Source organism: Cricetulus griseus (genome assembly GCF_003668045.3).
Source record: "Cricetulus griseus strain 17A/GY chromosome 1 unlocalized genomic scaffold, alternate assembly CriGri-PICRH-1.0 chr1_0, whole genome shotgun sequence".
In the NCBI taxonomy this organism is placed as follows: domain Eukaryota; kingdom Metazoa; phylum Chordata; class Mammalia; order Rodentia; family Cricetidae; genus Cricetulus; species Cricetulus griseus.
The window spans coordinates 133925812-134057899 of NW_023276806.1; the positions used below are offsets into that span (position 1 = coordinate 133925812).

Here is a 132088-nt window from a genome sequence, read left to right on the forward strand (position 1 = left end):
GACTATTGTTCCAACGGTTCATTAGACAGCTTATGTTGTCTCCTAACTTAAAACTTCTAACTTCTTATGTTTGAACCATTTCTGAACATTCTAGCTCATGTCTTCCACATGTTGCTTTAGTCCTGTCACCACAGGATCCCCTTTATAGGTTTTTGTCTTGGTTAAGAAAAAAAATTACAAAGTAATTCAAAATGGAACTCAGGGATAATTTATGGGAATCAGACAATTCGTCTGACTAACTGCCCTGAACAGGGGTCACTCATTGACTCGGAAGTATTTCACTGAGCTGGTCAGCAGCTTCTGTGGCTCCTAGCTGGGTGGCTTGGTGCAGATTCTTAAGCAGTTGCCTTTCCAGACTCCCAGCATCCACTATCGTTGTTCATACTGATTGGTCAGTTCTTATTCACCCCAGGTCAGTCTCACCCCAGGGTGCATTCCAAGTGGTCAGGTCAGGTCCAGTAAGTTGGGCTCATGCAGAGCTATCAAGACTTGGAGAGGCCCCACTGGTTCTAGGGGGGTACTTCCTGGATGTCCCCATCATCCACTCTGTTGTTTGTGGCTTCTGGGGAATCTGGCTTCTGGTTGTCCTTTGCAACGGACAGTGGCCACCCTCTTGGGTAACCAGATAGCTTCCAAAGGGGTTAAGATTTCTTCTCTATGTTTGATCTCTTTTCCTGCTGGGATTAGCAATCCTCTTTCCTGTATAGAGCCCCCTAGACATGGGCCTTGGCAAAAACCTATTGGCTATCAGTGCATGTGGTGATAGCCGTGTCGTCCCGTCCCCCCAGAGGAGTGCTTGAGCCAAAGCTAAAAGCTGAGCCAGGGTTCCTTTGCTTAAAGATTATGCCTAGATAGTCTTACCTTGAGTCACCACTGTCTCCCCTGCATACCTAATCCCATCTTGGATGAAACTGCTTCTTTCTGTGAACAGCATCCCATCTGATGTCACCAATGGATGTCAGTCAGATCAGGCCTGATAGACTGGACCGGGTCAGTCACCTCAATGTGGTCATGCAGGGAACCCTGCTTAGAATCCATCAGTGGATCCTACTGATATCAGCTTAAAACCCAGGCTACTTGACCCAACACTAGGCCTTCATGACCCATTTTTTCCCTTTCTTTACCCCCACCTAAGTTTTTTATGACCTCAGACTTTGCATTTTGTTCTCTGCCACTGCAGATTTTTCTGGTAGTTTCCCCTTCATACCACAACATTTCTTAACTCCTGAATTTATTCTTTCTACCTTTCCTCTTTTGTGGTCAATCTTATTTATCTTCCAGACACAAATCACATGTCATATCATCCAAAGAAGCCTGTTCTAAATGAGATAAGGGTCCCATCATACTGTGTGCAGTTGTGCCATCTATGTACTAGCTGTTAGGACAAGTTGGGACAGCCTACTATGTGGCAAAATGATCATAACTTTAGAATTTTAACAAAGGTCCCTGGGTGTAATAGAATTATCATTGCTTAGTACAGTCTTGTAATAACCAATATGTCAATGTTTAATTCATAGTAATATTTTAATAAGAGCCCCTAGTCTTTATCTTGTGCTGATCCAACATGTTCACTGTTTAAATGCCCCATTGTCTGTGTCCTCATGGGATCCTGTAAATTTTCAAAGCTTTATATTTACCATATTAATCGGGTTCTATACCGACACTCAATTTGTGAACACTTTCCATGTGCCCAAGCACTGAATTAAGCATGTTACTTATATTTTTTCACTTGCTTATCCCAATAGCTTTCTGGTATATAAACTAATTTGCCCATGATCAGGTTTTTTGATTTCACAATCCAAACCCTAAACCTTTAACATTTTTAATTGAAACTTGCAATGTTTAGATCTGACCATCTGCTAAATTCAGAGCAATAATTTAATTTTATTATTCATTATAGCCCTGACAACTGATGTCTGAAATATCCCCTGTACTTCTTAAGTGCTTGTTGAACTAACCCTAATGTATGCTGAGTTGTATTTGAGTTGTCAGCAGAACTGTGGGATGCAGCATTAAGATGGAATGTTTGGTATTTAATATGTATTCTGAATTTGACCAGATAACACTGAGGCAGCTGCTCTTTCAGCTGCTTTTAAGACAATTAGAATGCGTCTTTGTAACCTCTGAAAAAAAATCCAATTCCAGAGACATTAATAAATACACAGAACAGAAAAAGTAAAGTCATCTTAGAAGACATTGGGTATTTTCTTTTTTCTATTTTCTTTTGTGATTAACATTAGTATAACTTATTTATTGTGTGTATGTGTGTGTTTTAATCAGTGTGCAGGTGTGCACATATGTTCATGTGGAGGGGCTATGTGACACTATTCCTGGGAATATGGGAACAAGTCTCTACTCACCGCATTTAGACCAAAGTACAGATACCAACAAAGTTCAACTTAGTTTTACTGGAGTCACTTACAGGAATATAGGTGAGAGGTTACTTATAGGAGCAGAAATGACTCAAAGACAGCTGCATCACCAGAAGTCCACCCAAGAATGGGCGACAGGTCACAAAAGCTAGTTGCCTGTAGCACACTTCATAGCCTGCAGGCAGCTCAACAAGCCTGGACAGTGTCAGGGCAGCTCAGCTAATCTAGGCAGTTGGGCTGGTCTCTGCTTCTTCCAGCTGCTGGGTTGGTCTGTGCTGCTTCTTGGCCGTTGTCTCTGACCTCTTCTAAGAGCTCAGGGCATCTTCTTTGCAGCTTGTCTGAGAATGACTTGTAGCAGTCTTTGCTACTTGTATACTCTTGGGGATGGAGGGACACAGTGAATCTGCCCAGTTTCTGAGACTTCCCAAAGCTCTTTTTGACATCCACGACTCCTTAATCTGTTTGCTGCCTGTCTTAAGAAGGTTGCTTACATGGTGGAGTGTTTCCCTTTGAGTATCCTTCTCTTTTACTGCCTCAGAAACATCCTAAAATATCCTGTCCTCTCAATTTTCTTTTACATCCTATGTGTTCAGGAGTTTCTCTCCAAGATAGAAGGTTTAACCTCAGAGGGAACTATTACAGCAGGAGTTCAGAGGGCAATTTTCAGGAATTGTTTCTCTCCTTCTATTGTGGGATGTGGAGATCAAACTTGGGCATGCCCGGTGAGCAGTTTTCCCCAGCTAGCCATCCATCTTGCCAGCCCAAGTTTTTGCTCTCGGTAGCAGCCATTCTGACTCTTCTTCCCTCTGTTCTAGTTTCAGTTATCTCTACCCCAAGAATCTCCCATGATTACTTCATTTGTAGTGAAAAAAATAAGTTAGTTATTAAGGTTGATGCCATTTTCATCCTCATTGTAGCTGACTATATTTCCCAAAGGTGACCACAATAAATTCCCAATGCACAAGGCTATCCCTTAAGTAAGCACTGCTGTGTTTTAGGGTCTCATTCTTGGCTTGTATGTTTTTATAATGCAGTATTCCTAAGCAATCCTCTTTCTCTTGACTTCAACTCTTAGTATGCTAATGGCCCCCAAAATGTCAAACCTGATCTTTACCCTGAGACTTTTACACAAATCCATATAATAAAAATCTTACTGTAGATTAACACTAATAGTGCTCTTAAGTAATAGTCCTTCTCATTCACCTGGATGAACAATTATTACTGCACCAAATACAGTGTAGTGACTAGCCTAGAAACTATCACACACTTCTACTCTCTTCCTTTGGGTTGCTCTCACTTTCACCACAGCTAGCTTTCCATGAGGGAGCCAAATAGCCACATGGAGTGGCCATGTGTAAGTGATCCATCTGACCAAGAGCCCCAGTGTAGGTTCCAGTAAATAGCTGGTAATAACTATCAGGTATGTAAGGATGTCATCATGTAATTCTCATTCCCTGTGATGAGTCATCCAAAGTATTCCTTCTGATGCCACATGTATAGTTGAATGCTTTCATCTGTTTTGTCTGGTCCCTCTGGACCAGTTTCTCTCCCTCTCCGGGTCCCTGAAGCTGTTATGAAACAATACTCTGAGGCTTAATACTAAATATAATTGTTTGGCCAATGGCTAAGGCTTTTTACTAGCTAGCTCTCTCTTATAAATTCACCCATTTCTATTAACCTGTGCATTACCATGAGGATGTAGCTTACTGGCAATTCTCCAGCACGTTACTTCCTTGGCGACTACATGACGTCTCTCTGACTCTGCCTTCTTTCTCTCTGTAACTGTTTGGATTTCCCGCCTAGCTATATTTTGCCTTGCCATTGGTCAAAACAGCTTTATTCACCAACCAATAAAAGCAACACATATTCACAGCCTATAGAAGGACATCCCATATCCCACATGGGGCAGAAATAAACAAACCTCACTGAGCACTACTCAAAGTATAGATTTGTGGATAAAATATATCATTGCTATTGCTTGAAGTCATTGAATTTTAAACACGTTGTTACAAAGACGACTGAAACAGTTATACAATGTATCATGGCTATCATGTTTGCCAATTTAGCTACATCTGGAATTAACTAAAACCAAAGTGGCTGGGTACCCCTGTGAGGGCTTTTTCTTAACTAACTCATTTGAAATGGGAAGAACCACCTTGAATTTGGATCTTTTGAGGTGGGACGATGCAACTCTATCTGGGCCACACCTATATAAGGACATGGAAAAAGGAAGCTTTTGCTTTTTGCCTGTTTGCCCTCAATCTTGCTGGCAAGTCGTTTCCTTCACTGGCATTAGAGCCCACTTCTTCAGGATGCAGAAGACCAGCTGAAACATCCAGCCTTATGGCTTCTTAGGCTTTCTATTGTTAGACAGTCATAGACCACAGCCCATAAGCCACTCAAATAAATCCCCTTTCAATCATATGTGTTAAAAGATGAATATATTAAATAAATATATTTTACATGTTATATAATGACAGCTTTTTAAAACAATAGTAATGATACACTTACTCTTGTTTAATATAATTTATTTCATAGTTTATAATAGTAAGGCTCACATAAGCTTCTAAGTTATCAAAGTAAGACACAGAACTTAGCATGCTTAGCATCTGTGAGTAAATAAAGATATATACATATATATATATATATATATATATATATATCTGTATATATATATATGGTATTGCTGGCATTATTAATGTTAATATTAAGTCCTAAGATAAAATAGAGTACTTAACAATCATGATGAATAGATAAATCAATTAAGCCCTTCTGACTGATGCAGATTTTAGCCTCTAAAATGGTGAACCACAAAAGCAGTTAAGTATCCATTACTGAACATGTCCCTTAAAGGCCTGTTTCTGTCTACCTACATAGCTATGTTATACAAATTCCCTGCATAAGTATGTCTGATTTGGAGGTATAGGTTTTTTTTTTTCAATGCCAAGCCCAGAATTAACACCTTTCTGGGTTCAGACACTGTATCAGACTTGGGGACTCCAAACCACGACTGGATAAATAGTGAGAAGGTATACCAGTAGTTGTTACTTGGGCTAAAACTACTCCTATTGGTTTTACTCTGTGAAACTGACTTTTCTTGGCTGTTAATCTAAGAGAAACATGATTGTTGTAGCAGCAAAGTATTTCTTCAGCAAAGGTCAAACATAATTTTCATATTCAGGAAGGTTTTATCTTGACTGCAACCAGGGTTGAATTACTAAGAGAAAGGTGCTGAAATGAGTATGAGTTTATAAATATGTTTGCTTTTATTCATTACTCTATAATTTCTGATTTCCCTTGCTATGCATTTTTTAGTCAGCAAATAGATTTCCTAATTACCAGGCATGAGGGTCTATAAAAATAAAGGCAGCTTTCATTTTACAGTTGTTTTCTAACATGGGAAATTATAGCTTGTAAGCTTGGGTGAACCCTTAAAGATCTAGATGTTATTAATCTTTGGAAACATTATAGTTTTTGAGAGTTTTAATCCTTAAACTGTGAAATCATATGTGGAAAAATCAATAATGCTGAGTTGCCACAATGACTTCGCCTTAATTATAACATACCATCTATGAGGCTTGAGTAAATGTTTATGGGACACCTACCCCTATCCATCTCTGTGCTTCCGTCTGTGATAGACACACAAAAAATGGGTATATTAGCAGTTTGAGGGTCACTGGCATAGGTGAACACAGCCAGTTCTTTTATTATTTCTTACTCAGTGTTGTTTGTAATTCTATTCAATGGCCAGTGAGTGTTGAAGAGGAGTGCATGCCAAACAAGTCTAGGGTCTGGGCTTCATAGGACTGAGTTATTTGAGGACGCACAATGCACAGGCTGACACCAAACTCATCATGGGAAGGAGAGGAGATTTCCAGGGATCCAGATGTCAGCTCCCTTCTTCCATACTCTGGACATGTTCAGATCTGTTGTGGCACAGGTTCTAGGGTCGGTATGTGTCTCTTTATCCTATTAATAAGATTATAATAAGCCTAAGACTGTCTAGAATGTGGACATAGTGTCCAGACCAGATCAAGCCAACCTGATGCCCCACCTCCTTTCCCTCCTGCAAATGAAGTTGTAGTAACATGATAACTGGAGGGTACGAGCTATGAGCATGTGCTTATCAGTACCCAACCTTTTGCAAGTAATCAGCAGACCTGCCAGGACAAGAAGCTATCAGGAAGTTAGGGGTTCAGGTTGGTGACAGTAATACTATTCAGTTTGTCTGGGTATGTTTATGTATACAAAGAAATTGGAATGAAAGCTGGGAGGACATATATTAAATTTATGAAGGGAAGGGAAGTTATCCTTATTATTTTATCTTCCATATTACAAAAAGATAAATATAACCAAACTGGAACCATCAAGGATTCTGATGTCTATTTTATGGGTGTGTTTTATAACTCCATGTGATTTCTTGTCCTTAAAATATATTTTCAGAAGTTTTTAATTGCATTTAATTTTGCACATCAAATATGGCTATTTAACTATAGCCATAATGTATATAGGGAAGTGAAGCTTCCTAGACTGAGAATATTCTCAATTTGGTAATAAAATTAATATAGATTGAATTGTACATACTGATGCAAATATAGTCTATATGTAACAGGAACTAGTTAATTCATAAGACTGTCATCAAAAACTTCAAGGATCATGGACTCAGCAGTTAAGCCCCTGTTGCACAAACAAAAGTATTAGAGTTTGCATCCCATGACCTACGTAAATACCTGGTGTACACAGTGGCCCACCTGTAATTCCAGCCTCGGAAAGAGGGGGGAAGAGGATCCTTAGAATAAGATGGCTACTGAGATTTGGTTTGACTGAGAGACTTTGCCTCTCAAAAGAGAAATTGAGGACAATTCCAGTATCATCTGTGGCCAGGAACACATGCACCTCCACACTTGTGAACACACGTGCACACCACATACACACACAGGAAAAGAAGAAAAGGAAACCTAACAAAATATCGCCTTTGTTCTCAAAGTCCTGTAAATGATCCATTGGCCTGAGAAGTAAATAGCAGTGCATGATTTAGTCATGTTGAAACTGCAGCATTAGTTGTCCTTTTAAGTATTAGCAAAAGTGTGGTAGTAATGAAAATTCCTTTAATTCTGGAGAAGATTTTCATAGTAATAAAAAGTATCAGGATGTCAGTTTACTACTATATGTTTTCATGTAGAGTCCATGTTTGAATGTCAAGATGAACTATTTAGTGGCCTTATTGTTAGAGAAATATGGCAGAGAAAATGCTTCTTTCTGTCTGATGCTGGATCCAAAATGTAGCATTTTATGGCTTTAAAAGCTTCCTAAGTACATATTTATAAATACATACTGTGTATCTCCTAGGCTGGAATGAAGCTCTATAGCCATTTCAGTTTATTAGATAAATGAAGTAATTTAAAAAAAAACATTATGTAGTTAATTAAACCAAGCAGCAATATACATACTCGTGGTTATTAAAGGGTACCTACTTACAGGCTAATTTTTGTTTTATTGTGTGCTTAAATGCTAGGGACTTGAACCAGCAAAAGCTAACCACATGGTGTAAATATAGAATGCTAAGCTGACAGAAGAAGAAACCTCTGATTACTACAGCTATTATTTAGCAATCACTATACACGGGCAGCATTCTAATCCTTTTGTGGTTATCATCAAAAGTGAGATATTAACACGACTGAGCCATTGGAGTATCTGCTTTTCAACACCCTCTCAAACTGCCCAAAATTCTTTTGTTGTCATTTGCCTCCTAGTGGGAATGTTCTTTAGGAAAACAAACAAAAGCTAAGGAAACTCTAGAAAACAGAATTTAAAAAATCATCAATAGTACATCACTCAAACACAACTGCTCGAAGATTCCCTAGACCCAATGGGTAAGATGTATTTGGGGCCTGGCGTTGGTGGCACATGCCCTTAATCCCAGCACTCGGGAGGTAGAAGCAGGCAGATCTCTGTGAGTTCGAGACCACCCTGGTCTACAAGAGCTAGTTCCAGGACAGCCTCCAAAGCCACAGAGAAACCCTGTCTCGAAAAACCAAAAAAAAAAAAATATATGTATTTGGGGGGATGGAGATAAAGGCAGAGATAGATGTGTAATCATGCTGTATGTATGTGTGTGTACATATATGTATGAGTATATATATGTACATATGTGTATATATGTATGTACATATACATATATGTGTGTATATAGTGTGTGTACATATGTATATATATACATACAGTGTGTGTGTGTATATATATATATTCTGAGTATTTTCTATTCAAATTGTTTGTTCCTGTTACAAAGCCAAAGGCTTACCCACAAATAGGTCAGGCCAAATGTCCCAAATATCTGTGTTAGTGAAGGCAGGAAAGGAATTTAAAGGACATTACATTACATAGGCAGATTACTTATGGTAATGAGTCATTTTTGCCATATTGATTCTGTCATTCTACAAACATGAAGTCTTCCCATCTTCTAGTGTCCCCATCAATGTTAATATATAATTTTAAATCAAGGTTTCATATATGAGCAAAAACAGCATTTATCTCTCAGAGTCTGGCTTTTTGCTTGTTTGTTTGTTTTAATGTAATGGCTTCCCAATTCTATCTATTTACCTGCAAATGTCATCATTTCATTTTTCTTTATGTCTGCACAAACTCCCACTGTGTGTATGTAACACATTTTCTTTACTCACTCATATACTGATGGGTTGCTTCTGTTTTCTGACTATTGTGAACAGTGCAACACTAAACATGGACATAAAGTATCTCTGGGTTTTCTTTACTCAGAGTCCTGTAGGTATATGCCCAAGAGGGATATAGCTATGCCTATTTCCAGGTTTGAGGACTTCCATCCTGATTTCCATCATGGCTGCACAAGTTTACCTTCTGACCAATAGTGAATAAGTGTTCCTCTTTCCCCACATCCTTACCAGAATTTGTTGAAAGTTGCCTTTGTGTTTCTTTGTTTTATTTTAATGACAACCATGCTGACTGGGGTGGGATGAAACCTCAAAGTAGTTGTTATTTGCATTCCCTCCATGGCTAAAACTGTAGAATACTTTTAAAAGCATTTACTAGTCATTTGTATTTCCTCTTTTGAGAACTGTTATTCAGTTCATTGACCCATTTATTGATTGGACACTGTGGAGGAGTGGGTGCTTAATATGTCTGAAGTGTTTATTTCCTGTTGGTTGAATAGTTGGCAAAGACATTTTTCCAATGATGTAAGCTGTCTCTCCACTCGAGTGGTGGTTTCTTTTGCTTTGCCAAAGCTGAACTTCTCACCATCTTCTTAGTCAGCTCTTGAAATTATTTGTTGTACTATTGGAATGTATTGGATACACATTTACCTGTGTGTATATCTTGAAGGCTTTTATATTTCCTTTCACAGTCGCAAAGTTTTGTGTGGGGGGGGTTGTTTGTTTGTTTGTTTGTTTGTTTCAAGACAAAGTTTCTCTATGTAACTGTCCTAGCTGTCCTGGAAATCGATCTGTAGACTAGGTTCACCTGGAACTCGCAGAGATCTGCCTGCCTCTGCCTCCTGAGTGCTGGGATTAAAGGTGTGTGCCACCATCACCTGGCAAATTTTGGGTTTTTACATTAAGATATTTTGATAAATTTTGAATTATTTCTTAAGCAGGGTCAGATATATGGATCTAGTTTCATCTCTCTAAATGTGGAAATCCAGTTTTTCCAGTAGCATTTGTTAAATAGATTATTGTTTCTCAAATTTATATGATTCTCATAACTCTGTCAAAAGTTGTAGTAACTGTGTGGGTTTATTTCTGGGTCTCTGTTATACTCCATTGGTCTATATTCCTGTTGCTTTGCTAGTAACATGCTTTTTGTTGTGGCTAAAGAGCCACATTCTATGGCCAAAATAAAAAACACCAATGATAGTTCATGTTGGAGAGGATGTGGAGAAAGGGGAACACTTCTCCACTGCTAGTGGGGAGTGCCAACTTGTACAGCCACTTTGGAAATCAGTATGGTGACTCCTCAAAAAAATGGGAATCAGTCTACCACAAGATCCAGCAATTCCACTCTTAGGTATATACCCAAAAGAAGCACATTCATACAACAAGGACATATGTTCAACGATGTTCATAGCAGCACTATTTGTAATAGCCAGAAACTGGAAGCAGCCTAGATGCCCCTCAACTGAAGAATGGATAGAGAAAATGTGGTACATTTACACAATGAAGTACTACTCAGCAGAAGAAAACAATTGAATCTTGAAATTTGCAGGAAAATGGATGGATCTAGAAGAAACCATTCTGAGCAAGGTAACCCAATTGCAAAAAGACAAACATGGTATGTACTCACATTCGGATTTTAGACATAGAGAAAGGATTACCAGCCTACAAACCACACTGCCAAAGAAGCTAATAAACATGGAGGTCCCTAAGAAAGACATACATGGTCTCCTGGAGAAGGGGAGAGGTTCAAGATCTGCTGAGCAAATTGGGAGCACGGGAAGCGGGGGGAAGGAGCTAGGAGAATGAGAAGGAGAGAGGAAGAGGGATGCCGAGGACATGAGGGAGCAGAAAATATGAGTCAGGGGAAAAATACACGGTAACAAGAATGGACATACCATAATAGAGGAAGACATTTTTGGTTTACAGAGAAATCAGGCACTAGGGAAATGTCTGGAGATCTACAAAGATGACACCAGCTAACAATCTCAGCAACGGAGGAGAGGCTACCTTAAATGCCCTCCCCTGATTATGAGATTGAGGACTGACTTATATGCCATCCTATAGCCTTCATCCAGCAGCTGGTGGAAGTAGAAGCAGACACCCATAACTAATCACCAATCTGAACTGGAACCCAGATGCAGAGAAGGACCAGTGAAGAGCACAGAGGTCCAGACCACGCTGGTGAAACACACAGAAACAGCTGTCCTGAACATCCGGGAACTCTTGCTCCCCAGTCTGATAGCTGGAATACCAGCATGGGACTGATCCAGACCCAAGGAATATGGGTTTCTGTGAGGAAACCTCAGAAATCTATGGGACCTCCTGTAGAAGCCCAGTATTTATCCCTAGCATAGGTGTGGTCTTTGGGAGCCCAGTCCATATAGATGAATACTCCCTGAGCCAAGACACATGGGGGTGGGCCTAGGCCCTACCCCAAAGGAAATGAAAGACTCTGATGACACCCTATGGAAGGCCTCACCATCCAGGAGGAGCAGAAAAGATATGTGACAGATAAGGTTTTAGTGGGGGGGGTAGGGGAGGATGGGTGGGAGAAGGGAACCGGGATTGTCATGTAAAACAATCCTGTTTCTAATTCAAATAAAAAAAAAGTTGGAAAAAAAAAAGAACCACATTCTAAGAACAGGTATTCTGATACCTTTGGGATTTTTCTCTGTGATTGATTGCCTTGGCTTTTGGTGCCTTTTCTGCTTTCATGTGAAATGTAGGATCATTTTCTTTCTATTTCTGAAAAGACTGTCATTAGATTTTGGTGGGGATTGCATTGCATAGGGAGGTTGCTTTTGGAAATAGAGTCATTTTTATCACATTGATCCTGCTGGTCTATGAGAATGGAGTCTTTCTATTGTCTAGTGTCCTTTGATGTCTTTCTTTAATGTCTTAAATATTTGAATGTATAGGCCTTCCAACTCCTTGGTTAGGCTTATTTCTAGGTATTTCCTTCCTTTATTTTCTTTCTTTCATTCCTTCTTTCTTCACTTCTTTCTTTCTTCCTATCTTAAGGCTATTGTCAATGGGATTTCTTCTCACCTGATTTCTTTCTCAGCAAGTCACTCACATATCAGAAAGCTACTGATTTCTGTATGCTGGTTTGTTTTCTGCTACTTTACTGAGTACATTTATCTGTTCTTAGAATTTGGGGCAGGGTCTGTACTGCCTTTTATGTATAGAATCAAAGTGTCTGCAAATAGGGAAAATTTGACTTGTCTTCCTATTCATAACCGCTTTACTTCTTGATCTTGTCTTATTTCTCTTGCTAAGACTTTTAAAACTATACTGAATAAATTAGAGAGACTAGACACCCTGTTTTGTTACAGATTTCAGGAAATGCTCTCAGTTAGGTTTGTTGAATATACGCTTATTTTATGGAAGGACGTTCCCTTTATTCCTAATCTCTCCAGGACTTTTCTCACAAATGGATGCTAAACTTTATTGAAGGCTTGTCTTCATTGATTGAGATGATCGTATGATTTCTGTCCTTAAGTCTATTTACATGCTGAATTACACTTATTTGTGTATGTTGAACAAACTTGCATGCTTGAAATGAAGCCCACTTGAACATTGTGCATTATCTTAATATGTTCTTCAATTCAATTTGACAGAATTTTTAAAAGAATTTTTGCATCTATGTTCACCAAAGAAACAAGTCTATAATTTTTGTTGTTTTTGTTGCATCCTTATCCACTTTTGGTATTGTGGTAGTGCTGACTTCATAGATGCATGTGGTAGTATTCCTTCCTTTCTGTTTGTGTAAGCACATGAGTTTGTGTGTTTGTATGTGCATGTGGAGTATATACACATAAGTGCATATGCTAAGGGAGGCAATGGGTTGACATTGGGTTTCTTGATCCCCTACTGTCTTATTTTTTGAGAGAGAAAGACAGAGAGAGAGAGAGAGAGAGAGAGAGAGAGAGAGAGAGAGAGAACATTTCACTAAACCTAGACTTAATCTGCCAGGTAGACTAGCTGTACATGGAGCCTTAAGAATTATCCTGTCTCCATGTCTCCTGTGTAGGAGGCATGTAGGTGCTTGTTCTCACAGATAAGCACTAGGGAAACCAAGAATATTAAAAACACAAGGCTGTCTCTTCAAAGAGAGAGAGAGATGCATAACCTGTTATCTGTCCAGAAGACTGGGAGGGAATGTGGTTGATAGCCTGGTGGACTTTGGGTTGTCTGTGTGTCCAGACTATACTGGTGCCTCCCCCAGACTCTTATCATGAGCTTGCTTATCTTAAGCCTGTTTTCTTAGTTAATCTATGGGACCCATCTTTATGGAAGACGTCACTTGTATTTTACAAAGAGTTTCAATATAGTCATTTCATAAGCTTTGTTGTACATAGAGAATTGAGTTCATTATCACCAGGAAACTTTTTTTCCTAAATTGTCCTGTGCTTAAATGTACCTAAAATATACTAGTCATGGTCAGATTCTCAAGGTTTGAACCAATGCCAGCTACTAAGTCATTTGAACTGAATTGCCTTCTTATCTCTTGTGGAGCTACCTTCTTATCTCTTGACTCTTCTGGCAGTGGTGGTCTCAGAAATACCTGCTCTCCAGTGCTGGAAGTATAGCATACACATCTGGAGGGAGAAAATGATGATGGACATTTTCTGCACAAACTGTCAGTATTCATACTCAGACCAGAGGAAGGCTTTGCCATCCACATGAGACGTACCTGAGGAAGGTTCTGCCACTTTCAAGGAGCTGCAGTATTGGAGTCCTTGACATTGCTGTGCCCATACAAGGCACATTCACTCAGGATGTCACTTGCACACTATACTGTGTGCTGTGTAAAAATTTATTGTACATTTTTGTGATATTTATATTTAATCTGTTATTAGTAGCAAGCTTTAAATTAGATCTCTTCATATAAGAAATATACCCCTTTCAACAAATACTGCTTTTATGTTATTTACTGAAAATATTTGTCATCACAAGATTCTTAGCAATTTATTGTGTCTAACTCAAATAAGATTTAGCTAACTCAAAAAAAATTTAGCTAACTTATGCTGTTGAGGTGGCTCAACTGGTAGAGTGCTTACCATGAAACACAAAGACCTGGCTTTGGATTCCCAGGACTCACATACAGGCCAAGTGTGACAATGTAATTCCAGCACTGGGAAGCAGACAAAGACTGATCCCCAGAGCTTCATGACAAAGCAGTCCAGAGCTGATCAGAGCTCCAGGTTCAGTGAAAACCCAGTCTCAAAAAGTAAAATTGGTGAGCAGTAGAGAAAGACACTCAATATCAACATCTGGGCTCTTCACATAAACATACAGGTATACACACACGAGAGAGGAGGAGAGAGAGAGAGAGAGAGCAAGTTACCAAGAAAAGGGAGTCTAGACAGCTGTTTAACATGGGTTTGTTATTCCTCCAGACATGACATAACTATCCAATTGACTTCTTGGATTAAACACAACCATAGTCTGATAAAAATAGGTCTATGTAAATGTAATGGAGCATGGGGTAGAGACAGTTCAGTGTTAAGAGTGCATACAAGCTCTTGCAGTGGCCCTGAGTTCAGTTCCCAGAATCCATATAGAGTATCTCACAACCAGCTTTAATTCCAGCTCCGGGGGATCCAACAGTTTCTTCTGACCTTTGTGTGCATCTGAACTCATGTGAACATACATACACACACACACACACACACACACACACACACACACACACACACACACGGAGGGAGGGAGGGAGGGAGGGGGGAGGGAGGGGAGGGAGGGAGGGAGGGAGGGAGGAGGGAGAGAGAGATGCATAATTAATAAAATAAGGTAATGGAGATGTTAACAATACATGGGGATAGGCACAGGAGGAGGGTCACTGGACCCTCACTTGGAATTCCAACGCTACCCACCTGCCAGCTACAAGTGATTTGGGGACATGTTGAGTAGACAGGAAGTAAAAGGTTATCTGAAATCTGGACTCCATGATTATAGCTCCTATGATGTCATCATCCATCATTGGACAGGACTTTGTAATCATGCAGCTGTTTGTGAGAGTTTAGATGATATAGACTGAGTAGGTTGTATTTACATATTTAGAAATATAAAACAGAACCATGAATTTGAGAGAGAGCAAGGAAGTATACATGGGAGGGGCTAGAGGGAGGGAGAGGGGGTGTAATTATACTATAATCTAAAAAACTAAGACATAATAATAAGAAGAATTGTTTCACATCTTAGGTGCCTTCCTTCCTGATCTAAGAGCTTTTGTTTTTCTCTTGAGAGACTCCTTAGTTTGTGTATTCTTAGAGAACACAATTTCTATAACCTTTAAAAGAAACACCTACAGTCACTTGCTTGACTCCATATAAATTTTCTTCTATACCACATCACTAAATACATAATATAAACCATGTTAGTGAAGGTTTCCTTTCTAAAAAAAACCTCCCCTTTAAATAAATCTTTCTGAATGAGGTAGCCTAGAAAGATAAATAATATATATATATATAATATATATATAATATATATATATATATATAATATATATATTTGGCCAGGCAGTGGTGGCTCACATCTTTAATCCTAGCACTCAGGAAGCAGAGGCAGGTGGATCTCTGGTCTACAAAAGCTAGTTCCAGGACAGCCTCCAAAGCCACAGAGAAACCCAGCCTTGAAAGCCTCCAAATAAATAAATCTTTCTGTAATTTAAGCTTATATACTTTCATTAACAGAGTATTTGCTGCTCTCTTCATAATAGCCAAAAATTGAAAACAACTTAGATGTTCCTCAACAGAAGAATGGATAAAGAAAATGTGGTACATTTGCACAATGGAGTATTACTTGGCCATTAAAAATGACACCATGAAATTCACAGATAAATAGATGGAACAAAAAAAATATTACCCTGAATGAGGTAGCCTAGAAAGATAAGTATGGTATATATTTACTTATGTATAGATATTAGCTCTTAAGTCAATGATAACCAAGCTGAAATCTATAGAACCACAGAAGTTAGGTGTAGAGGAAGGAGCTTGGGGAATGGGGAGTAGTTAGGTCTCCTTAGGAAAGTGAAATAGAAAAAATGGTTATGGATGGGTGGGGGTGAAACAGAAGGTTCAAGTAGAGAGGTGGAGGGAAAAGGGGGACTAAGGAGGGAGTATAGGGAGAGATAGCTAAAATTAAGGGCCATTTGAGGGGTAGTATGGAAACCTAATACAATAGAAACTTTCTAAAAATATATATGAAGGCAATCTAATTTAAATTGTCAAATAATGGAGGAAACAGAGCCTCAACTGGCCATATCTTGTCACCAAATGAAGCGTCTAGTCCTGACATTGGATTATGTCTAATTGATTTGTTGGCCAAATGGGTCCTATGGGAATACCCAAACAACTCAGGATGTTGCTAAGACTGTAGGTTGCTCTCCACAAACTGAAAGCAAGGCCCCGTCACTGAAAACAACATCCACACAACTTATTTGGACATAGAGAAGTCAAGTTGGTGCCTACATAGAGCCTTCCACCCATATGTCCTGGTGTCTTTGGTACAGGAAGGTATTATGCACACTACCAAAAGAGAAACATACACCAAACCAGCCACAAACCCTTGGACGAACAATAGTGTGCTGCCTGAAAGATATGCTAATGCAATGGTGGCACAGAGCTTATGGAAATAACCAATCAATATCTGATTTGATTTAAGGCCCACTTCATGAGATGGGACCCATATCCAAAACTGCTTGGATGGCCAAGAACCTGCAACAAGATAGACCAGGGACAAAACCAAAACAGACTAGGGTAATACCAAATACTACTGTTCTTAAAAACAAAATCAAACAAAAGTAGCAATTAAAAATTACTCTTAATGACACTTTGCATACTTATAGAGCAGTACCTAGCTCATCAGAGAAGCTTCCTCCTGCAGCAGATGGGAACACATCTGGAGACCCACAGCCAGAGGCTATGCAGAGAATTAGACCCTGAAACACTCAGCCCTAAACCAATGTCTTATCAAACCCTTCCCCTCAGGCCATGGGGAAAGATGTGGAAAGAGTGTAAGAGCCTGAGGGGATGGAGGACACCAAGAAAACAAGGCCTTCTAAGTCAACAAGAGCAACCTGATATGAGCTCACAGAGACTGCAGCAACAAGCTCAGGGACTGCACCAGGTCCTTTCGTGTAAATATCATGGCTTCCAGTTTAGTATTTTTGTGGGATTCCCAAGTATGAGAATGAGTGAGTTTGTTTCTTGTGCCTTCTCTTGGGCTCTTTCCCTCCTGTGTGTTTTCTTGTCCAATTCCAGTGTGTTAGTTTTATTGTAATATAATTTTTGTTTGTTAATGGGAGACAGAAAAGGAGTGAATCCGGATAGGAGGCTAGGTGAGGAGGATCTGGGAATAGAGGAAAGTGAAACCATAGTCAGGATATATTATATGAGAAAAAATCTATTTTTAATAAAAGGAAAATCAAAGTGTTAAACTTCTTTCAAACCTGAAAGAAACTGTATTTGTATTTATTTACCTTGTGTCTGTGATGGCACCCTGTCCATAGAAGCCCTGCTCCAAACTCTTCTAAAAAGGAAGACACCTTCAGAGAATTTTCACAGACTCCCACTGCCCTGGCCTCCAAAGACTCTTCCAAGGCTGCAGGCAGGAGGAAATCCTTCACACTACAGCCTCCAAGCCCCCACGCTTTGGTGCAAACAGGATTGTTTTGCAACTGCATCCAGACTCCAAGACATGTACCTCCAGAGACCTCCCAGAGGTCTGTACTCATTTCAGAAGCCTACCTTCTGCAAACTTCAAGGAATGGCTCTCAGTTGGCACCCAAGGCCCTGGGGAGCCTTCAAGCTGTAACACCTGCTAGTGACCTCTTCCCTGGCACTCCAAAGCCTGCCATGAGCACAGAGCTATAATGCTCACAACTTCTTTTGGTTGGTGTCATACTACCGCAGAGGGTCTCCGAGTATCTACTTTTCCATTTGAACTTTGATTTTCTTGTAGCACTGTCGGCCCAACGGTGTTTGTGTCTCTGATGGGAGAGCAAGAGAAACCCCCTAGGTGGAAACATGGATATTTCATAACAGACTCTCCTGTTTCCCCTTGCCTGCTGGCCTGGAATTCACCATGAAGAGAGCTGGCTTCATGCTTGTGATGGTCCTCCAGCTCTGGCTCCCCAGTGCTGGGAATACAAGCTGCCAAGTTCAATTCCTCTTTCTTCTCAGAAGTGGTTTATGCAACACGAAGTTAGTGTTTTCAACCACAAAGCACATTAACAGTAGAAAATTAGGGGAGGTTATCTATTTATTCTGAGAGCCTGACAGTTCTTAACTGTCTTAATTTTGCAGCTATACCGTCTTCTTATGAAAAAGCTTGGCATTTATTTTTCTCTGCTGGGATTTAGAGAGAGTCCTTGTACAGCATCATTTAGATGAGACGGTCAAAAGCAGGGAGAGTGCTATAGTCTAGAGCTGAGGTGCTCAACCTCCCTAATGCTGCCACCCTTTAATACAGTTCCTCATGTGGTGGTGACCCCCAAACATAAAATTATTTTCATTGCCACTTCATAACTGTACTTTTGGTACTGTTATGCATTGTAATGTAAACATTTGTGTTTTCCAATGGCCTGCACCTCACAGGTTGAGAACCACTGGTCTAAAGGCTCGGGTAAAATTACAGGGATTTGCCTGCTGCCCTTTTTCTTACCATGGAGTAGCAATTTTCTCCAAACTGAAACACTGCACCCCGGAGGAAGCTCATTACAACTCAAGGAAGTTCTTTAAGATTCAAGAAGCAAACAAACTAAAAGTCTCAAGAAGTCTGAAAACTGAATTTAGCAGATAACAGTAAGGGCTGTTGAGGAGAGCACAGTCCCCAGTTTGTAGAGCTGGCTGCAAGAGGGGTAGAGAGTGCTAGGGTTCCAGCTTTCATGAATGTCTGTCATCCATGCCTGGCTGGGCCTTTGCTGATGCAGCTGCCTTTGAGTTATTCATGTGCCTGTAAGTGACCCCTCACCTCTACTCCTGTAAGCTACTCAGCAAGTCATCTGTGCACAAAGCTGGTCTTTGGTAGTACTGTAACTTTGGCTTGCCATCAGTGTCCTATCTAGAGGCCATATTTATTTGTTCATGTCTCTGCAGTAGTGTCAGACAACACTTTGACCCACTTCGGCCTTCCACTAACATTGGGCAGTCAGTAGACTTAGAGCTTATGTTTGTTTTTAACTTCCCTGAAAAATCATTCACTCCGTAAGTACTTATGCAACCACTGGCCATATAAAATCCTATCAAATGCCTTTGGAGATAGAAAGGATTAAAGGGAGGCAGGGAGGAACAGAGAGAGGAGGGGAAGGAAGGAGAAAAAGGAGACTGAAATATGTACTTTGGCTTCTAATCTCCTTTTTCTAAGAGTGGTGTGATATCCTGGTCTGTATGTATTTATGTATCTACATCTCATGACTCTGTTTTCTCTGCCTGTAATACATGACTGTGATAGTCAGTTTAAGTGCTAATTGGCTGAGCTATGGATGCCCATCTGGCTAATAGAATATTGTTTCTGTGTCTGTGAAGATGCTACCAGAATAGAATAGTATTTGACTCTATAGACTGAGTAAAAATTACACTCACCAATGAAGGTAGACACCATCCAAAACTTTAATGGACAGACAAGAACAAAAAGATGGAGGAAGTGCTAAGTCTCTCTGTCTGAGATAGGCTGTCCATCTTCTGGTGTCTTCAAAGATTAAACACTTGTCTCCAAGTTTTTAAGCCTTCAGATTTAAACTGGGACTAAACACTACTATTAGTTTTTCCACTTCTCAGGGCTGCAAGTTTGAATAGAACTATACCACATTTTCCCATTTAGAAGCAGTAGAATACGGGTCTCTTAATTCCCAGTCCTTTATAATAAACATCTTTCTCTATGTCCATATAGTCCATGTCTATAACTTATTGGTTCTTTTTACTGGGCGAGATTCATTGGATGACTTTCCTAACTTCCTTAAGCTGCTTCAGAGATTTTTCTGGGGGTCTTTATAGAGTTTCTTCTGCCTGGTGGATCAATGATTGTTCTACAGACACTTGTCTAAAAACTGTTAGTTGTCAACCACCACTTATCTTTGGCTTATATGGCATGGCTGAAATATAATCAGCACAATATATAAGCTCTAGGTGTTCATTGTAAAAGTTGATGCTAGAAATTGGATGATATTGCCTCTGAAAGTTAAAAATAATCTCATAATCACCAATACATCCTCATACCTGGAACTTTGCACATTGTCATTCCAGAGCTCATTACTTAAAAAGATAAACCTTTATAATTTTTCCAACTTGTAACTCAGAGATTGTCACTCAAACTTCTTCTTATTGTCATCGATGATAAATCACTTGTCTGTTCAGCACTATGGTTAAGTGGATACAATGAATGATTATCCTCAGGCCCGAATAGATTTTGCTTTGCTTTAACTCCTTAGATAGTCTGTCATACTATTTGTCTATTAGTTTTCTACTGCTGCTACAATAAATTACCAGACACTGTGCAACTAGAGGCAGCAAAGGGTACTGTCACATGGGTTAGGCTTCTGACACAACTCTTATGAGGCTAAAATCACGGTGAAGCTGTGTCCCTTGCTGCTGGCTTTAGAAGGAAATTCATATTTCATTGCCCTTTCCAACTTCTAAAAGGCACCCACATAACTAGCCTATGGCTCTTTACCCCTTCTTCTAAGCTATTTTCCCATGGTCCTCTCACCTCATAAACAAAATCGAAAACATTTCTTTTGATTTTTAAGGAGTCATGTGGTTAGCCTGGACTCAGCTGGATAATGCAGGATAACTTCTCATTTCAAGGTCTTCAGCTTTAACCACATCTACAAAGACCCTTTAGCCACAAAGATATCACATTCACTGGTTCTGAGATTAGAACATGCAGAGTAACTACTCTGCCTTCCTCATTATAAATCCATAGATAAAATCACCCCAAATCATGTCCATTATCTTTCATGCTTATGGCTTAGTTAAAACTATACATAAATATACAAAGTATGCTTTATCATTTATCCTACTGTCAGCTTCTAAGTACACTGCTTTATCCCGAAGAATTCTTCATACAGATCTGGTCTTGTAACACCAGTTTGTAATCCCGACATTCAAGAAGTGGAGGCAGAAGGGCCCCGTTAGTCTAATCTACCTGGTGCATTCCAGACATGCTGGCCTTATAGAAAACCCTGTCTCCTAAAAATAAAAACAAATCCAAACAGAAAAAAGTCTTCACAGAAAACACTATGAGTAAAGTTAGATATACTATCCTTTTTAACCCTTTTCAGTAGTTGGAGATCTTTGATAGGTAGCCTAATTTGAACTGTGTGCTATTTTATAACATTTGGGGATCTTAACAAATATGAATTTGTTTCAACATACACACTTAGCAGCAGCCCAGAACAGTGTATATTGAGATCTTCAAATAGTTTCATAACCATTATTGAATTTATTTTTTAAACAAATGTGAAATTATCTTCATTTTAAAACAATTAAACTAAATGTTCCAGTATTACAAAACTAGTATGTATAAGAATTCCCTCTTGTATGATTAAGAAGTTGGATTATCTAGAAGTATATAATTATTTCTTGCCCTTACCATGAATCCCTTCTGTTGTAGAAATCCTGTCCAGTAGTTATGGAGCAGTTTTGGACTGTTATGAAATTCTAAGACAAAATTAACATAATCCAAGAAGTTCTAAACAGATGCATACTGGCTAGCAAAACAAAATGATGAGGAATATTTTTCCAGTGTCATCAAACTTGCTTTTCTTCACTGCTGGTGTTTCCTGACTTTACACAGGCTACTATATGGTCAGTGGAGACACAACAGGAACACGGCATTATGAAGAGTGCCTTGTCCATCAGGACTGGAGCACAGATATTCTTTAATAATTACTATTATATTCTTCTAAAAATCTTTGTAAGCAGTTTAGATCTTTTTGCTCCCCCAGCCAAACGAAAAGAAGCACCGTGCAAAGAGAAAAGCTGAGTAATTCAGTCTTCCCTTGGGAGAAACCAGTGTTAATCTCTCTGGAATTGCATCATTTGCAGAGTAACTGCTTCCTCACTTTCTCTACTTCACCTTGGTATTATAGGTTTTTCAGTTCCACCAGCATGAAAATGTTTTCAGACTTTTGAATGAAATGAGAAAGAGTAAAAATGATGAGGTACATGTTAAGATCATTATTGTGTTCAGGACCAGCATCTCTTAAATCCCTTAGCTTAGCTCTCTATGCCCCACCCACTATGAGGCTTGGGAAAGGAGAAAGGGCCCAGGGGCTGCTACATAAACATTTCTATTTTTTTTTTATTAAATGGTTCTTTAACAACCATAAAGTCTGTCCATAAAGGTAAATATCAAATAAAAATATGTAAAATGGGGGTTAGAGAGAAGGTTCAGTACTTAAGAGCCCTTCCTGCACTTACAGAGGACCCAAGTTCAGTTCCTGGCACTCACACCCATCTGTAACTCCAGTTCCAAAGGACACAGCACCCTCTTCTGACCCTCACAGGCATCAGGCATGCATACGGTGCACACACATACATCCATGCAGACAAAACACTCACACATAAATGAAAATAAATACATTTTTAAAAAGATTTTTGCTAATACTAGCTTTCTTTGGTTTGGTTTATATCATTTTTTGGTTGGCTAGTATAAGTAATTTCTTTTTTGGAAAAGTTTCCTGCCATTCACAAATATTTCACTTAATATCAAGACCCCAGAGACTATACTCTTTCAAAGATTTTTTGTGATGATTCTAGACCTATTAGACTAGCTCTAAGTTGTTGACTGAAATCAGCTTGTTGTAGAGTATTATTTTAAGGTGTGTTTATTTATGTTTGTTTATGCTCTCGAACATTTGTTTAATGATGCAAATGTGTGTTTGATTAAATAAAATTTACCTACGGTCAGGAAGTTGAGTCAGCAACTAGTTGACAGGAAGTTATAGAGAGGAGACAAGTGGAGAAGGGTTTATAAAGAGGGGTGAGGAAAAGCACGAGGACTTCTTGGGAGATGAAGAGGCGAGCTGCTTGCTATTCAGCCTCTCTGGGAAGGGTTCTATCTCAACCTTTGAATCTTGAGTTTTTTAGCAGGACAGAGATTTAAATAAGTTTCCTTAGTAGCTTTGAAAGAGTCAGTGCCTGAGAGAACAGAATTCCCTCATGCTTCGTTCGGTCTTGTGGCTTGACCACTGCTGGTAGCTCAAAGTGGCAGTTGCTGAAAGGATAGCCATAGTTTAAAAGGCAAAACAATTTAAAAAGAAAACAACATCAGCCTAATTATCTCATCATATAGCGAGATGCACAGGGAAGTCTGCTGCCTACTTTTGCTCTAGTATAGTTTTTCAAAGCTTTCTGTGTGAGCTTCTCAAAAGGAGAGTACAAACAGCAGCCAACATTAAGCCCTCACACTCGTGTCCAAATTAAGCTTTCCCGATCTTACAGAGCAGGAGATAAAATTTCGTTTGCTCTGGTTCCTCTCATTTTGACGCCTTTAGCTGGGGTGCATAGCTCAATGGAGTCCCCCAAATTCCTTATTAGCCCAATGCAGATTTGCTTCACCCATTTACATTAGGCATATCTGAACTCGGCAAGCACTTATGTTTTAGCCAATAGTATTTAATCACCTTATGATACAAGGAGAAGGCGAATGCTCACAGATTAAATAACTTGGCACAAGTATTTGGTGAGTGGCACCAAGCCAGATTGAAAATCCAAGTAGTCTGGCTTTCTGTTAAGATACACTATATTCATTTCTCGACTTCTCCATTCTTTTTATCAGAACCTAACACTTGTCTGAGGAGCTGGTGTATTTCTTAAGCTTTAAAAGCTGCATCGTGGCACTTAAAATTTTTATTCACACTCCAAGTTTCAAAATATCATTAACAGATTAAACATTTTACTACATGCTATTTTGGTGTTTGCTCTACTCCTCCACCTTTCACTGCCTTCTAGCTGTTCAGAGAGCTGGCAGGGAGAAGGAAAATAACAAGATTATATAACAGCAAAAAAAAAAAAAACTGAAAGATGAATGAGTGGGTGCTGGGGTTACAAGAGGGAACAACTCACAGAAGAACCGAGGAGAAGAGAAACGTGGGGCGTCACATAGATTCTCCCTGTGGTTCATCAAGCCAATGCTACAAAACTTTAAAGCTGGCAAAGCTGATCTTAGAACTGGTCACTTCCACTCAATTTTATTAATAAACACATTGTTTTATATTTCATATATTTCTTTGTTCACCCCAGACTGAAAAAGCTCATCAGACAGCACAGAGCTTGGGGGTTTACTTTCTTTTCTCTTTTTTATACTTAGACAATTCCATAGTGGTGCCAAAACCTGAACAACTGGGTAACACTTCTACCAGCAGCCAAAGATTATGAAATGAAAATTTCAGTACCAGGTATAGGATATCTATCTGTAAGTTTTGGTCAGGGAGCCTCAGAGGCCATGGTCACATTACAGGCTAATGCCAGGGTCCTTGGTTTACAAGATTGTTTGAAGACAACACATACTTGGGTTGCAGGACACTAAGAAATGATACTGGATTGGTGCTGGGAGTTTCTCAGTACCTGCAGGTCAGCTATCATGGTGTACTGGGATGCAATACAAGCAACTGGGGGATGAGGGCAGTCTTCAACGTTCCTATCCAGCTATAGATCCTGGGGGCCACAATAATTACCTCACTGCCAAGTTATAACAACTGGTGCAACAGTAGCTTGCTAATTACGGGAGTAACCAAGCACTTTCTGACTAGATTTGATGCCTGCTCCACAGAACTCATTCCTACTACCATAAACCTGGCCAAGAACCAGTGATAGAGGAGATCATGGACCCCGGAGGAGAACCAGATAAATAAAACACTGTTAGCCAACAGGGAAGCAAGTTAAGTGGGACTAGGAGAGAAGGGGGATGCTGGGAAATGTAGTAAAGAGGAGAGTTGCCATGTGATCCTGGGGAAGAGAGGACGAATGCTGCTGGGATCCTTCATAAGTCTTTATAAAATATATAGATTAATGGTTATGGTTGATACTTAAGACAGAGCTAGCAAATAACAAATCCTAGTCATTGGCCAGCAGCATTGTAAGTAATATTAGTCTCTGTGTGTTATTTGGGGGGCCCTAACGTGGCAGTGGAACCCAGGCAGCTTGTGGAAAGAATTATCGTTAAAACCTACCACTGCTGTTTTGCTAAACTGACACCTTGTCTCTTCAGGAGTATTTCCACATGAAGCCTTATCTCTTAATTGCTCAGCACAGGAATCTCTCAAGGTTGAGTCAGGAAATGTTCTGACATCACTGGAAGAAAGAACAATTGGGTGATCAAAAAATCCTCCCTAGAATAGCTCAAATTTCAAAACTGTCACATTTTAGGTACAATCCACTTTGCTGATATTAAGTCTTACTTCTAAAGTGTCAACATTACTCCTTTCCCCTACTCATACCGCTAGGTTTCTTAATGATCAAAACATTGAGCCTGAGAAAGAGACCAATACCAAAGTGCGACCAATAGGCATATGCCTATAATCCCAACATGCCTGCTCCAAGAGGGACAGGGACAGACTGATTACTGGGACTCCAGCCTACTCACGAAAATTCCAGTCTCAGATTCAGGGAGAGACCCTACCTCAAATAAATGGGTAGAGAGTAACAGAAGACACACCCTCTTCTATTCTCTGTTTGTACACAAACGTCTTAAAAACAAACAAACAAACAAAAAAACAAAAATCTAGGCTGGCAATCTGGCTGAGCAGGTATAATCATGACTACCTGAGTTTGATCCCTGGGGACCTAGACAGTGGAGAGAACTGACCCCTGCAAGTTGACCTGTTATCGCCACAACAGGCTGTGGTACTCACACACTCAACTGATGTACAGGAAAGAAGGGTAATACAATTTTTAAAGATTCTTTAAGATAAGTATTATACAACTTAAATTTGTAAATGAACTACAGATTAAGTATTGGCACCTACAGGTCTAAAGTCATGTGTGTTTGTGGATACTGCATATTTGCCTCTCTTTGGAAACTTACTTTGTTCTACTTCATAGAGTGGTAGAAAGGGGAGGGAGGAAAGGATGTCCTTGAGAATGTCCGCAGTTAGAAAAACTCAGTTTTATAATCAGGAGTGGTCAAATAACACAAGAAATAACAGTAAAGGGAAATTACTTTCAGATTCTGAGGTTGAAGTAACACACACACACACAAAAAAAACTATGCAGAAACAAGCAGTCATAATACTGACACACCCAAAGCAGGACACCGATATACACTTGTCCTAGTTTGCTTTCTGTTGCTCTGACTAAAAGCTACTGGGGAGGAGATGGTTTGGGTGGTGGCCCACACTGGGATTAGTCAAAGTGGGAACTCAAGACAGGAAGCTAGAGACAAACTGAGCAGACCATGGACTATTGATGCTTACTGCCTTACTTTTGTGGCTTTGTTCAGCTTGGTTTTGTTTTTCGAGAGAGGGTTTATCTGCGTAGCTTTGGAGCCTGTCCTGGAACGCGCTCTTGTAGACTAGGCTGGTCTCCAACTCACAAAGATCCACCTGTCTCTGCCTCCCAAGTGCTGGGATTAAAGCCTTGAGCACCATCACCGTCCAGCTTCAGCTTGTTTTCTTATACAACTCAGGATCACCTGCCCACATGCGGCTTTCTGCAACAACCATAAAAGGAGAAAATGCCCCACTGCCTCGCCCATAAGCTGCTCACAGGGAGGCAATCCCTTAAAGTCACATTTTCCAGTTGACTTTAGTTTGTGTCAAGCTGACAACTCAACAGAACAACTCTGCTTTCACCTGGAAGGGTTCAGAACTTCCTTCTAAGGCAGCCACGACCATCTCTACAGAATTCCCAACAACTAGGAGACATTAAAATGGAGAGACCATTGCCCATCTTTTAACTTATCACATACCGCTATGCTGGGGTGACTATCTTCATTCTTGGAAAACTGCCACAATTAACTTTGAAATATTTCTTTGCATTTGATGTACAATGACGGTAGACACAAATATAGAAATTAAAACACGCGCGCGCGCTCACACACTCTCTCTCTCTCTCTCTCTCTCTCTCTCTCTCTCTCTCTCTCTCTCTCTCTCTCTCTCTCTCTCTCTCTCTCTCTCTCTCTCTCTCTCTCTCTCTCTCTCTAAAGAAATTAGGAGGTAATGAGTACTTCGGATTTGGAACCTGGGTGATAACCTTGCATTCCCAGTTGCCGCGTGACCTTGGCATTTGCTTTTTAAGAAGCTCAATTTCCCCGTTTGTAATTGTTGTGCTTCAGATGCAGCTTATATGTCAACTTGGGCAATAGACACCATGAAAATTAAACGAAGGAAATGTTAATTTGACACTGGGGTTTTCCCTCCATGGCTTTTTTTTTTATCCCCTTCAATACCTGGCCTTATTCAATACATCTTTCACTGCCTGTTCACTTAGAAACTGGGACATGTTTTGCACTGCAGCTACGGATGTACGTGTGTGTGTGTGTGTGTGTGTTTGCGCGCGCCACACACAGGCGTGTGTGTGTGTGTGTGTGTGTGTGTGTGTGTGTGTGTGTGTGTGTGCGCGCGCCACACACAGCGTGTGTGTGTGTGTGTGTGTGTGTGTGTGTGTGTGTGTGTGTGTGTGTGTGTGTGTGTGTGTTTGCGCGCGCCACACACTGGAGGCGTCACAAAGAGCCCTTGAAAGGTATGAGAAGGTATGCGAGGTCCCTACTGGCAGCAAAAATACGAGAACTGGGAGGAACCTAGGAAGGGGCACTGCGTCCAAACCTTGGGTTTCAGAGCCGTCTTTGTGCCAACATTCAGTGGGCTTGGGCTCTGCGGCTGGAAAGCTAAAGCCCCAAGTCACGGAACTGCGCGCTTTCTGCCATGTCTCAGCCGGCCCCGCCCTCCTCCAGCGGCAGTGAACCCGCAAAAATGGGTCTGGGGAGGCGGCTGCGACCGCAGAGGGGCAAGTCGGGCGAGGAAAGCCCGGCCATGGCAAGGCCAGGGAGAGGAGAGAGCGCCGCGCCCAGAGAGAACCGTGCAAACGCTGAGATCCGGGGCGGCGGCGGTAACCACGCCGGTGGAGAGCAGGGCGAGCCGGGGAAACCGAAGCGGTCAGCAGAGCGCAGGCGCAGGCGCGCCCAGACTGCGCTCCCCGCGCCCGGGCGTCGAGCCACGCCCCCCTCTCCCCCGCCCTCGCGTCCCATTTGGTACGGACCTGGCGGCGGGGCGGGGCCGCGGACGCCATTCCCACAATGCTCCGGGGCGTGCCGCCGCCGTCGCTGCTGCCTCCGCTGCCGCTAGTGGAAGAAGATGGCGGAAGGCGGAGCGGCGGACCTGGACACCCAGCGTTCTGACATCGCGACGCTGCTCAAAACCTCGCTCCGGAAAGGGGACACCTGGTAAGGCAACGGGGTCGCGGAGCCCGCGGTTGGCCCGAGGCGGCGGCAGAGCTGGGCGGGAGCCGCGCGGGCTGGTGTCTCCGGCTCGGTGACAGGTGCGGACGGGTCCCGGCGGCGGCGGCGGCGGCGGCGGCGGCCGCCCGGGGCAGCAGATGTGGGGGGCAAAGGTTGGGCCGGCGCGGAGGGAAGGGCCGGGGCTCGCGGTGGGCGGTGCGAGCCCGGAGCTGAGCCGAGCCGCGGCTGAGGCTCGTGCGGTTCCCGGTCCTCCCTCCTCCGGTAGAGCCGCTCCCACCTCGGGCCTGCCCAGAAAGAGGGTGCAGTCGGCTCGGCGTGGGTCCGCCACTGTTGGCTTTTATCTTATTTATTTGTTTATATGTGACAGATCCCGGTCCCGCCGCTGCCACCTCTCTCTCTGGCCGCGCTCCTCCGGGCATCCCTTTGCCGGCATCATCGGCACCCCCAAGTTCCCCATTATTCTGATTTCTTCTGGTCGTCTTCCGGGACTCGGGCTTTCAGGATGTTTGCGGCGGGTGCCACACAGGTGGACCGTGTCAGGGGTCCACTTAAAGAGGAAACCCCTGATTCCCACTTCCTTGTCACCCAAGGAGGGAGCGTTGTGGGGACCTTTGGTTTCTGAGAGAGGGAGAGGGGGAGAGAGGACACCACGTGGTCCTGTGCTTTGCCCCTGGCTTGATAGAAGCCGGCAGCGTTTCTGTTTGAGAAGTGCACAGCCCTTCCCCTCCGGTTGGAGCGCGGGGGATAGCATAGGCCTGCAGAAAGTAGATAAGTCCGCTCGAAGCTTAAGCAGCTTGCTAATATTCAAACGTGTAATAAAAATACCAAAAAAAGACGTACTGTGCTTACACGCAAGAGGAAGCACGTAGAAATGTTAATACTTAGCCCAAGCAGTTGGCTTACAGAATAAATACGTGGATATGTCATATGAAGGGAAATTAGGGGAAGGGCAAGTGTGCCTGTTTGTTGTTGTTGTTGTTGTTTTAAAGTTACTTTCCCTTCCCTCTGTCGCCATACCGTGGTTTATAGCTTCCCCAAGTGTTGGTTCAGGTACTCAGTGTGGCTTAGTGGAGAGAGTCTTAGACCCGATTTGTTTCACAGTTTCCACCTTTTAACCTCGCAGTGTGACTTTGAAGGAAATCCATTTAAGCCATTGCACCTCCGTACTCATCTGAGAAGTGAAAAGTAACAATGTAACTGTATTTGTTTTATAGTGATACAGTTAAATATTCGGAAATATCTGATACTCACGAAATACGTTTCAGTAATCTTTTTTTTTTTCTTCCTGACATTAATTCCTAACAAGTGCTGTGGGATTGAAAGCATTTTCAAGTAAGCTAATATGTGACAGCTTGGAGACCCGAATTTAAGTACTTTGATACTAGTTTGTAAGGCTGCATAGAGTTTCTATAATTAAGACCCCTAATGACTTAAAACACTTGTTGCGTTACAGCAAACGATGTGATCTTTCAGTGGCTTAAGTCATTACTGCTTATATTCTAATGTTTCTACCATGTTTACTACTTAGTAGAAGATGGGTATTCCCTGGAACATCTGTGTTTTACTTGTCCTGTAAGTCTTCAAGCTTGTTCTCTCGTATATTGAAGAACATTTTTTTAAAAAACGAATTTCTTGCTTCATGCAAATAGAATCGTGGCTATCTATAAAATAGTAATCTATATATTTAAAGTCTGGATATTTTTTTCTCTTTAAATTTTTTGTGTGCTGAGTAGCATCTTGAATAATTGGTGTTGACGCTGCAGTATGATTTAGGAAATAAGTGTATTGTGGACATTAAATGTTTTATAAAGGTGGGTACTTTTTAAGCGTTTGTATTTTTTCTTGACATATTTATTGTTCAAAGGTAGTTTTATGTTAACAGAACTAAATACTGTTAAAACATAGTTCCATGTTAGAACATAGAAGGTCATATTGAGTTATTACAGGGCTTTCATTTTGAAAAAGAAACTGAAGGCCAGTTTTTGGGCAGCAGCTGAATGTGGAAGTTTTTTTTTAACCTTCCTGTTAATTTTCTATCTTGTGTAAATCAATCGTTCTCAACCTTCCTAACGCTTCCACCATTTAATACAGTTCCTCATTACTGGTGACCCCCAGCCATAAAATTATTTTTTGCTGCTCTTTTATAACTGTAGTTTACTACTGTTATGCATTGTAGTGTAGCCGGGTGTTGGTGGTGCACGCCTTTAATTCCAGCAGAGGCAGGCGGATCTCTGTGAGTTCGAGGCCAGCCTGGTCTCCAGAGCGAGTGCCAGGATATGCTCCAAAGCTACACAGAGAAACCCTGTCTCGAAAAAACAAAAAACAAACAAACAAACAAAAAAAGAATTGTAGTGTAAGTATCTTCGTTTTCTTAATAGTCTTAGGTGACTGACCCCTGTAAAGGGTTCAGCTACCCTGGGGGTCAAGACCCTCAGGTTGAGAACCACTGGTGTAAATGCAGGGGAAAATGCAGATACAACATATCAGGAATTTGAGAAATCATTTTGATGCATGAATCAGTTTATGTGTAAATTGGGAGGTAAACTCCCACCCGAAGAAACTGTGGGACAAAGGTGTGGTTCAGAGTCTTTAGGAGAGTAATTTGCAAAGTACAATTTGATAATGAACTTAAGAGTTCTAAATTGGTAGGAATGTTTAATGATAATTTAGTTGTTGAATTTGTGAAACTTTATAGTTTTCTTTTAAATACTCTGAAAAAAAAAAAACTCTTCAGATTGTTGATTACCTCTTATGGGTTATTTAGTCAAATCCTGTCATTTTATAGCTGGCCATAGGCAAATGGAATATTTTGTCGTGTGCATATGATCATCTCTGAAAAACTGATTGCTGATTGGGCTACTAAGAAAAAAAAAAGATTTACCATAGTCTTGAACTTAGTACAGATTTTTGAAATTGTAGTCAGGTGTGTTAAACTTCACCAATTAGCTCTTAAGCACTTTGCGAATGGGAGTTTCTTATAGGGATAACTAACTCAGATACCTAAGCAAATAAAATGATTTCATTCTGCCTGTATACCAGTTTCTGTTTATTTGTAAAGTGAGTGATTTTTACTGCAAATAGAGTATGCAAGTCTGAGATGAAGAGAAATATTCTTTATAATTGGTACTAGGTTTGTAATAAATAAGAAGCTCATTAACATTGATAAAAGATTTATACCTATAAAAAGTGAGATAGGAAAGTAAGTCATCTACGTAAGGAATAAAACAGTCATCTATAATATTTGTTAATCTATTTCAGTTCTGACAAGACATGCCAGAAAAACATAAACAAAGTTAAATTAGAATTTAGGAATTACAGAAAAAGAATTGAAAAACTAAAGTTTAGTTTAGGATGAATTAAAGACACCGTTAAGATACATGTGGTGGTGGGTTTCCTGATAAGACTAAAAGAAAAGTGCTTAGTTCTCATGCTTAATTACCTGTAAGCTCTTGAGGAGCCTAAGGAATGGTAGTACATGCAAATGAATGAAGTACAAGCAAAGTTTTGGATTGTAAACTGTTCCTTTTTAAGATTTTTCTCAAAATGAACCTGATAAAAAATAGATTTGTAAAGTTTTACTAAACTGTATCGGCGGCCAATCATTTTCAATAATTTCTGTGTTGTGTTTATTAGTACCAATGTGTAGTTAAGCAAATTAGCTGTTGTTAATTGTTTGTATCTGCATAACCCCTAGTAAGTCTAGATGGTTGGTAACTTTGGAGAGTAACCTTACTTTGTGTTTAGTCATTTAGCACGTCCATATTTTTGTGTCAATACATTTTCAAAGAATCTGATCAGTGAGGTTTGGACAGGAGACATTGGTTTCCATGCTTGGAACTTTCCTCCCTCCCTCCCTCCCTCTCTCCCTCTCTTACCTAGGAACCTTTGAGACTTTCTTTGATTACTTAGGCTTATGGAACTTTGATGCTAACAAGATAATTTGACAGTCACTAAAAGAAATGTGTTCAGTTACCAAAAAGACACCATTGACATAAATTCCAAAGTATATGCTTACAAAAGAAGTTTGGTGTTTGCCACCAAGTGGGGCATGTATTTTATCACTTACAGGAAATGAAAATAGAAACCAAAACTTTTGACATATTGGCATCTTAGTAAAAATTAAATAGAAAGTAGTTCCATTTAAGCTTATTCTTACTTTAGATGTTTAAAATAGTAAAAAAAGCAAATTCACTTAGATTAACCCTTCATTACAAGCTTGCTAGTGAGTCAAGGGTTTAATGAGTCCTTTTTGGCCAAAATCTAGACATATTCACTGATTTATTTCATGACATTCGTGCTTTTTGTTTTCCTCTAAATTATGCAATTTCCCCATCGGTATATGTAAAATATTTTCTTTTTTACAAAGTGATTTTGTGACAGTTATTCTTGCTTGTATAAGTATAATAAAAAAGTCAGCTTGTGGAGCCATGGCCCACAGTTTTACATTTCAAAATTTGAAGTGCCCAGGTGCTGTTCCAAGTATGTGCTGACTTAACTATTTATTGCTGAAATTCAAGGAACTTTTACTGTTCACACTTGACAGAATAGGAACCCTAAACTCAAAGACCTTCACACAACAACTGGAATTTGGCCATAAGTAGCTTGGATCTTAGGTTCATGCCCTTAAATCACTGCTAAACTCCCTCTTTTAAAGATTCCTTTAAAATAGTTCTACTTTAGGGAGAAAAAAAAAAAGACTTCTTTTCCTCTTTAGAGAGAGCCCATTTTATATTTAGCAACAGAATTCTAGCATTTTATCCCACACTTGTCTCTTGTGGCTGTTCCGTTTATATGTGATGGAGTATGTAGGAAATCTTAGCATCTTGCTTCTGGAAATTAAATCATGGTTAAAGACCAATAGGCAAATAACCAGATATATAGAGCAATTGTCTTTTTTTTTTCTTTCTTTTTTTTTTTTTGGTTTTTCGAGACAGGGTTTCTCTGTAGCTTTGGAGGCTGTCTTGGAACTAGCTCTTGTAGACCAGGCTGGTCTTGAACTCACAGAGATCCACCTGCCTCTTCCTCCCGGGTGCTGGGATTAAAGGTGTGTGCCACCATCGCCCAGCTAGCAATTGTCATTTTTATTGAAAATTCTTGAGACAAGATTATCTGTGATCATTACTGATACAGGCTTTTGAGTTGTAATTATCAGTAATCTTAAAGGCATATTAGAGGTGATAGGCCCATTCTCATTGTTTTACAGAAATACCACAACAAGCCTGTACTAAGGTCTTGTAGTGTAGGGCATTTTAGTATAGTATTCTATCCAAATTTTAAAAGTGTTGCTTTATTGCCACAGACACATGAAGTTCTTATGAACACCCTAGCATTTTAAAAACATATAGTTTATGATCCATGCTTACCAACTGAAAAAATTTAGATAACTGTTTTTATGAATTTATAAAGTCAAAAAATCATTTTTAAGAGAACACAAGGTGTAGGCATAACTATGTTGACACCTCATGTGTCCTAGAAATCTGATAAGCCTCATGGAACTATTGCTACTGAACAATACTCAGTTGTGCTGTCTGTCATTATGATGTCATTATCATTATAAAATGATACCTTTCTCACCTGGAGAATCACTTTATTACTATCCTATCAGTCATATTTTTGGAAGGTAAGACAAAACTGTTGGGTATATGGGCAGAGAAGTAAGAGGGGCTTCCTAAAAACAACTAATAAAGGCTGAATGTAAACATCTTATGGTCCTTAAAATAAGTACCAGAAAATGTATTTATATTTCTTTCCTATAGGTGAGGAATTAATTGGCTTGCCAGTGGTTTGCATGATAATGCCTCTACAATTGACTTGCTTAGTCTGTGCCAGCCACTATTCTAAATGCCTTACACACATGTGCTCTTAAAGTAAATGCCCTTAACTCCATTGGATTTCTGAGCTTGTTTAAATACCTGGTTATAATTCTAAAATCATAGGTAGTATTAATAATTTGATTCAGTTACTGCTTGAATGTAATTCAGACTGGCTATTCTGCTTTCTTCTTAGTTCTCATATAAAAATTTTCAAATTGCTATGTTTTTTTTTGTTTTTGTTTTCCCTTGGCTAGTGTCATTCCAGCTTGTTCCCTGTTTTTCATTCTCTGGGTTACCATTTAATTTACAATCTTTATTTATTCCCCTGAAGTTATTTCTATCTAGTCTTTAGATGGGGAGATGATTCATCTTTAAATTTGAATTTCTTTAAATTTTATCATTAGTTCAAAGCAAACAAAAAAATCACAACTAAAGAAACCTCAAATAAGTTTCTAGTAAAACTAGTAATTGACTTCAGTTTTTAATACACATTATAGTATGTAAGGAAGGCATCAGTAATTACTCTGTAATAAATTCAGATTGTGAGATAAGATAGAACACATTTTTAGGAACAGTTTTATTTGATTACTGTTTGTAATGGCTTCCATGGCTGATTCTACATGGATTTGCTTGTTTACTTTTTATTCAGGTATATGCATGCCATGAGTGCATGTAAGTTCAGAGAACAACCTTGGCTGTTGGTCCGCACCTTCCCCTTTAAATGTGTGTGGTTCATCTCTGTATGCCACCCTGCTATCTCCAGTAGGGTTCCGGGAACTTAGGGCACCTCCTCATGCCCACATGAGGACTTTTTACACCATGTGACTTGTCCCCCAGCCTCCTACATGGTTCCTTATCACTTTCCAAACAGAAGGAGTGTGCTGACTGCTTTCTTTCCAACTGGAGAGCTGAAAATACCAACTGCCCCTTCCACCTTCTGAGTTTGATGAACCCAGGCTCTGGGGGTAATTCTCCACTATTACAGAAAATTGTATAGCAGAAGTACCCACAAAAAAGCTCCTTTTGTTGGGGGAAATCCCCAAAGGCTCTCACTGACACCCACCCCAAGAGTGTCTTTGAAATCAGGCTATTCTAAGTTATAGAGATGGCTCAATCAAAGCCTAGGCATATTTAAGACAAAATTCATTACTTGCATGAAAAGGGGCAACGGGGTCCTTTATTTTGGCAAAAGATAACTTATTTGGTAATTTTGCTTTTTTTTAAATATATTACTGTCAAGCTCTGTTTTTGCAGCTTGGCAAAGTAACAGATTAGTCAAGAGGTTTACCTTTGATAAATATAGAAAAGTTATTCATATTGAATAAATTTAACATTGAACTTTCTGATTCTAAGAGGATATATAAATCTGTGGTTTACAAAAATATTGCTCTTGTATTAAGAGCTTTCTTATGTGTATGGACTAAGTAGCATTATTTTTATAGAGAAACTGGAATAACGTGTACATACTCATGAACTGGATAAGTAGGGGGGATTTTAACCTAGGCAGTCTAGTCCCCAGAAGGCTCTAGCAATACCTTCCTTAGTGACTGAGCCCTACTCATATGACTTCTTTAAAAGTAGATACTGAACAGTATTAGAATCGAGAGGTGCCAACGTTCAGCTGTGGTCCATGTGGGGAATCTGCAGAATTTTCTCTCCACAGTCTTACACCTTCTGATTTGATGCAGGTGGGTTTGCCATTTCCTGTATTATTGGACTTTAGGTTACACCTTGCTTATTTCAAATACATCTTCCTAATTTTTTTCTAAAATTTGTCACCATATTTATTGTGTAAGTGTGTGTGGTCATGTGCGTCATGGTGCAAATGTGGAGAGTAGAGATCGGAGAACAACTTGATGGAATCTGTTCACGTGGGTCCTGAGGATCAAACTCAGGTCATCAAGTTTGGCAGCAAGCACCTGTAACTGATGTGCCATCTTGCTCCTTTCCTTGATTATTGATACTCATTTCAAGGAGTCAAAATTGATCCCTGTAAAGGCATTTCTTAATATAGAGGTATAATCCCTCCACACTTTCATTTATAAAAACAAATACAGCAATTTTGTTTTGAAATAATTTATTTACTACACAATATTCCCACTAAGAGTGGGCAATTCTGTGGATATGTACATCAAATTAACTTTGGAATAGTTTCATCATCCCAAAAGAAACCATATAATAAGCAGTCACCTCCCATTTCTGCCCAAACTCTCTCAGCAACTTTGTTTTAGTAGTTTTGTCCTTCCTTCTTTAGTGTGATATATTGAAATGATGTGATATATTTTAAGTGTATGTCAGTATTTCTTTACACCTTGTTGTTGTTAATAATCTTGTTCTAGGATGAACACACACACACACACACACACACACACACACACACACACACTTCTTAGACAGTGGACAGTATTCACACATTGGATGTTGTCTGTCTTTTTACCCAGAGATCTCTTTCCTGAATTTTAACCTTATATGATCTAAAGGTACAAACACTATTTACAGTGTAAGTAACCTATATGTAAGGAACTATATAAGGGCTAGGAAAATGGCTGAACAGATAAAAGGGGCTTGCAGCCAACCCTAGTGACCTAAGTTTTGAGTATTAGTAACCACATGGTGGAAAGAGAACCAGCTTCTGCAAAAAGTTGTCCTCCTACTGTTGTAATTTTTAAAATGGTGACTTAAAGACACCATGTGACAGGGTTCAAGCAAAAGGGTTTTTTTTTTTTTTTTATTAAGGGAAAGGGATCGTAAAAAGGGGAAAGGAGTGGGGAGACCAGCCTCCAGAGACAGGAGCACTGGGAGAGAGGAGAGGACGTTGGGGGGGGGGAGAGGATGGGATGGGATGTAGACAGGACCCTTTTAAGAGGGAACGTAGTGAATGTGCACAGTGTTGCCCTTAGTGGCTGCAGCTGAGGGCAAATCCTGTCAGAGCTCCAAGGGCAGGCCAGTACAGATGACTGAATACACCTACCACCACATGCACAAATTGCAGCATGCATGCATCATATGGAACGGGGATGGATGCATGCATGGAAGGATGGATGTGCTGACTAACAAAAAGACATCTCCATTGTTTCTATTTAATAAGGTTGAACAAACACTACAACACCCTCAGCAAACTGGAAACAGTGTGAAAAAGCAGTTATCCACACTTAAAGTTTGCAAACATCCAATAGAATGTGTATTTGCTTTGAAAATACTGTTATGTTAAAAATAAATATTATGGAATAATAAATGCTAAATTCAGGGCAAGAGTATGCAAAGAGTTATCCTCAAGACTATGTGTGCCTGCATATGATTTTTAAGTTTTTTTTTTTCTTAAGAGAGGCTGGCTGTAAGGATTTTTTTTTTGTTTAGGGCTATCCTACTATTGTTGTGGTGCTCTTTTCTTTATTCATTCCCTTTCCATCCATACTTCCCTCTGTCCTTAGCTTTTCTTCCAACAGAAAAAAAAAAAAGTTATACAAAACTAGATGAGAGAATTTATATAGTAAAGGTCAACATTAGTAATTACTATTCCTTTCTTGTTTCTCATGCTTATCCAAACTCTGATGTGAGTTGTGGGGGCCTTTCAGTGGTGGCTTCCATATTTGAGGCATCAGTGAGTGCGTACTTAGCTTCTGGGTGAACAGAACAACAGTCATACTTGGCCTCCTTCTTGAATTCCTTATTTGTCTTAGCTTAGGTTTAAAAATGGGTCACAAAAATTAGTTCTTTCTCACCGATGGAGTTAAGATGCATAGCAGAAAATAGGTTAGAAATGCCTGAACTCTGAAAGATATAAAGAGGCAGTAAACCAGGCCACTTGTTTTCTTGAAAACTACTTCCTAGTTGTCTTTACTAAAACACTGGAGTCTGGTTCTAGAAACAAAGACTTGGTTTATCCTAAAGCATGAGATACCCTGCATGCACACTAGTTCACAAGCCCACAGAGCTTGTTGGGAGGATCAGATACACCCAGGTCTAGTGTCAGAATGGAGAACAAATTTAAGTGAGAAAAATATGAAGCAGAGAGAGAAATCAAACAGCTATTTCAGTAATTTGTGTCACTAAAAATGATGGAAGTGGTGAATCACACAAATATGATATTTTATGGTAATGAAGAGGAGAGCTACAAATGGCTAGAAATGTTCTGAAGGTACCTGGTTACTGCTTACATACTATGGAGCTAGGCTTCTAGCTTAAGAAGTTAAATAACTGGTGGAAAAGTTCATTTAAATGATAATAAAAATTAGTGAATGTGGATGTGAAGATTGGTAAGTTGGGGTTGAGGTGTCTATGGGAGATTTTAGTTGACATGGCTTGTTAGTTGGAAATAACAAGAACCGAGAGCTGTCCCTGCTCTGCAAGTATTGGGATCTCTGGTGTGAGTTACAGTATCCCAGGAGGACACCCAGTGAGAGATGCACAGAGTAGGTCTTGGTGTACTGGCACTCAGATGGGGACAGGCTAAAAACTACCATTTGCACATGCTCATAATAGACTGACAAGTTAAAGTTTTACAGGGTTGGCAGGTTTGTAAATTGTGAGCTGGTTGGGTTTTTCATTTTTTAGTGTGTGTGCCACTGGTGTTGGCATAGGAAGACAGACCTACCATACTAGGTTGGAGAGGCAGTGAAAACGGAGGAAAAAGAAAGTGAAGATTGATTGTAAAAGCCTGTCAGAAAAATGAGACCCAGGAGGCAATGAGTAGGTAAGTTGGGAGTGATAGATGAGAAAAAGAAACCTTTGTTTATATGCTGGTTGAAAAAACCCAGGAGGAGAAGGAAGCTGCCTGTTGGGAAAGTCTCCCAGGAGACAGGGGTGTTAGTTAGGTCATGGAGTTTAAAGAGTTACATTGTCCTTATATAGAAGGAAGAATGACATTGGGAAGGGCAGGTTTTTTTTTTTTTTTTTTAAATAAAGTATCTAGTGAAGCTTATCTACTCACCTAAGGGGTAAGACAGAATTGTCTCGAGAAAATAAGCCCAGGGTTTATCTCCTACAGATATAGGTGCATCTCACCTGTTTCCCTATTCCTACTCCCTGCCCTTGCTGAAGCAGCCACCATTCTGGAGTTAAACTTTTTAAGTGTCTTCATACTTTTACTACATAGCCACAGAGATCTGTAACAGTATTTGTAGCATGTCTTAAATTTTTCTGTGCTTGTACTGTGTGTGCATATGTGTACATTCCCTTAATACAGTTATAATGGGAAGTATCCTTTTGTGGCCTTTTTCATACAACATTGTAATTTTGAGATTTATTCATATTATAACATGTGCTTGTAGTTTTTGTTTAGATTTTTTATGTAAATTTCCATATGAATGGTGCATGTCAGAATTTTCCCCAATTTTCATCATGTTATATTGCCATTAATATTCTTTCCAGTTTATTCTTGTAAATATGAGCAAGAATCTTTATAGGGTAGAATTTAACAGTCTCCCTTGTATAAGACTGTTTGATACATCTTCATCTTTAGTTATTTACGGAAGTTAGGGTTTTTGCTTAGGCTGCAAGCTTCCTTAGCAGCATAGAATTCTTAATTTACTATACATGGTTTTCATGTTTAATATTGACATCTGTATATATTTGTTCAGTTTCACTGAAATGATAAAATGTTTCTTTGTGGTGTTAATTTGTATCCTCCCCCCCCTTACCATGTTGAGTATCTATCTTATCAAGTGTAGAAACTATTCCAATTTCCTGTTCTAGATATTACCTATTTTTCTTTCAATATATATTATATATACATATATATTACATATATACATATATATATACATATATACATATATACATATACATATACATATACATATATATATATATATACATATATATATATATATATATATATATATATATATATATCCTGATCTTTTGTTGGCTAAATGAAGTATAAATGTCTTCTCTGGTCTGTGTCTGATCCCTTTATTTGGTAGTGTCTTTTGCTAAGCAGAAGGTTCTGGGGTCCTGCAAGATGGCTTAGCTTATAAAAGCACTTGCACCCCAAGCTTGCTGTCCTGAGTTCCATCCCTGGATCCCACAGGAGAGGGGAGAATCAGCCCCTAAAAGTCATTCTCTGGCCTTCATGTGCTTGCTCCATGTGTCCATGTGCTTGTGCATGTGCAGGTGAACCCAGGGTGTATCAGGCAGGGGCTCTAACACTTAGTTGTATTCCCAGCCCCTCACATGTATTCATCCATCTATAATTTTTACACCAGCTCTGCTATAACACAGCTTGAGTTTCTATAAACCATCCTGCAATGCAAAGGATCACGAGTAACAATGACTAGGGATGGGGCTGGAGAAACAATGCAGCAGGCAAGAACACTGGCTGCTCTTTCAGAGGACTTGGGGTTGATTCCCAGGAACCACATGGCAGCTCCATGTTTTGTAACTCCAGTTCCAGTGGATCTGGCATTTTCATTAGGCACTGCATGCATATGTTAAACAGACACAAATAAAGGCAAAATACCCATACACATTAAGTAATAAAAAAAATTTAATTATGAGAAGTATAGGATTGAAGTTAGGGTACAACACTCATAATTCTGTCAGTGATACTTTTTTTTCTCTATTATTATTATTATTATTATTATTATTATTATTATTATTATTAATTCAAGTTAGGGAACAGGCTTGTTTCACATGTAATTCCCCTCTCCCTCTCCCTCCCCTCACCCCCATTCCTTCTCCCCACCTCCAACCTACCCCCCACCCCATCCACCCACCACTCCCCAGGCAGGGTAGAGCCCCCAACCGGGGCTCCACCAAGTCCACCAAATCTTCCTGTGCTGGGCCTGGGTCCCTCCCCATGTGTTCAGAGACAGAGTGCATCCCTTCAAGTGGGATGGGCTCTCGAAGTCCCACACACACACCAGGGCAAAACGCCAGTCCACCCCCGGAGGCTCCCAGGAGTGCAGGGGCCTCCCCATTGGCATCCATGATCAGGGGGCTGGATTAGTCCCATACTGGCCTCCCAAAGAGTGTCTGGGGTCGATATGCTTTCCCTTTTTCAGGCCAACTGTTTCTGTGGGTTTCTCCAACCTGGTACAGACCCCTTCGTTCTTCATTCCTCCCTCTCTTCAACTAGGTTCCAGATTTCAGCTCAGTGTATTTCTGTGGATGTCTGTCTCTGCTTCCATCAGCCACTGGATGAGGACTCTAGGATAGCATAGAGAGTAGTCATCACTCTCTATGCTATCCTAGAGTCCTCATCCAGTGATACTTTTTAAAAGCCTTGTAAACGTGATAGTATAGTTTTAATGTTAAGTGGTTAAAAAATATATAAATGCCAAAATAAATAAGAAATTTTATTGTGACAGATGAGATTTGCTTTTAGTTGGAATTGAGAAGTATTACAGCTTGTGGGGTACTATAAATTGATGCAAGGTGGATTTTGCAGCATTCATTGGAATATTTTAATGGCAGGTGAGCAGTATGTGGTTTATAACACATAGTAAATTAAGGCAGATGTTTGAACTGTGGGTACTTATACATTTCTGTAGGCTAACCTAAGTACAAGCAAGTTGTTTTCTGTGTTTACCCGTCTCTCTAGAACACCAGATTTAAGAGCCTTCATTTTCCAGGTCCAGAAGTCTGTTACTTGCTTTTCCCTAGTTCTGTCTGTTTCTACATAAAATACTGCTTACGTGTACAATGCAGTTTCCACTGTGTTCAGATTGGACCCTGGTCTATTACTTTTGTATGGTGATAAGAACTTTTTTGTTTGTTTTGTTTTTCAAGACAGGGTTTCTTGGGCCAGGCGTTGGTGGCGCCGCCTTTAATCCCAGAACTAGGGAGGCAGAGGCAGGCAGATCTCTGTGAGTTCGAGTCCAGCCTGGTCTCCAGAGTGAGTGCCAGGATAGGCTCCAAAGCTACAGAGAGAAACCCTGTCTTGGAAAACAAAACAAAATAAAACAAAAAAAAAAAACAGGATTTCTCTCTGTAGCTTTGGAGCCTGTTCTGCAATTCACTCTGTAGACCTGGCTAGCTTCAAACTCACAAAGATCCACCTGCCTCTGCCTCCTAAGTGCTGGGACCAAAGGCATGCGCCACCACCACCTGGCTCGACAAGAACTTTTTAAGAAGCATTTATTACATTCATTATTGACTTGGAGTAGTATGTGGGCATCCCACAGCACTCATGTGGAAGTCAGAGGACAAGCTGGAGGATTAGTTGTCTTCTTGCACTCTGTAAGTATCAGGGTGGAACTCAGTTTGTCAGGTGTGGTAGGGTATGTCTCCCCACTTAACTATCTCATGGCCATGTGATAAGAACTCTTGACATGAGATCAGCCCTTCAGTACGGTACTATTAACTGTAAGCACAACATACAGCTCATCTGAGCTCAGTCCTCATGCATAACTGAGCCTGTGTAGGTACCAAGCAGCAAGTTATTTCTCTTCTCATGTCCCTTGATATTTACCATCTACTGTCCTTTATTGTGAATATTTTACATACCTCATGTAAGTAGAATCTGGTTTGTTTCATTTAACACAAGTGCTTCTGGTTCATCTGGTTATTATACATAGCAGGATTTCCTTCCTGTTGGAAGTTGAATAACGCTTCATGGGTGTGTTCCACATTTTCTGTAACAGCTCATCAGTCTGCGGACATTTAGGTTTCTGGGTCTTCTTAATGCTGCAGTGAACATGGAAGTGCATATGTGTCTTCAACGTCTTGATATTATGTATCTCAGGAAGTGGGTTGCTGGATCATATATAGTTATTCTATTTTTTTCCTGTTTTGAGGATCCTCCTTACTGTTTCCCACACAATGCACCATTTTGCAATTGCACTTTCTCCGCATCCTCTCCTCTTTGAATTACAGCCATCCTAATAGATAGGAGATGATGTTCTCGATGTCCTTAGGATTCACCTAGGGTTACAGTTGCATCCTAGCTTGTTCAGGTTTCCAAGACATTTCTACACAGTTCTGTAAATAAATCATAGGAACCTACAATAGAAACATAAACATTTTCAAGAGAAACTAATGCTGGAAGCAGTTAAATATCAAAGGGAAAGTCTCTTACAGTATCAGTATATAGGAAGTTGATACTGTTCCATAAATTTCACATTTTCAGTGTAGGGCATTTTAAATTATAATATTAATGGTATTTCAAGTTCTCATTTCTGCTTTTAATGCTATTAGGTATTTAAGACAATTGGTTAGGGTATCTGTATCTCCATTATAAAGGTAAAAGCCAAAAGTACTTAAGAAAGTTAACTGGGGATCAAAGCAAATGTTGACTCCCTAACAAACTTCAATGTAAGTACTTCCAAGTGCCTAGGAACTCATATCCCATCCTCACAAAACTAACCTTCTGAAAATAAAGTAATGAAAAGTTACCCTAATTTTGTTTAATAAAAGAAAAAGCCATGGTAAATGCAAAAAAAAGCTCACATTCAATATTTAATAATAATAATAATAATAATAATAATAATATTAAAACATTTAAATAGAAGGTAGTTTCTCTAGCATAAAAGCATTTATCAAAAACTATAGCAAATTATCTTATCAAATGGTAAAAGTTTAGATAGTCTTGTTAAAAACAAGTATTTATTTCTAGCTGGCTGTGGAAGGCAAGCAGATCTCAGAAGTTCTAAGCCAGCCTGGTCTTCATACCTAGCAGGCAAAGTACACCAGAGTTTTCCAATGGCTTGTCTCAACAAAGATTAGAAAACTATCTACAGCAACAACATTAACTTTTCTATACTGGAGAGAGAGAGGAGGGGGAGAGGGAGAGGGGGGGAGAGAGGCAGAGAGACAGAGAGAGAGAGAGACAGAGAGGAGAGGGAGGAGGGAGAGGGAGGAGAGAGAGAAAGAAGCCCAGTGTGTGGTGGCATATGCCAGTAACACCTGCACTACTGAGGCTGATGCAGGAGGATCCATGAGATCCAGGTGAGACTGGGCTGTATATTTGAGAGAAAAGGAAAAGTTCAAGGGCATTTCTAACAAAATAAAACTAAGGACTCAGACAGTTGGTGAACATGAGATTGTTTGTTTGTTTGTTTGTTTGTTTTTTAATCATCTCTTGTAAACAACCTCAGTGCCCCATTTCATTCAGTGGCTGGATAAAGAAAATGTGATGCAGGAATACAGGGGGATATTGTTCTTCCCTTTACAAAAGGTTAAAATCCTGGAATCTGCAGTAGCAGACATGATATTAAGTAAAATACTGCAGATTCAAGAATGTGAATTACTCAAATGTGAAATCTAAAAGAGTTTAGCAGTTGGGAGTAGGATGCTTACAGAGGCTAGGGAGAGTGATCAGTGGACACTGAGTTGTGTGAACTAAGTGCTGGTGTGCACTTTGGTGCTGTAGAAATGATCATGTACTGTGTATTTCCAGAAGCTAGAAGAAAGCACTTCAAATCTTACAGTAAAGGGATGATCAGTGCTCAAGGGAAGCATGTTTTGCTTATTTAAACATTGCACTGTGACATGTATGGCACATCGCATGGTGCCCATAAACATAGAGGTCCTCTGTCAATTAAAAGAATAAAACTGATCGTTTCTATGCACTAACTACTAAGAACTATACACCATAACTGCTTGGAAACTGATCTTGGTTTGGCTTGGTTTTGAGACAACATGATATGTCTCTCTGGCTTGGCTTGGAAATCCAGGCTTGCCCCATACTTAAAGTCTTCCTGCTTGAGTCTCCTGGATGCTGGGAGTAGAAACACGAGCCACCATGCCTGTCGGGAATGTAAGATGCTTGTAGACACACTGACATCCTTTGTAAGTTTTTCCCATTTTTTCGATTGCCAAGGGTTTTCTTTAATTTTTATCATTTGAATGTTTTTTTGTTTTGTTTTGTTTTGTAAAGTGCTACAGGGATTATTTTCCCATTTTTTTTAAATGTCAGTACTTGACTTCAAATAGTAACTACTTATTTGATAATGAAAATATTTTGTTATCATTAATTAAAGACACTAAATAGTACCTGAGTAATTGAGGAAAAACTCCATCCTTGTGAATCAGAAGACTAGAGCCACAATTCCCCCAAGTTATTCTATTAAGTTCAGTGCAGTTCTAATCAGAATCTCCTTTTTCTGTGTGTGTGGAGGGGTTACCTGATAAGTTTATTTAAAATCCTTTTGAAAACACAAATGGCCACATGTATCTGAGGCAATTAGAACACTAAGCTGAAGCAGTCTTAGGACTAGGGTAATAAAAACACTGTAGACTTGGGACAATGATAAATGCATAGATGAATGAAATAGGGATCATGTCTTGGTGTGACATTTATCTGCAGAGAAAGCAAGTCATATGCTTTAGTATTTTAAATTGCAAAGGAGGAAAAGTCAAATTTGCTTAAATGATCTTATGTATTTATTGGCTTTTAAAAATGAATGTAGGTGGTGAGGATATGAGGTGATCATATTTTCAGTGGAAAATTGTCCTGTATGTTTTTTAATGAATCATATTGTCCTGTATGTTTTTTAATGAAGTTAAATTTTGGAAAATGGATTTACTTAAGAATTCCCACCTTTCAAAGCTCTCCAGTGTGAGCACTCTGAGTTGCATAACTGACTGACAGTGGGAAGGGGCACTGTAGGATTCTTTATATCCACTTTAGAAAAGGAAAGTGCTCATGAATATTCTTTAAGAATTAGAAGGTTTGTTAGGTTGGTGCCTTTGCTTTAGCTATTTTCAGACATAACTGTGGGTTTTTATTTCTCTAGTGCTCTGGGTGGTAATTCAAAAAATGTTAGAATGGTGATCCCTGAAAATGTTCATTACACACAGAGCTGTTAGCCTCTCTGCCGCTGATTTTCTTGCAGGTGAAGCTGGTTAATGTTAGAATAATGTCCCAGAAACTTTATTAGACTGTGTGTGAAGTCAGTACCAAGTGTAGTGTTGAAAATAGTGGTGATAAACTATTTTAAGTTTGATTATAATTAGTATAGTCAATTTTTTTTGTTGTTGTTTTTCAAGACAGGGGGTGGGGGTGGGGGGGGGGGGTTCTCTGTGTCGCTTTGGAGCCTATCCAGGTACTCACTCTGGATACCAGGCTGGCCTCCAACTCACAGAGATCCCCTGTCTCTGCCTCCCGAGTGCTGAGATTAAAGGCATGTGCCACCAACACCTGGCCAGTATAGTCAACTTTTAAAGCCCTTAAGCTTTCCTTTCTTTCAGAAACTCAAAGCATAAAAGATATACATGTATTTGTAGGTTTCTAGTAGAGCCAATTTTATACTCCTATCTTTTCACATTGTGCCTTACATTTTTGATTGGTGTGTGTGTATATGTGTGTGTGTATATATACATATATATACATATATATGTAGTTTGATTGACACATTGGTGTGTGTATGTATATGTGTATATGCATATGTATATATATGTATATACATATATATGTGTTTTTCTTGAATTTTTATCATTTGAATGCTTTTGTTAAGTGCTATGGGGATTGTTGTTCCATTTTTATGTCAGTACTTGACTTCAAGTAGTAACTTCTTATTTAACAATGAAAATATTTTGTACAAATGAAGTCTTTCCTTCCAAGTAGTAATGACAGTGCGACTGTAGTAATTGCAGACTATTTCTGTTCTTGGTGGCTTTGAAGAATATATATATATATATACATATATATATATATATGTATATATATATATATTCTCTAATACAAAATGAAATAGCAAAAGTAGATTGATCTGTTGGTATTTTTGTATTTCCAGGTGTTTTATTTAACCAGTTTCTTTTCTTTTATAGGTATCTAGTAGATAGTCGCTGGTTCAAACAGTGGAAAAAGTATGTTGGCTTTGACAGTTGGGATAAATACCAAATGGGAGATCAAAATGTCTATCCTGGACCCATTGACAACTCTGGACTTCTCAAAGGTATTATTTTCTGCAGTCAAGTTGTAAATGTGTTGATTTAATGACCGAATGCCCATGGGTGAAACGTGGGGAATGTTAACGCAAATAAACTGGTAGAGATTCACTGCAGGCGTGGTGTGGCGAGCAGCACACATCTGTACCCTGGACAAGAGGCCAAAGCAGAAGAATCTAACTTTAAGTTAGCCTTGGAGACATAAGGAGATGCTTTCAGAAAGGGAAAGGAAAAGATGTTTTTTATTTGCAGATTGTTCTGTAATTATTTGTTATGTATTTGGTGCATTTCTCTTTTGTATTTATGACATGATCATTTCTCTTTTGGATTTATGATATGATCGTGATTTAGGATTCAAAGGTTAAACTGAAGAATGTAAATTATAAAGCACTTATTTTACTGTTTTGGGGAAATGATAAAGCACACATTGTTTTCCTAATGAACGTGTGACATATTTTCAAAGTTAGTCATCACCAGTATCTGTTTACATTCTTGACTTCTTGCACTGTCCTACAACCCTCATACTTGCCGGCGCTTCTCTTCATCTTATTATATTTAAAGAAAATAAATCATAAGCACCAGCCCTCCCACTTACCGTCAAATTGGAGTCAGAGGGACTAGATCCACATACCTGAAATATCTAAAACCCTGACAAGCACGAAAAGGACTCAGTACATGGTTTCTAGTTTGATCCCAGGAACCCACATAAAAGTAGAAAGAGATAACTGACTGCACAGAGTTAGTCTCTAAACTTTGTATGTGATCCACACTGTGTGCATACACAGTGGCAACCACAGTAATATATTTTGAATTTTTTTTGGAAAGATTATATAATGGTAAAATGTCTCCATTTAAGAGACAGATAATAAAGAATATGTATTTAGCTTCCTGGTTTCAGTGTGGTTAGTCTCTAAGCGCCACACATGACCATGTTACCAGTGTTTTACCTCACCTGGAGCACTGCATGGACAAGACTAGTTTTGATGTCTGAGAGCTGTTAACAGGAAAATACATGGTTGACTTCTGTACTCCAAATGCTTTGTGAGATTAAGAGAAGTGCAAATCTGAGGCTTTAATACCAGGGAGGCTAGTGAGGAATGAGGCACCTCCCAGCATCCTGGCTTGTTGGTAATAGCTAAGGAAGGGACTGGGTTTTGTCTTGGTTCCTTATGTGTCTGAACTGGTGTGCTTTGGATGCCTAGAAGTGAAGAGCAAAGGAAAACAAGTAAGGATCTTGCTTTAGTTGCCATGGCCCTCCAGTGTTAGGAGGTATTGCAGAATGGGGTGGTGGTTCCCCACAGTAAAGGAGCAAAATAAGCCTGTATCCGTGTGCCTGTGTGAAGGGCTGGTTTCTGATGTATCTCACTCGAGGTGCTACTGGGACCAGCTAAGTTAGAAAGGGAATTTAAAATAAAAAAGGCATGAAGTAAGGTTCAGACCATGACACTGTCCACAGAAGGAACAAGAGGAGTAGAGTGTGTCTCCAGTATTCTGGCCTTTGGTGTTTATAGAGTGCCTCCAGTATTCTGACCTGTGATGTGTATAGGGTGTGCCTCCAGTATTCTGACCTGTGGTGTGTATAATGTTGTGAGTTAGAGGAACAGAATGTGGGGTCTTGCACAGAATTAAACAGTAAACAAATGAGTCCTTGCAATTGATAATCTCCATGTGAAGGACAGAAAAAGTTTGAAAGACTCTCAGAATCTCTAGCCAGGTTGATGGGTGTATATGAACAGCATTTACCTAAATGGACCATATTCTGCATCATAAAACCTGTCTCAGTAAAGTTAGAAGTATTCAAATTATACCCAGTGCTCTATCTGCATGTACACCTTTATGCTAGGAGAGGGCACTAGATCCCACTATAAATGGTTGTGAGCCACCGTGTGGTTGTTGGGAATTGAACTCAGGACCTGTGAACTCAGCAGCCACTGCTCTAAACTGCTAAGTCATCTCTCCAGCCCCTCTGGGTATATTCTTATAATAAAGACACCCATCTTGCAGAGTTGTTTACAGAATTCACAATAGTGTGTCTGCCATAGCTATCTGCTGTGTGATGTCTCATAGTACATTTTGCTTACTTAGTATATATATCGTTTCCTCATCTTTGGAGTTTCTGAAAATATATTTCAAATTGTATTTTCACTTTACAACCACAGCTTAAAAGCCTGTGTTTAAAGTTAATACTCAGAGCTGGTAAGATGACTGACCTGGTAAAGGTACTAGACACCAGGACTGAGGATCTGAATTCAACCACTGGGACCCAGGTGATGGAAGGAGAGAGCACACTCCCACAAGTTGTCCTTCTCTCTAGGTGTACCATGACACGTGTGTGACTATACCATAGGTGTACTGTGACATGTGTGAATATACTATAGTTGTACCATTCATGACACGTGTGAATATACCATGCATGCACAATAAACATAATCATTTTTAGCTAGTACCCGTTTTACTACTTCTATTGAAGATCATGTAAAATTCAACTTTCCAGTTTTTGTTTCTATATAAAACATAGCTTTCTCAAAGTTCAGAAATCCACAGGTGAATGCTAAAAGGACAAGAGCTCTATTATTACCATCTTGAGCATTTTTCTGCAGGAATAGTACATTCTTATCATAGAAATGCCACAGAGAGCAGTGCTCCTCCTCTGATGGATAAAGTCAGCTTAGGGCAAGAAAACCCCTTCAGGTTAATTAGAAGTTACTGAGCTGGCTCTCCTTCAGGGTGCTTTGGAAACTCAATTACCAGTTAATAGATGAGTCCCAGAATGGGACAGTGACATTGCTGTGACTCAAGAAATTGTTCCTAGATCTCTGCCCTGAACTACACAAAAGTTCTTAGTTTACCTTAGACATGTTAAAGCATTTCAGAATGAGAAGTACTATACACACCATGGTTTTAGAATTGGAAGTGAATCCCAATTATGGGTCTTCTGGAGTAAAGCAGACAGATGCTTTACAAAATAACTTTAAAGTCTTTATCGTGAGTCTCAGTTGTCTGTAGTGTGTGTGAGACAGTGTATTGAGAGATGGTACTGTTTCCCGTTCTGCACTGAGCTTGCTTTTCCCATTGTAGATGGCGATGCCCAGTCACTTAAGGAGCACCTTATCGATGAGTTGGATTACATACTGCTGCCGACTGAGGGCTGGAATAAACTTGTCAGCTGGTACACGCTGATGGAAGGCCAAGAGCCAATAGCGAGAAAGGTATATTTGAGAGTAACTGAGTATAAATGTATTGTTAAGTAGCTCACATTGGTAACAGTGTATTCTGAAGCCTTCTTAACTCATCCTAGGAGAAATCCTAGGGAAACATTCCTTGCACTGGATACTAATAGCTGCTAGCATACATAGAAACTACCTATATTCTCATCGTTCTAAGAGCAATACTTAGGATTAATTGGTTAACACAGAATTAATGTCTTTATTTTATAGTTGAGGACGTGAGGACCTCACGTTTATCTATATATACTGTTTTTTTTAAGACAATTTAAAAAATAAACTAAAAGGTGAAGAAATGTTTTTTGCAACATAAAATACTCTAAAATGAAAATGTAAACTTTTTCCATCTTTTTTAAAGTTTTACAATTATAGTCTAGAAATACTAAAAATAGCATTTTGGAACTAAAATTGGCATTACTCTAGAATACCAAACTTCAAGATAAATAAGCTGACTGTATTTGTCTATTGAATAATTTATTCTGATTTGTGTAATATGAATATAGGTCTATTTGTTTTGCCATTCTTGGAGAATTGAGTGCCCTGACATGCTGACAGATAGCCTTTTACGTGGGAAATGGCACTGCAACAAAAACTTCATTGTTGTAAAAGCATTTCTTTATTTTTTTTTGATAATTTCATATGAATGTATACACAATGTATTGTGAATGTATTCACCCCGTTACCCTCTTACCCTCTTGTCCCCCCAAACTCACTTCTTTTGGGGCGTGGGGTTCAAGACAGGGTTTCTCTGTGACTTTGGAGGTTGTCCTAGAACTAGTTCTTGTAGACCAGGCTGGTCTCGAACTCACAGAGATCTGCCTGCCTCTGCCTCCCGGGTGCCAAAACTCACTTCTTAAAGGAAAGTGTGTTGAGTATTACGCTTTCTTATACCTGGAGCACATTGTACACTACAAGTTTCAGTATAGTACTAGGTCCACCAACAAATTCATTGCCTTTTTAAAATTCTTAGTCTTTTTAAAAGGACTTACTGAAATTTGGTTTTTCAAAACTTAAGGACATTAAAATAAAAGAATCATGGGAAGTTCACATACTTATAAAGAAAAGTTTGAGAAGTCTGTTAGAAGGTCATTCATTTGTTTTTAATTAGGTAAATGCAAATTTTTCAGCATGTATTTTTCAAATTTTAATATACATAAAATTGCCCGGAATCCTTCTTAGAGATGTATCTTCCGTCCACATTAACTGAGTAGGTCTAAGAAACTGCATTTTACTCTACCCTAAGTTACTGATATAAAGTTGCTTCAAGAAGTAAACATAGTAACAACTCTTACAGAGTCTGGTGACCAGCTCTGGATTCTATCACTCTCTGGCTACATTAAAGAATCTGTGATACATATACAAAAGTGACTCAGTTTTTAAACTTCCTCAATTTTAGTATCAGGCACTCTGCTTTAAAAACAAGCTAACCAGAAAACAATGGAAATATGCAAGAGATGCAGTTAGCCAAACTAGATAAGTGACAGTAGAGATAGACTCCAAAGGAATAGTTAATGATGACAGTAGATTTAGTATGCTCAAAAAATAAATAATTGAAAGTAGTGTAAAACTATTAAACAAGATCCTGGCATTTCTGAAACTAATAATAATAATATACTTTACATTTGAATATAATGGGAAAGAGAACTGAAAAGTGAATTTTAAGCCAATTGATGTTAGCAGAAAATAGGCAGTGTGGAATTTATACTAAGGAACAGAATGTCTTTAAAAAGTGAAGTTGCACTTGGTATAGTGACTACATTTAGTATAAGTGCATATTATTAGACTCTTAGGAGAGACAGGGAGTGGGCAGGTAGAACTGATGCCTTAAAAGGGAATAGCTGAAGTTGTTCCCAAGCTGAGAAGGTACCAAATTATAGTCAGGAAACACTGATTCTCAGACTGAAATACTATAAACATATAGTCAAAAGTGAACAAGAAAAAAAGATACATTGTCCTCAAAAAGAGTAAGTCAAAGAAATGGTTTCCCAGCAGAAACAGTGGAGGCCAGGAAGCAGTATAGTATTTTCAGTACATTACAAGAAAATAACTGCCAATCCAGGATTGTGGGAAGGGTCCTTCAAAAAGGAGAAGAAAATAGAAAGACCTGAATTCTTTATCCTCCTGTATCTTTTCCTGATGCTAATACCCTCGTTTGAGAATACTGGTGTGTTCGCCTACACCTGGTGTTGACATATTTTAAGATTAGGTTATGGGAGATCCTGTAGTGTATATATCTCAAGTGTCTCTGTCATGGAGAACTGAACTGCACAGGTCAAGAACATGTGTGTACTCCAGGAAGAGACCCTTCTGGTCAGTAAAAGTGGACTATCAGTTCTAAGTGAGTCTTTCAGATAACTGAAGCTTGACAGAAACTTTATGAGAAATCTCAACCTAGGTCAGCATAGCTAAACTGCTCACGGATTTTTGATCCTCAGAAATGCTGTTAGGTGTTTGTAGTTAGTAAAGTCTTAATGTATTTCATCATGTATCAGTAGGTTGTTAATATTAGTTTAGATAACTGGATGCTGTAGTATTAACAAACAGGTGGCTTTGGCTGTACAGTGATCAGAAGGTGTAAAACATGAGTATCAATAAAAGCCTAAAAGGCCATGAGCAGACTGAGAATTTGGGGATTGAGGAGGGTACCAGTGAAGACTTAAGGAAAAGTAGGAAGGTCTTAGGAACTATAGGAATGTGATCTTTGTTGGAAATGTCTCTACTATAAACAGAAAGATTTAAAAAATGTATCATGAATTTAATGATTTGCCAAAATGGTGCCTAACATCCACTTGTTCCTATACTATAGTCTGTGTATAAAGATGATAAGCAAAAAATAGTGTTTAAATATAGCAGAGAGCAAATAAGTTACTAGTTTAAAATATAACCTTAGTAATGTTAGAGCCAAAGCTTGAGCTATCTCATGTCTCACAGAAATATTTTACAAAACCTGCTAGGAATTAAGGAGGCAATTTTCTTCATAATATTCCCTGGTAAATTGATCAAATCCTGGGTCACCAGACAAATTCACAAAATGTCAGATGGTGGGAGTTACCCCTCCTGGGGTTAAGCTAGAAATTAGTAACAAAGAGACACTTGATCTCCAATTATTTACAGTAGTACAATGTTAAATATTCAAAACCAGAGAAGACATAAAAATCAAAATTTAAAGTAATGTTTAAGCCAGACATGGTTCCTGCTGACATATGCCTATAATCTCAATAATCAGTATTTGGGAGGTGGAGATGGGCTAGCTTAGGTTACATAGTGAAACTGTTTGCATTTCTACAAACAAAAGAAAAGGGAATAGGTCAAGTCATTCTTAGGACCTTTACAACTATAATGCAAATATTGGGAGAAATATTGAAAATCAGTTTTCTCAGGTTAAGAAAAGGAAATTTGATTTTAGTGAAGAAATACTGCATTGTGGACCTAAATGAAGTTAAACAAAAATTATAGCGTGTAGTATCTTAGGATTTTATTCAAATATGAGTCCCAGTCCCAAAGTTTGTTAGTAAGGATATTTAATTCCTAGCTTTTTTTTTACTATCAAATAGCTGTAAGAAAATCTTATAGAAACTCAGTATATTGTTACATTCTTAAACAGTTTAACTGTGTTAAGAGGGGTAAGGCATCTTAGAACTTAAAAGTTTTGCACTGTAAGTTATTAAACTCACATGTGAGATATACAATGTATAAAACTGTTATAAAGATTTGCAACAAACATGATTAAGAGAACATATCTGGGAAAGTAAAGTCCTGTTGGATTATACAAGGAACTCAAGATAAACTATTTAAAAGCCCTTGGTTGAAACAGTTTTTCCTAAAAGCAAAAGAGGAATTTGTGATTCCTGTACTGCGTTTGCTATGAGCCTGCTGATTCGTGTAAGTCCTTCGAGCCTCCCTTTTGCCATATCTGTCTAATGTATCACATATCAGGCCAGTGCCTATTTTCAGAAACAGTGTTCATGACTGACATCCTACAGTTAACCTTTAGAAGAGCAAAAGAAAATATACTCATTTAAAAGGTGAACCTAATATATAAATATTTTATCATCTTATACTTTATTGCTTTTGCATGCTTGACTGCTTTTGTTTATTTTGCTTGTGTGCTGCATAGATTTACTAAGTACTCATTTAAAGGTCAGACAAAGTCATTTTAGAATGAAACGAATATATCTATTACAGGGACAGAGCAGTCATTTTAAAAGACACAGTTTAGCGTAAATAGTAGTAACAGACCTTGTATATAGAATTACACAAAGCTTTTTAAGTTCTCTGTGTCAGAGTACTGTTAAAAAGGTAGGCATTTGTCTGTATGTTTATTCAGAGCTGTATGTGAAATTGTACAGAGAAAATCAGTGTACAGTCATTTTAATTAAACTCAGGTAAATTGTTTATGGCATACCAGAATATTAACAAATTATAATGCCTTTTTAAACTGTTAATGCTTTAAGTTGTTTATAGTAGCTAATTATATTTCACTGGGTATCTAGTTTTTCTGAAGCTTTGTTAAAGACATGTATTACTATGAGAAACAACTACATTGATAGAATTCATACTAATTTTTTTTTGTTTTGTTTTTGTTTAAGGTGGTAGAACAGGGTATGTTTGTAAAGCACTGCAAAGTAGAAGTATATCTCACAGAATTGAAGCTCTGTGAAAATGGAAACATGAACAATGTTGTAACTCGGAGATTTAGCAAAGCTGACACAATAGGTAATGTAAGATCCTGTCCCAAATCCTGTCCTGTTTTTAGATACTTAGTTGTGATTCTTGGTTGTAGTGTGCTGTGGTGCTAATCTGTTCAGAGCTATATTCATAGACATTGGGGAATCCCAGCTTCCATGCATGTGTCGTAGCTTATAGGTGACTGACTTGTTTCTCACTATGTTTATTAAATGAGTTTCATGATTGTGCCACTTTTAAGAAAATCAATTTTTAGTACTTGAAAATTTGCATGCCCTTTTTATAACAGCAAAATATAAATTTAAGTAGACCTTTAAATGAAGCATGTTTAAATAAAACTTGGTCAAGTGTGGAGGGAAAAAAGTCAATTAGTATTTCCTTCATCCAGGTAAGTAGCTAAGACAGAGGGCCTGGTGTTTTTATAGCATATTGAGGGGGTTTGTTAATGAGTAAGCTTGAAAAACATAGTCTCAGCTTCACTATAGTCTTGTATAAATCTTGACAATGAATTGAACACATTAATTAGTACATATTATTATACATGCTAATAGGTTTAATTATGAAATGTTCATACAATGACATATTCACCCCCATTAGCCTGTCCTCTGATACCTTCATTATAATGCAGTGTTAACAGATAAAAACACATATTCAAATAAAGTATTTAAAAGATAGTAGTAACAGTGATCTTATTGGAAAATACAAACAAACTTAACATGCCAAAGAGATTAGCAAATTGTGAGGTTCTGCACTGTGTAAGAGCTCCTGATTTGAGCTAGTCACTAAGAGCACTGATTGGAAGTAAATAAGGGGTGATAGCTGCACTGTAGCCATGGATATAGGGATAAGTATTTAGAAGGTAGCCCGACCAGTTTAGCAAAATAGTAATAATAAATCATCACGTAGGGTCGGTGACCTCTTCTACCACAGGTTTGTTTTTGGCCAGGTTTACAGCACTAAGCATGAGTTTCCTTTAACAATCAGGTTTTAAATATGATAGCTATTGGTTACCCACAGCTGCATGATGTTCTTATGCTATTACACTCAAGGGCATATCATGGTTGGGTAAGGCTGTTGGAAACTTCTCTCCCAGAAACCTGAATATCACCACTAGAGATCAATAGCTAATTGGGATATAAATAACTGCATCTTAATATAATTATAATCATAAATCTCTAGCAAGTTATAAATTTTCATTTTAACAGAAATATTATAGAAATATGAGTCCATCAAAAACCTTTTTATAGATTTCACTTAGAAATCTCAGGAAATCAGGACCTTATTTTAATTTCTGCATTGAAAACAACCATTAGGAAGTTTTTATATTAAATACTATATAAAAATTTATAGGTGATAAATGTAACTTAATTATTTAACAGAATATCTATTTCAGCAAGTTTGATCTGACATAGATTTTAACCCATATACTTTAAGTATCCTAATACTACTTTTTAAGGGTACAGACATTGAATATATATGTCTCTCTCTTTTTTTTTTTTTTTTTTGGTTTTTTGAGACAGGGTTTCTCTTGGCTTTGGAGGCTGTCCTGGAACTAGCTCTTGTAGACCAGGTTGGTCTCGAACTCACAGAGATCCACCTGCCTCTGCCTCCCGAGTTCTGGGATTAAAGGCGTGCGCCACCACCGCCCGGTGAATATGTCTTAATATTGTTAGTGAACTTAATTTTTGGTAACTTGAAATTTCTTACTGTTAATGGATGTTCTTCAAACTACTTGGAATTAGGATAACAAGCAAAAGATGGGTGTGTGTGTTGTGGTGATATATTGTTTATGATCTAATAAATCCACTGGAGATCAAAATACAAAGCTAGCCACAGCCATAGAGGCCAGGCATGATGACGCACACCTTTAATCCCAGGACTCACAGACAGAGGCAAGCGGATCTCTGTTAGTTAAAGGCCACACTGAGCTACATGAAATTGATCCAGTCTAAAGAGAAACAGCTCACACAAAGATGATCTGGCACTTGAGATGACATGCCTTTAATCCCAGCACTATGGAGGTAGAGACAAGAGTGATATGGGCTGGGCAGAGAGAGGAATATAAGGCAGGAGGAGACAGGAACTCAGAGGATTGCAGTCTGAGACTTGGTGGAGAGCAGTGCAGTAACACTGAGGATTCATGAAGACAGGATCACCCATTTTGGTCTGAGGTAGAGGTATACTAGCTGGCTGTTTTGCTTCTCTGATCTTTACCTTGAACCCCAATATCTGTCTCTTGGTTTTTATTATTCGTATTACAGTGTGTTAATCCCTTTGGTCTTTAAAAAACAAACAAACAAAAAACTTGATTGAAACTGATTTTTTAAAAACTATTAAATTGTCTGCCCAGAGTTAGGAAATTAAACCCCATTTTTGTATTTTGCTAAATTAATGAAACATTCTGTTTTCAGCTCCCACTACCCACATGGTAGTAAAATAACAGATAGTTTTCAATAGTGTAGAGTATTAGGGGTAAGATACTTGCCCTTGACTGTGTGACTCTAAACTGCTGTTAACTGGGCACTGAGTGTGCTCCAGTAAGATAAAATTCAACTTCACATATTTGAGGATAACCACTAAGGACATATTTGTTCTAAGCCTTCTAAAAAATGCTTTCTTAATAAAAATTAATAAACTTGGTTGACAGTCTTAACTAAATATTCCTACCAGAAATGTTTTTCACAGTTTTCTTTTATATGTATTTTAAAAAATGTTTGTTTACTTCATGAAGTAATAGGGTCAGAGTGATATGTGGAAAAATAAATGCTTAGTTCCTTGAAATTAATTTCCATTGATTAATGTCATATACACAATTCCAGATACTGGTTCCTATAATTGTCTTTTACCTTCATTATCTTGTTGGTTTTTTATTTGTTCCATTTGTTTGTTTTTAGAATAGGTTACTGTAAATAGGCAGGACAGCAGGCTAAGGAGAATTGAAAGGAATGACAGCCATTATTTTTAGCTTATACTTGCCATCTCAGTTAACACACATTGTTTTCTGGCCTCTACTTTATTGATTCTCCTGGGCTCATTGACAATATTGCGCCAGTGCTAAAACCCTCTCCCCGCCTCTCTGTCTCTGATGAGTTCCTCATTGCCAAGTTGAGTGATAATTTAAAAGTCTCCCATTTTCTTAATCCACCAGCAGAATTGAACATAGTACACTACTTGTCTAGAAACACCACCATATCCTTGATCTGAAAATATTGGTATCTCCATGCTTAGCCCTTGGGCCTCCTCTTACTTATTTATTCATTTATTTATTTAATCTATTTTCCTGACTTAAAATATTTTATTAGTGTTCAGCTGAACACTCTTAATTCCAGTTTCAGCCACCTTTCTCTTTATTTGTGTCTAATTATACATAAAGTTAAACTTTTCTTCCTTACCCTCAAAGCCACCTTCACGGTCTTCCTGTCTTGATAGTTAATTGCCTCCTCTTATAGTTGTTCAAGTAAAAACTGTGGTTGTGTTAGGATGGTGAGATGGCTCAGCAGGTAAGGTTGCAGCCACACCTGACAATCTGAGTTCCATCACTGGAGCACACGTGGTGGAGAAAGAGAACAAGTTCATTTAGGCTGACCTCTGGTGCCAATGCCCATGCATGCACACACAAATAAATAAATAAACACTAGATAAATGTAACAATTGTCTTTATTTTATAATTTTATAAAAAGAAACCTGTAAGAAAAATAAAATGGAATGTTTGGGTTTGTTTTTGCCATCCTACACATAATCCTGTAGCATATCTTGGGAATGTGTTCTCATTCTTCAATGTAAGATATTCTTAAACTGATGGCATTGTGAATACAAATATTTTCCATTGTTGGTGTCTTTTTATCCTTTAGTTTCTAACTCCTTTCTTTTGCAGTCTTTAATTCCTCAAGTAATCATCCATCAGTGTTGAAAGACAAAGCTTTTTAAAATTATGTATTTGTTTATCTGTTTTTGCTATTTTACCCTTATTTTTATGAATTTATAATGTTTAGTCTGGTAAGCATTTAGTTCTTTATAACTAATATACCTGTTTTTTAATGTATTATATTTACATATCTTCCCTTTTTAAATCTTAGATACAATTGAAAAAGAAATAAGAAAAATCTTCAGTATTCCAGATGAAAAGGAGACTAGATTGTGGAACAAGTATATGAGTAATACATTTGAGCCGCTGAATAAACCAGATAGCACCATTCAGGATGCTGGCTTATATCAAGGACAGGTATTTTTAGCAATAATTTCTTTTAAAATAAATTCATTTTTTATTTTATGTGTGTGAGTACCTGCAAGTATGTCTGTACCATGTACATGCCTGGTGCTTGTGGAGACCAGAAGAGAGAGTTGGATCGCTAGGAAATGGAACTGGAGTTACAGGTGGTTGTAAACCACCTAACTTGGGTGCTGGGAACTGAACATAGGTCCTTTGCATGAACAACAAATGTTCTTACTGCTGAGCCATCTCTCCAGTCCAACAGTAATGTTTATTTTAAATGCAGCTTTTTGTATTAAAAAACTTACCGAATATTGTGTAGTACATGATGGGTCTGTCTCTGGCGGCCTCTTTCTAACTCTTCTCTCTCCTTGCTGATCAATAATTGTAATTTCTTGTTTCTTTGTTGAGCTTGGAAACACTCTGTTTCTTAGGGATGTTTTCAATGAAAACAGCTAATGTTGTAAGATAAATTAGCAGACTTCCTATAAAAAATCAAATAGTGGTTTTGTCTCCACTGGCCGTTGTAGACTGTGACTCCCATTGTAGCAGTATAAAAGCAGCCATAGGTCATGCACAAAGAAGTAGGTATAGCTGCATTATAATAAAACTGGTTTTAGCAGAGCTGTAGGCTAAGGGAACCTTGGTTTGCCCATCCCTGTTGGCCCTGTCCGTCACATTAGATCTTCCCTTTTGGTATAGTCTAAAAACATTATATATAGTGAGAAATAAGAGTTTAATTACAATTAGCAACTGACTCTACCTTGTAGCCATCTCTTCAGTGAATTGCTGTTCCTTTCCCAGCCCTTGTCTTTTATCATCAACACGTCCTGCTACCTCCAGTTTCTTGCATAGTCTTACTTTACTAGAATGTTCATGCTAAAATGTAAATCTGGTTCTTGCCTCTCATAAACCTTTCCTGACTCCATAAGGGTTATGAAATCCAGACCCCTAACCAGTGTGTGGTCATGGTTTAGTCTTTTGTCTAGTTGTCTATCTTAGACTATCCTTGTCTTTTGGTTGCCATAGTACTCCTGCAGCGTGCTTTTGAATGCATTGTTCGTCTGCCTGATGTACTCTTCTTCCCATTTTCCTGCATCTATCCAGTAAGAAGAATTGTTTTAACCATTCAGTTTCCTATTAGCCATTTCATCCTATTATATAGATGCATCAAATCACATAAATTTGCCCTTCAAATTTCAGCCCAAAGCCATAGCATCTCTTCACCTGTGCTTGTTTTTCTCAATATCCACTGATCGATCTTTAAGAAGAATCTCTCCCCTAATTTCTGTATTATTTATTAGTATCTGAAAAATATACTGAGGCTAAGGTTCATGGATAGAGTTTGTTTTTTTAATTAGTAGTACCTCACATGACTGGTGGTTCAATACGCAGATGATTTTTGCTGTGCCAGTTTATTTGAAAATTATTGCTAACATCAATACAGTTATTTAAAAAATACTCAGAAATTGAGATAAACTGTTAGTAAATTTTTGCTATATGTCAAGTATTATACTAGGCTATCAATGACAACTTGGTGAGCTAGAACTAGTCCAGTGTGCTGAATGCTTGCTATGCAAGCTTAAGGATCTGAGTTAGATCACCAGCATACTTGTAACTCTAGCACTAGAGTGATGGAGACTGGCAAATCCTGGGGCTTGTAGTTGAGCCCGCCTTGTGTAATTGGAAGCCCAGGTTCCAGTGAGACTCCTGCCTCAAAGAGCAAGGCGACTCGCTACTGAAAAGAATGGCTCCTGAGGTTGGCCTCTGGCTGCATGTGGATGCGCGCACACAAGCTCACCTGTACTCATACAATTCAAATCTTTTCTTTGGTTGTTGTTGTTGTTTGGTTTTTTGTTTTGTTTTGTTTTTCAAGACAGGGTTTCTCCGTGTTACAGCTCTAGCTGTCCTGGAACTCACTTTATAGACCCGTCTGGCCTCCAACTCACAAAGATCTGCCTGCCTCTGCCCCTCAAGTGCTGGGATTAAAGGCGTGCACCACCATTTCCTGGCTCCAATTAAAATCTTTTAAAGAAAGGAAGAAGTGGTGACATTAGCCATATAATAATTCCTTCCAGAATCTCAAAAACTTTGAAGCAGTGATCTTCAAACTTATTTTAGCCATTCTTAAGAGAAACTACAAAATTCACTATACACAGTAGGAAAGTTGCTCAGTTGAGGATCAAATGAGACATAATTAATCTCCTTTACAGCTATTGAGCCCCCTTCATTTTCCACTAGAGACAGACCTCTGCCCTGATTGCCATCTACTGGTACTTGCAATAGGAACATAATTTGAAACTATATAGGGTTAATTCATTCAATATTTTAGTGGCATTAAGAAATGGATGTTATTTTCCCCAGACATATAGAAAATGTTGTCTTTGAAAGTTAAAGAATTTGATGTTCTTGATGGTACACATTTGTCAAATTGAAGATTAGACTTGATTGAGAGAATTAAGATTAAATATTTGTGAGGATTTGTTCATTTGGAAGGAGGTGTGTTTCAAAGAATATACATTATAAAGTTTTCAAATAAAAAATTGTGTGAGTTATGTGTGTACAGAGACCAGAGAAGATCAGTGTCAGCATCTCTGTATATAACTTATTCCCTTGATAGGGCTTCTCACTGCACCCGAAGCTCACTGTTTGAATTTCCCAACATCCACTTTTCTCATCCCAACGCCCCCTCCCCCGAAAGTGCTGGGGTCATAGGCATATGTAGCATATGTAGCTGTGGCCTGCCTTCCGATATGCTTATGAAGCACAGCGAGCACTCTTAGTCACTGAGCCACCTCCTGCCCACCCCACCTTTACTGTCGGCTAAAGTGCCCTGGTTGGGAAGTAAGTGAGAACAGAACTGGAGAGGTGGCTCAGTGCTTAAGAGCTCCTGCTGCTCTTGCAGAGGACCTGAGTTGGTTCTTGGCACCCACGTGGGTGGCTCACAGCCACCTGTAACTCCAGTTCCAGAGGATTCAGTGCCTCTTCTGACCTCTGCAGGTTCTGGACTCTTGTGCATGTACCAGTACGTAGACACAAAGCTGTATGTTACTTAAAAATAAACAGATTTTTTTAAAAGTAAGAGAAATGCAGTACGAAAACGTTTACCTCTCCATACTGGTCAATTTTCCATGTCTCCCTTTGATGTGTATAATTTAAATTTTGAATTTTTCCTAAATTTTAACAATAAGCAAAGCATTGCTCAGAAAATAATCTGAGTAAAGAAAATTATTTAAAGGAGTGGATTTTATTACTTCTTGTGGCTTATTAATACTACCTGTGGCTGTAAAATACAGAATTTAAATAAAAATGCTATTAAATATTGAAATGTTATTGCTAAATGATAGTGCATAACTTTGAGGGTTTTTATAGCTGAAATTCCTTGTTTTAAACTGATTTAACTCCTCCAAAAGACCATAATATTTGTGTATATGCAGATATAGTTTATGTACATCATATAGTTGCAAGTTGTAGTAAAGAAACTCTTTTAAGCTATGAATCACTCAATAAATTCTACTTAATAAAGATTTGAAAATATATACTTTCATATTGAGATGATAATTAGAAAATTAGCATAATGGTTGAACTGGTGGGTGCTTGGTGCAGTTAGCTCTCTGAAATAGAGAGACACATCAAGTAGCTTTTCTGAATGTGAATACATTAGTCAAAGGCAGCTTTAGTGTCTAACATGAATGCTCTTTCAACAAGCTCAATGAATTTTTTTTTTTGAATGAGTATTTCAATATTAATTACATTCCTCCAAGGAGTATTGCCATGAGGGTATAGAGTGGCATGCAGAATTGAAACTACAGAGAAGTTAGTGAACTAAATATATAGGATGTATTCATTTGTGGTGTGTTATGTTCAGTTTGTGTTGTTTTGCATTGTAGTTTCACCATGCAAATTTAGATTTTTAATTTCTTATTAGTGATATCACAGATTTATTTAATAAGTATTTTTAAATTAAGTTTTTCTTCCTTACATGACTCATCCTTAACAGAAACTAGAAGAAAGGCCTTTCCATTGATCTGGAACATAGAAGGAAGGAGTTGGGGATATGTTAAAAAAGTATAGCTTTGTCTTGGCATGGACTTTTATTGACCTAGCTGATTTTTGTCTATCTGAAACATGCTACAGCAAAGAACTAGAGCTATTGTAATTTGACTATGAGATTCTTGTAAGTGTGACTGTCAGTTATATACTAAAAGATTTCATAATTTAAGACTAGCGAGATGAATAAGTGAATAAAGTCACTTGCTGCCAAGTCTGACTGAGGTCCATGCACACTGTAGAGGGAGAGAAATGACTCCCACAAATTGTCCTCTCATCTCCATGTGTGCTTCAAGGCACATGCATGCCTATATATAATGGGTGCCTACACATATAGGCACCCATACACAGTACAAATAAATACATAAATGTAATAAAAAACTGTTTCTAAAATAGATTTCAGAATTCACAAAAATAATGTAAATGAATACTAACTTCAAAGCCCTAAACAAATTATAAGTAATCTATCTATAGTTTGGAATTTTTTGCCACTGTTTCTCAATATTTGCGTAATAGTTAAATCATGATAGAGCCACTTGATAGAATATGTTAACTGCACAATCCTGTTACAAGTGTAAATACAATTTTAAAGCATACTTTAAACTGAAACAACTTATAACTTTCTTAGTTATAGGAACTGATTTTTTTCCTTTTTTTTTCTTCACTGTCAATACTGGGTTTTATTTCAGACCATTTTTGTCTGTTGTGTCCTTAAATAATCAGGTACTTTAGTTCCTTATCAGCTTATCTCCTAAAGCTGTCTGACTTCATAGCTGTGGACAAACACCCTTTATTGTGTCGTGTTTGCAGGTGTTAGTGATAGAACAAAAAAATGAAGATGGAACGTGGCCAAGGGGTCCTTCTGCTCCTAAGTAAGTGCTCCTCTTGTGGTTTCTTGCATGATGTCGAGATGTGGATCTAGATACTGAAGTCCGAAATTAGAGTACATATATCCTTTATTTTTATACTTTATTCTTGGGGAAGTTTTCTACGTTTACACTTAGGTTAATATGGTACAAATTTAAAACCTTCAAGGTGAAATCACTTTTGGAATAAGTGATTGTATAAATAAATGTTGTGTTGTCTAATGTAGTCACATCCTTAAGCATTTTGTTGCATTTTCTTGAAGTATTTTTGTGATGTTTTTGAAGTACACCTGTTAACAAAATGCTGCTTTTATGAAAGAAAGTGTGGTGTGAGAGTAGTATCTATTACAAATGCCTTAGAATGTAAGTGACTAAGCAGACACAGGGTCTGCAGTGTTAGAGTTGCTTTTGATGGTAAATGAAGAGTTGAGAATCTTTTCAAAATGATAAGATCTACACTGCATTATCAAAAACACTTAAACGTATTTATATTACAATACCTAAACTTCAAATCTCTGAGGAGTAATATATGTATCTGTAGCCTAAAGAGATCCTTTATATCACACTAAAGTTCCTTCTGCAAATACTTGTGCTAAGTGAGATAAATGAGAGCTACTCACATTTGGTTGATGCCAAATAAGTTGGAGGGAAATTTAATTTTCTATAGCTCTGAATTGACATTCTCTGATGAGAGATTGTAGATCTGAATTTTGAAAAATTTCAAATAATGATTTGTAATTAAATTATGAATGTATTAGGTGTGGACATAGCAAATTTGTAAAAGCAAGCCACTTTGCTAACTTGATTATGAATTTTCTTCCAAAGGCAGTGCGCCTTCAGTTAGAAGGTGCGTGTTTGATCTTACCTGAAGGTTGCTATTGCTGTTATTGTTCTAATTTCTCTTGAGTTAGAAGTGTGTATTGCTCAATGTCCTGCTTAGTTGGACATAAGACAAGGGTAGACTTTAGGGTGAAGTACAGTTTTAATAGGAAGAAAGCATGTGACTTGAATCATAACAGATTTGGAAATTAGACTTTTTGTGAATATTCACTTTAGTGTTTAATCAAGACCACTGCTTTTGTTTTTCTTGATTATGTTTAGATTGCTTTATATTTACTGAATCTTGAAGCAATTTTTGAAGTAATAAAATGGGCTGAGTTGTACATTTACATGTCACGAGTTTAAAGTTTGAGAAGCCTTTTCTATATAAAATTGCTGACTTCACCTGGCTGCCTCCTCTTCACATTCCTTCTCTTTTTAAAAAACAAGGTATTGCCTAAACTGACCTTGAACTCCTGAGCTCAGGTCATTCTCAGTTTCCCGATTAGTTGGGATGCAATGCTGTACACCACGTTCAGTCTAAGTCAATTTTTCCCGTAATCATTTTGATTTGTTAAAATAGCTTAAGTATTTGTATTATGTCAGAATAAAAACCAATTTCTCAATACCTAATATACCATACTCATGTACTAAATATTGGTGAATGAAGGTGTGATGCTAGTGGAGCATGGAAGTAGTGCAGGAGTAGTAAGTGTAGGAAGGATGCTAGCAAAAGTAGCCTAAGGCTCAGTCAATGTGAAACATACATTAAATGTTTTACTACACCATAAATGTATCTTGTATTGTCAAGTGGCAGCTTACCAGAATATAAAATAATGGATATTCTCACTTGTGTATGAAAAGATTCCTAGATTGCTAATGATAAAGAAAATTCTCCTTATTTAAGAAAGCCTATAAAGCCAAAATCAGTAGCAGTAAACAACATATTTGTGAAATTTGAACACACTTCGGTTAAGACAGAAGATAAATTCACTATTGACACATATGTGTTGCAACACTAGTGATCAAATAATCTACATAAAAATCTAGACAAGAAGAGCGCTCCAAATGGTTGTTCAGTGACAAATAATCTTCCCTGAAAATATACATACAAGTGACATGGAATATATGTATACACATATATGTAATAGCAATTAATGAAAGCTGAGGCCATGAATTTAAGGAAATCAGGAAGCAGTATATGAGAGGGTTTTAAGAGAGGAAAAAAAATCTAGATCAGCAAACTGCTGAAAGCTGTGAAAACTGAGCAGATTGGCAGTAGGCCTTTTCTGTGCCAAGGGTCAGTGACCTTTTCTTACTAGGATAATTGATAGAGACCTTCAGTTTTGTTGGTCACATGATCTGCAGCTTTGCTGATATGGCATACAAGTAGCCTTGGCATTGTTAGCACAGAGGTATAATTATATTACAGTAAAGTTTTATTTATATGAAAGCAAAAAGTATGTATTTTATGAGCCATACATCTGTGAGCTCTGGTATATACCAGTACTAAACTGAATAGAAAGTAAAACAACAGCCGGGCGGTGGTGGCACACGCCTTTGATCCCAACACTCGGGAGGCAGAGGCAGGCGGATCTCTGTGAGTTCGAGACCAGCCTGGTCTACAAGAGCTAGTTCCAGGACAGTCTCCAAAGCCACAGAGAAACCCTGTCTCAAACCCCTCCCCGCAAAAAAGAAAACAACAGAAACCTAAATAAGAATGCCTAGATTTACTGGTCGATAACTGAGAAGTTAGTACAAAGACCTCTAATGTCACACTAGGGAAAAAAAAAAAGTAGGTCAATGGCCTGTGACAATGAGCTGAGAAAGACATGCCTAGCTCAGGATGTGATACATGGTAGTGTGCCACCACCTGGCAGTTAGGTTGTTGAAACATCTGGATATTACTCTCTGCAGAATAATCTGCAGTGATGATACTTTGGATTTAGGGTGAATGAATTTGTTAGACCTGTAGCAGGCAAAAGTAAGCAGGTAAGTAACATCATCAATTGAACATAATGGCGTCCAGCAGAAATGAGCAGGGAAAGGAACCATTCTGAAACAGCCTATGGAGTTGGCTATAGAGAGATTTTCAGACGGGGCAGAGCATGTCTGTGGATGGATGAACTTCCAGGTTTCCATTCCTACAATAGGCATCTTTATGCTAGAGGTCACAATCGTAACCCCTATTGGAAATGCTTTACCTTTCAGTTGTTCTCAGAAGTGCAATGTTATCACTACCCTTAGCGGTTTGCCTTTTTCCTTTGTCACTGTTACAGAGGCAGAGGGCAGCCTGACCCATGACAAGGAGTTTTGGAGGACCCTTAAAACAGACATGCCTATCCGAGACAAGGGGTCTGCCTACTCCCAAAGACTGCTTTTGACAAACTCATATGACAGGGTGCAAGTTTAGTTTATAATATAGATGAGCAGTTGTGTTTGGTTTGGTTTTGTAGTTTCTGTCTGTCAGGTTTTTTAGTGGTGTCTTAGGATTTCTATTGGTCTGATAAACACCATGACCAAAAGCAACTCGAAGAGGAACTCAAAGGCGACAGGAATGGGAGCAGAAGCCATGGAGATGTGCTATTTACTGACTTGCCCCACAAGGCTTTTTCAGCCTTTACACTTCTGTTGTCTGGGACCACCTGCTGTCTGGGACCACCTGCTAAGGGGTTCCCCACCCTCAGTAAACAGGGCCTGCCCAGATCAGTCATGAATCCAATCCCTATTTGCCTGTAGGCAAATTTTACCAGGCCCATTTTGATCATATTGAAATCATTAACATTTATGTTAAACCATAAGTTACAGGGGCCACTTGAAGAAGAAATGTTAAATATTATAAATATTAAGGAGTAAAGATAATTTTACTTGAAACATTTTTTTAAATATTTTTAATTAGCATGGAAAGTAACCTAAAATCTGTTAGAAATGTCAAGATCTAAGAGCCACTCAAAAGTATTTAATTAGATTTTCATGCTAAATATCAACAATTTGATATTTTAACTTATATGCAGATACGCACGCGCACACACGCACACAAATATTTTAAATGTTCTGTGCTTATTAGTTGCTTTAGAACTCACATGTATGATCTAGTTTTGAGTATCCAATTTTTTACACTTCTCAAAACAATCTTTTCCAGTTTTACCTTTAAATGGTTTTCCTCTAAATTTTGGATTGCTTTTGTCTGCTTTGCAAAGATACAAGCATTAGGGACTAATTGATCCTAAGTGATTGGAAATGCATGAATAGCAAGGCTATGTTACCTTCAAATAAGAAATTTTCAGATAAAATAATTGGGGAAGCCTTAGGGTTCCTAAAAAGAGAAAACTACATCAATAAGTTAATTCTTACTTAACAAAGAAAGAAGGAAAATGGAAGTTAATGCTTCGGTTTCCTTATTCCTTACATCCTGAGCTTTGGATGTGAGCTCACCAGATTCTGACTATATTGCACTATTGTATTTTCTTCCCTGTTGTTTCATTTAGGTATAATAACTTAAAGCATTTTGAAATAATTACAGTTATATAACAAGAAAACTAAATTGGTTTTCTGGAATAGTAAAAATCCCTTTTGTGACGATAACATTATAATTTAATTCATTCATTTTCATTATTACTAAATAATGCTGGTAAAAGGACATGTGAAAAGATACTTGTGGTTCATGGACAAGTAAACATCAGAGGAATGTATCATCTGCTGGCTAAAGCATGTGTGACTGAAAGATAAAATAATTCTTTTATGTTGTGACTGATTTGCCTGCATGTTCATGCATCACATGCAGAGGTCAGAAGAGGGCATTGGATTCCCTTGCTATGGAAGTTATGCATGGTGGTGAACCCTCATGTAGGTGTTAAGAACTGAGCCTGGGGTTCTGCAAGACTAACAAGTGCTCTAACTGCTGAACCATCATCCCGTGCCGTGCCGATAATTCTTTCTCTTGCATTGTTTCCTGCCTTTGTGGTTCTCTGACTAACAGAACTCTAAATTGACAGCTAAAACTGTAAACCATAATTTAGCCCAGGGGTGTGTGTTTCTTACAGAATTCTGCTGGGAAAGAAGAAACTTTTCAAGTCATACAATTGCCTATCACTCTTTGTTTCTGTTTCCTACACCAACTGTATCAAGCACTTCTTTAGAACTCTTTTATAGAATAAGCCCCATTGTATAGCCAGAAGGATAAATAGTGCATAGACTTAGCTGGGTTAAAATTAAGGACCTACTAGGAAATTTATCACACAAGGTACCCGTTTTATTTTAATATTAAATTGTACTGAGATTTCTACATTCGTTGCATTTTCCTTATTCTTCATATAGTTTTCATAAAGAAACAGCTGTGGAATGGCTCTTGCTCAGACTTCTAATATGTAAGATTAGGGAACAACCAAATGAAAAATGTAGTGGATATAATTTCATAAAAGAAGCCAGAGTTTGAGCATGATAAGAACTGTGGATTTGAAGAACAAATTATCTTAAACTCTTTTTTGTGTACCTACTGCCCTTCTTGGATAATTGGAGACACATAGCAGAAATGTTTCTGAATAGAAGCAATTACAAAGTAAAAGTATTTAATGTTTGAAGAGATTCATGTTTTCCTTTAAGAACTTGTTTTATAGAATAATTGGTAGAAATATGGAGAATTTCTGATTGGTCTTATTTTTGGTTTTGCTAACTTTGTCTTTAGATTTCATAAAGTTAGGATGATTGTTTCACTTTGTTAAACTTAGCTACATTTTAGCAGCTCAATATTGTGGTGTTAGATTTTAGTGTTAAATAGTTAATTTAATGAGAACAAGTTGACGAGTTCTATTTTCCTTTGAAGGAAGAAGGTCAACTTTGTATTGAATTGCATACATTTAATTGAAGCATCACATTGAACATAAAATGCAGACACTACAAACACTGGAATGTTGAGTGAGGTTTATTCAAACCACTTAAGCTAAATTGACATGAAACCTTACTGATTTGTTTTAAAGAGAAGACTATACTGCCTTATATTGTACCTAGCCTACACTGACCAAAATTAGTTTACTAATTTTGATTGATTTTACTAATTTACTAATTTACTAATCAAGCCATTTACTAATGGCTTGATCTCTAGTCAACCAATATGTAGTATTCCAAATATCTCCCTTCTTTTCTGTAGAAAGCCATTAGAAAATGAAGAGTATAAATTTTCAAATTGGATTGTAAGTGAGAGCTAAGTAAGCTGTCAATGTTCACCTTCAAGGAACTAGTTGTGTTACAAATAATGTGGCATTAACTCTAAAGTTTAGCTAGAATGAACTATGTGAAATATAGTTCAGAAGTCTAAATCAGAATGCATGTGCTGTATTCATTTATCAGTAATTTTTTATTTATAGTTTACATCTATCACTCTTGCTCTAATTTCCTTGGTATTTAAGGAAAACATTTACCAATGGTTTTGTATCAATGTATCCTAGATTTTCATTGCTGGTTCTTTTATTAACTCCTCTTTCCTATGTATATGTTAGGAACTAATTTATTTCTGCTTCCTTTCTAATGTCATCTTCTCATGAACCTAAGAAAATCTACCACATTAGAAAACAAACCATCGATTTCCTCAATGCCTCTTTGAGTTTTTTTTCTTTCTTGCTTTCTTGTTTGGGTACATTGCCATCACCCCTGGCTGCTCTCTCTAGACATTTAGTTTTTCTGTCCTTAGTACCATTCACAATAACCTCCTTCTTTCTCTGGGGAGAATAATTCACATGTAGTGTATGAGAGTTTCCCTGGCCCCACTGAGTCCATGAAGCAACTGTGTTTGTGTCTTAAATACACCAATAATCCCCAGAATAGGAAGATCTTCTTTCATCCATAGTAGGCACTCAAAGTCAGGAGACAGTTCATAGATGCCATATTAATACCAGCCTTAACGTAAGCCTTATTAATAAACTGTCTGTATTAAAGCTTCTGCCTGCATCTAAATCCCTATTTTCCAGCATCTCATGCATGACATCACATCAGTTTGAACCAGATATTTCTTCTGTTTTGCACACCTAAATATATGTATGTATGTATGCATGTATATAATATGTATTTCATGCATTGTTTTTTAGCAGGTACCATTCGGGGTTCCCCAGTCACTTTTTTCATCTAACGAACACAGATTCCACCTGTGAAATGGTGTTTCCTAAGCAGTGCTATTAGTATCCTGTTACAATCTTCAAACTTTCTAGCCACCTAAAGAACATTTTTCCCCCTTTGAGGCAGGGTCTCTTCTGTGCAACCCTGGCTGTCCTGGAACACACTCTGTAGACCAGGCTGGCCTCAAACTCATAGAGGTCCACCTGCCTCTGCCTCCCGAGTGCTTGGGATTAAAGGAACATGCAGCCACTACTGTCTGGCTCAAAAAAACTTCCTTTTATGTGGATTTTACAAGTTTATCATAATATATTAAAATGTAAAATATTTATGTGTAACAGTATTAAGCAATTATATAGTAACATCAGCAATATGTTTATAAAATTAGCTGTTTTTAAAATGAAGGCCTTCAGAAAGTAGCATTAAAACACTTTTGCCAGGCAGACTAACAAAAGAAGATACACATAAACCCATGAAAACACTAATGGGAAACCATAATATACAACAAGTGAAAGAATAAGATTTTTTTAAAAAGTCAAAACAAAGCAAATGAGCCAAAAAAAAAAAAAAAAAGTCTACAGAAACGCCATTGTGTCCATTTTCTGTTGGCCATCTACTGCTGGGCATGGCACCTACCTTGAAGTGTGCTTAGAATACTCAGTGAGAATATCTGGTTTAAGTAGAGACAGCTAAACTCAGACTTATGCATGTCGTTTACTATGTAAAAACTGTGTGGATGATGAAGTGCATGGAAGAATTAAGCTTTGCATAGACATGTAGTTGAAAGGAACTTTTAGATGAGTCAAAACTTGATACAGGGTATGTTTCAAAAGATTGACTGCAAAATGGAAATCTGAAGGATATCAATGACTTGTAGCCAGCCTAACACTAAAAACTATATTTAAGTATGCATAATGGCCACTTGAATAATATTCAGTAAGCTGCACAGACCTTCAGAACACTAATATATTTCATAATGCAACTTTCTTATAAACTCATATTTTAAAAAATCAATTTTATGAGAAAAGTCTGAACTTAATATTATGGCTGGGAAAGTCAGCATGCACAGAGGTTTTGCTTGAAAGTTCAGATTTTGTCACCATTGGTTAATATTTTCAGTTGTCAGGCTTGTTTTACCTGTTTTCATTCAGTTCTTCCTACACAAAGCAGAAAGAGTGATGCTGAATGACAGGTCACACTGCAGCTCAGATCTGTGCTCACACTAGCTGTCCTGCTTCAGCATGCATCATCTCCACTTTGTGCAGGCTCCAGTTTGCCAGAAAATGTTCAGAAGTGTGCAGTGTGCTGGAGAGATGGTCGGCAGGCAGCAGGTACCCACCTGAGTCCTTCCCAGCTGCTTGTAACTCCAGTTTCAGGGTTCTGACACCTGGCTTCTGCTTCTGCAGGTCCCTGCAGTCCCGTGCACATACCCATACACACACCTATCCCATACACACATCCACACACCTATACCTCATTAAAAATACATTTTGAGGTGTTTTTAAGAGTCAAAGGTTAATAAAATTTTGATTTGTTATGTCAAGATACTTTAAAGTGAAATTAGATTGTGGTGTGGCTAGTGTTCTTTCATTCATGCGCATTTAGTTTGACCTAAATATGACTTTGAATGGCAATCCAAAAAAAGCTACCAAATGGCATTTTAATAATGTCTCAGTATTACGAAAATAATTTTAACCTCACAGATGCAATGAAAGGATCATGGTCCTTGCTAAGTTCCCTGAGTCCATGGACAATTTTGAGAACTGCTTCTTAAATAGAAACATGTTGCCCTTGGTCACTCCACTTTTTGAATTTCACCCTTTATTGAATTCCCCCCTTTGTCATCTTAATAGTTTCCTAATCTATATTCTATTCATTACTGTATTTCTCTCCCCCAGTAAGTAATCTTACTGGAATATAAATCTGATTATGTTGTTGTCCTTATTAAAATCTGTAATATGTTCCGTCACTTGGGCGAAATTTTGGTCCCTTTGTAGGACACAAAAGGCTGTTTATCATGCATATCCTACTACCTGTATTCTTACCCCTGTACACCTCCTATGTCAGCCAGGGCCAATTCTCTCAACACAATTGACTCTACAACCCCACACATTTGCATATGCTGTTCTTTCCACTTTGAATTCTTCTAATTCCTACATATACCTCTAACTGCATATCATTATCCAAGTTGCTTCATGTCACACTTAGAGAATGTTATATTAAAAGTTGTTAAAGCACTTAGTGTTTCACATCTATTTTCTTATGCCATTTCTCCCCCACTGGGTTGCAAACCTGCTTGAGGTCAGAACTGTATCTTCTTATCCTCTCAGACTCACTAAAACAAAAGCATATAGTAATCATTTGATCAACTTTGAGCACTTGAGTGAACTTCATAGAAATTAGTATCAAAATACAAATCAACACCATGATATTTTATCCCTTTTTTAATATAACCAGTAAGTTTAGTTACTCCTCAGTAGTAAAAGCTCTGGACAGGCAGGAAATGTACGTGTCAGTGTATGTCTCTGCATAATTAAATGAAATACTCCTTTATTTCCATACTTTTGACTGAAAGTAAAATAGAAGGCATTTCTGAAAAATTATACTGAAATTTTGAAGTTTTGAAATATTAATATTCAATCCATTGCTTCAACTCAAATTCTAATCCCATTAGATTTCCCCCTATTTAATTCTTATAATGGCCGGTATAGTGGAATGCATCTTCAGGAACCAGAGACAGGTGATCTCTGAGCTTTAGGCCAGCTTGGTGGAGGCTCCATATTGAGACAGCCTATCTCAGAAAGAAACAAAAACCTTACTTATCAAAAGACAAAAAGCTCTTTTCTACTAGTGTCTGAAAAATACTAGGTAGCAGCATTCAAGCTTTTAAGTTATGTCCTCAGCCATGTGTGCTCTTAAACTTGGCTGGCTATAGTTTCTGCTTTAGCTTAGTACAGTTAAATGCTTCCTGTGGAGGGGCGCCTGTTGGAAAGGCACCTGACTCAGTGAACCCATCAATATGCAGTGGTCAGGAGCAAAAAGAACCTTGTTCACAAAGGCACTTTTTACTAGGATTTTTAATGCTTGAACTTTAAAAGTTGAGTTTTTCTTGTATTTAACAAATTTCATTGTCGAGCATTTATTTCACGTAACATGTGTGTATATAAAGATTAAACACAAATTACATTGATTGCATATTGTCCTGCCTGTTGACCAAGTCACTGTCTGTTAGCCTCCAAGTGGAGGAGATGAAGTTTTAAAAACCCATCCATCCATCACTTGGGGCCTTGTTTAGAATTTACTGTGACTGAGTCAGTACAGTGCAGCTTTCACAGCCCCCACCAGATATTCCATAGGGAATATAACAGTTACAGAACTCATGAAAATCCAGTCTTTCAGACACCTTTATGTACTATAAGGGTTTCTTTGTAATAGATTTACTGATTTTTTTTTTCTTCTATCTGCCTTTAACATGCATTTACTGTGTAAAAGCCAGTCATGGTAGAGATTCCCATGCCACAAAAGATTCTGAATTAATGAAATGTGTATCACATAGTCATATATGTGTCCTTTAGGTTTTCCAGAGATACTTTTGGCCAAATATTGTTTCTTGGCATAATGCTTAGATTTTCTTTTGTTGTTCTTTCCCCACTGACTTCAAGACTTATGAATGGCTAACATTATCTGAGCCCTATGTCAGTACTGTGTATAAAATGTCCTGGTGCCTCCTAGGAAATAAAGTAGCCTCATTTGATTAAATGTACAGAAATTTATTGTAAGATGTAGTAATTATCATCCTGAAGAATGGAGTTAGTAGATTTATAAGAATAATAGCAAGTTTTATAATTTCAAAAACTTTACTGGAAAAAGTTCCCTTTTGTAACACTTTTGTACTTCAAATGAAAAATATATTGAAAACTAAATGATATATAATTATTTTGGCCATAAAATCTGTATTCCAGCATTCCTTTATTACAAACATTGTCACCTGTTTCTTTTCTTCATAATTTCTTAATTCTTCATTTTTTATCTAATTTGACATTTTCATATTTTTAAAGGTCCCCAGGTGCATCCAATTTTTCAGCTTTACCAAAGATCTCTCCTTCATCTCTATCAAACAATTATAACAACATCAACAGCAGAAAGTAAGCACTGGATCTTAAAAACTTTCTTTAATTGGTTGGCCCTATGACGGTTACAAAAAGATCTCTTTTATCTAAAATTTAGGACAAAAGTCTTCATGAATCAAAATTTGCTTTCTCTTAAATCACTGATCAGTTCTTTCATAAGTCATTTCAGAAGAAATAAGACACACTTTAAAGACCATTTGATTTAATACAGGATAGTATGTAATAGTTGGCTGAACAATAAAAAGAACTTTCAGAATTTTATAGTCTCAATTTTAGACTCTAATTAGTGACATTTTTCTAGGACTTTGTCACAACTCAAGCTTAGAGGATGAATATAAATCTCATTGTCATATTGGTCTGATATTCATCCATGATAAAACCATGTGTCAGTCATTCTTAGCCAGAGAGCGGGTATACGGAAAAATCAACTTTTCATAATAAACAGTTCCTGTTCCACATTCTCTTGGACAATCCTATAACATCTGATTATGGGTATACTGCCTTGAAGATTGCGTTTTTTGGTAGAGTCAGTTTGTCCCTTCCTCCTTAAAATGGGTTTCAGGGGTTGAAATCAGGTCACCAGGCTTATATGCCTGCTTTACCTGCTTGAGCCATCTCACTGGCCAAGCATGCCATTTTTATCTTAGTGGACAAAAAGGAAAAAGAAAACCATTTTAATTGTCATTTGCTCAACCAGTGTATAAGAACTTTATCTGTATTTATTAATGGGTATGATATATACCCTGTGGTTATGGGATACCTTCACAGTGCACATTACTGCGCCCCACAAATGGCATCTGATTTATAAATTTGAAAACACTAAAGCAGTTTGTGAAAAATCATAAATCAAGCTATAATTCCTTTTTTGGGTTTAATTTTCCTGTTAAAATCCCCTGTGTTTTGTAGGAACTTGGATTTTAAGTAGATGATGATAGCTAATTTTAAAGGGAAAAAATGGCAAACAAATTTGATGTTCTCAAAAAGCATTCTAAGCAATGAAAAATGTTTTCAGTTATCCAAGAAATACCATCCAAAAGATTGCATAGCTTTCTGGATGGTTTTTCTTTAGAATTTTCAATCTAAGATTATTATCGAGCATTAAAAAGAAGGTAAGAGAAATGAAAAAAAAAAAACACTTAAAAAAATAAAAAGATACCAGGTTCATAAAGGTTAGAGATTTCCTGAAACAGAAAACTAAATAATATAACTTGGTAATAAGAGGAATTGAGTGTAAAGAGTCTCACTAATTTGTTTTGTAAGTTACAACCATAAAAAAATATTCTTATAAGACTTTCTTCTGAGTAGCTGTAATAGGGACACACTTTTTAGTAATAAGTTTCCCAGTTCAGATCAAGCCAGCTTAAGACATCTTCATTTCATAATTCATAAAAATTATATACACTATATATTAATATTACACTGTAGATATACTAAGGTATGAATATCTAGGTGTTACATTTGTTTCTTTTCGACATAAAAACACATACCAGCAGAAAGAGTTTCTAGAGAAAGAAATATTTTCTAACCCAGTTTGTATTTTACATGTATTTTAATTCATCAAAATTACTTTTTGGAGGGGATAAGTTTTGTGTTTGTACCAGTTGCAGATGGCTCCCACATCTACTATAAAATAAGTAAATTATGCCCTTACACTTCTTTTTAAAACAATTTTAACATTATGTATAAGTGGGATTGACTGTAGACTGTATTTTGACTGGAGTTATTATGTTGGTTTATGTGGTTTCTTGTTTTTCTGTTGTTGTCTTATTTTCTCCCTTCTTGTAATAAAAAATGTCATAGCGCACTCTAATCTCAGAACAATCTGAAAAAAGAAACTCCTAAAGGAAACTGGAGGTTTTTTAGGGGATTGTAATAGGAATTACCTCCAGAGGAACTCCACTATGGTTGTTCTTTAAAAGCTTGCAAGGAAGCCATATGATTGATTTACCTGAGTAATGAACAGAATTTAGGGATTTTTTGTTTTGTTTTAATTTTTAAAGCTTGAATTTTTATTTAAGTAACTAATTTATATAAGGTTTATTTCTTTGATTTCATTTGACTTGTGGAAATAAGTAGTAACCAAGACTTGAGGTGGAAATAGTGCAGTTTCAATAAAAGTAGTCAACAAGATAGTGACCTCTCTAGGTAACATAGTTTTAAACTTTGTGTATGTGGAAGTAGTTTACAGTATTCAATTGTATATTAAAATCTGTAGTATAACTACAGATTTAATTATATAGTAAAAACAGTAGATACGTAGGATTTATGTGAGACATTTACAAGTCCAAGATTAAAATTATTATATACTGATACATTACCAAGAGATTAAATTTCATTTTCAGACATAACAGTACTATTGTAACTGTGATAAAGTGTACTTACAATTATTTATATTTAATAAAATGTTTTTATTTAAAAATTGTGAAAAGTCTGTTTTGGGAATATAGTTTATTTACTCTGTATAGTAATGTTACTTCTTAGCTTATGAAATATTTTTGACTCAATTACAATTTATAAACATTTTTAAATAGGTCAATTCTTTAACTGTTAGTGGTTTCTTTATTTTTATTTCTCTGCCTTATTGTATTTGGTGATATTACTTACACTGCTATTAAAGATATTTTAGTGATTTGTTGTCTAGGTTTTAACATACCATTTTAAAGTAGGTGTTATGTTAATTTATCTCAGTCTGTTTTGAAATTAAAATGATGCCCTGTATGAGATTAAGTCATAACAGTAACTGTAGATTTGTAGTCCTCTTGAACTTGCCATCTGTTTTCACTGAATAACCTAGGTGAGTAGGTTTTTGTTAACTGCAAAGTGAGCATGGTTAATTATATATTCATGATGTCAGACATCAATATTAACTGAGAAGTCTTTTGGAAAGTTAAATAAAAAATTCAGATGTAAAATGTTCCATTTACACATACCACCATTTAAAGAGGATTTACAGTACAATACACAGTACAGTATTAAAATTCCTACTAATCCTTCTGTGAATTTAATCTTTCAGAATAGTATTTAAAGATGATGGCTGCAAAAAGAGAAGCAGAAGCTTCCAGGGGCCTGGGAAAGCTTTTCAGGTTTCCATGCACTCTGTCGAGTGTACAGACAGATGCAAGCTTCTGTCCTTGTCATGGCAAGCCTTCATGTGCAGTGTAACATACATAGTATGGAATGTAATAACCAGCAGAGAGAATTGAGTAGTTTAGTTTTTTTATTCATTGGCTTCATTATCAACATTGTGCATATAGGCTGTCTTAATCTTTGGGTGAGCATTTTACAGGTCCCAGCATTTAAACCAAAGGATAGACACCTCTTAAAAGATTCAGATTTGCCGGGCGTTGGTGGTGCAGGCCTTTAATCCCAGCACTTGGGAGGCAGAGGCAGGTGGATCTCTGTGAGTTCCAGGATAAACCTCCAAAGCAATACAGAGAAACCCTGTCTCGGAAAACCAAAAAAGAAAAAAAATAAAATAAAATGCTGATTTTTTTTTAAAAAAAACAACCATAAAACTGTTTTGCACATCAGATTTTCCCATTTCAGGGTCAGTAAAATGTCTAGCACTTAGAAGCAGTCCATTTTATTTACTTCTAGTATGAGATCTTGATTCTCATTCATGTTCATCTTAATGAATTCAAAGGCATCCCAGCATCTATTAGTGTTACATGTAAGGCAAGAGAGCAGAATATGTGCTTCTGGGATAAGCATGTAAATGTGCTTTAATGGGTACCTTAAGCACATGTGTGTGTTCATGTGTACAGGTGTGCACATGAATACAACTGTGGAGTAAGGGTGCTTTGCTCTTTTTGCTCTGCCTACATAAATTTCACAGTCAGGCTGTGTCTGTTTTTTGTTTTTGTTTTTGTTTTTTTCCTCATGTAGAAATGTCTAAGAAAGGAAATACAGGCCTTTTAAAAAACTGTATAGGAGATCTTGATTTGAATTACAGTCTGAGTGATGATACATTAAATTACCACCTGGTATTTGGGTAAGTTTTTACTTACTAGGACTATAAAACAAAATAAAATATGTTACATGGCTAGTAATTTATAAAAGAAGAAACTTGAGTTCTATTTGTCTGCTTTATAATTAAGTTTAAAACAAAACTCCGTTTAGTCCAGCGGTCGTAAATTTTATTTCATCAAGTTGCATTTCTCTGAGCCTTGATATTTTCACTTAATCTTAGGATTCCTTTGGGAAAGCCAGGGAGTTATTTTTGTTGTTGTTGAGAAGGGAATGGTTTTGTTTTGTTTAAGCACCAAAAATATTCATAGTCTTTATCAAAAACAGGAGGATTCTGAAGGAGAGTTTATGGGATTGGATTAAAGTGGAAGAGAAAAACAAGAGGGTAACCTATCTGAAAGTTGCAGCTTCAGGGGAGGGACGAGCGGGTGAGGGAAGAGAGAAACCATGGTTTTCTGAGTTAGAGATAAGTCTACAAACAAGGTGCAGAAAGATTGAGGTGGCCCTGACTGCTAGCACAGATGTGCTCAGAAGTTAGGATAGATAGTATTAGAGGAGGGAAAGGGGTAGGATGACAGACAGGTCAGGAAAGAGGACAGGCGTGGCAGTGACGATTTAGGAGCACTGCATTAAAGCAGGGCTTCTGGAGTCTGTAAGCCATCTGATGAATCAATCGGTTCAGCACAGCTTAACAGATAGGAGCTTTCCTGAGGCATGATCGTCCTCTTCAAGTGATAGGTCCAACTTTAACTCTAAAGGAAGGGGCAGTAATGTGTTTTTGTAAGCCTGTAACCTTTAGGCAGTGACTCTCATCCTTCCATTATATACTACCCTATAGCGAAGTTCCTCGTGTTGTGCTGACCTCCAACCATAAAATTATTTTCATTGCTACTTTATACCTGCAAATTTGCTACTGTGATGAATTGTAATATAAACATTTTTTTTAGAGACAGAAATTTGTCAAAGGGGTCGAGATCCACAGGTTGAGAACCACTGCCTTGGGGACATTTAGAATGCTGTCTCTCCACTTAGGGCCAGAGATAAAAGTCAGGTTACATTGCGTTGTCCAAATTCACTAAAAAAGTAGATTTCAAAATAAAATGATTTTAAATAAAAACATAAAAATAGTCATGCTTTACCAGGAGGAAGAAGCTTTCTATAATGTGCCTCCGCCAAGCTGCATGATGTTTCTAATCCTCAGGACAGGAACTAGGATATTGTCCTGTCTTAAAAATTTGTATGTTACCATGAAAGTGCACCAAGGCTGGCCATGAGCTAAAGGGTCTGTCCTTGATGACCTCTGAGCCTGTAAGCTACCTAAGAGTTGTGTCTAATCGTGGGTTGGCTGTTCTGTGCTTGTCTGTTGTTTGGTATGGTGTGCATATGTTTACTAAACCTTTTTTAGATTATTCAGTTCATGTAAACCATTACAATCAAGTGAAAGTGAAATGTATAGAATAACAATGAAAAATTTGAAACTAAGAGAAAATTGTCAGGAATAACTGGATTACTGGAGTTACCGATTTTATTGTGTTTATTTGTAAAATAGCATTTTATTTTATACCATCATTTACTTTATCCATGACCTTGACTTGTGTCCAGGTTCATCCTAATGAATAAAATGGACTGAAAATATGATTTTTTGAACTGTTTCCAAAGTATCTCTTACAAATATTCTTACAAAATAACTACCCTATAAAAAATTAAGAATTCATCTTTTTTATAAAATTATGTAAAAATAAGATATTTTAACTTATTGACTTAATTCTAAAATTATTCTGATTTCCTAAATTTTAGACTATAGAGGGTTTTTTTGTTTGTTTGTAAAGTTAAATGCAATATTGCAGCAACTAGAAGAAAAGGCGAGTGGTAATGCTTTGATCTGCTTGCACGTGATCCATTCTGCATTTCAGTACTAGATTTTGCTAGTCTAGCTTAGAAGCTATAAATAGAATCTTCAATGCATCTCAACAGTGATGTCACAGTGGCCTTGGGCCTCTCAGTGCTCATCTGTAACTAGAGCCCAGCTCTCCCCGCTCCTGCAGTTCTCACTCTTATCATAGCAGACTAATTCAAAAGGGACATTAATGCGATGATTTATTGCTGCGGGTGGTGTTTAAAATCTGAATGTTTTAATTTTGATGGAGCAATGCAGACTGGAGCAAGCCATGATGCTGCTCCCATTAATCCAGGGTAGAATGATATAATAGTGGCTTTTATTGAGTGATGTGACTTCTGATATGGTGCTTTGTTGCTTGGATAAAGAATGCCTTAATTAAGGAGGTTACTTTGGAAGTGGTATCTCAGAATGTGCCAGTTGAGGGTTCAGTAAAATGTACTTAATGATTAACCACATATTTCATTGCATATACTTAAAGTACTGTTTATTGTAAGTGTATTGTAATGGAATTGGCTACATTTTTATAATTTTTTTCTTCCAGTGTGAAAAACTCAAATTACTGTCTCCCGTCATATACTGCTTATAAGAACTATGATTATTCAGAACCTGGAAGAAACAATGAACAACCAGGCCTCTGTGGCTTAAGTAACTTGGGAAATACGTGTTTCATGAACTCAGCTATTCAGGTAGGTCTTTCCAAACAGACTGAAACTCATGTTTTATGGAATTCATTGCTACAAAAAGAGTACAGTTGTTTGTGTACAAGAATATTACATGTTTTGACAATGTGTAATTCACGGGGTGCTTGGCAAGCACATGTGGCTCATGGCTCATGCTGCTGGTAGGGGTAGGTTACCTTGCTTCCCAGTTAGGTCACATGGTTTATTGCTGTATTCAGACCAAATGTTACTTCATGTGAAACATATTATTCCAAGCGGGAAATTTAAATTCCCAAAGTAGACGCAGATAGTGGCCTCTCTCCTTTATTCAGTAGAGGTTGCTTTAAGAAAATCTTAAAACTTCAATGAGGCCTTGACATTTAAAAATAGAGATACTCATCCTTCCTTTCCCACACACATTTTAACTTGTTTCTCGTCAGGAGCTTCTGGTTTGGATGTATGAGAAAGAGATGCTACTGCCTCCTTGCCCATTTCTTTCCATGGACTTTACTTTTTCATACATTCTATTCATTCTTCGTGTTTGTTAGATATTTATGTCTTTAATCTGAAGTAGTGAAAGAAATATATATATTGAAGTAATTCATATATATAAATTAGAGCAGGTTGCTTTAGTCCCCTTTTGGTTGTTTTGGTTTTTTGTTTGTTTGTTTTGAGACAGGGTTTCTCTTTGTAGCTATGGGTGTCCTGGAACTCACTATGTAGACCAGGCTAGTCTTGAACTCATAGAGGTCCATCTGCCTCCCATCGTGGTGGGATGAAAGGGGTATGCCACCAGTGCTTGATGCTAATCCTTTTTTTTTTTTTTAATAAATAAAATCTCTGTGTTTTAAAAAGCCCAAATTAGGGTAGACTATTCTTGATATTTTAACTTAATGACATTGTCTTTTCTGTGAATTCTGATTGTTAATTTTAAATCTGATATTTTTTGTTCATATTTTAAAATTCAGTCTCCTCTACATAGGAGGTTACCTCCAAAGATAAAGTACAGAGTATGGATTGGTGAAAATACCCACAAATCTCTTAGACTAACCATTATCTTCTGAATACTATATTACCAAACTCAGTAATTATTTCAGATAAGCTGCATCAGTGCTGTCATTAATTTATTCTGCAAATATTTAAGTCCTGTTGAGAATGTTTTGCTCTGCTAGGTACTAATTATACTATTAACAAACAGTTCTGTTCTGTCAGGTTTATAGTCTAGTAGGGGGAGATCAGTATTACAGTCTGTAGTAAATTTTAATAAGCATCACAAAGAGGAAAAGTGGAATGTTACTGTAACAACAGTCCAGATAGCTCTTAGTTTATACTGAGTGTCATGCCTCTCTGATACTCATATTTGAACCGTGACCAAATAGCAGGTATAACACAGATGTAAATTGAGTTAGATGGAATAAAACCACATATAAAGCCCCTAAGATACACCATGTTGGAAGAACCAAAGGAGTACTGTGGAATAATAAGTGAAGTACGTGGCATGGACAAAATGTGGTTTGTTTGTTTATTTATTTGTTTGTTTTTTAATGAAAGCCAAATCGAGGATAATTTACCTGTGCATGTTACAAAAATACTGAAAGTTCCAGGCTTCCAAGTCTCATTTCTTAGAGGCTTTCTTTGTTTCTGCCCTCAATCCTGCCTGTGAAGTATAGAGAGTTCCTTTTCAACCTAAGGAAACTGTTTTCCATTACTTTGACCTTTAACACTGTCTTTTCATTTGGCTAAGCCCTGGGCACAGGAAGGTGGTTCCTTGAGTAAAGTGCTTGTAATCACCCTTGAGGACTTGAGTTCAGATTCCCCAGCAGCCAAGTAAAAACGCCAGGCATGTAATCCAGTGCTGGGAAACAGAGAGAAGAGGATCCCAGGAGATGATGTCTGGTCAAATCAGTGAGCTCCAAGTTCAGTCAGAGTCTCTGTCTTAAAAGATATGGTGGAAAGCAACTAAGAAAGACATCCAGTGTTGACCTCGGGCCTCCATAGATGTGTGTATAGTTATGTGTTCATGAACACACATTCACACAACATAGTTCATCCTTAAACCTGTACAAAGTCCTGTATAATCTAGGCCTGGTGCATTATATCCCACCACTTTTTCATGAAGTTTACTTTATCTGTAATGACTCACTGTACTAAAAAGTTTGTTTTTGTGTTTTAATGTTTTAATGTAACAATCTGACTCTTAGTGTCTGCATCTTTGCCCTCTGACTTTGCCAGGTCTCTAACAGCCAGAAAGGAGGCCCTTCCCGAGTACCCTGTGGAAAATAGTAATGACTTTCCTCACATTCTGAGTGCAACTCATGACCAGCTGGTGTGCTATTTGTATTTAAGGGTTTTTGTTCAGCTCTTTCATCCTGTTCCTAGCTTACACACCCATACACATGTACAAATAACATATATATATATATATATATATTATATATATATATATGAATGTATGTATGTAGTGGCACTGCTAGTTACCACTATATCCCCATACCCAGAATAGCATCTCACATATAGAAAACACTAAAATTAAGGAAGGTTAAAAGGAGTCCTAGGTGCCTCTAGTTTCTGTCTCATGCATTATAGAAATGAATATTAACATTGACAGAATCATGGTAGTGGAAAAGAGATAAATGTAGAACTATGGGTGGGGAGAAGATTATGAATTAATTTTAGTTATGATTGTTTGATGGTGTTTTATGAAACATACAAGTAAATAATCATAAGCCAGATATTCTTTTTTTTATTTAGTTCAAATTAGGAACAAGCTTGTTTTACATATCAATCCCTTCTCTCTATCCCTCCCTTCACCCCTACTCCCCCACCCCCGACCTATCCCCCACTCCACCCACCCTCCACTCCCCAGGCAGGGTAGGGCCCTCAATGGGGTCTCCCCAAAGTCCACCACATCATCCTGGGCCGGGCCTAGGCCCTTCCCCATATGTCCAGGCCGAGAGTGCATCCCTTTATGTGGGATGGGCTCTCAAAATCCCTTCTTACACCAGGGAAAAATACTAATCCACTACCAGGGGCCCCTAGAGTACAGAGGCCTCCTCATTGACATCCATGGTCAGGGATCTGGATCTGTCCTGTACTGGCCTCCCAGAAAGTAGTCTGGGGTCCATATACTCCCTCTTGTTCAGGCCAACTGTTTCTGTGGGTTTCACCAGCCTGGTACCGACCCCTTCGATCTTCATTCCTCCCTCTCTGCAACTAAGTTCCAGATTTCAGCTCAGTGTATATCTGTGGATGTCTGCCTCTGCTTCCATCAGCTACTGGATGAGGGCTCTGAGGCTGGGATACCTGCCGCAGGTCAGAGGGCAGAGTGTAGACAGGGATGAAGTGTGTCCCAGCCAGATATTCTTGTTTGAGAGTATAGGTCAGAAGCCTAAAATGGATGAAGGAAATATGGTGCAGATGGTATTTAAAAATCCAAGGAGGACATCTTCAAAAGCCCTATGGTGTTTTTATATAGGAAGGACACTTAAGTTTGTAGGAGAAAAAAAGAATTGTGAATGCAAATGTTTTCTAGAGTTACAATGAATTCTTTTATCCCCGAAAAACAGCATTACATCATTCTCAGAGGATTAGAAGGGTGTGATTGGGGGCTCACTTGGGATCAGGCAGCACTGATTTAGAATGACATTAATTTGTTCACCTGAGTTTTTTTTTTTTTTCCAAGCAGTTTTTGCTTATGTGGTGCATGAAACAATTTGACTAAATTCATCTAGAGAAAAATGAGCATAGCTCACATGAGAAGGGTACAAACAACTAAGAAAAATAAACTAATTGTTTTACTAGTTTATCTGCCCAAATACCCTAGAAAGCCATCAGAAAATAAGAGGGGCTTTACTAAGAAGTGGATATTTTATTACTTTTTTTTCTGCCTTGAGTGCTGGAGACCAAATTCAGTGCCATGCGCATGTTACATAAGTACTCTACCACACTCCAGCAGATGTTGCCTTTTAGTTTTATTTTGTAGAGAACATTACTATTCATCTTGTTTCAGATTGTCCTTCCTGTGATATAGCATGAAATTACCAGAGCTATAAACATTATACCTCGTCTTGTTCCTATTTTTTTCTCCATAGAAATCTGTTTGAGAAATCTAGCAAAAAGCACACCATTCATACACTATAAGTGTGAATAAGAATCCCCTCCATGCTACTGATACTTTTTCACATGTTGAAATACTCTTTTAAAAGGGGAAGGATAATTGCATAAAACATTTAGTGTAATATACAACGGTTATTTCTAGTACTTCAGTTATATACCCTGTTTTGTGTATACTGGAATTTGCATTATTAGAATAGAAGGTTGTGAGTAATTGCTAAGAATTTTTCTAAATATTACATATTTTATCAGGAGAATTATTTCAGTGTCTGTTTTTAAAGAAAACATTCATAGGAAAAGCTTGAGAGAAATAAAATGTTAATTCCAGATTCCTTTTGTACTTACAGTACTGTCTCTGAATGCCATACTAAAAATAGTAATACACATTGTGATTATACCACCATCTTGCTGGAGTCTTCATACTTTCCCAGACTGTTTCCATTGTCCTGTGCTTTACCTTCCTTTCTTCACTGTTCTTTTCAGCTTATATGCAAGTCTTTTAAATGTTTTAAATGGAGAATAGGAATGGGAAGACCATGACGTTGGAAAGAATTGTCTGGTCCTTCCTACTTTGTCATCGCTGTTCGTCCTCATTGCACTCTGAGCTGTTGCATGCTGGGTAAACACATGGTTTTTCAAACCATACTGCCTGGATTCAAAGTGTAGCTCTGCCACTTTTTAATTGTATCACCTTGAATAAAGAAATTTCATGGTTTCTTCATCTGTAACCTGAGATAAAGAGCTTAAGACAAGCTTGACACATGAACAGCCTGTGTCAGCTAATGCTTTCAGGATACTACTTTATGGAAATTGCCTTTTGAAAGATCACTCTTCCTATTTGCCCAGTTCTTTATAGCCCCTTTACCTTTGAAACTATGATATCTATTTATATACTGACAAATTCCAAGTCTGTCCCAAGTATAATTCTCCCTCCTGAGTTTCAGCTTTAACAGTGAATATTTGTGCCAAGGTGGCTTACAAATGACTCAGACTCAAGACGTCTGTTAACTGTGACTCTGACCTTGATTGGGAGGTTGACTGCTGTTCTGGCTGTCCTCGAACTTTTTGTTTAGGCTAAGATAACCCTGGGCTCACAGCAGTTTTCCTCCTTGTCTCTTGGGTGCTGGGGTTGTTGGTATATATAACCATATTGTATTTTCTTAAATTCACCTACTAACCCAAGTCAAAACCTGAGACTTGCCATCCCAAGTCCTGTTGACTACATCTTACATAGCACTTAGATTGGTCATTTCCTTTATGTGTACATTTTTCAATACTCAGCTACTTTTATGGTGTGAGCCACCAAAATATATCTGCAAGTTATCTCTCTTGCGTCATTCATCATCTCCCAGGTCATTCAGTATACTGCTTCCAAATCCCTTGTTTGAAGAAGCAAATAGGATTATCACATGCTTAATTTCTTTAGAAACCTAAGGATAAAATTTAAATTGTAACCGGTTAGCTTATCTCCTTAGGCAGATCAGTCTAAAGGACTTTCAGTTTTTAGAATTTAAGGTGTCAGATTTCTTTGTTTATACTTTTAGCACTTCCCCTTCCTTCTGTCCCTTTCTACCGAGTGATCTATAGTGATCATTGAGAAGGCAGAGGCTTTCCTTAATTTTCTTTTATAGCTTCAATATTTAGTATAATACCACATGATTCTAGCACAGTGTTTCTTACAGTTTTATGATTTGTGTGTGATGTCACTAGGCTGCTCATGATGACAAGGGTTTAGGAATTGTAACTGATCAAAGTTTTCTGTGTCAATTTGAATAGAGTAAATTTTATATTTCCATAATAATCAGGCTGGTTTTTGTATGGTGCTTTTATTTTTTTTTTCATTTTGTCTGACGAAGGTGCTAAAATCTTTAGTGATTTGTAAGTTTTTTGTTTTGTTTTCATTTAATACCTTTACAAAATTGACTTGAGAAATACTGCATTAGAAAAAAAATGATTTACCAGGCATGTACTTTATTTGGAATATTTCTAGAGCTACAAAAGAACTACAAAAGAGTACAGTAATTTAAATAGAACTGCAATATATATTAACTTCTTACAACTGAAGTGAGATATAAACAAAAAATATAAACATTATAGTTTGTGACCCACAATTGTAACCAATGTGATATAGCAAATGGATTGGACTGCCTTGTTAGTCACATGACTGTCTGGACCAGCACTGCATTGCAATGAATCTCTCCCTCATGGTTTTACAGTGAATCATATGAATGTAACTCTTCTAGAATATTAGTTCTACCATTACAGTTCTCTTGAAATACTGGTTTTCCATAATAAATACTTGTGGAAATGATTTCATAATTTTTTTCTTGCAAAAACAATCCAATGCTTCATAACTCACACTTCCACTTCTGTTTCTTGTCAGCATGGGCCTGTGGGCCTGTTGGCCTGTTGTAGTGAGTTGACACAGAAAAGTATGTTACTGCATTGTTTATCTTAAAGAGTATAATAAATTAAACTTACACTTTTCCCATCCCGTGCCTTTGAAAGAAAGCTAAAGCAGTTAACAAATCACACAAGTCTTAATATTCATTGATCTAAAAATATTTTTATACTGAACATTATGGACAAAGGAATAAATACTAAAAAAAATAAGACAAACCATTATTTTCTTAAATCCTTTTTCTATCTTGCTTACCAAAATAATAATAATAATATTGACATTTATTTTATTGTGTCAGTTTTAATTAATGAGTTAAGAGGTCATTTCACATTAAAATTGAATTAGGCAGTTATGAAAAAAGGAGAACTTAAACTTTGTTAAAATTATTTGAACCATGTGGTTTTCTTGTTTTTTATAAATATGTAAATACAAATCACTCATTAATAGCCTGTTGCTAAAAATGTTTTTAAATAGCTAATTGCTATGGAAGTTTAGTAGTGTTAAAACCTCATTAAAATACTCTATACCTAAAGTGTGTAATAGTCTTAGTGCCTTGTTGGTAGTGTAATTTATCACAGACTCGTACATATCTATTTCGACAGGAACTCTATTCAGTTTCTTGTGCTGTTCAATATGAGAGTCATAATAATAGCTTTTTAAAATAGTGACATCCATAGTTACAGGATGTACTTAATATAATAATTTGTAAGGTAATTACATACTTTATAGTAAGGTAAGGGTATACTTACTGAAATCTTTTTGACAAATTTAGGATTATCCTTTGTCAATCTTATAGATGCAAGATGGGGGGAAAGGATTAATATTTCTTTGCTACCCAACAAAGTGTATCTCATCGGTTGTCATACTTCTAGAACTTTGGTAATAATTCTTTATTGGGTTTGATACAACATACAGAAACTCCATGAAGAAATAATAACAGTGATGTTTAATTTTATCCATGTCATAAGCCTAGGCGTTACACTAACCATGATAACATGAAGACAACATCCTTGTCCAACACAGAATTCCTCCCTTTAAATATGTATTTGCTTAGCTAGATGTGGTGGCTAAGCTTCATTTGGGAGACTGAGGTAGAGAGACTCTGAAGTCCAGGCCAGCCTGGATCAGCAAAAAGGTGGAAGGAAAAGTGGGAGTAGGGCAGAAGGCAGAGGAGGGAGTTTTACTTGATGTAAGATACCAGGGGTCTCAGTAGAGGTAGGTCTCACCTTACTGACTACTTGAAAGGGGGAAATTATAGCAACAGATAAATGAAGAAAAGTATATTTACTTTTATTTGCCTAAATTTGTTCTTTAAAAAAAATAAATAAAGCTTGGGAAATAGAAACAAAGCTAAAAGAGCCATAATTGTATTTGCATCATAGGGTTTATAGAGATCCTTAGAATTCATCTCAAGGGTGTTGAGATCTTACTTTTCTGGAAGAAATCCTAAAAAAATAAAAATGTCTATGATTAAAAGACTCATTTTTAAATCATCTTGACAAAGCCCTATGTGTAGCATGAATGCTTGCCTTGCTTGCCAGTGCCCACTGTTGGGATGAAGAGCTAGAGCTGGTTATCTTGCTAAGAATTGACAGCTTCTGTTATAATATGCCATTTAAAATGCTCATACTGTTGTCATGAGAAGGACAACAGTTAACATAAAAATCAAGAGCCCTCATTCACCTAACTAAAAATTCAGGAAAAGTTACTTGAGACTGTTCTAAGTGATTGTAAACATAGGTACTCTGGGTTTTATTTTTAAAATCATAAGAAAATAAGAGCAAGTCCCTTACTGGATTGTGTTTTTATTTTCAGTTTGAAGGAGTAGCTATTGTTTTAAAAGTGTGAGTGACGTTCGTTTTGATCAGTTCGGAATGAGTTACAAGTCTCAGAAGCTTTAGGTGATGAAAACTTAAGTGTGTTTTCTTTCCTGTTCTAGTTACCGGTTTACTAAAGTAGTGAGCATACATGAGCACTTGAGAATTGGGCTACTGGAGCACCCGAGCAGATCAGAGAGGGAGTGTTCACACTCAGCCTTACAAAAGACAACTTTCTCTTTTTGAAGGGGATTACTTTGACTATTTTCCAGGTACTGGGGAAATTCCAGATTCATTACAAGTTATGGGATGGCTATTAACTATTCATATGTTGATTTCAGACTCAGTTTTGGTTGTATAGTAAGACTTTGAGTTCTTCAGTTTAACCAAAAATAAAAATAACTAGAAGTTTATAATTAAGACTCAACATACATTGCCTAAGAGTTTTATCAGAGAATTCAGGAGACATCAGTCTCACTGGCCAGAACGTACTTAGTCAAAGATTCAGTCTTTTACTTTCAAAAAGATTAATGTAAATTATGAAAAGATGTGTGTATGTGTATGTAAAGAAAAAATAGGTGCAATGCATTCCACCATTAAGTAACAAAACATTTCACATAGTGTTCTCATTTTAGGATGTTGGACTAAGGATGCTTAAAACTAGGTTATTTTTTGTACATAATTCTTTTTAAAATACTTGAAGTTTTCTGTATTTCTTTATTAAATAATTCTTGAAGGTTGCAGTAGATAAAGGTCTATTTACATTGAACCATATAGCAGAATGCCCAGTGGGTAGGACATTTGAGTTTTAGAATTCCTGTAGAATTCTTGCTTGGTTCCTGGCTAAAGATTTAGGAAAGCAGTTTTAGCTTCTATAGATGTAGTTTGGTAGATACTGAGGCTTTGACAATCATTATGCTCCTTCATTAGGAAGCTTACATAATGCCTCTTCAGGCATTACGAGGACTTCATGAGCCACGTGGTGGTGCACACCTTTAATCCCAGCACTTGGGAGGCAGAGACAGGTGGATTCTGAGTTGGACAGGCAGGGCTACACAGAGAAATCCTGTCACACCTCCCCCTCCCCCAAAAAAGAGGACTCTTGAATGTATCTAACCTTTGGATAAGTATTATACCAGGTGCAAGTTAAGTGTCCTTCTGAGTCCCTTCCTCTCCTGATGTTCTAAGTCTCTTTCAAGACTATTTCTGGTCTCTACCTGATAGGCTGTCTGTCATTCAGTTAGCACCTCTTTGGGCTGTTTAGCCAGCATTGTCTAGGTCCTGAGGTGCAGTGTGACTAACATTGACAACTGAATTGGAAGTACAAAGGAACCCAGAGGAAGGAATATTAATTCCCCCTGATAGACTAAGGAAGGTGGAACAATGCATGTCAGAGAAAGAACATCCACAGAGTACATTAAACTAAGGAATGAAGATATACGTGTGTGTGTGTGTGTGTGTGTGTGTGTGTGTGTGTGTGTGTGTGTGTTAAGATATATATTAAGATATATATGTTATGATATATATTAAGATATATATATATATTCCTAATTTAAATTCAGTAATACTAATCTTTGCAGTTTCCAATTTAAAATATGCAAGCACATGCAGCCCCATTGAGAAACAGATAGTGAGCAGTCACTTCTAAGTCATTTGTTTATACACATCATTTATTTTTAATTAGTTCTTTGGGAATTGTGTGCAATGTTTTTTGATCATGTTCACTTCACTCCTCCTACCCTTTTCCCGGATCTACCTAACTTTGTGTAATTTGTTTTTTGTTGTTGTTGTTTTTTAAACTCCAAATTGTGTTGCCCTTATATTTCTGGCCTGCCACTGGAGTATGGTCAACTTATCAGGGATTACACTTTTAGAGAAAACTATGTCTCCCTTTCTCAGCAGTGATTAGTTGTCACTAGCTTCTTTGCTTGGGATGGGACTTTATTCCCTCCTCCTTTCTTCATGCTGGGATTTGGTATGGCTTTTGCTTGCTTAAGTCTTATGCATGCTGTCATAACTATGTTATATCACCTTTCCTACCATTTCTCCTCAATCATTAACTTTATATAGTAGCTTGCTTACTCAGCCTTGTTTCTCATCATTGTGTCATGAAAGCTAAATTAGTAATTGCAAAAAGATTACCATATATGTAGACCAAATATGAAATTGATTACTCATCCTTAAATTTCTATTGTCCTTGCCAATTTTATACACTTTAGCTTGCATGGGATCCGTTCTTAAATACTTAAGTATAGAAATATTTAGCCTGACAAGTACCTTACTTATTCATTAACATAAATTGCTTGCTTTTTCCTCTTTTGTGTTGAGTTGAAGATGCTATTAAGAATCTCTTTTGTCTGGTTATTGCTTTATTCTTAATTAGTATAGATGGTTTGTACATGATGGTAGTTTCATCATGACATTATCAAGTATGGTATTACTTTATCTTTAATATGATCTTCAAAGGATTTTTTCCCCCATTTGAGGAACAAACTGTAAACCCAATTCTAAATAAAATAGAACATAAGATCTGTTTTTCCCAGTACTGAGAAAACTAAGGGAGGAAGAACAGGACTCCATATTTATATAATAGAACCATATCTCAAAAACTTATATACCTGTGTGTCTTAATATCCATACGTTTCCTCATGTTTGGACCCCATTTTTATTATAGATAATTCAATCTAGTTTTCTTGATTTTGATGTTTGACAGTGTCAGGTGGTTGGATGTCAGTAAATTAACAGAACAGTATCGTGTCAGAAATAGCCAAAAGTAATATATTTACTAATGCTGTTTATGCATTTGGTTTTTCTTATAATGTGTTCATACATGTTTTGGTTTTGCTAACAACAACCATTTATGTTAAGAAGTTAGAGTTGTTTTGCTTAGTTTTAACAGTCAATGAAGCCTTTATGCTACACATGATAATTAGACTTTTAGTATCATTCAAACTATCTTTGAGTCTAAAAGAGTAATTTCCTACCTTAAATATGGAGAAACATGCATATATGTACATTTTTAAAAAGGAATTGTTAGGACTAGAGAGATGGCTCAGTGGTTAAGAGCACTGGGTATTCTTCTAGATGACCTGGGTTCAATTCTCAGCACTACATGGCAGTACACAGTCTGTAACTCCAGTTCTAGGGACCCAACACCCTCACCCAGGCATACATGAAAGCAAAACACCAGTGCACATAAAATAAATGAATTACTTTTTTAAAAATGAGTTATTGTTTAGAATATTATGTTTGATGGCAGGCAGTCTAAGCATCCAGTTTCAGTCACTGAAGACTTTTCTCATTTTAGGAAAGGCTCATATGAAAACACTAAATGATATAGTAATTTCACATCAAATAACACCACAACCAAGAAACTGGCTTCTTCTTTTCATCCCAAATGATGGTGTTGAATGTAGATAGAACAGCACTTTTGACATGGAGACAACTGGATGCTTGACCTTCATTCTAATACTGTCTTGAAATTTGTTAAAAGTTACATGATTTAAAGAACATAACTGCTCATGTACCAGTGCTTTCAAGATTAGGAGAAAATTCTGACATCACTTATTTAAGCAATCATGATTTGTATATTAGTAAAACGGTTGCGTAGCTAAGGAAGGGGTCTCTATATTCATGTGCTTTTACAAATTGTTAGAGGAATATATAACTTGAAAGTTTGTTAATGCATTATATTCAGCAGAGTGAATTTTAAATATTGGATGTGTTATCTCCATAAGTAGTCCAGGCCCCCACTTGTTAGAAGTATTTGTATTTCATCTTCAGTGTGTCGATGCTGAAGTATAATCAATTCAAACTGGCATGTGTCTCTGTAAGAATAGGAGCTAGTCAAAGTCAAAGAGGCTCACTGCAAAGTCAGGAGAAAAGCAGACATAAAGGTGCACAGTGTTCAACATACTGCCTGCTTTCATCCTGGGGCTTCAGGGTGCTTTTCAAATAATGCGTATACTTACTTATCTCATTAGACAAAAATGAATTGAGCATTCTGTGTTAAGTAATAAGAAAAATTAAGAACAGAATAAATACATTAGTAAATACAGGCAGAACATTTTTATTAAGTGTAAGTATTTATTGTGTAATGACTAGTGTCAAGTGATATATGAAGGCTGTCATGAAGGTCACAGCCCATGTAACGTAGACTAGCAATAATGTTACTACATATCATAAAACCAGTGCTATAATGAAAGTGAACACTAAGCAGAATACAAGCACAGTAGGAAACATTGAGGATCTGAGAGCACATCCCAGATGGGATACCCGAATCTCATTTAGAGGATGGAACTAATATGGCGAGAAGATAGTTTTCAAATAGGTGAAGTTGTGTGGCATTGAGAGGAAGCATAGAAGTTAAGGGACTGTCTGTCAGTGCACAAAGAAGTAAAGGCATTCATTTATTGTCAGAGGAATATCTGAGAACTGGGTTCTAAGATGAGTGTAAGGAAGTAATATTAAACACGCTTAAAAGATCACTGGTAGAGAGCTAAAATTTTTTTTAGTTGTATTTGGGAGGTCTTGCAAGTTAAGAATACTCATGAATAATTTATTAAAAATAATGTTCAGAAATTATTCATGTTAGCACCGCTTATTTTTTGAACTATTTGGTAAAGCCATAAATTTGGTTATTTGTATAAGTGTAATAATAGACTTTATTAATTAATTATTAATAATGGTAACCAAATCAAATATGAAGATTTGGAAACTAAGAGCTAGTTATATATTGCTGTTACTGCCCCTTTGCTACTTGTGGCAAATGAGAGGGTGCTGCTAGGTGACTGCAGCTGTGTTCTTCTAATGAGGTCTCTATTGCCTGGCCCTCCCTCCAGTGCTTCATTTGCAATTAAAAGTGAAATGTCAAACAAAAGAAGAAAATGAAACTCAAGTGGGATATATGATTGTTGAGACATAAAAGGATTTGGGATCAAAAGAATGTATCCTTTCCCTTAATTACCTTGTACATTATAAACTCCCTATGTATTTTCTCTTAATACAAAGTTGTTTTTTTTTTTTTTTTTTTTTTTTTTTAATACTGGAAGCAAATGTAAAGGACTCTCAAGGCCTGCAAAGTTTCCAAGGTCCTCTTGAGGGTTGGGGCTTGACTACCAATTTAGACTACATTCAGATTTTATAGATAACTATGATGACTTAGTAGACATAAGTGAGTATAGTTGACACCAAAAAAAAAAAAAAGAGTATCATAATTTACTTGAAAGAACTAAGTAAAAGAATATGCTTACATTGGTATTTTGACCAGACTACATAATATGGTCATAATTTAAACTATCTTCATAATCCCAGCATGTTGAACATCACTACAAAGCCTTTTTAACTTTATGCAACTTAGTTGCATACCAGCTCCCCAAAACTTTGATTTCCATGACTATTGAAACTCTGAACAGAATGATTTTTTTTAATGTTTCACACACGCAACTGATTTCTTTTCTAGCACTTTGTCACTTGACTCCAAGAAAAATACATTCTTGCATAAAAAGGTATATATGGCTATTTATATGACTTAGATAATTATACTGTATGTAACACTTTACATATTTGAAACATTCATTAGTAAAGTAACATGGCTCCTACTGAGGTCAAATTATATACATCATCAATTTAAAATTATTCCATCATAAGATAAAATATTGTGGGAAAATGTGTTTCTACCATCTCTTAAATGTTTTATCAGGAATTGATTCAAATAAAAAACAAGTTGGAGAACTTTGTTGCAGTTTTTAATTTTCTCATAAAAGAAAATTGGATTGTTATTGTATTAAGAACTGTAAACTGGGTGGTGGTGGCACACGCCTTTAATTCCAGCACTCGGGAGGCAGAGGCAGGTAGATCTCTTCGACTTTGAGACCAGCCTGGTCTACAAGAGCTAGTTCCAGGACAGCCTCCAAAGCCACAGAGAAAGCCTGCCTCGAACTCCCCCCCAAAAAAACAAACAAACAAACAAAAAAAAAAACAGGGTTTGCCCAAAGTTGTCTTCCTAGGCTTTACTGGTCAATACTATCATTTATAAATACTGCCAGCCAGATGACAGGTTTAAAAACTCCTTTATGATAAGGCATTGGCTGCAGAAGCAGTAAATACAGTCATTGTCATGGTATCCACAGATACACAAGTGTTTTTGGTTTTTTGAGACAGGGTTTCTCTGTGGCTTTGGAGGCAGTCCTGGAACTAGCTCTTGTAGACCAGGCTGGTCTCGAACTCAGAGAGACCCGCTTGCCTCTGCCTCCCGAGTGCTGGAATTAAAGGCATGCACCACCAATGCCCGGCTGATACACAAGTGTTTTATATTAAATGACTTACAATTACCACATTACCTAGGTATCTCCTATACATTTTAAATCATCTCTAGCTTGCCTATAGTGCCTTTACATTTTACCAGCTAAAGAATAATGATCAAAAAACTTTTGTTAGGTATGAATGTAACTTTTTTTCCCAAATATTCTCCTATCTGTAATTGAATTGAGGCCATGGATATCATGAACCATCTGTACCTCTTTTAAGTGATTTTTTTTTTTTTCTTGCATGCTATCTCAGTTTTTACCTGCTCAGGCTCATTTTCAGGTGCCTGGGATGATTAGACAATCCATAATTCTTACCAATCAAGTAAAAGAAGGAAAGAGAACTCCGAGCTTCTCTCCCAATTAACAGGTAGTTTGCTGTGGTCAGAATTAAATGTAGATTTTGCAGCAACACACATTAGTATTTTTATTATAAGTAACTGATTGAAAGTTTGTGAAATGAGTAAGTGCCCCATTTGAGTGACAGTTAATTAGTACAAGAGACCATTTTTGTTTCTGTATATGATAGAGTAAATTGATTTGATTCACTCTTCATTTTAACATTATGTATTTATGTTATTACTTTTACTTTAAGATGTATTTTGTTCCTTGCAGTGTTTGAGCAACACACCTCCACTTACTGAATATTTCCTCAATGACAAGTACCAAGAAGAGCTGAATTTTGACAATCCCTTAGGAATGAGAGGTGAAATAGCTAAGTCATATGCTGAATTGATCAAGCAGATGTGGTCTGGAAAGTTCAGCTATGTCACTCCTAGAGCATTTAAGGTGAGTATGATAAGCTTACTCTCAGCAAGTGTGCTCTTGTCCCCAGAAAATCAAGAAAGAAAAGAAAAAAATACTAAGGTGAAAGGGATGATGTCCCATTACAGTGTCATCCCATCCATGTGACACAGGGCACAGGACAGGGTGGGTGATTAGGGCTCTTTGTTTGTTTTTGTCTTTCTTTCTTTCCTTTCTTTCTTTCTTTCTTTCTTTCTTTCTTTCTTTCTTTTTTTCTTTCGGGGGTTTGAGACACCTGTGTAGCTTTGGAGCCTATCCTGGCACTTGCTCTGGAGACCAGGCTGGCCTCGAACTCAAAGAGATCCACCTGCCTCTGCCTCTTGAGTGCTGGGATTAAAGGCGTGCGCCACCAACGCCTGGAGTGGTTTTGTTTTCTTAATGTCTGGAAATGGGCTGGAGAGGGATGGCTCCAGTTAAGAGCACTTCCTACCTCTCCAGAGGACTTGAGTTTCCAGTACCCAGGTTGCCAGCACCAACATCAGGTGGCTCAGAAATGCCTCTGTGACTCAAGCTGGAGAGGATCTGATGCCCTCTTCTGACTTCCATGGGCATCTGCACTCAGGTGCAAACTCACACTTGTGTACACATAATTAAAACTAAATCTTTATGAAAAAGGTTACTAATAAAGGGAATAATAAGGGGAACAAAACAAAAAGACACTAATATGGTTTAAAGTGGTTTGGAATGTCTCTGGAAATCCTACATAAATATGTGATGTAAAGAACTTTCTTCAGACATGCCAGAATAACTTAGACATAACAAAATCTAAGTTATCTAGTTTATCCATATGATCATGTAGAGTGTAAAAAAAAGAACCAGAATGAAATTAATGTGCAGATTATATCTTCAGTAGTTCTTACACTTGGATGTTTGCTGTAAGCCATAGTCATTACAGGTAAGTGTCTTTCCTAGAACATCTACTAGAAAATATCTTGTTAATTATCTACCAGTTCTTAAAAAATGAGTCAGAGCTAGAGGTGGCTATGATGTTAAGAGCACTAGCTGCTCTTCCAGGGATCACATGGTAGTTACCTGCCATCTCTAATACCATTTCCAGGGAGGTCTGATGCCCTCTTTTGGTCTCCACGGGCACTGCATGCAAATGGTGCAAAGACAATGCAGGCAAAACACCCAAATATAAAAGGATGATAAAAAATTAAATACATGATTAAAAAATAACTGAGTCCTTTGACCCCATATGAGTGTGCACACAAACAGTAAATAAATGTAATCCAGGACAAATTCAAGTATAATACGAAGCAGTCAATAAATCAAACTACTCCTTCATTTATTCTTTCACATTCTAAACCTTGGGCAGACCTGCCCAGAAAAACCAACCCTCAAGTTTCATTTTGCTAGATTTTTTTCCTCTTTTAAGTTTTCTGTACATATACACCTATTAATTATCAGGCCTTTTCTATTCATCTTATGATTCAGATGATATTTTATTTAAAAATTCTAGTACTATAAAGATCAACGAAAATTGTAAAGAACTGTAATGTGCCTTTTGGCCATCAGATTTTTCCTCTCTTTTGCAATGTCCAAAAGTGTTTTTAGTTTTTCTTTAGCGACTCAGTAAAATGTTACTAGCTTTTAAGTCTCCAGTGTTTCACAATGTCTTGTATAAATTTTACCATACTTTGACTTTATTTGGTCCTCAAGTCAGGGTTTTCTGAAACTTAGAAAGTTATTTCAGAATATAGATTGATTGATGATTGATTGATTGATTGATTGATTGACTTTATTTGATCCTCAAGTCAATAACTTAGAAAATTATTTCAGAATATAGATTGATTGATTGATCGATAGATCGATCAATCTGGGCTGAGAACCTGCCCCCATTGTCTGCCTGCCAGTCATTATAGGAATACCTGTAGCTAAATAATGCCAAAACTCCTTAGGTAAATAGTGAAATGCCTATTAATAATGGCAATATAAGGCCAAGAAATGATTACTACATTTAGAGAGAGTTCTTTACATGTTTGGGTGTGTGTATATGTATGTGTGTATGTATATATATGTGTGTGTGTGTGTGTGTAATTTATATTATATGTTTATATATGATACATATTTTTTCTTATTTTATTTTGCAATGTGTTCTTGCTATATTACTAGGCTAGTCCCAAATTTCTGGACTCCAGCATTCCCTGTAGTAGCTTCCTGAGACCACAGGCTTGTCACTGTGCCCAGCTCTGTTTTTAGAGAGTCCACGTATTGTCTGTTTTGTCCCAGATAAAGATTTATCACATCTTTACTGGAAATTCAAAATAAACAAACTACATACATACATACATGTAGCATACTTGTGTTTATTCCTATTCTGTACAAGTAGTCAGTTTTAACTCTTCACAAAAGTTATTTTCCATAATGTTAGCACAAATTAAATGAACAAATACAGAAGCACACTCCTAGGGAAAATGCAGGGTTTGATTCTATCAACCCTTGGATCACATTTTCATTAACTAATCAATGTGTTCTTTGTTTTATATGTATGTCTGTTTGAAAAGTCCATATTTTATATGGTTGACACATAAATGCTGATTTCACAACCAACAGTATAACTCATTGCTTAAAAAAATTTATCTAATTGTGTTTTCCCCATAAAATATACTCACACTTTCTGTGTTTATGAACTCTGGCCAACACCTTAGCACTCTACTTGGGAAATGTTTTACACTCTAAATAGCCTACCAGGAAAGCACAAAAGTATAAAGAAGAAAACATAACTATAAAACTAAAAAAAATAAAATTACAAAATGAAGCTGAAACTAAAAGGTAGTGTAGCTTTCTTCCCCCAGTGGGGATGTGTAAATCACATAACAGGATTTTTTACTGGAACATATCTTCAGTTGATTTAACATGTGTCACAAATTTGACTTGGCATATTTCTCCTGTGGAAACTCATGAATATTGAGAACAACTGTGCTTTTGAGACATCCTGTCTATCTGATTTTGTGGTTTGTCTGTCTTACAGACACAGGTAGGACGCTTTGCACCCCAGTTCTCTGGATATCAACAGCAAGACTGCCAAGAACTCTTAGCTTTCCTATTGGATGGATTACATGAGGATTTGAATAGAATTAGAAAAAAACCATATATACAGTTAAAAGATGCTGATGGCAGGCCAGATAAAGTAAGTAAACTTCATGATGTTATTGTTATCATTGTTACAGTTTTCTCATACCGCTTAGTGACATGTGTTCATTTTCCTTGTAGGTGGTTGCTGAAGAAGCCTGGGAAAACCATTTGAAAAGAAATGATTCTATCATAGTAGACATATTTCATGGCCTTTTCAAGTCTACTTTAGTGTGTCCTGAATGTGCTAAGATCTCAGTAACCTTTGACCCTTTTTGTTACTTGACACTTCCATTGCCCATGAAAAAAGAACGTAGCTTGGAAGTTTATTTAGTTAGAATGGATCCACTTATTAAACCTATGCAAGTAAGTTATAACCTTTTTCTTTGTACTTGATATTTTTATGTAATTAGTGAAAGGGCTAGTATAAAACTTGTTGTTTTCTCCAGCACACTTCAGTGATAAAATTTATTGTCTAATAGATTTCATAAGCTAAATACTCTAGAAATTATACCTTTTTAGAATTATGAAAAGTTGAAGAATGTCATAGAAAAATAAATTTCTCTCATCAATGACAACCAACACGTTTGCTTTATAGTTTAAACCACTTGAGTTTTAAAGTGAGCAGTGAGCTCTAGGAGATGGGGGATTGTTACAGAAAGCCATAAAGGCCTATTTTGGTTTAAGGATTTGGTTCTTTGTCTTTTGAGTAATTTTTTAAGACTTGTATATATTTCAATACTTACATAAAGTTAAGGTAAATGGAAAAGGAGATAATTACTGAGTGTCCAAAAAAAAGGGGGGGGGGACAGAAAATAGCATTTAGAGCCTAGGTGCTAAGGTCAGGTATGCATGGAAAGAAAACAACCCGACTTTGCTACTCAAAGTAGCTTCAGTTTTTTAGGTGTTCTTCTGGTACTGAAAAGAGAAACAAAATAGAACACTAAAGAATGGTGAAGATTTCAAATAATTACTGTAGACCAAACAAGCTAGTGACACACAGACTTGTTCCTGGCAATGGTGAAGAGTGTTGACCTGGAGTCTAATTCATAGCATAACAGCACTGAAGTTGATAAGTTTTCTCAGCATATACAAATAGCTATAAGAAAGTTGCATCTTTCTAGTGCTGTGGAGAGATACCATGACCACGGCAGCTCCTTAAAGGAAAACATGCCATTGAGGCTTACTTAGTTAGGTTTAGTCCATTGTCATCATGGTGGGAAGCAAGGCGACATGCAGGCAGATATGGTGCTGGAGAATTAGCTGAGAGTCCTGCATCTAGATCTGGAGGCAATAGGAAGAGACCCTGGGACTGGCTTGGGCTTTTGAAACCTCAAAGCACAGCCCCAGTGACACACTTCTCCAACAAGGCCATAACTCCTAATCCTTTCAAATAACAACACTCTCTGATGACTAAGCATTCAGACATATGAATCTATGAAGATCATTCTTAGTTCAAACCACCATAGTTCATCAGAAATAGATCTGAGGGGCAAAGACAGGTTTTTGCAGCAGGGTAATGGAAGAAATAAGGTCTAGGTGAATGTACATCATGATAGTAGAGAGAAAACCATCATAAAGACTAGAAATCTATACACAAACCAAGAAGAGGTGAGAAGTAACCTGTTAGAATGTAAGGCACCAGAAATGAAACAGCTTTATGTGATGACAGGTTCAGGCAGTGGGCTACAGGTGGCTCTTTGAATTGGGGAACCAAGATACAATACAGCTAGAAAGTCATTATGATGGATATTATCACCCAGGAACATAGAAATTAGAGAAGTGCTCTGAGACTTTTTTATGAGTGGGAGCAATCACAGGCCCAGGCTCAACTAGTCAATGTTTGTCCAGTGTCATAAATTCATTACAAATTTTATTTTTTTTTTTAGTACAAAGTTATTGTTCCCAAAATTGGAAATATACTAGATCTTTGTGCAGCATTGTCTGCTTTGTCAGGAGTACCTGCAGATAAGGTGAGATGTTTCTGAGATTGAAGTACATAAATTGGTATTTAGTTTCTCAGTATTGTAAAGCCAGCTTAATAGAAATTTGTTTTCTTCTAGATGATAGTCACTGACATATACAATCATAGATTTCACAGGATATTTGCCATGGATGAAAACCTCAGTAGTATTATGGAGCGGGATGACATATATGTGTAAGTGTTTAATATCCGTTTATAATCTGTTGTTAAAAAGGTAAAAAAACTTAAAGAACTAACATAGAACATGTAGTTTATGGTCATTCTCACCCTCGTAGGTTTGAAATTAACATCAACAGGACAGAAGACACGGAACATGTGGTTATTCCTGTTTGCCTAAGAGAAAAATTCAGACACTCAAGTTATACCCACCATACTGGCTCTTCACTGTTTGGTCAGCCTTTTCTTATGGCTGTACCAAGAAATAATACTGAAGATAAACTCTATAATCTCCTACTCTTGAGAATGTGGTAAGTGCCAAATAAGCTTAACTGTGCAAAATAAACCTGAGGATAAAATATAAAGTAGCTAATGAAAAACACTGTGCAAGATACTACCAGAGTCTGACACACGTCTTTGTAACTCATGGACAGCAAAGCAGACAGAAGACTGCTGATGACAGCTGGGCATCAAGGCAATGACAAACGCCTGGGATCAAAATCCAGGCTGCAACCCCACTGCATGGACTGGGCTTGGAATGTGTGCCTATAACCCCAGCACTTGATGTGGAGGACAGACAGTCAAGAATCCTGATCCTGCTTCTTTACATAGCAAATTTGAGTCCATCTAGGCTACATAAAAGAGTGCCTCAAAACCCACTGAAAAAATAATGAGGTCGAAATAAAATTACAATTTCATCCATTGACTTGATCACATATAATTCACAACTGCGATTATTTCAAATCCAGAAACATGAATTCTTAGCTGTTTTACACCAACAGTTTACCATTAGAAGTTTTAGTTGACAAATAACTGTAATAAGTACAAACTAGAAATCACAGTAAATGTCAAATAGTCGTTTTTTTAAATGCATGTGGCTAGATCAAATACTCATTTCCTTTCAAAGGATAAGCTTAGTGCCCCAGACACTCTTTGCTTTTTTTTTTTTTTAAAAAAGCCTTGAAGTAAATAAGGTAATGGTGAATAACATTAGAGACCTCTTTTATCCTTTACAGCTAACATACTTGATATTTTCTATATACCAAATCATTATGATTTCATGATCCATGTATAAAGATCACACTATACAAATGTAAGTGTCCTCGCAACAAATAGACATCATGTAAATGAGGACCATTTATAAAATTCTTTTAAGTTGAGACATGATCTACTGTGCTGTACTTTTAACGTATAACATGGAAAACCCAGAGCTGATAAGGTGATTCAGAGGTAAGAATACTTGCCACCATGGCCAGCCCCCTGAATTCAATCACTGAGACCCACAAGGTGGAAGGAGAGAACCCCATGACTACACATGTGTCCTCTGACCTCTTGTCTTTACCCACATGATGCTCATGCACATACATTACAATTAAATTAAAAAGAACAGACAGCCAGGTGTTATGGTATGAGCCTTTAATTCCAGAATTGAGGAGGCGGAGGCAGGAGAGCCAGTTCAGTGTCAACCTGGTCTACATAGAGCGTTCCAAGTCAACTCTGCCAACTACAGATATACAGTGAGACCCTGTCTCAAAAACAACAAAAAGCAAAACCTATAAGTAAATAATGACTTTTTTTATATTAAAGAGCAACCAAGATATAAATTATTAGCCAGCTTTACTATATGAGTGTTAGGTCTTGAGTTTGAATTAAACTTGTTTTGTTTTATTAAATGAAATGGAAAGTGAATTTGACAAGCTTGTTGGTGACCTCATTTTACTGTAGCCGGTATGTCAAGATGTCTACTGAAACTGAGGAAACTGATGGGCCCCTGCGTTGCTGTGAGGACCAGAACATCAATGGGAACGGCCCCAATGGCATCCATGAAGAAGGCTCACCAAGTAAGACTTTCTTCCCATGTTCTGTCCACTACTGCCCTAGACAGTATTGCCCCAAAGAAAAGGTTGAGATGTGCATTAATAAACTAAAACACATGAGAAGATATGAAAAGCAATCTTTATAATTTTGAAACGTAATATAGGGTTAATTTAAAGATCTCTACTAAATACTAAGGTGAAATGGAAACAGATGAACCAGATGATGAATCCAGCCAGGATCAAGAACTCCCTTCAGAGAATGAGAACAGCCAGTCTGAGGATTCCGTTGGAGGAGATAATGATTCTGAAAATGGATTGTGTACTGAAGAGACTTGTAAAGGTCAACTCACAGGACACAGAAAGAGACTCTTTACATTCCAGTTCATCAATTTAGGCAACACTGATATCAACTACATCAAAGATGACACCAGGCATATAAGATTCGATGATAGGCAGCTTCGGCTAGATGGTGAGTATCTGTGAGAAGTAAGTTGAACACTGAACTTGAGCAGAACAAATTTTTTTAGGTGAAGGCCATGAAATTTAGACCTGTCATGAAAAAAAAAAAAGTTACTTACCTTTAAGAAATAAAAGCCTCATGTCTTCATATAGCAAGTGATAATCTTTTTACTAAAATGAGGTTAGTTTGTGTATGCTTAATCTTTGTGTTATTTTTTAACTCTTAGATTAGTTCGGTGACTTGGAAACGGTTGTTAGTATTTTGCCCTGATCACCAAGTACAAGTAGAAAATACTGTTTTAAAGAAATTGGTGTTTGTTTTTTCTGTTATATATATTGGCACTAAGATATATTGAATTAATGCACACTAAAGCTTACAACATTTTTAATTAAAAACACTTTTTCCACCTTAGAAAGGTCTTTTCTCGCTTTGGACTGGGACCCTGATTTGAAAAAGAGATACTTTGATGAAAATGCTGCCGAGGTGAGCCCCTGCTGCTGCTTCTTGACCCCTTCCTTACTCTCTCGATTGACTACGACAGTTGATCATACTCTTCTTTCCTCTCCCCTTGCTTCTACAAATATGTTGATTTTTAGCAGGGAAAGAAAAAAAAAAAAACAATTGTGAACTTTTTACTTTGTGAGGTAGAGAGTTGGTTTTGAGCACACTTTCTGTGTGTTTTTTTAGTCCCAGAGGTTCATGCACATGCAGCTAGACACATCCCAGCTGAGGCTTTGAAGACTGAGTGTTCAGTACAGTTAGGTGTGTCACCAAGATGAGCTTTGTTTCATTTGTTCTCTTCAGGATTTTGAAAAACATGAAAGCGTGGAATATAAACCTCCAAAAAAACCCTTTGTGAAGTTGAAAGACTGCATTGAGCTTTTTACAACAAAAGAAAAACTTGGTGCTGAAGACCCCTGGTAAGAAAAGATGTTAAGTGGTTGCATCTAGTTCTTTTTCTTTAAAGGTTTATTTTGGTCATATTGGCAAAATAATAACTAAACTTCCTTGATATTTTAGTAAGATCATTATATGTTAAGTTCTAGCCTAAAGAGGGGTGCTAACATCTTTTTTTTTTAAAGTATTACAGTAGTAACCTTGACTCTCATGACTGTCTTTGAATATTTATTTATATATTTGTATATTTGTAATGGTTAAGTTTATCAGAAAAATGTATAAGGATAATGAGGAATATCTTTCATGTTACCACATATTAAGTGTACAGTGATTATTCACTGATAACATGTAGGTAGAACTTGATAATTTTTAACCTACTGATTTGTAGTGTTCATTAATGCAGATCATCTCCTCAAAAGAACTTTATGGTCTTCTTCTTCTTCACAGGTACTGTCCAAATTGTAAAGAGCATCAGCAAGCCACAAAGAAATTAGATTTGTGGTCCCTGCCTCCAGTCCTTGTGGTGCACCTCAAGCGATTTTCTTACAGTAGATACATGAGAGACAAGCTAGATACCTTAGTTGATTTTCCCATCAAGTAAGTGGAAACTGTATTTAGTAAGCATTGGACCTTCTCTTTTCACATTGTAATTTTCTTATTTTGCCTTAGTAAACATCGGGTATAATTGGATCAGTTTAAATCTTGAAGTTTTGAATAGTTCTAGTAATTCATTAGGATTAATATTTCACAATTTTCTTGAAACTATTAATTGGAAACAGGTGCGCCCTCCCCCACCCTCCCCCAGTCCATTGGTCTCTCATTTTGACCAGTTGTAACTGGTCAGCAGGAGATGATTCTTTGATGAGGGTTGGAACCACAACCCATCTGGGTATAGGGTACAGTTAGAGACTGCACTTGTTTAGGAAAAGGCTGCAATAGGTTCTCCAAATCCTTAGTCCTTGAATATTTATAAGGAAGTTGCTTTTCACTTTTCGTTTTAATTTTTTTCCCTGGCACACTGTTAAGTTAAATGTGGTGGCATGAAAACATTAATCAGAATAGCATTCCATGTCGAATTATCAGCCCCTACACAAGGATTTCCCAGACACTCAAATCTCAGGGTTACGTGCATAATTTGGTGAGTTATATTTAGGTAATGTCTTGTATGAGGTAGGGATGTGTGTGTGTGTGTGTGTGTGTGTGTGTGTGTGTGTGTGTGTGTGTGTGTGTGTGTGTGTGTGTGTGTGTTATTGTGTTACTGTATTAATGATTATGTGTGTATGCATACATATATGAGAGTCAGTACTAGCAGAAGGCACTACAATTTATTACTTTAAAAGAAAAAGATTTCATCACTTTTAAAGGAAGCAGAACTTAACTGATTTTCTTTTTAACAGTGACTTGGATATGTCGGAGTTCCTCATTAACCCAAACGCAGGCCCTTGCCTCTATAATTTGATTGCAGTTTCCAACCACTATGGAGGGATGGGAGGTGGACATTGTAAGTTGACGGTTTACCTTTTAAATTTTTCCAATCTGTAGACTTTTCTGTAAAATAGTTAATACCTTTTAAAGTAAAGAAAATGTCAGATGTATTTTGCATATTATCATTGTTTAGTGTTTATAAATGAACAAATCGGCTGTATAATTTTAAAACCCAGTTCTAAAGGAATTAGTTAATCCTCCTCCTTAGCCGAAGGTCCAGGAAGAAGCATTGTCTGTTCAGGTGCTTTCCCTCCCCATTCTTCATTCTAGTTGTTTCTAACGAGACTGGTGTTGTGTTCTTTTAAATCATGCAGATCTGTTAACTTAAGCAATAGGGACTAACTAGCCATCTCAGTGACTTTCTCCTGAGACTTTAGACTCATGTTAGTTTGTGTCTACTTAATGTGTTGCTTTTACCACTGGTGATTTACAATGATTACCTTGTATCTTTCCACTTAAAATTGTGCTTAACCTTATGCTACTCTAAGGCTGAAAAATGTCATTGTTTATGGACTGTTACCTGAAGATTCCTCTGAGTGACCCAAAAGTGACATTCTTGATAAAGCTGAGTGTGTCGGATTGTAGTTCAGGTTGACTGTAACAGTTTGCACACTCCACCTGGTAGATTTTTATTCCTGTGATATGTTTTTTTTTTTTTTTGTCATTTTTTTGATGCAGAGTTGATTTCATTAACTAATTCGGGTTGTTAATAATTTCATAAGTAAAAATTACTATTATTTAATTTTGTAATCAAACTTAAGGTTCTAAAATAAGCTAGGTTGATTTTTTTTTTTCTTTATTTACTGAAATCATCAGAAGAGTATGGGGTGTGACTATCTGATAGGTATACTACAATTCATCTGTCAAGCTATGGGCTTTACCCCATAAGATTTTCTATTTGTGTCATTATTAGACTGTTGGTTTTCTTTTTCTTACATGTATATTTGGACATCTTTCTGCTTCTCTAAATGCACTTCCATTTCACCCAAATTCCAATTTATTTAAGAGTATTTATAGTTACTCTTAGGCTATATTTCTGTTGTTTTTTTTCTTCCCAGTGTTTTCATACTGTCATTAATTTTTTATTTACTCGATGACATAGGTTACCTATGTTCTTTAGGACTGAGAACGTTTCTTCTGTAAGTGCATTGTCTGTGCTTCAGGGCTCTTGAGTTGAGATAGCAAACCTACCACATGCAGCAGACTTTACGCTAAGTCCATGAAGATGTAAGGAAGCATACAGAACGAAAGACACACCCAGACGTTTAGTAGTGGATCCCAGTATTGGAAGGAGTGAAGAAAAACGTCTGAGGGGATACACAGAGGAAGCTGTTAAATCCACACAGTTTCTCAGCTCCCCATTAAAGCTGGTGGTTAGCCAGTGTATGTGAATAACCAACCGTTGTTGGGAAGTGTCCCATTAGCACACAGGAGCTTTGAGTGAATAGTTTGTACAGGGTGTGGAATACAGAAGCAGCCGGTTTTTGTCTTTCTCTTGTTCTATACTTAAAGACAAAAAAACTGTAGTGTGTAAAACTACAGATTAGGTAGAGTTGTCACAAAGAAGATGTCATAGGAAATTTAAATAAATAGTACAAATTCTAGATGTAGGAGTCAGAAATTGCCCTGGATTCAAGTCCTAGCTCCATTGCATAGCAGCTACACTGCCTTAACAATGATTCTTCTGCAAGCATTTGGTTTCTATTTGTACAGTGAGAAGAATAACAGTAATACCTTAATGTGGATACAGTGTATAGCACTGTGCCTGGTCACATAGCACTACATAAATGGTAATTATTATTGTCATTAGTGTTCTTTCTGTGAATTAAAATAAAGGAGTAATAATAATGTTATCTTCCCCCTCTGAAAAAAGTCAAAAGTTTCAGCTTAGGAAAAAAAAAAGTATTTCTTAGGCATTTAAATTACTAGCAATTATTCTAAAAGCCTTTGTCAAATCAAGTGAATGTATACTAGGCCTGATATGCATGATTATCATGTCAGTTAATAGATATTTCTTATGTAAGTGATTATAGAGTTTAAAGGATTCCCTCCAAAAGCCATTGATACTTCAGTCATATAAGTAATTATATTTTTTCATTAGATACTGCTTTTGCAAAAAATAAAGATGATGGCAAATGGTACTATTTTGATGACAGTAGTGTCTCCACTGCATCTGAAGACCAAATTGTGGTAAGTACATCTTCAGTTTCTGAGGTCATGGGTCAACTTCTTACAGACTAATATAAATTTAACAGAAGAAAGACTGGTTCAGGATGTGTGCTGGTGTATCGGGGTCTTTGGAGGGCCAGGCATGGTTGTGGGCCGTTTGAGACCAGCCTGGTCTACAGAGCGAGTTCCAGGACAGCCAAGGCTAAACAGAGAAAACCTGTCTCAAAAACAGAAAAGAAAAAGGGGCCTTTGAAACATGACTGCACACTCCACTGGTGTTTGCTTTGTTTCACAACAGAACACATTTTTATTTGCAAATAATGATTGATAGAAGGAAACTAGTGTGTTTTAAAAAGAAAACTAAAGTCATTGCATAGAGACTTGTTTTTCTCTAAATTTTACTCATTTGTTATAGTATTATAATAAGTAAGAAATTTAACAGGGCTGAAGAGTTAGCTCAGAAGTTGAGAACTCTGGCTGTTCTTCCAGAGGACCCAGATTCCATTCCCAGCACACAACTGTCCATAACCCTAGTTCCAGGAGATCTGCTGTCCTCTTGGCCTCCACAACATCAGACCTGCGCATGCTACACAGACGAAACACATATACACATAACATTTTTAAAGGTTTTTTTTTTTTTTTTTTGCTAAAAAGAGAAGTAGCAATATTTTCTTGTGGTATTTCCTGTATAGGTCTCATTTAGTCAGCTGTGTATGTGTCAGGCACAGAGTAGAGAGGACTCCACTCTAAACAGCTGTGTATTTTACTGTCTGTTTCCCTTACCACCCAGGATACAGACAGGTTAACAATCATAACATGGCAATTACCATTCAATGTTTCTGAGAAACATAGAAAGGGAAAACAAGACTATAGAAAGCCTGTCGTGAAGCATAAATGACAGACACATTGCTGGTATTCTAAACAAGGGGGGGGGGGTGACTAAAAGGAAAAGTTTGTATAGGATTTGGGGGAAGAAATTAGACAGTCAAATTTGTGCTCAGGTTGTTGGGCGGTGGCAGCACATACCTTTAATCCCAGTGTTCAGGAGCTAGAGTCAGGCAGATCTCTGTGAGTTCAAGGCCAGCCTGATCTGTAGAGCGAGTTCCAGGACAGGCTCCAAAACTACACAGAGAAAACCTGTCTCAAAAAAAAAAAAAATAGTGCTCAGGTGAAGAAAATTAATGTCATAATTGTTCTAGACGTTAAGCTCTGGGTAGCTAGGTAATTGACTGGTAAATTGTGTAGCAGTACTGTTTATCTTCACATTTCTCTGAGAAAAGTAGAGCAAGGCAGATTTGAAGGCATTGAGTAAAAGCAGAAAGGCTATGTGGCAAGCTGACAAGGTCTTTTCAGAAGTTCAAATATTCTGGACAAGAAGAAAGTGACTTGGGAGATATTTACTGGGTAGAATTCATAAAACCAAACTGGAGTTGCTTATAACCAAAACTGGAACTAAGTTTGCCAGTGACACTTGAAGTGTATTATACCTAGTTGTGTCAATTTTCATTTTGAGTGGCACTAATACTTAGGTTCAGCGTGAGAAGTAGATTATTTCCCTGAGGCAGGTTCTCACAGGGTAGTACAGGCTAGCCTCAGCCTCATGACAGTCCTTCTGCCTCAACCTCCTGAGTGCTAGGATGTCTAGTGAGAGATACAGATTGAGACAGATGGGTTCTGAGGGGCAGACATGGTGTTTTAAAGGATTTATTGAGAGTAGACCTAAGGAGAAACCGTGTCACCGAAGACAAAGATTACTGGGGAGAAGATGCTGTGAGATGTCAGTGCTCCTGAGAAATGGACCAGTATTACTTCAAAAGGCCACCAGTGAACTGAGACACTGTCGACCCCTGGAAAGCTATTCATTAGAATGCTTTGGGCAGATTGGTTACACTAACTGTTACTGAGGTGAGATGGATGCCACACTCTGTCAGCCCAGTGGAAGGAAGGGGGGGGTTGTGTTGAATGGAGAGTGCGAGTTCCCTTGGTAGTGGTTTTTGATGCAGGAAAAAAAACCAGATGTCTGGTATATATAGTACACAATGAATCGCAGTGATTGGCTAGGTATGGTGGCACGTGTCTATGATCTTAGCATTTCAGAGACTTGGACAGAGAGACCACAAATTCCAGAGCATCCTGTGCTATTGCAAGTTCCGGGTTAGCCTGGACTACCTTTTGTTGTTGTTGTTGTTTGTTGTTGTTGTTGTTACCTTGCAGAATATTAGGTTTCATTATGATGTTTTCAAACACTTTTTGTTGATTTCTTTTCCTCCCCATTCCCTTGTTCCTTGTACCCCTCAACCCCCATATCCTCCTTACCATATGTGTTCTTTCGCCCATCACTTTTCATCAAAACCTCTTGTTGCTTTCTCATGGTTTGCTATATGGTTTCATTTCCTGTTTCCACTCTCACACCCACTTATATATGTACATACATACATACAAGCACTCACATACAAATTCATGCATACATAAAAAATTAAATACATGCATACATACATAAACATTAAAAAGTTTGGATCTGCTTATAAGAAAACATGACCTGTCTTTTTGAGTCTATCATCCCACTTAATGTAATATTTTCTAGTTCGTCTTTTTTCCTGAAAATGTATTTCATTTTTCTTGACTGCTGAATAAAATCCCATTGTGTATATGCACCTTATTTTCACTGTCCAGTCATATGTTAACAAACATCTTGGCTGGTTCTGGTTCACTCTTGCTGTGAATGTAGCAGCAGTCTCTACATGTGCAGGTGTCTCTGATAGGATGTGGTCCCTTGACAAGATTCCCAACAGAGCTCTAGCTAGCTGACTCTCTGGGTAGGTCTTATTTTAATGTTTTGAGACACCTCCATACTGATTTCCATAAAGGGCTGTACTGGTTTACACTACCACCAGCAGTTGATGAAGGTCCGCTTTCCCTACATCCTCAACACAGGACTTGTCTTTCATTTCTTGATATTAGCCATGCTGACTTCGATGAAATGGACACTCTAGATTTACATTTTCTTGTGGCTAAGCATGGTTAATAATTTTTAAACTATTTACTGACTATTTGATCTGCTTATGAGAAAACAGGATTTCTTTCTTTTTGAGTCTAAGAGCTGTTTATTTCATTGGCCCTTTTATTGATTGGCATCTTGAATTGGGGGTGTTTAAGTTTAGTAGTTCTTTATATGTTTATCTAGATTTCAACCCTGACTGAGAGATGTAGCTAGCAAAGATTCTTTGCTTCTATAGGCTGTCAGTTTCCTTTGCTCTGCAGAAATATTTTATAATTTCCTGTTGACTCACGTGTTCATTATTTTTAAGTAATACAGGAGCCACAAAGATGACTCTGTGGTTAAGAGCATTGTGTTTAATTCCCAGCACCCACACATACATTGCAGCTCACAACTGTCTTTATTCCAGTTCCAGGGGATCCAGTGCCCTCTTGTGGCTTCTCCAGGCATTGGACTTCTAAGTGATAATCAGACATACATGCGGAGTAAACACTAATTCAAATAAAAAAATTTTTAAATAAGTTTTAAAATCTATACTTATGACTGATGGAAAATATTCTTTTTAAATAATTTATTTCAAGCTGGGAGTGGTGGCATATGCCTTTAGTCCCACCACTCAGGAAGCAGAGGCAGGTGGATCTCTGAGTTCAGGGCCAGCCAGGACTACACAAGGAAAACTTGTCTTGAAAAAAAGGAAAACATTTTATGTGTTAATTGTACCAAGAATAGGTTTCTTTTTGACATCTTCATGTGTGTAAGTGGTGTGCTTCAGTCATGTTCACTCTGTTCTCTTTTCTTGTCCTCAATCATCCTCTTGCACTTTCATGTCTTTAAAAATAAAAAAGCATAAGCACTGGAGGAAAGGTTGTTAATACAGTAGGGGATGTTGCATGAGGCCAAGCATGAGATGAAACAGTGTTGGTTGGAAAGACACTCGTCTTAAACTTAAAAGAAAGAAAACCCTAATTGTGTTTTATATTATAGTAAGTTAATTTGTGTTTTGGCTGTATATATTTCTTAGCCCAAATTATATAGAATGAAAATACTAAATATAGAAGTAATTATATTTAGCCAATTTTATAAGCTTCCATTTGGTCATGTATAGTTTTTCTACTTGATTTATCTTTTTTTTTTGTCACTAAAATTGGTTATTAGTTACAGATCCGTACGATATCAAGTATGACCCTTGTGTGTTGACATCCTGTGCTTGCTTGTTTGACAGTCCAAAGCAGCATACGTACTCTTCTACCAGAGACAGGACACTTTCAGTGGGACTGGCTTCTTCCCTCTTGACCGAGACACTAAAGGTGCTTCAGCTGCCACAGGCGTCCCCCTGGAAAGTGATGAAGACAGCAATGACAATGACAATGATATAGAAAATGAAAACTGTATGCACACTAATTAATGAAAGTCCAAGAAGCCATAAAGAGAGACTTTCCTGCTGGTGGTGTCTATGGAAATGAAGTAGCCCACCACATTAAAACACAAGTCTGAGATGAGGAGTTTCAGATAACCGAATGTAAATCCTTTATCAGATTTTAACTTGTGCAGTACTTGAAGTGAAACACAATGAAAACTTTAACAGAAATTGTCTCTTAATACATTTACAGTCTTGTATTTACAAGCTAAATATATATAGGAAATCACAAATAAATCCCTTTTAAGTTTGCTGCTGTTTTGATGAATTATGTTTTCTTTAATTCTTTTGGATGTGACTTAATTGATGACAAATGTTAAATTTGTGGATGTTGGTCATTAATTTTGCTCTAATAATACTGCAAGAAAACTATGGCTGAACTTAGTTCTTGGGTAATCTAGTTCATGTGTGTTAGGCTGCTGTCTGCACCACTCCGGTACTCCACAGCAATATCGGTGTGCCACAAATACTGCAGTGTGTCCTTGGAACGCTAGATTTTCAAATCTGTCCCTGGTAGTCAGTATGGGTCTGTTTTCAAAACAAAACAAAACAAAAAACAAAATGATCATAACATGAGAAATAACTTGGCAAAGTTTCCTTTTGTTGTATCATTCAAATGCAAAACATTACATTTACCTCACTCATTGTGGGAATGGGTTCTAGATTTCACACTTCATCAAAAGTCATTTTTCAGCTGTGTGTAAGTATTTTTCACCAAGATTGGAATCTGTTCTTTAAAATTTCAAATTTTTTTATTTATTTAAAAATGCTTATCTTTAGTCAACTGTTGGTCCAAAATTAAATTTTTTGCTGTCTATTGTTCTCTACCCTTTTTTTGGTAATTTGGCAACTTCTTAGCTCTCCCAATTTCTGTAATGTAAAGACAGGCTGAAGAGTATTCTGTATCTGTAATCATAATTGCATCAAACTTAGGTGAGAGAATTTTTGTTCATGCACTAGCCTTTAACTCATTGATAACGTGGCTATAGAGGTAGGTCTGTTAACTTTCTCTGTGTGTTCCTGATGGAATCACCATAGCCTTACAGCTTTTCTCAGAAGGTGACTTGTATAAGAGAGACGGCATTTGCATGTTCCCAGCGTCAGACCTGTGCAGCATATGAGGCGGACAAACCTGGGGTTTCAATTTAGTTTCTCACATTCAAGGATCCAGGATGCCAAATATATGTGTGTGCATTTGAGACATTTTCATTTGCTGCTTTCTTTCCCTATGATCCAGTTGAAAGAATGTACCGTTGATTGGCATACAATACTGCCTTTAATAGGAGATTAGATGCTGGGGCACATTTCACATAGGACTACCTGAGAAATCGCTTTGTGTCCCACTGTTATTAAAGCAAAAAGTAAAATGTTCTTCACTTGAACTAATCAAATACAATAGATTATAAATTGTGTATTGTAAATAAAAGTTCACTCTGTGAGTGCACATTTTGGTAAATTATTTATTTATGTTAGCATTTTAAAAGAAAAAGGAAAAAAGTGGAGTTGACCAGGACAAGTAAGGTATGTTGATCATGGCTTTGCTTTATATCTTGATATTAAAGCTGGTTTTTTATCCTGGTCTTTTAAAAGCTGCTTTGTTTTTTGTTTTGTTTTGGTTTTTGGTTTTTGGTTTTTTTCTTTTTTCTTTTTTTTCTTTCCTTTTTTCCTTTTTTTTATGTAAACTAACCTCCTGCATGACAGAGGTTAATATTTTGTCAGCACTTGGGTTCACTTGAGTTTACATTTGAAATGTGCATGTTTATTTATACAGATTTCAATAAAGCTATTGAAGGCCTTATTCAGTCTTTTATTTCTTACTCTGGAACCGTTAAAGTCAATCCCCTGTTTTCTGCATAGATACCTTTACAGTACATTATGGTTACTACAAGGTACAGTGAATCAAGTCCTATGGAGGATGTTTTAGACTTGGGGCTCTTTTTTCTGTGTTTTAATATATGTTCTCTAAGCAGACTACACAACCTTCTGCCTGCCTTTTGAGCATGCATTCATTCTGCCCTTGATCCATCCATACTTCCTTTTTGGAAGTTTTAAAAGTCAATGTTAAGTTGTTGTAGATCTAGCTAGATTATAGTCTCCACCCTGATTCTCCAAACAGACTAGTTCCTTTTGTTTGTTTGCTTTGTTTACTTGATAATTCATTTGTTTATTTTTTGAGTGGGTCTCAGGCTGACCTTCAGCTCACCTTGTAGCCCAGGCCAGGCTCCAAGTTTTTGATCTTCCTTCCTAGGCCTCTCAAACTCTGGGGTACAGGTGAACACCACCATGCCCTAAGACCACATCCTTTTCATACCTGCCATTGATTTCTTTCCTACTGAAAAGAAAGTTTTACATCAAGAGTGCTGTCGATGCCACTGAATCTATCAAATGATAGCTTCATCCACAAAAAGTAAACTTTGTAGCATAAAAAGAATTAAAAGGAGATATCCATATGGTAATACAGGGTAGTAGGAATATATTTAGATTAGAATTCTACTTCTAACTTTGCCTGTTAGTAATTATATGACTCTGAACTTAATCTTTCTAGTCTGTTTCTTCACACCTTTAAAGTAATGATGACAATAATAGCCGATGTATATTGAGGGGCTTCCTCTAAACCAGTCACTGTATTGAAGTGTTTATGTGCATTATCCCATTTCGCCCCGCAAAGGCTGTGGTAGAAACAGTTGTCATCCTCACCTCCCATACGTATGTTGTAGACTAAGTCCCCACAGTTAACTATGTGGTAAAGCCAGCATCCAGCCCTCAGATGTATGCTGCCTCACTGTGTTACAGTGCCTTTCTTGCCAGAGAACTCAAATGAGATCTTCTTGTCTTCCATCAGGAAGAGTTTCGTGAACAATGTGGTGGTACTCATTACTGATCTCTTCTGTCTGCATGGAAAGTGGTGTTAGATAATTTTACCTCTGAAAAGACCTTCTTCTCCTCTAGTTAGAAGAGTATCATCTGGTATATTTTCATTCCAAAATGAACCTTATCAACTCATTTACATTATTCATTTTTCTGATTAAATGTTAAACATTATGTGGTATATAACAAGCCATTTCCCCAAATTCAACCCTGAATGTCATCTTTTTTTTTTTTTCTCTTTGCCTGTAATGCTCTTATTACGTCTCATTTATTTGGGAAGGAGTTGCATGTGTGCATGTCATGGCACATGTGTGGAGATCTAAGGACGACAGCTTGAGCAGGACTATGTTCTCTCCTCCCACCACGTGGCTCCCTCAGATCCCTGGAAGCGCCTTTCCCTGCTTAGCCATCTCACATTCATTCGTTTCACTAGTTGTGGGAGGGGCACTGTGTACCATGGGAGGCACAAGGTGGCCAGAGGGTAACAGACTCTTTTCTCTCTTTCCAGAGGTCCATCTTGTGTCATCAGGGTTTCACAGAAAGTCCCTTCATCTTCTGAGCCATCTCCCTGGCCCCTGTATTTATATTTAAATGATCTCTGAAAAAGCTGCCACCTGGTGCTTTAAATCGTCCTTGCTTTTGCTTGTAATCCGATTTTAGTAGTTCTGTGTTTATCCTTGCCTTGCAGTCAACCAGGTATTTAAAAACACACAAAACAATGATCGAGGCATAAAGAAAATCAGCTAGTACCAAAACAGGTGTTGTGCAGGGGCAGCGCTTTTCTTTATGAGTGAAGGTGAGGTAAGGCTGTCTTACAAGAAGGAAGCCAGGACATTATAGGAGACAGGAACTGTACCAAAGGGGAGAGACAGGAGTTTCCGCCTGGGGAAGAATTTATTGTCACTAATGGTGTTCAGTACTGGTACACAGTTGGGCTTTTGTCAATTTTACTACTTCAAAGGACTCCGCAGACTATTGTTTCACGGTTGCTGCCTTTTTGTTCTGATGCACAGTTGCAGATGAAATGGGCAGCCCCTTGCCAGTTAGCTAAGGTAGTACTGTAAGGAGATCACTTGTGTATCATTCAGGAGTTGGGGTACTCCAAAAGGTCAGAAAACTGATCAAATGAAACTTAGTTCTGAAGCCAAAGAACAGGGCAGTCTTCGTACTTTTTACTTTGTAATAAAATTGATTTTTTGTTACTGATTAATTTGACCTGTCTGAAGTTTGAAATAGCTTCTCTTGAAAATATGCTGATGCTTTCAGATAATCCTTTTAAGTGTTACTTGACAAGAAACTAGAGAATAAATCAGTGTACTTATACCCTTGGTGTTGCAGATGGGTGTTATATATTGTTTCATGGCCAAATTTTTCTAATGAGAAAAGTAATTTTATTACGAATTCTAGATTTGGGACATTTTAATTGAGTATGTGTATGCTTTATATGTTTATATTTACTATAAATTACAGAAGAAATTGCTAAATGGTTTAGGTAACATGTTCATATACAGCTGGATATATTCTCCTGTTTGTTTCTTAAAGAAATGGCTAAAAAACGCAGTCCGAAGATTTTTTGGGGGGGTGGGGGCAATTGTAAGCATTGAATACCTACCTGCATCATACCATGATCTGATTATTCCACAGCCCTGCTTTAGGGTACCTGAAGCTAGCCACAGTAGTTGAAGGGAAAGGCCCAATATTATGAGAATTAAAAATTACTCAAAAACTGACTTATAATATTTTGGACAAGAGTTTCAGAAAGTAGAAAAGTCAGATAGGTTTACTATTTATTGGTCTGTTAAGGTTTGGTCCCCTTGCCAAAATTAAAGTTAATGCAATTCTGCAAATGTGCTAAAAATAGTCTTTTTGGAAATGATTTTGAATAGTATAATAGGATGTCCATGGAGTTTGGAAGAAGGTGTGTGGTGCCCTGGAGCTGGAGGTGTAGGTGCTTGTGGATCTGCTTGATGTGAGTGCTGGGAACTGATGAGCTAATCTTTGGGAGGAGCAGGAAGTGCTCTGTTAACTGCTGAGCCATCTCTCAGCCCCAAGATTGCATTTTTTAGTGGGCACAAAACATTGTTTTGGTAGTTGACTATTGAGTTAAAAAAAAAAAAAAAAGCATGCCTGTGTTTGGTGTTTATTCTGCTGAACTCCCCACCACTACCAACACACACACACACACACACACACACACACACACACACACAACACACACACACACACACACACACACACCAGGAATTTATAATTTCATCTATATTATTTGGTGGAAAACATTGTGAGTTTCATATACTATGACCTTCATTCAGGTTTGTTGATAGCTACAGTTAGGTCTGCATACATTAAAGAAAAGCAGTAAACCTGGGAGCAGCTCAACAATCTTTTCTAAATAGTATATATCCTAACACTTTCTTGGTGATGGCAGGTTCCTCTTTATTTATCTGCAATATGCCAAGAGAGTAGGGAACAGCCTGTCTGATGTCTCTTTTTATAAGGTCCTAACCTTGTCATTAAGGCTTTGTCAAGGTCATAATCCTAGCTATAGTAGCATACCCATACTGAATGGTAGTCTTTAGTAAAAGCTCCATTTTTGGAAAGATCTTCTAGGATTGTATGGCTCAGCCCAATCCCTACTGCTTCAGTGTAATCTCTGTTAACAGTCTCTCTTCACTCCTGTATTAGGAGTCACAGGCAAGCAAAACCAATAGGATGTATATGTAGAAAATAATAGAAATTGGCTCATGTGAAGGAATCTGAGAACTTCTAAGGCAATGGTGGTAGTTCCAGTCACCATCCAAAGGCCTGACAACCAAGAAAGCCAGTGACATTCATCCCAGCCTACAAGCCAGCAAGCTTGAAATCAAGAAGAGTCAGTTTCTACTTGAATCCAGAGGCAAGGCAAGTCCAGGGAGCCAGCTCAGGGCAATCAAGCAGAAGTTCTTCAGACGGAAGCATTAACATCTGTTCCATTCTGGCCTTCAGTTGGGGTAAGACTCAATACGGGTCTTTACCAAAATAATGAAGTGCTGTATAATCCAGTCTAGAAGATAGAAACTTAATCAAGCCCCTCCACATATAAGTATTGTTTAGACATAGGGTTAGACACCAGAGTTCCGGGCCTATCACTTTTGTGTACTTAACACCTCTCTCACTTTCTTGATTTATAAAGTAGGGCAAGTCCGGAATTTCCATCAAAGAATACTTAGACTGAGAAGGTAATTGGGAGACGGTAATTCTAGGAAAACTTTTTAGCCAACCAGTGGTGTATAGTTCCGTTGTTGAGGACAAGTGTGGAATTGCATTCCCCTTGTACATGTCATCGCTCCCAGCATGAAGTCCCCTAAGAATTATCATGAGATTTAGATTGTCTTAAGCTTTATGAAGAGTGCAAAGGGTGTTATTACTAAGGAAACAATGAAGACACAGGATTTATTATTGCTTGAGCCATGTCATCTGCTATAATGGCATTGAGGAAAAAGGTAAGGATTGTCCTCATCTAATTTCTTCCCTTCCCTCGAATGCATACTACAGTCTTACTGTCTAGGGCTTCCCCATGTGTTCTCTTTACATGGTCTTCTTTATCTACTGTCAGGTGAACTTTCCCACTTCTCAGGACACATAGGCCCCTACCTCTGTTTCATCTGTTAAGTCACTTGCTACTCTGGCTATAAGTCATGAGTCTCTCTTCGCCAACTACTCCTAATAGAATAGAGTGGTGTAGTGTCTCTGTACATGACTGTTAGAAGGAGACATTTTCTCAAGGCGGGCCCTACTCCCATCTCAAGAGACTGAAGCAGGGCAGCAGGATCATAAATGTACGGGTGTTGTGAACTACAGACCGAGTACTTTGGTAAGAACGTGTCTGAGAATAGAACATGTAGGCTGGGGCTGTAGCTCAGTGGTAGGGCATTTCCTGAAGTCTCCAGCACACAAGGAATTTCTCAAGCATCGTTGACCTTGTGATTTTTTTGTTTCTGGCACTACTGAGCACATGTTTGAAGTTTTAAAAGTAGATAAAAGTGTGCATTAACAATAGGATAGAGCTAGGCTAGGAGTGCCCTGTGTCCCCAGTGTGGGGGTGGGGAGAGGGTTGAATGCTAGTAACATTTTAAATTGAGTACACTTACGAAAAATGTATGTTGATTTTCACTTGAATTACCTAAAGTCACAAGCCCTCTCTGTCTCTCTGTAATCTTTTCACATTTAGGCTTTTGTTTGTATCTTTATGGACTTGGAGCTCTATTACTGTGTAAGCTTTTATGTTTTTCAGAAAGGGGTGTGTCGGACTCAAAGTAAAATAGAGCATGTGGTAAGTGCTTCTTAGTAAGTGGTTTATTTCATGTGGATTGTCCAGGAACTTTTACTGTAAGGAATTCTCTGTTCCAATAAGGAAGACATTGCTGCTATATTTTGCTCCTGAGAGCAACTGGAATCTCCATTTGCATAGAGGCCCTCTTTCCCTAGAAATAATACATACCCCTGGCTGTAACCAGGTAGGAATCACCTTTTAATCTGAGGGAGCGGTAACCCCAAACATTTCTCTGCCTAGTATAGTTACCTAAAGAGAGAGTGGCTGACTTGGTTCTGTTTGCTGGTTTTAGTTTTAGGTCTTGCTGTAGCTTGTTTGCCTCAATCATCTAGATATGACCTTAGAAAACTTTTAGATGATAGAAGAAAATTGTTACCTAGGACTGGTGAGATGGCTAGTGAGTAAGAGTGCTGGCCTATAAGCCTGATGATCCAAATTCCATCCCTAGGGCCCACATGGTGGACGGAGAGAAACAGCTTCTGTCAAGTTGTATTGAAAGTCCTTTATAAGTTGCAAGTTCAGACATTCTAATACTTGTCTTTGCAAATTCTGGGTTTTTCAAAAGTCATTCTGTTCATGCCAGTGTCTCACACAGAGTTAGACTTGTGACCTCATCCTTGAGTGAGTGTCCAGAAGGACAGTCAGCTGGCATTCTTTGAGGGGGGGGGGACTTTGTTTTTTAGGAAATGCAGGGTCCTTCTTTAAAAAAAATAAAAAGTAATGTCCACTTTTCCCCCCAGAGTTACAAAGTGGCATCTTGAACCTGGGATGAGAATGGAGAGGTATGGCACACTAACCTTGATAGTACTCACATTCTTTGTGACCTGTGTCAAAGATTACAGTCCTTGGAGCCAAGGATATACCCTCCCATCCCTAAAACCACAAGCTTTGTCTCAGGAAGTTTGAACTTGAAAAGCAACAACAGAAAAAAAAAAAAAAAAGGAATTTTTAACTCTTAACACATAGCTCTTGTTCATGAAATTCATGGTTTGGGGACCTTTTCTTTGTTTTCAGGTGCTATGGCTCTCACCCAGGGCCTCACACATGGCAGGCAAGCAGTCACTCTCTCAGCCATACCCTCAGTCTCTGACACTATCATTTCAGCAACATGGTTCACAGTATAGATGAATGTATAGTGTATAAACAAATACTGCATTTACAATGTATGATGCCATTTGTAATACCAAGAAATGTAATAAACATGTTTTGGTCAATTTAATCTCTATATTTGTACAGTTAATTTTCTTACCGTATTTCCAAGTGCTGCATCATCCGTTATACGTTTTCAGTTGTCATCCCCAGCTGTCTTATGAGGGAAGAAGTGTACCACACAGTGTAGCATAGTGATGTGGTAATCCATTGATTTTTATTTGCTAATTTAAAAGAACAAAGCAAAGGTATGGAGTATGGGGATGCTAGCCTTACCTTTAACCCAGGCACTTGGGAGGCAGATGCAAGCAATTATCTGTGAGTTTAATGTCTGCCTGGTCTACAGAATGGAGTTTCAGACTAGCTGAAACAATATAGTGAAACCCTGTCTTTAAAAAAGTGTAATTTATTTTTTAAGTAAATAATTTGTCAAGCACGATAATGCATACCTGTAATCCCAGCATTTTGGGGTGGAGGCAGGAGGATCAGGAATTCAGGATCCTTCTTGGCTGTAGAATGAGTTCCATACCAACCCCAGCTGCATGAAACCCTGCCTCAAGAAAAAAAAAAAAAAAGTAAAACTAAAATTAAGAAGAAAAACTTACTTTAAAACCTGCTATCAAAATGAGTGTGGCAAAGTGTCTAGATATAAAATAGAAATAACTGAAGGCACAGAGACATTTAATTGCAATCATAATAAACTCCATGTTCAGAGGGTTTATGTGGAAGGTGCTGGCTCATGATGAGTCTGTGATAGTCTAGGGAAGCCTGAGTAGCTAATTACCAAGGGAGGAAATTTTAAAATGACAGTGCCATTGTACGTAACCACAAAGTCTACATTCAGACTCCAAGTTCTTGGCGTACTCCTAAACAATACACAGAGCAGGAACTACAGGGAAAATAATTGTTAAGCTTCAGGTAATTCAGAAGCAGTTCAGTCCAAAGGAGAAAGTTTGGAGGTCAAGTCTGACCAAATAGGAACTTAACAACAGCTCGGGCTTTTTCACTGAAACTTGTGAATGACTGGGCATTAGGAGCAGAAACCACAACCTGGGCCTATGCCTGTTCCTTAAGAAGGAAAATGCATTAATAAAGATCAAGGAGCTAGTTAGTAACTAACCTGCCTACTAAAAAGAATTTATGTTGTTCAGAGAAAGAACAAAGGTTTGAAGAGAGCTGAGTGTTAAGAGCGCACTTGCCTCTGTTCTTACTAGGAGACAATATCACAGCAAGATTCCTGATGTGTGACACCAATGAACATGCCAAAATGGATAGAGAAAAGCCCATGAGGCCTCAACCCTACACAAAGAACTACAGGCAACTGAGGGGAGCTGGGAAAAGAAGAGAGGTGGTCTTCTCCAGGGAAGAACATACCAATTGGTTCTCCAGTACCAATGGTCAGTCCTGAAAACATCCATACAAGTAACATCATTTGGACTAAACAGGTCACCCGTAGGAATGTATACATGCATGCATACAATAGCAGTGGCAGAGAAGCCATGAATTTGAAGGAGAGTGGGGAAGGGTGTATGGTAAGGTTTGGGGTCAGGAAAAGGAAAGGAGAAATGTAATTCAGCTACAATTCAATTACAAAACAACAAAAGCACTTGCTATTCCAAGGGACCCTAATGTAGCTCACAATAGTCTATAACTTCAGCTAGGATCCAATGCCCTATTAGAACCTCCCCACACACCAGGCACACAAGTGGTGCACAGTCATACAGGCAAGCAAAACATCCCCACATATAAAAACATTAACATGCTTGTGAGCCACCTTTCCTGGGTAAGTGTAGCCACCTACCATCATCAAAGAAGGCTCTCCATAACTAATGAAGAGTATCACAGAAAACCACAGCTGGACACAGTACAGACGTCATCGATCATGGGAAGCCCAGAACCAATGACTACGTCTACATCACAGCTCCTGCATCTATGGCTCAGACAGAATCATTGAAGAGGAGACAAAGAGTGTAAAAGCCAGAATTCTAGGAATTCTGCTGTGAAACAGTCTCCTAGAAATGGCTGCAGAAACAGACTGAAACAATATCAATATCAATGGACGTGTGAATGGGGAAGTCGGGAATATTGTGAGGTCCCAAAAACTAATGACTGCCAGGAGTAGGGAAATTAGCCTCTCCCAGAGATGAGCCCCTTATTAGTTGTCTAATGCAGAGTAGTGATTGGCCATGCTTTGTCCAACAAAAAGCGGACTCAGCACCAATATAAATATACGCAAACATACATAAACATAATGTTGTAACAGTGATAAAACCTATCAATTTGAGGGGCACAGGAGAAGGGCTCAGGGGAAAATAGTTGGGAGGGTTTGGGAAGAAAGGGAGGAGGGAAAGTGATATAGTTTTATTTTAACAAACTTTATTAAAAGAACAATAAAAAGAACTAATAGAAAGACTAGAAATCATAATGTATGGTCAGTAGGAAACATACTAACATCTAACAAAGACTTTCAAATTTAAAAAATACATTAAAATAATCTAAAGGAAAGATAATAAAACAGAATTCGGGAAGGATACAAGCCAAAATAGCAAAGCTAAATAAATACAATTGCTAGAGTCGAAAGAAATGTATTGGTGCGATCAATAGTAACAAAACGAGTTATTTTAAAAATCAAATATCCAGAGGAGTGGGAGAAATGGCTCATATGTTAATATGTTCGCCACAGTGAGGACCTGAATTCAATGGGGAAACAGACTAGAGGAACCCTGGAACTTGCTGGCCAGCTGATCAACCCGGTATTCTCCAGGTTGAGGCCCTATCTCAAAAGTAAAGTGGACGGCAATTAAGGAAGACAACCAACATCAACCTGTGGTCTCATATTCAAAACCAAACACAACAGTGATTTTGTTTTTATGGATTTGGAGATGAAATCACTGAACTACATCTTCATCCTTTGTTTTGCTTTTAACAATGAGGAATCCCCATTAGCTGGCATGGCTTTTGGACTTTCTGTGCAGTCCAGGATGGGCTCAAATCCTCCTAATTTCCCTACTCCTGTCAAGCCTGTCAAATCTGTCAAGCCTGAGTGCCTGAATTGCAAGGAAAGGGTTTATGTGGCTTACACTTCAACATTGCTATTGAAGGAAGTCAGGGCAGGAGCTCAAACAAGGCAGAATCCTGGAGGCAGGAGCTGATGCAGAGCCATGGAAGGGTGCTGCCTACTGTCTTGCTTCTCCTGACTTGTTTAGTCTGCTTTCTTATAGAACTCAGGACCAATCGGCTATGGATGGAACTACCCACTATGGGCTGGGCCCTCCCCCACTGAACAGTAATTGAGAAAATAAATGCCATACAGCTGGATCTCATGGAGGCATTTCCTCAGCTGAGGCTCCTTCCTCTTTGATGACTCTAGCTTGTGTCAAGTTGACACACAAAACCACCCAGCACAATCTGTAAATCCTTAAGACAATGTCAGCTTGTGTGGACTTGGATGCTATTTACTCTGCCTGACACCTCATCTCCAAAGTAGAAGTGGGAAGTTTAGCTTCTCTTTTCTGCTTCCTCAGAATCCCTTCACAGCTCTGTGAAGCCTGCCTGCCTTCCAGTTGCTTAAGAAACATTTCCTGAATGCCTCCTGTGTACAGGACACTATTTTAAGCTTATTCTATTTGAAATTCAAAAGTCGTGTCCTTCTAATCTTCCCATATAATGAAATAAATCAATACTTAAGCACTCTACTGCAAGGGACAAGCTGAAGAGGGGAAGGCAGAAATGCAAGGTATTCTGTTTATCTGTTCTCTTTCCCTCCTCCCCTCAACTGCCTCCTGAAGAAAATGCAGTAAGAAATTGACTGATGGGGCTACTGGAGGATGTAGTTTTTTGTTTGTTTGTTTTTTGTTTTTTTTTTTTTAATTGAGAGAGCTCAACTGTTGCTATGATTATCTAGTTGTCATCAGCTCTAACCAGTAGGGGGCAGTAATGTCCAGCTATAGAAACCCTTGAAAGAATGCAGAGAGGAATGGAGGAGTGAGGTGGGATTTTTGTTTGTTTTTGTTTTGTTATTAATTAGTTCAGGGGACATGTTTGAAGGGACTTGGAGGTGAGAAGTATTGGGTGCATGGGAAGTATTGGGGTGCATGGTGTAAAATTTCCGAAGTCAAAGAATTATGTAAAAAATTAAAATTAGAGTAGAAAGAGGAAAGGATTTCTGACATGATTACTGTAGAATCTTCAAATTCTTAAAGTGTGTCATTGGTGCACAGAAGACAAAAAATAAAAAAAAAAACTTGGTATTGCCTGTTAGAACTGGAAAACTGCAATCAGTTTCTATCAATGCCGATGTCACCCATGAAGACCCTCCGCCTTGCCTCAGATCTGTAAGAAACTAAGAAATGAGGTAAAAATTTTTTTGATTGTCCTATTTGTTGTTGTTTTGTGTTCATAAAATATTCTCAACTGGGGAATAGGAGAAGAGTAAAACATTCTCTCAAGGAAGGTAGTGAACATAAAGCTGGACAACCTGAAGTTTGCAGAAAGTAGGCTAATGGTGGACTGGACTAACCAGGAAACTACTCTTTTTCGGGACTGTGGACAAGATCAGGAAGTGTCCAGTGTGACAGTGAAGGACTAATCTAAGAACATTGTCCTGTTCTCTAAGCTCTTGCTTTTTCCATTCACCACTGTTCAGCAAAGGCTGTGCATTGCCCAAGCAAAGCCCAGCTCAGATCTTTGTATAGAAGCTGTTTGTCTTGTCCAGTGTGCCGGTACTCTGAAGACAGCAGGGTCCAAGGCTAGCCTGGTCTGCATGGCAAGTTCCAGACCACCCTGTCTTAAAACAACTTGTGTGTTGTATGTTTCCAGGGAACTAACATTTCTCCTTTCTTGTGATATTTGTTTTATGTACTGTTCACTTCTACCTTCTACATAATGTATATATTACATCTAGGCCTTGTAGCATGTGTTAGTTTTCATTTGTGTATTTTAAGCTTTCTTTTACATTTTCTGTTTTTAAAGCTCTATTTAAAATAAAAAGACCTGGTACAAAAAGAAAAAAAAAAAACACTCGATTTCCTGTTTGTTTGTTTTTTTATTTTTTGTTTCTTACTAATCATGAGTATCATTTTTATTATTTAAAAATACCTAATCAATTTAAAAACTTGAGGCATGTGGTTAAAGCTGAAACTATTTAATGTCTCACTAATTGGTGATAACTGTTAGATCCAGAACCTTGGACAAATGGCTGAGACGCCTATTTAACACATCAAAGCTGTCATTGTCTGCCAGCTTCTATCTACACCTGTTACAAGCAGACATCCTGACTGGCATACCCCTACCCTAAACTCTCCAGCCCCAGGACTGTGCTGAGGCTATTCCCCAAGCTGCTCTACCCTATATAACCCAGCCATTTTGGCTATACCTATCTCTTGGTCTTTTAGTCTCCTGGTCCCACTCTTCGCTTCCTCTCTTTCTCTCCCTCTCTCAGGGCCCTGTTCAGTCTGGACTATTCCAGGTGTCTCCCCCACCATCCCTAGGAATAGTCATATCCTCTTTTTTCTTTTTTTTTTTTTTCTTTTCTTCTTCTCCTTCTTCGCCAGTGTCGTTGTTTTCTTACTTACCATTCTGGTCGGGGATGGGGATGGCAATGTATGGCAGAGAGAACAACTTTTTTCATGGCTGTTCTTTCCTTCTCCCGAGTCTTTGGTTCCCCAATCTAAAGTTACGGCTTCCCCAGTCACGTGACTCGAGCTCTGGCCCACAAGAACTGCAAACTCCTTTTAAGAAGGGGTATTCCCTTCCTTCCCATTTCCTGTTTTCTGTTAAGTATACCAGGAAATGTGATGGCAGAGCAATAACACAGGAGGACTTTGTGTTTCTGATAACCGGAACAGGGTTGGATGACACCTTACTCTATTTAGGCTGCTTGGGGGAAGGGCTATGGTTAGGATTCAAATAGCCTTTTTGTTTGTTTGTTTAGTTGTTTTTTTGTTTATTTTCTTGTGTATAAAATAGAAAATATCATATTGCATAGATTTTTCACTTAACATTACTGTATGTGCTCACATAAATGTGAGAACATGGCCCTTAGTGGGGGTGTAATATCCTTCTATACCCAGTCTATTTCCCCCCATAGGGTACTTTGTTTTGTTAGATGTGCAGACAGGGAGGGTCTTTCTGAGGTGCCTTCCCAGATCCTTTCCTGCTGTTATTCTCTTAGCATTTATGGCTAGCTAACAGATGGAACTGTGTACTTAATTTGCTCATCATATGTGTTGTCTATTCACCATTAAAAGTGAGCATCGTGGGCTAAATGACTCAGAGGTTAAGAGTAGTGGCTGCTTTTCTAGAGGTCCTGAGTTCAATTCCCAGCAAACCACATGGTGGCTGACAACCATCTGTAATGAGATCCAGTGCCCTCTTCTGGCTTGCAGGCATATGTGTAGGCAGAACACTATATACATAATAAATAAATCTTTTATTTTAAAAAAAAAAAAGTGAGCATCATGAGCTCAGGAGATGGTTCAGGAGCACTGGTTGCTCCTCGGTTCCCAGCAACCACATAGCTACCCACAACCATCCGATCCCCATTTCAGTGGTAAATTCATCTTCATGATAGTATCATAGTTCAGTGTGTCTGTCTTCCTACACACACACACACACACACACACACACACACACACACACGTATAAACACACATGTATGCTCTACTTACTATGAATGTGTATTTATATAAATGTACACACATGCCTTTGGACTCTTGCTAGCACGTCTTTAGGTTAACTTCCTATAAAATTCTATGGTTGCTGAATTGAAAGATATTCCTGGTTGAAGATTTCATGGTTATTATAATTTTTAATTGTGCTTTGAAAATACATAACAAAAGCTGGGTGTGGTGGCAGCAGGTCTCTGAGTTTGAGGCCTGATTGGCCTACTAGGCCATCTTTACCTGAGTGGAGAGATCTCTGAAAGGAACTCCCTGGCGTACAACTGTCAGCCATGAGCTGCAGGCGCTGCTGTAAGTGTGACCCCTCTTTGGTCTCCTGTACAGAGAGGTGACACTACAAACATGCCGAAGCGCTGCTGAACTGCCACCCCTCATCCTTAAACGTTCCACTTGCATGCTGCCTTCATCGTTGCCTCTTTGTTTTGGTTTGGTTCTTTGTCCTTTGTTTTCTGTCCAAGAGAACCACCAAGTGATTATATGTGCAGTGGTGTTGGTGACGAAGATAGGAATTCATCACAGAAGTATCTTGCCCTCGTTGGTTTTAGTTATCTGGGATGAGTGACAACAGCTGAGAAGATGCCTCCATCAGATTATTCGGAGGAAAGTCTGTGAGGCATTTTCTTCATTAATGCTTGATGCTGGAGGGTTCAGCTCACTATGAATGGGGCCACCCCTAGGCACCTGGTCTTAAGCCATAAAAAAAGCAGGCTGAGCAAGCCATGGGGAGCAAGCCAGTGAGCAGCACCCCTCCATGGCCCCTGCATCAGCTCCTACCTCCAGGTTCTTGCCTTGAGATCCTACCTGACTTCCCTTCATAATAGACTGCGACTGTAAACTGACATATATTCTTTCCTCCCCAAGTTACCTTTAGTCATGGTGTTTTATCACTGCAATAGAAACATAACTAGGGCAGTGCCCTACCCTGTTTCTGGGTCAGGTTAAATAAACATGGCTTATCTAAGAAGACATCATCATATGCACTGATCAACTCACGTCCTAAGTGACTCTTACTTGCAAGATAACTGCCCAAGACTCTGTTGAGGTGAATAGACTCTAAGGCAATATGTTGATAAGATCAACTATTTGCCTGGCAAATAAATACTCCTGCCTTCTTTCAATGGATACTAAAACTTTCCTTTTGGGTCCTTATTCCTTTTAATGATTGCCTGCCTTTTGTGAATCGCCCAGTCTCACGTATAAGGAAGCTAGCCACACCTTTTCTAGAAACTGTTTTTGCAAAGTGTTCACCTCGAACTTTACCCTTGCTTAAATTCTGACTTTTGCCATAGTTTTGGATTTTGTAATTAAACAGTGTTTGGAGGAAGGGGCCTCTGAAATTTTCATTTGTTGTTTTGATATTCTCACAGATTCTGATGTGAGACAGACCTCCTCCATTCACAGACAAAACTACTGCACTCTCTCTTGGATCAACAGTATCCCCACCTCCGCTTTAAGGCATATGTTTCTGTGTGTACATGTTCCTGAAATGAAAATAATAAAAGGAGAGATCCCCCTCTTTGGACATGGGGCCAAATAATTCTTCTGAATAATATTTGTCCTCTGTAGTTATTTCTGTTTATGACAATAACAAGAAATTCACAACACCCACTGAGAAATTTCCTGCAGAGGTGGTGCTCTTGGCTTCCACCTTAAACCCAATAACAGCTAACACTGAAGTAGCCTAGTTCAGATTCCATGGATTCCCATTTCAGGAGAGGCTAATACCCAAATGTGGTGTATATGTCACTGTGCCTTTAAAAACCACTATTAAGAAGTGCAGCACAGGCTGTGTGCTCAGAGCTTTGGGACCTGGAGGAACCTGTCCACCTGAGCAAAAGGATCACCCAACACCAGGATGAGGTCAGGGTAGACAGGGAATGTCTTGCCCAGTCTAGTTCAGAATTGGGAACTCAAAATTACATAGCGAGAGGGGTGTGGAGAAATGCCTCAGTCAGTAAAAGTGCTTCCTGAGCAAGCATGAAGACCTGAGTTTGAATCCAAGCACCTACTTTTAAAAAGCCAGGGATGGATGCTATGCCTGTAACCCCAGGTTTCAGGGAGAGGGAGACAAGAAGATCTCAGAAGCCAGTTGGCCAGACAGCCTAGCCAAAATGGCAAGCTTCAGGCTCATCGAGAAGCCCTGTCTCAATGGAATAATGTGAAGAAAGACAGAGCAGGGCACCAAACATCCTCCTATGGTCTCCATCCACATGCTCACAGGGCCACATATTTATCCACACATGTGTACACACATGCATACACCACACACAAAAACTTTTTTTTTCCAACGCATATTTAGTTTCCTTGGGTTTTTGCTTCTTTCTCCTTTATGTTTTGTTTTCGAGACAGAGCCTCGTTATCTGGCCTTGGTTGTCCCAAAGTTCACTGAGGAGACCAAGCTGGCCTCAAACTCAGACATCTGTCTCTCTCTGCTTCCTGGCTGCTGGAATGTGAAAGGTGTGTGCCAGCCTGCCCAGTTTAATGATCTTCCTTTCTTTCAATTACTCTTTTAGAAATAAAACTGACAACAGGGCAATGCATAACTATGGACAATCAGACACTTTTTCCTGAGAACTCACTTTTAGGCTGTATTTTACCTGGGGCCACTTTAAGGCAGGCAGTATTAGCACAAGAAAGCTGACAAGAGAGATGGCTCAGTAGTTAGAAGGACTTATTGCTCTTGCATATACCCTGGGTTCACTTCCCAGCACCCACCTGGTGGCACATAGCACATCCACATTCCGGTTCCAGGGGATCTGATGCTCTCTTCAGACATGGTGCACACACAAACATACAGGGAAAACACTCATACAGATAAAATACAAGAAGTAAATCTTTATATATGGTGGTGCTTGCCTTTAATCCGAGCACCTAGGAGGCAGAGGCAGGAGGATATCTGGAAGTTTGAGGCCAGCCTGATCTACAGAGAGAGTTCCAGGACAGAGAAACCTTGTCTTGAAAAAAAATAGAGAATGGTAATTTTTCCTGTAACTTGGCACCAAACAGAGACTAGAAGATGAACAAAAATTGTCTTGAATGGATTTTAAATTATTATAATACAATTCTGCAGTTACATTCATTTTTGCAAAACAGAAGGCAGAGGATGAGGATTTTTATGTTCAGATAGTCATGTCACTATACCAAAACCCCAAATTGCAAGGAATTTTCAAGACTTGTTGTTGACAGGATTCTGTGGAGAATTCAACAGTGATTCCTCTCCGCTCAGTAGTTCGAAATCCCTATACATTTTTAACATAGGTTTCAGAGTAATTTTTTTCTTAATCTTTCAAGACAGGGTTTCTCTCTTTAGCTTTGGAACCTGTTCTGGAACTGGCTCTGTAGACCACTGTGGCCTCACAGAGATCCACCTGCCTCTGCCTCCCAAGTGCTGAGATTAAAGGTGTGTGCCACCACCATCAGAGGAAATTTCCTTAACTTAGAGGGTGCTTTCTTTGGGTAT

At 37.9% G+C, this 132088-nt stretch overlaps 1 protein-coding gene across 9 annotated transcripts; it reads left to right on the plus strand.

The window, feature by feature from the left end:
- Positions 1-28293: 28293 nt before the first annotated feature.
- Positions 28294-115417, plus strand: Usp15 (ubiquitin specific peptidase 15). Of its 9 annotated transcripts, none has more exons than XM_027392281.2 (22): positions 28294-28447; positions 46987-47114; positions 50185-50315; positions 54920-55046; positions 59093-59238; positions 64087-64148; positions 75125-75211; positions 81604-81748; positions 96973-97146; positions 100136-100294; positions 100378-100602; positions 102126-102209; positions 102300-102394; positions 102496-102687; positions 104102-104217; positions 104390-104662; positions 105066-105136; positions 105458-105573; positions 105998-106147; positions 106948-107051; positions 109137-109225; positions 113425-115417. In XM_027392281.2, the coding sequence occupies exons 1-22, from the start codon at positions 28359-28361 to the stop codon at positions 113605-113607; spliced, it is 2946 nt and encodes a 981-aa protein (XP_027248082.1). In that variant the 5' UTR covers positions 28294-28358; the 3' UTR covers positions 113608-115417. The 9 variants fall into 9 exon arrangements, 7 of the variants coding, with proteins under 7 accessions (XP_027248082.1, XP_027248084.1, XP_027248083.1 ...); XM_027392283.2 differs by having other exon boundaries at positions 113358-113481; XM_027392282.2 differs by lacking the exon at positions 75125-75211.
- Positions 115418-132088: the final 16671 nt, after the last annotated feature.

Excerpts from the sequence above, each read along its gene's own strand:
- Usp15 (XM_027392281.2), top strand. The coding sequence starts at position 28,359 with ATGGCGGAAGGCGGAGCGGCGGACCTGGACACCCAGCGTTCTGACATC. Across the intron at positions 50,316-54,919 it reads AAGAGCCAATAGCGAGAAAG|GTGGTAGAACAGGGTATGTT; the intron begins GTATATTTGAGA and ends TTTTTGTTTAAG. Across the intron at positions 97,147-100,135 it reads TCACTCCTAGAGCATTTAAG|ACACAGGTAGGACGCTTTGC; the intron begins GTGAGTATGATA and ends TCTGTCTTACAG.